We start from the raw sequence: 144,179 nt of genomic DNA, 5'->3' as shown, positions 1-144,179 counted from the left end.
GACGCTCAGAGGGCTCAAACAAACCTTGCGTGCACCAGGACCCAGGGATCCCACAGAGACTGAGACAGAACTGTGTTTGAGCATCTCCTGTGGAGGTACGGGTCAGCAGTGGACTGCCACAGGGACAGGGGCTCTGGATGCAGCAGACTTGGGTATGGCAGAAGCCCTCTTGGAGGAGGTCACCATTAACCCCACCTTAGAGCTGCCAGAACTTATACAGGGCTGAGAAATAGACTCTTGGAGGGCACAAACAGAACCTTGTGCACCAGGACCCAGGAGAAAGGAGCAGTGACCCCACAAGAGGCTGAGCCAGACTTGCCTATGAATGTCCAGGAGTCTCCAGGGGAGGCATCGATTGGTGGTGGCCTGCTGCAGGGTTGGGGGCACTGAGTGTAGCAGTACATGCATGGGATCGTTGGAAGGAGGTAACCATTATCTTCATTACCTCCACCATACTTTGGCCCCAGGTAAATAGCAGGGAGGGAACACAGCTTCACCATCAGCAGAAAATTTGGTTAAAGATTTACTGAGCATGACGCTGCCCATAAGAACAAGACCCAGTTTCCCCCTCAGTCAGTCTATGCTATCAGGGAGGTTCCATAAGCCTCTTATCCTTCTCCATGGGGGGCAGACAGACTGAAAGCCACAATCACAGAAAACTAACCAATCTAATCACATGGAACACAGCCTTGTCTAACTCAATTAAACTATGAGCCATGCCATGTAGGGCCACCCAAGATGCACGGGTCATGGTGGAGAGTTCTGACAAAACGTGCTCCACTGGAGAAAGGAATGACAAACCACTTCAGTATTCTTGCTTTGAGAACCCCATGAACAGTATGAAAAGGCAAAAAGATAGGACACTGAAAGATGAACTCCCCAGGTTGGTACATGCCCAATATGCTACTGGAGATCAGTGGAGAAATAACTCCAGAAAGAATGAAGAGACAGAGCCAAAGCAAAAACAACACAGCCAGCTGTGCATGTGAATGGTGATGGAAGAAAGGTCCAATGCTGTAAAGAGCAATACTACATAGGAACCTGAAATGTTAAGTCCATGAATTAAGGCAAATTGGAAGTAGTCAAACAGGAGATGGCAAGAGTGAACATTGACATTTTAGGAATCAGCAAGCTCAAATAGACTGGAATGGGAGAATTTAACTCAGATGACAATTATATCTACTACCATGGGCAGGAATCACTTAGAAGAAAAGGAGTAGTCATCACAGTCAATAAAGAGTTAAAAAATACAGTACTTGGATGAAATCTTAAAAACGACAGAATGATCTCTGTTCATTTTCAAGGCAAACCATTCAATATCATGGTAATCCAAGTCTATGCCCAAGTAATGCTGAAGAAGTTGAAGTTGAACAGTTCTATGAAGACCTCCAAGATCTTCTAGAACTAATACCCCAAAAGATGTCCTTTTCCAATATAGATAGCATATTAAAAAGCAGAGACATTACTTTGCCAACAAAGGTCCATCTAGTCAAGGCTATGGTTTTCCCAGTGGTCATATATGGATGTGAGAGTTGGAATGTGAAGAAAGCTGAGTGCCAAAGAATTGATGCTTTTGAACTGTGGTGTTGGAGAAGACTCTTGAGAGTCCCTTGGACTGCAAGGAGATCCAACCAGTCCATCCTAAAGGAGATCAGTCCTGGGTGTTCATTGGAAGGACTGATGCTAAAGCTGAAACTCCGTACTTTGGCCACCTCATGTGAAGAGTTTACTCATTGGAAAAGATCCTGATGCTGGGAGGGATTGGGGGCAAGAGGAGAAGGGGACGACAGAGGATGAGATGGCTGGATGGCATCACCAACTCGATGACAAGAGTTTGGGTAAACTCTGGGATTTGGTGATGGACAGGAAGGCCTGGCATGTTGCAATTCATAGGGTCACAAAATGTCGGACATGACTGAGTGACTGAGCTTCTTCTTTCATTATAAGGGACTAGAATGCAAAAGTAAGAAATCAAGAAACATCTGGAGTAATAGGTAAATTTGGTCTTGGAGTACAGAGTGAAGCAGGATAGAGGCTAATAGAGTTTTACCAAGAGAACGCACTGATCATAGCAAACACCCTCTTTCAACAACACAAAAGAACACTCTACACATGGACATCACCAGATGGTCAACACCAAAATCAGAATGATTGTATTCTTTGCAGCCAAAGATGGAGAAGCTCTATCCAGTCTGCAAAAAAAAAAAAAAAAAAAAAAGACCGGGAGCTGACTATGGCTCATATCATAAACCCCTTATCACCAAATTCAGATTTAAATTGAAGAAAGTATGGAAAATCACTAGACCATTCAGGTATGACCTAAGTCAAATCCCTTACGATTTTACAGTGGAAGTGAGAAATAGATTTAAGGGACTAGATCTGATAGACAGAGTGCCTAATGAACTATGGACAGAGGTTCCTGACATTGTACAGGAGACAGAGATCAAGACCATCCCCAAGAAAAAGAAATTCAAAAAAGCAAAATGACTGTCTGAGGAGGCCTTACAAATATCTGTGAAAAGAAGAGAAGTGAAAAGCAAAGGAAAAAAGGAAAGATATATTCATTTGAATGCAGAGTTCCAAAGAATAGCAAGGGGAGATAAGAAAACCTTCCTCAGTGATCACTGCAAAGAAATAGAGGAAAACAATAGAAAGGGAAAGATTAGAGATCTCTTTAAGAAAATTAGAGATACCAATGAAACTGTTCATGCAAAGATGGGCTCAATAAAGGAAAGAAATGGTATAGACCTAAAAGAACCAGATGTTAAGAAGAGGTGGCAAGAATACACAGAAGAATTCATGACCCAGATAATCACGATGGTGGGATCACTTACCTAGAGACAGACATCCTGGAATATGAAGTCAAGTGGGCCTAAGAGAGTATCTGTATGAACAAAGCTGGTGGAGGTGATGGAATTCCAGTTGAGCTATTTCAAATCCTGAAAGACGATGCTGTGAAAGTGCTGCACTCAATATGCCAGCAAATTTGGAAAACTGAGCAGTGGTCACATAACTGGAAAAGGTCAGTTTTCATTCCAATCCCAAAGAAAGGCAATGCCAAAGAATGCTCAAACTACTGCACAATTGCACTTATCTCACATGCTAGTAAAGTAACGCTCAAAATTCTCCAAGCCAGGCTTTAGCAGTACATGAACCATGAACTTCCAGATGTTCAAGCTAGTTTTAGAAAAGGCAGAGGTACCAGAGATCAAATTGCCAACATCTGCTGGATCATCGAAAAAACAAGAGATTTCCAGGAAAAACATCTGTTTCTGCTTTATTGACTGTGCCAAAGCCTTTCACTGTGTGGATCACAATAAACTGAAAAGTTTTTCAAGAGATGGGAATACCAGACAACTTGACCTGCCTCTTGAGAAGTCTGTATGCAGGTCAGGAAGCAACAGTTAGAACTCGACATGGAACAACGGATTGGTTTCAAATTGGGAAAGGAGTACGTTAAGGCTGTACATTGTCACCCTGCTTATTTAACTTATATGCAGACTACATCATGAAAAATGCTGGGCTGGAGGAAGCACAAGCTGGAATCAAGATTGTTGGGAGAAATATCAATAACCTCAGATATGCAGATTACATCACCCTTATGGCAGAAAGTGAAGAAGAACTAAAGAGCCTCTTGATGAAAGCGAAAGAGGAGAGTGAAAAAGTTGGCTTAAAGCTCAGCATTCAGAAATCGAAGATCATGGCATCCAGTCCCATCACTCCATGACAAATAGATGGGGAAACAGTGTAAATAGTGACAGACTTTATTTTTTTCAGCTCCAAAATCACTGCAGATGGTGATTGCAGCCATGAAAATTAAAAGACGCTTCCTCCTTGGAGGAAAGTTATGACCAACATAGACAGCATATGAAAAAACAGAGACATTACTTAGCAAACAAAGGTACATCTAGTCAAGGCTATGTTTTGTTTTTTTTTTTTTTTCACTAATCATGTATGGATGTGAGATTTGGAGTATAAAGAAAGCTGAGTGCCAAAGAATTGATGCTTTTGTACTGTGGTGTTTAAGAAGACTCTTGAGAGTCCCTTGGATGGCAAGGAGGTCCAACAAGTCCATTCTAAAGGAGATCAGTCCTGGGAGTTCATTGGAAGGAATGATGTGATCCAGTTATACATATACATGTATCTATTCTTTTTCAGATTCTTTTCCCATTTAGATTATTTAGCTTCCCAAGGACATAAGGCTTGCTCATAAAATTTCCAGTCATAATATCCCCCCTTCCCCAGGAGTTTGAAGTGACATGTAAGGGTCTCATAGTTTCCCTATTATTTCACAATGGACCTCCCTTTTATATTTCAATCTGTGACATACTGACTCGAGTGCAGGAAGACTGTCATCCAGAAAGCCGATCCCATAAGAAAACGCGCTGCCATCTGTCCCCCACATTTGGAGAATTGATTTAACATCCTGGCATATCTCTGCTCTTCATGGATGAAATAGCCAGGGAACTAGATGTCCTCACCTCTTCCCAGAAAAAGGAGACAGTCAGTAGCCCTCTGTCCCAAGGCCTCAAAGGGGCCTGCACGCCAAGCCACTGTCTCCACTGCCACCACAGTGGTGCTAATATCCTAGTTAATGTCATCATTCCCTCCTTTATGGCCTGTCCAAGGTCTCCCTGCTGTCAACCTGGGTGGCTCACCTGGTGGGGTAACACCGGCCTTTGACCCCGAGGTTTGACCCCCCTCAGTGGGCTCACTGTGTCAGGCATGTGGTTGTGGACAGTCCTGTTTTGGCCTTTATGGAGTGTGGAGCTGCTTTGAGGGGCCAGTTGGGTCCTTCAAGCACAGACGGCAGAAGCAAAGGTATGGGGAGACCTGCTGCGTTTCCAAGTCATGTTTCACAGTTTCATTTCCAAGGAGCAACAGAAACAGACCCACATTTGAAAACCATCACCCCTGGCTTCTCTGCTGATGCATCAGCCTCTTCAGTCAGCCTCGACCCCATGATATGTGTCTCCATGATGTTTTCCGGCTCTCAGAGCATCCAGCTTACTGGGGTTAAACCTCTGCAGGATCTTTCTAGCTGGGCGTTTGAAAGTCAGGGAAATGATTACATCTGAGGCTAAGAAATCCACTCGACGTTATATCAGCTTGGAAAATGGAGAATAGAGGATAACAAAATCTCAAAACCAGACATCTCTATCATCATCTAAACTTGTCTTAAAGATTAAAAAATAATTCCAAAGACTCAAAATGACCTAATTTACCATGATCATAAAAAGATGTGCTGACATGTCTGGGCTCAAAATAGGACTGGATGGCAAGTAATTTGTGATCACATTGGAATATTCCCTTATTTATACCTATTTTATTGAATACCTTAGTGTTACTAGCATTTTTATGAAAATAATTCTAGATGCTGTTAAAGGAACATTTAAACTATTTCAACATCTCTTACTTCTATCATTAGGTGATGTAGAACCAGTGTGAATTAGGTGCTTAAAAATTTAGTATGGATGTGGTTAGGTGTGTTAGAAAGGGGCTTGGATGCACTGAGATAGTTCGTTTAAGATTCAATGACTAGCCTCCTCTCCCAAATACACACACACACACACACACACACACACACTCTCTCTCTCTCTCTCTCTCTCTCTCTCTCTCTCTCTCTCTCTCTCTCTCTCTCTCTCTCTCTCTTTTCTCTGGAGGTAGAGGTGGGAAAGATGAAAAGAGGTAAATATTTGCTTACAAGCATGTAATCATAAACTATTTTTAAAAACACCATACTCTAGAGGTTTCTGATTTAGGTAGTCAAGCAAATTAGAATCATTCACACTAGAAATCCTAAAGTTAAAATCACAATTATTTGATACCTCATTAGTAAGGCACTTTTTCCTTTTTAGTATTTTATTTAGTATTCAGTATTTTTATACACTAGCCAATATCATCTGATGATTTCACATGCTGAATGTATTCCCTGTGCTGTGCATCACACCCTTGTATCTGATTTTATACCCAGCAGTTTCTTCTTCTTCATCCCCTTCCCCTATTTTACCCCTACCCCTTTCCCTACTGGGCCACTAGTTTGTTCTCTGTATCTGTGTGTCTGAAAGCACTTTTAATTGCCCCCCCCCCAAGAATTTCACTATTCTTGCTGGAGGCACTGATGAATGGCTGATGTGGAGCCTTCTGAAAGGCATGCAGTACTTAGATAATAAAACAAAAATTTTTGGTGGAGAAGAGATTGTTTATGCTTTTCTTTTTTTGCTCACTTAAGGACAACATCTACTTTAGAGAGATCAATATTCCTGAACTGCAAACTTTGTAGAAGCTGAAGGAAATGGTCCTTGTCAAGCTGAAATGTTAACCCTCTCTCTGCTTTGCTATCCCAACCCACCCTCTCTGCCTCCTTAGAAAACATGAGCTGGGTCTGGGCTCCTGAGAGATCAGTGAAGGGTGGGACTATCTGCTGAGGCTGCACCTGAGTCAGATTTTGAATGCTTGGTTGATAGTAAGAGGGTGCAAAATGATATAAACTAGAACACTTTCTAACACCATACACAAAAATAAACTCAAAATGAATTAAAGATCTAAATATAAGACCAGAAACTATAAAACTCCTAGAGGAAAACATAGGCAAAACACTCTCTGACATAAATCATAGCAGGATTCTCTATGACCCACCTCCCAGAGTAATGGAAATAAAATCAAAAATAAACAAATGGGACCTAATTAAACTTAAAAGCTTTTGTACAATGGAGGACATCCTTTTAAAAGCCATTGATGGCTTCAGAGGGCAGAAGAAAAATATTCAAAGTGTAAACACAAAAAAAAGTTCTAGAATCACTTACCTGACAGCACTGTTTTCTCTCTTGGTAGTGAAGTTGCTTGTTCTGAATAATGTGTATCTACTAGTCTGGCAACTTAAACAAAGGATTTTGAGGCTGTAAGGATTATTTAGAATATACTTAGTTGAGATGGAGTTTCTAAACATTTAAGCTCAGTCACCTTGCAGACGATTTGTGGTGAGGGCCCCTTTGGCCTTGCTGAAGAGCGTTGAGGAAGAGAGAACACATTTTTGCTAAAAATTCAGCTCTGAGGGCACTTATTTTTAGTAACATAGTCTGAGGTTATTACCTTTAATTATTGTGGAATTCAAAGTGTGCATTAATCTCTTTGTGATCGTATAATACATTGTAAACTAGTACACGTGTGTTGCAATACAAGTAGTTTTTATAAATGTTATGTGGCCATCTTAAAAACTTCACATTTGCAAGAGAGTTTCTCTTTTCCTATACTGAGTAAACTCTAAGTTGTCAAATTCACATCTACATTTTTTTCTACTCAGAACGTTTTCCTGAACTGTCTATCTGTTTTCACCTCTAGAAAATGAAATTTGTTAATGAGACCAGTCCTGTTGTCTACAGTTCAAATGGCTGTACTAATGTTGATAATGCTCTTTACTTGATAACTTGTTATCTTGCAGTTTCTAATTGTGAGCTCTCTAAGCCTGGCAAGGTCTCTTTTTGGGAAAATTCCTGCTGTCATTCTTTGAGGGAAATTTCCATATAATTTTGGATGGTTGAAACCAGGTAGAAATAGTGGGAAAGAGTGCATTCTTAGCTAGAGTGAAGAATGTTTTTCCCTAGAACACCTTGATCTGTGTTGTAAAAACTTGTAGTGTCCACAGTAAATCCCTGAGGCAGAGGACTGGGGTCCAGGTGCCTGCATGGCCTCTGAGAGGTGTGGGTACTGGCATCCAATAGCTTTTTACAAAGGCAGGGTGTGTGCTCCGTGACTCCGGGTCATGGACCATGACAACATCACACTGGGTAAGACAGCGTTGCTGTTTGCCTGCTGAGGCTTTTCTAGCTTGAGAGTGTCTTGCTGACAAGTTCAAAGGCATATTTTGCCCGTAAGCTCAGGTGACTCCTGGGTGGCAACTTCACACATAAAATAAAGCAGAAAATTCAGCAATTAGGCCACTGTCATCAATCAAACTGGATAATTTCAGACAAAAATAAACGAAGGTGGATTTTTAGAAGTGGCTTGATTTTTTTACATTTATTTTTTTAATATAAATATATTTATTTTAATTGGAAGCTTATTACAATATTGTATTGGTTTTGCCATACATTGACATGAATCCGTAAAGTGGCTTGATTTTTTTTAAATGAAAGTTTGGGTATTAGTCATCTGTTGCTGCATACAGATTACCAAACATTTAGCAGCTTAAAGCAACAAACCCTGCTGCAGTTTCTAGGAGTGGGGAATCTAGGAAGGTTCAGCTGGCACTTCAGGCTCAGGCTCTCATGGGCTGCAGTCAAGGTCAGTCAGGGTGTAATCAGCGTTGGTCAGAGTGCAGCCTGTGAGGCCCTCTTCCAGGCTCACCCATCTCCTCCTTTGCTGGTGCAGGCTGGGTGCTGGCTGGAGACCTCGGCTCCTTCCTTTGGGTCCTTTCCTTGGGACAACTTGCAGCCCAGTGGCTGACTCCCCTCAGGGACCAGGGGTACCCAGGATAGAAGCCCCCAAGAGGGATCCTGGTACTTTCACTGTCTCTGGTCACTCGGAGCCCCAGGTCCAGCCCACTCATGGGAGCAGTGGATCACATATGTATGGATGTGAGAGTTGGACCATAAAGAAAGCTGAGTGCCAGACAATTGATGCTTTTGAACTGTGATGTTAGAGAAGACTCTTGAGAGTCCCTTGGACAGCAAGGAGATCCAACCAGTCAATCCAAAAGGAAATCAGTCCTGAATATTTGTTGAAAGGACTGATGCTGAAGTTGAAGCTCCGATACTTTGGCCACCTGATGCAAAGAACTGACTCACAGGAAAAGACCCTGATGCTGGGAAAGATTGAAGGCAGGAGGAGAAGGGGACAACAGAGGATAAGGTGGTTGGATGGCATCACCAAATCAATGAACATGAGTTTGATCAAGCTCTGGGAGTTGGTGATGGACAGGGAAGCCTGGCATGCTACAGTCCATGGGGTCACAAAGAGTCGGACAGGACTGAGCAACTGAACTGACTACCCCCCTGGGTCATCCCTGCCTCTCCTTAAGCATTTGGGACTTTGTGATAAATAATGGGAACTAAAGGCTCTGCCCTGAGAACCCAGGATTGGGCTCATTTCTCCCTCTTCAGAGTTAGTGTTTGGGAATGTCCTCAGTGCACACATTTCCAGTGTGAATGATTTGATACCTTACAGAATGAGGTTATATAAAACCAAAACAGTGACAAGCATCCTGTGGAAGGAATGTTCTAGCCCCCTGAGCCCTCAATGGTTTCCTGGGGATAAGTCAGACAGATGAGGATGCGGAGTGGAGGCTGCCAGATTTCCTGGTGGAGACGCAAAAGCGGGACGAGCTCACAAGCTCCAACTTCAGCCTGGCTGTGCTTCCTACTCCCGCTGCTTTGTCATGTGTAGAGAGAATAAAAACAGGATTTGTGCAAGGAGGGTGGTGAGAGTGAGAGGTAATGCATGCGGGGTGGTGCTGGTGTGAGCTGACACTGACGTAAACTCACGTCATGTGTCCTGGGCACGTGTCTCCAGAGTAATCTGTCTGAAATGTCTTCTTTTCCTCGTGGTCAGGGGCTAGTTATGTCAGCTCCACATTCTCTCTGATGAACATTCATCCCCACACTTCTCCATCCTGTGAATCTCTTCAACGGACCAGCAAGTGAGTGGGGCTTTGAGCCTGGGAGCCTGTCTTGTCAGACAAGGTGCCTGAGATAACTGGGGTTGAGCCCAGCTGCAGAGCTTTTGACAAAGCCTTTTTTCTCTCATCTTTCCCTTCAGTCTCACCTCTTCTTCCACCCACAGCCTCCCCCGAGCACCTCACATGCTCACAGTCCATCGCCCCGCATCTTTGCAGCACTTTTCATCTGTGATGGATTTCGTGCATCCTTCCAGGTGTGCCGGTGCTGCCTCCTGGTTAGGTGATGGGAGCAGGGACCGTGCACTGTCATTCCCCAGTTCTCACTATGCTCCACGTGATGATGGGCATAGATGGATGCAGCTGTGTTTTCTTCCTAACAGAAGATGCGCTGGGGCCACATGGCCGCCAGACGCCTTGATGCCAGAGGCCACTATCACCATCAGTAATGCCCCCTTCTCTCCCTGCAGCCTGCGCCTTCCAGTACAACAGGCTCTCCTTTGTCTGCCTCATCTACCTCCTGTTCATCCCCCTGTTCTTGGAACCGACTAAAGCCACCATGCAAGGTAAGAGCCCCTTGTTCTCTGCTCCAGGGCAGGGTGCATCTGGGGGTCCCCAGGGTTTCATTATTGGATGGGAGAGATGAGAGTCCAGTGGGGAGCTGGGGCACATGGTGATGACATGTTTCTGTCGCTCGCAGTTGTTTTCCCGTACATGTTCCCCAGCAGGCCTGCATTTGTAGGTTTGCAGAGGGTCTGGAAGGTTCTGGAACTCAACGTGTGGTCATGAAAATGAAGCAGATCTGCAAGTTCTCTGTGCTGGGAGTAGGCAGTGGGAAGTGCAGCTAGGACAGGAGCTGGAGGCTTGGGGAGGAAGCTGGTAGTCGTCAGCTGGGATCTGACACGTGTGCCTCAGTCAGTTACAAAAAGACACAGATTCTAGTTCTAGTCTTTCAAGCATGTGATTGCAAACCTGTAGCTCCTGTCCCATTGCTCTTCAGGAACCCAAAGGTGTGCAGAGAAATAGTGACTGTTTCCTGAGGCTCCAATGAGGAAGCAGGTCTGGTTTGAAGTTCTTACACAAAGAGAGAAATTAAACTGTGCTGAGTTAATCTAATTAATTGGCTTTCGAAATGATGACATTACAAGAAATCAGGACTGTGTCCCGCGTCTTAGGTGAGAATGATGGCAGTGTGTTTACAGCGAAAGACAGGAAGTCAGGTTTGGCTGTGGCCCCATGGTGCCAGCTCACAGTGCTGACTTCTCAGGAAAAGCAGTCAAGTCCTGGTGTAAACAGAGCAGCAAATCCGGACTCTGTCTTTCCCATTCTCCCCCGACTGTTAAACTGATTGTTCATCCTGATTGTTAGGACTGCAGATACTCTGTTGGTTTTCCTGCCTTAGGAAGAATCTAAATAATAGCTCTTCTAATTCACTTAAATCTTAATACACACAGTGAAGAAGGGCTAGAGAAATGTGAGTCTATACAAATCCTTATCAGACCAAAAATACGTTGTTTACAGGACCCCACCCACCCTAGTCTCCTTCCTATAGTCCAAAATAAACAAAGACATTTAAATATCATAGCTTCTGGCCTCGGAACCAAGATGATAACACACAGGCAACTCCCACCTCATAGCTGGGAGCTCATGTATTAAAGAAAGGTTTCACCTCTAGAATTAAGTGCTTTAGAAATGAGTACCTGTTTGTCCTCAGTTAAATGATCTGCTGCTTTTCTGTCAGGGTGTCCCCAGTTTTATCTGGAACCAGGTCACAGGGTTTCCTTGTCACGCTCAGTGATGAAGCCTGGCTTTGTTTCTTCCCAAGTGACCCAGCCCCGCTCTGCCTGGGGCCTTGTCTCTGTCGGAGTGGGCGTGTGTGACATGGCTGCCCAAGCACAGAGCCGGTGATTGAGTCAGGAAACACATAGGTGAAGCATGAGATCAGATACACAGAGCAGCTTCTGTGTGGGGGAAGAAATGTCCGAATCCCCAGAGTGTTGCATATCAGAACACAGACAGCATCGTGTGCCCAGGTGTCTGCCTCCCCACCACCCCCACCCCCCCGACACACACCCTACCCACCCGGGGCCAAGGGACCAACAGCTCCGAGGGAGCCCACAGGCATCTTTCCAGATGGTACCGGGGGACAGGGCTTGGGGTTGTGTGTCCTGTCCTCCTGTCCCTCCTGTGTTTCAGCACTGAGGGGCACGGCCGAGACTCATAACCTTATCTATTTGCTGTGTCTGGAATCACACTGGGACTGGAGGGAGGGAGGCCCCACGTGGTCTATTATGAACTCATAGGACTCACAGTCTGGCAGTTCTATGTCTGTGATTGGAGGCACCTAGGCCAGGTGTTTCTGGTGGGGCCACAGTCCAGGGTTCAAGCCACGTGGTCCAGGAAGATGCCTGTGTGGCATCCACACAGATGGTGGTAGACCTGGTGGACCTGGAGGGGTGGTGCCCTGCAGCTTTGCAGGGTCTCCGGGTCACATACATTTGGCCTTTCAAGTTCCTGTTCACACACATTTCTCACAAATGGGTAGGAAGATCCAGTGTCATCTGGGAGATAACTCTAGGGCATTTGCTCTGCCTGCCATACAGGGCCTCTGCCACATGGATGCACACACACGCACATGCATACACCTGCATATACATACACACACATACACACACACACACACACACACACACACACACATATATATACACCCACATGTGCACACACATATCCCCCACAATATATATACACCCACATATGCACACACATATCCCCCACATATATACACACACATGTGCATGTACACACACATAAACACTTGCACACACATGCACATGCCCCCACATGCACACATACCCCCACATACACAGACACAGGTGGGCACGCACAGTCAGGGCTCAGAGGATGGGAACCCTTAGTAAGTCAGTGTGTAAACTGCTTCTCCTTTCTCCTTGGATTTCTCAGCAGGAGTCAGATGTCAATGTAGTTCAGGCTCAGGGTGGTCTTAGCGAAGCCTGTCTCCCTGGGCTGGGAATATCCACCCTCCCAACTCTTGGCTCCTCTGACATTCTCCTTGTCCCCTGTCCACTCCGGTCATCCCAGAGGCTGAGCTAGAGCCCACTTTAGTGCAGTTATTTATGGAATCTCTCCTTATGCACCACCTTGAAGATGGCAAGGGCTTTGCTGTTTTGTTCATGACTGTGTTTCCAGGACCAGGGACAGTGCCTGGTGTCTAGCCATCTGTCCATCAATTTTTACAGAACGAATGAATGAGTGCATTTGTTTCCAGAGTCTAGAGTTCTTGGCATCTAGGAACTCAGCCCTAATCCTCTGCTTCCCTGGGCCTCCACGAGAGCCAACATCGCAGGACAGTTGATCACTCACACCTGTCTCTCCTCTGGGGACAGAAGCTAGGGGGTGGGGTAATAGGTCCTGGGAGTTTACTACTTTAGATTTACTGGGTACTAGGGGATTATGAGTAATTGAAAAAATCAGAATGTTGTATGCTTACCTTACAACGTTAGGGATTTTATTGAATCCTAGGATACTGAAGGAAGGTCAGGAAATCTTCACTTGCTGTTTGCTTAGCAGTGAGCTTTGCATTTAAATTGAGACTTCACTCCATTAAATAGGAACTAATATGTAGTTAACTTCAGATGGCCCAAATATTCCAAGTTGAGTATGATTATTTATTTCTTTCAACAAATGTTAATTGAAAGACTTCCCTTCACAAAACACTATGTTTGGGTTTGCAGAGGATAAGAATGAGAAGAAAGCATGGTTCTTCACTGGCATGGTCTCCCAAGCATGCTGGCTCTTGCATGTTTCATTGAAGGGTAGTTTTGTCAAAGAAGCTGTCTTTGGAAGCCATGGACTTATTCCACTGAGGTTGTCATTTCTTTATACGTATCTCAGATTAATCCTCTGCAGTCTCCTTTGGACTTTGCCTTAAGTAGGTTCAATGGTGGGCTTCCCAGGTAGCTCAGTAGTAAAGAATCTGCCTGCCAATGTAGGAGACATGGGTTCAATCCCTGGGTTGGGAAGACCTCCTGGAGGAGGGCATGGCAACCCACTCCAGTATGCTTGCCTGAGAAATCCCACAGACTGAGGAGCCTGGCGGGCTATAGCCCATAGGGACACAAAGAGTTGCACACGACTAAAGTGACTTAGCATGCACACATGCAGGCTCCATGGTGGCAAACCACTGTCCTTTTAAGGTGGGTCTGATGTGATAGTATTTGGAGTCAACTTTGATGGGGGAAAAACTGGTGATGAATTAGTTATGTCAATTTTAGAAAAGGGAAAAAAAAAGATAAAACTCGGAGTATTGAGTATAAAACAGTGTCTGAAGGTCATGCCTCAAGATCAATGAGGAGGTTTAAGATTTATTGGAGTGAGAGCACCGTGGATGATATACAGGAGTGACAAAAAATGGAACATCTTTCTGAGGTGGGTTCATGTGGATGTGTGGATGTATGAGACTAAAACATCAGGCAAAGTGAGATGGGGGAACCAGGAAGCAGCATCCTGAAGGAGGTACTGATTAGCTCGATCTACCTGAAATCTTGACCACAGCCATCTGGCCGCACCCACCTGGCCCAGACCAGAAAGTCAGGTGGAGTGTCTTCAGAGGCCTAGGGACTGAGGGTGCTAAGAGCAGGTCAGTTTCCTATGTGTCAGGAGCTGCGGTGAGTACTCCCTATACATGACCTTGTTTAATTAGTGGATGGAAAAATGATTGACATGTCATGAACTCCCCCCCCCCCGCCACCTGCCCTCCATTCTAGAAAGAAAAAACCCACTGGGTTATAAATCCACTTAACCAACTAGGAACCTGCATGGTGAGGGGCTGGTGTGACGGCACTCTCCTCCTGCCATGGAGATTGGGGAAACTCAGCCACTTTTAGGACAGTCTAGACTCCTAACCAGTTCCTGTCCCACTTCACCAGCCTTTCCACCAGTCAGGGAGCACTTCTCCCATAAGGCTGGGATTCACCATCAGGTTCCACACACCTGATCATACTTTCTTAGATTTTGGTTCTGTAGATGTTCAGAGTCCCGAGTCCTTTTCAGTTGGTTTCAACAGAGAGTTTTACATCCTTGCATGCAAGGACAGCTCTCACTTGATCAATAAAGTGTCGGGGGTCTGGGGTGAGAGCCACAGTCTGGTGTGGCGTGTGGACTTTGCTGTAAATCACTCTGTCTCCTTGCTCAGTCCTGCCAGCATCTTGTCTTAGTTCTCATGCCCTCCTGTGGGCTGAGGTGGGTAAGAGGGCCTTCTCTATTCTTTTCTTTTTTGGTGGGGAGAGTCATTTACTTATTGGGGGCTGTTTGAGAAGGAGTTCTCTAAATGTCAAGACTACAGTGCTTTGGGGGCAATACTAGCCATTGACCTGCAGTGAAGATATCTTAGAAGCATCAGCATCTAATCAGTTCACAGGTGAAATGCTGTGTCTCTCTGTCTCACACACACACACATGCACACACACACAAGCAGAAGGACCAGAGATATGGGTCGTCTATGGTGGGTAATTATTTCTTTTTTTTTTTTTAATTTTTTTATTTATTTTTATTTTTTAAATTTTAAAATCTTTAATTCTTACATGCGTTCCCAATTATTTCTAATAGCAAAGATGTTGTTTGTTTCAGGAACCCTCACTCACTGGAATTCTTCTCTGAGACTGAACGACTCATAGGTGGGAACAGAGCCCTGGGGGGTGGAGGGGGATGGAAGGGCATTGGGTACCTGGGTGGGTCTTCCGAGGTCTCCCTGTTCAGTCATGGAAGCCAGGTCCTTCTGAAGCAGGTGAAGCTCACATGAGGATCCAGACCTGGCTAAGGCGGTCAGGTTGCCAAAGGAAACCAAAAGGACCAAACTTTCAGGATATGGCTTCCAAATATTTTTCAACATGTGGTTTTTGTGGAGATTTTATCCTTTTGTAAAAGGGGTGGGTTTCTAAAGTATCTTCTTTTTTCTACATAATTTTCTGAGTTATTTTGAGCAAGGTAGCAATTTTCCCGCTGTGTTTGCCTATGTTTGAAAGTGAAAGTGAAAGTGAAGTCGCTCAGTCGTGTCTGACTCTTTGCGACCCGGTGGACTGTAGCCCACCATGCTCCTCCGTCCATGGGATTCTCCAGGCAAGAATATTGGAGTGGGTTGCCATTTCCTTCTCCAGGGGAATCTTCCTGACCCAGGGATTGAACCCAGGTCTCTCACGTTGCAGGCAGATGCTTTAACCTCTGAGCCACCAGGGAAGCCCCTTGCCTATGTTTACAATAACTCAAAAGTCATTAAGAAGGTCTTTTTCTCATAATTTAGATCTCTTTCAACATTTGGGAGGAGGATAGAGTAAGAAAGAGGTGGTCAAGGAGAGGCTTCATTGTGCTTTGAGGACAAAGGTGAGCAATTTAGCAGGTCAGGTTCACTATTGACAAAGTTATTCAAAGATAATAGGGAAAATATTTTATTCTCTTCAGCTCTGAACAGGGTCCGAGTTTAAGAGGAAATTGTAATCATCATAGGATACTGTGTGTGTGTGTGTGTGTGTGCATGTGCATGTAAAGTAATCACCAGTCCTCACCCTCATGTTCTGACCCAGGAAACACTTTACCAGAATCACTGAAGGCTCCTGAGAAAAGAAAAATGATACTGCATTTGCTGACGTGAAACAGCAGAGCGGTCTGTAACTTGTAAAGCTGTGTTTAGATGTCAGAGAGGAAATAGTAGCAGATATTTTAAACTGCTGGCATCTGGTTTTTGTTAAAAACACTGTTACTCTTTATACCATTAAGCTTATTATTGCTGCTGCTGCTGCTACTGCTGCTGCTGCTAAGTCGCTTCAGTCATGTCCGACTCTGTGCGACCCCATAGATGGCAGCCCATCAGGCTCCCCCGTCCCTGGGATTCTCCAGGCAAGAACACTGGAGTGGGTTGCCATTTCCTTCTCCAATACATGAAAGTGAAGAGTGAAAGTGAAGTCGCTCAGTCGTGTCCGACTCTTAGCGACCCCATAGACTGCAGCCTACCAGGCTCCTCCGTCCATGGGATTTTCCGGGCAAGAGTACTGGAGTGGGGTGCCATTGGCTTCTCCGAAGCTTATTATTACGGTGGTTTATTATGTCATCATAAAGCAAAAGGCAAGGAAATATTTAATTGAGCAAATTATTTGGGGGTAAGTGCTTTATTATCAATATCAGCTCAACAAAACAGAATGCTATCAAAATGATGAGACACTTTCTTCCTGAATTTTTGAATAAATTAATGGTAAGACTTTTAGGTTATTTTATCTCTTCTCTTTTGGGAGTGGTTATTTTGAATTTGGCAGAGAGCATTCAGTGTTCTTATCTCAGGAAACACGGGGTCGTATTATTATATGAGTCATTTTCAGAAGTCCTGAACTTTGCACTTTATTTGGCTGTGATCAACCAAATCTGCAGGGTAAGCTTACCTGTGATTTTGGTGCTGTTCATCATGAGAAGGTCAGGGGTGGGGGGGTGCTGAATTGGATGTCAGTTTGCTGATTCAGGCTGGAAATGACTCTTCTTTTGTTTATTCACTTGATGGACACACACTGGTGCCCTGTACCAGCACTGTCCTGGGCATTCAAACACTTAGCAATAGCACAGGATGTACATTAACAACATGGGTCCTGGGCAACAGGTTCCTTCAGTTCCCAGGGTCCTGATTAATCCCCCCATGCCGAGTCCACATGCTAGTCCTAGACAGAACGCCAAGTCATCTGCCATGGAGTCAAGTTCATGGATACTGTGTCCCGTGTTTGTGCTGAATAAATGGTTAAAGAGCTCAGAGGAGGAGGTCATCCCTTTTACTTGAAAAATGTATCTTCCCTTCGAAAGGATTCAGCTGATTCGATTTGCTTCTCTGTGTATCTGGAGTATATTTACTTCAGTTTTGAAGCTGATTTACTTCACAGTCTGGATGAGACTAATTTTTGATGGATTGACTTGTTAGAGTCTAAGCTTTGCTTTGCATATAACTATTTCTCTTAAACAGACCCACGTATGTTTGCATGCTGCTGCTGCTTCAGTCGTGTCTGACTCTGTGCGACCCCAGAGACAGCAGCCCACCAGGCTCCCCTGTCCCTGGGATTCACCAGGCAAGAACACTGGAGTAGGTTGCCATTTCCTTCTCCAGTGCATGAAAGTGAAAAGTGAAAGTGAAGTCACTCAGTTGTGTCTGACTCTTACAGATTCATGCAAAAGAACCCTTTCAGATGAAGACTTACATTTAACTTTCAAGCAGTGCTAATTACTAACTGAAAGAACCACTAGGTAACACATGCAAGGCTTGTGTCTGCCAGGTGGCTCTTCCAAGCTTTCTACACCTCATTGAGTCCTCCCAACACCCCATGAGATAGGAATCCATACTATTTATGTTTTACAGGAAAGGAAGCTGAGAAACACACAGAGGTTCGTGAATAATTCCTGAAATGAACATTTTAAAAAATTGATCCAATAAGTAAAAGCTTCTAATATAAATAATTTAGTTACTGACCAAGGCATTTCCCACATTCTACTGGTTTTATTACAAAATTAATACAGAGTGAAAATAAGTGGAGAGATTTTTGCATATAATCTAGCCGCCTTGTGACAATGTAAGTGGATGGTTATTGTACTGCAAACATCATTTAAAATATTCTCTCAGCACTGAGCAGAAAAGATCCCAAGGATTTTTTTTTCTGAATGCTTAAAAGTTATTCATTTATTCTGAGTTAACTAAAAGACCATTCACATTTCTTCATCTCTTTCTATAGATTATGTTGTTTATAGACATCTAAGGGTGGATCACTAAGAGCCTCTGACACAGAGTCCTGGACAAGAGAGGGTGTCAAACCTGAATTCTGACCCCTGTTTTGCTGACCAAGAGAAAAAATACTCCAGTACAGGATCATGTGCTTCCAGGGGAAGGGGTCCCGTGGGGCAGGCAGCAGCAGTGGCCCTGCAGGGAAAAGGAGAGAGCACAAAAAATACATGTTTTACAGCAACACACGGGCTCCTGAAGATGAGTCCTGTTTGTTTACTCAGCACAATCCCATCAAATCCGCTCCTGACCCCCCAGCATCCTTGAGACGAGCCCTGAGTGACCACCAGGCAGTGGTTAGCCTGTAAGTTTCTGCTTCACCACCCCAGAGAGACCCGGCCACCCTGAGGCCACAGAGATCCATCACTGCTTCATCTCAATGGAGATGCAGAGGCGAGTGGAGGAAGCGCTAATGGCCAGGCCGGGTCTGGAGAGCATAGTGATGGGCACTGTAGCCGCAGGACCAGGTCTTCTGGCCCCAGATGCCATACCGCTCTGCTTTTCCTCTGTTTCTCAATTACTTCCTTGAGGACTGTGCAGTAGGTGAGGATTTATCATCTCTTTGCTACCAGGTTCATTCAATGCCCAGCTTATTGGAAAGGTGTGATCGTGTATGCTGGCTGTGCTGGCTGCTTATTCATGAAGGTGAGAGTGGAGCAAACACTTGTCCATCAGACGAGCTGACAATGTGATGGGGGCTGGAGGGCTGCGTCTATCTGTAGATAACTGGGATGGCTCTGTCATTCAGCCAGATGCTGCTCATCAAATATTCAGCAGCCAGGGCGTTTACAAAGGCCTGTCATGGGCCTGCGCACAAGCAAAAGGGAGCCAGAGGCCAGGGTTCTGGACACGGGGCTGGGCTTAGATTTTTGTTTGGAAATGAGGCACTGGCTTGTTGCATTGAAGGAAAGGGGTGGAGGTAGTTACCTGGGGAATTAAACATATTTGTGGTCCAGAATTTTGCTATTGTTTGGACTCTGTGTGTAATGCTCCGACAAGAGTCTGAATGAACAAGTCCCCTGTGTTAATTCTGGGGACCACCTGTCACAGGAAGATAGACCTACACTGAGTGGGGGGCCAGATGAAGTGTCCATTCATTCATTCATTCACTCAGTCGTCTGACAAATATTGATGAGGCATTTACTCTTTATAAATAACATGTTGAGAACTGGCAATACCACAGAGAACAAAGGTAAACATAGCTCCAAAATCCAGAAATTTACTCTCCAGTCGGTAATACAAAAGGATATTTCATTTTTCAGAGTAGGTTAATCCTTATCATTGGCAGGATCTGTGTCTGTGAATTGGCCTACCTACTAAAATTCATTTGTGACTCCCAAGTGATACTCTCAGTGCTTTCATGGTCATTGTTGGACCCTTGAGGAGGGGCAGGAAATTGGACTTACCTGCTGTGCATGTGTGGCTGAGGAATGTCAGGACCAGGCTCTCCTTCTGGGTTCAGTTCAGACTGTGAACAGGACAATAGTTAGTGCCACACATACCACATTTTTGTTCTTTGTGTTGGTGATGTTGTTATTTAAAATGTCCTGAAGTGCACTGCACTTCCTGAGCTCAGGAAGGTTGGACATATGATTCTGCAATCGCACTCCTGGACATATATTTGGAGAAAACTCTAATTCGGAAAGATACATACACCCCAATGTTCAAATCAGCACTGTTTACAGTAGCCAGGACGTGGAAGCAACCATAATGTCCGTTGACAGATGAATGGATAAAGAAGATGTGAATGGATAAAGAAGATGTGGTATGTATACAGAGTGTAATATTATTCAGCCGTAAAAAAGAATAAAATAATGCCATTTTCAGCACCATGGATGGACCTAGAGATTACCATACTAAGTGAAGTAAGTCAGACAAAGATAGATATCATCCGATATCACTTATGCGTAGAATTGAAAGAAATGTTACAAATGAACTTATTTATAAAACAAAAAAAAGACTCACAGACATGGGGGGAAAAAAAAACTATGGTTACCATGGGAAAGGGGATCAAGGAGGGATGAATTAGGAGTTTGGGATTAGTAGATAAAAACTGCTATATATAAAAGAGATGAACAACAAAGACTTACTGTATAGCACAGGGAAATCTATTTAATATCTTGGGATAACCTATAATGGAAAATAATCTGAAAAAATTTGATAAACAATATTTATATTGATACGTATGGCAGAAAGTGAAGAAGAACTATAGAGCCTCTTGATAAAAGTGAATGAAGAGAGTGAAAAAGTTGGCTTAAAGCTCAACATTCAGAAAACTAAGATCATGGCATCAGTCCCATCACTTCATGGCAAATAGGTGGGGAAACAGTGGAAACAGTGGCAGACTTTATTTTTTGGAATTCCAAAATCACTGCACATAGTGACTGCAGCCAAGAAATTAAAAGACATTTACTCCTTGGAAGGAGTTATGACCAACCTAGACAGTACATTAAAAAGCAGAGACATTACTTTGCCAACAAAAGTCCATCTAATGAAGGTGATGGTTTTCCCAGTCATCATGTATGGATGTGAGAGTTGGACTATAAAGAAAGCTGAGCACCGAAGTATTGATGCTTTTGAACTGTGGTGTTGGAGAAGACTTTTGAAAGTCTCTTGGACTGCAAAGAGATCCAACCAGTCCATCCTAAAGGAAACAAGTCCTGAGTGTTCATTGGAGGGACTGATGTTGAAGCTGAAACTCCAATATTTTGGCCCCCTGATGCTAAAAACTGACTCATTTGAAAAGACCCTGATGCTGGGAAAGATTGAAGGCGGGAGGAGAAGGTGACAACCGAGAATGAGATGGTTGTATGGCGTCACCAACTCAACGGACATGAGTTTGGGTAAACTCCAGTAGCTGGTGATGGACAGGGAGGCCTGGCATGCTGCAGCCCATGGGGTTGCAAAGAGTTGGACATGACTGAGTGACTGAACTGAACTGAACTGAACTGATATCTGAATTCAATTTATTTTAATGAAACAAAAAGGAGGCTGCGATGTGCCTTGTGGGGAAAATACATTTATCAGAGAGAGTACATTCAAGCAGAAGTCACAGCGCTGTTGGCCGTGAGTTCAGTGTTGATGAATCTGCAATAGGTATTGAATAATGTGTCTCTAAATAGGTTACATATTGATCGGTTGATGAAAATGTTGTAACCAGTGGCTTTCGGGATCCTACTGTGTTTCCCCAAGGGCCATTGTTCAGTATTATCTACTCAGTGTTCAGGGCATCATCACTGAGCATCACTGCCACAAGCAACAAGAGTTGTGTGTGTGTGTGTGTGTGTGTGTGTGTGTGTGCACGCACACACGTGCTCAGTCACACAATCGTGTACAACTCCTTCCAACCCCATAGACTGTAGCCCACCAGTCTCCTCTGTCCATGGGATTTCCCAGGCAAGAATACTGGAGTTTGTTGCCATTTCCTACACCAGGGGATCTTTCAACCCAGGGATTGAACCCATGTCTCTTGCATCTCTTCCATTGGCAGGTGGATTCTTTACCACTAGTGCCACTTGAGAAGCCCTGATGAGAGTTAAATATATATGTTTTGCACTGGGATGTGAGGCTCAGGGTTGACCTGAATGAACACACATTAGGACTCTCGGGGGCTATGGTTACAGGATGCCCGGCAATGCCTTCCTCCTTAAGAAGCGAGTCTCTCCTGGAGAGATTATAGATATGTGAACAGGGGTCACCATCTGCCAGGAGTTCAGAATATGGCCCCGCCACCAGGACAGTGGGACCTGGTTGGAATGAGGAGACACTCTTTCTGTTCAGCTTCAGGTTATAACTTTTTAAAAATTAATTTTTATTGGTGTATAGTTGCTTTACAATGTTGTGTTAGTTTCTATTGTGTAGCAAAGTGAATCAGCTGTATGTATGCATATTTCCCTTCTCTTTTGGATTCCCTTCCCATTTTGGGGACCTCAGAGCACTGAGTATAGTTCCCCTTGCTACAGGCAAGTTATAATTTTTGATGCAGCTGAATCTTGCACGAAGTGTCACTATAGATGTTGAGTGCAGAGATGCTACTGTGTCAAGAATTACATGAAGATGTAACAAGTAAATGAATTCCTTATAGGCTGTTTTACTCAGTTCTCTAGATTTTAGAACAATTATATATTTTTAAGTGGTATTCAAGCAATTAAGTAACATGTACTGTTTCTCACATTAAGAAGATCCATACAATTCACAGAGCAGGAAAATGAACAAGTTTATTCCAAACACACAGACAAAAAAACACAGATGCGGGCAGATAATGTGGTAAAATAAACAATGACGAACATCAGAATTCCTCCAGTTCCAACTATTTAGTTTAAAAATCCACTGACCTTTAGCAACAATGAGAGTGAGTATCTGGATCTCAGGAGGGGTTCTGTGTGCTGTTCGCTCTGAAATGGCATCTTTGTTCCTCTGTGGGTTGAAGGCATGCAGCCCAGTCACCCCTCCTCTAATCTGTGTGGGCCTCTCTGTTCCTGCACTTGGTTGGCTTGTTCTTTCTCCTCTGTCTTGGAGCCTTGGGATTGAATCTGGGAGGCATGTGAGTTGTATCTAATCTCCAAGTGCCCACATGTGCCTGCACCTCACCATTCAGGGTCCCCCTGGCCAGTCACCCCAGAGGATTGGGGGCAGTGATCATAGCAATTTAACTGAAGATAAACCATTCAGTGATTCAGTTTTCCCACCTGCCATGGACCATCCAAATACCAACAGCAGACTCTTCCTCCCCTTCTTCTCACATCTTCAGAAGACACTCCAGGTTCTGGGCTGTGTGATATGGTCCAGTCCATCCAGAGAAGGTTCTGTTTCCACTAGAGGGAGCCACTTTGTCCAAAACAGCAACAACTGTACCATTTCAGGGCCTTTTAGGCAGTTCCCACTAACCCCACTTACTTGGCCACATTGATATCTTTTTCCTATAAAAAAGTAGTTTTAAGTAACCCTTTATTGTGAGTACTATTTGAATTTAAGTTATGAAAAACAAGCATTTTGGGGAAAGGAGACTGATGCAATCCAGCCAAACATCCTGGAAAGGAAAGTAGCACTAAGTGCAAGAACTTAATGACGAAACCAAAATACACTTTCACCCCCACAATGAGGCTCATTTGAGGGGTAGTGCTTGGAGGGTAGGAGAAAACATTTCAGAAAGGGAAGTACCCTATCCTAAGTATAAAGTTAGGAAGTAACCTATAGGTTACATAGGTAACAGTAGATGATACATTTTCTATATGAATGATGTAGTCCTGAGCATCTCAATGTTCCAAGTCAAGTCCTCTCAAGCTCTCACTCAGGAATGGCAGCAAAACTTCCAGGAAAGTAACTAACTTAATGACACCACAGACACGAAATACAATTATCTCATCAACAGTGGTGATGATGGTTACCCTCTCACTGTGTTCTCAGGATACCCAACATCTCTGAAGTCTTCACTGGAGATTTTCTAAGGTAGGACTCAGGACACAAAGAAATGTAAATAAGTCAACATCTCTAAATTCAAGGAGTTTCCCATGTAATCCTAAGATTATACTTGGAAATTAAGAGTCAATGCTTAAGTGTAACATCATGTCAGTAACATGATGTGTGTTATGATGGATAACTGTGAGGTCATGTCAATAATATGATGAATATGATGAATAAGAGCACAAGTAGCTTAAGTTTGTTAGTCGCTCAGTCGTGTCCTGCTCTTTGGAACCCCAGGGACTGTAGCCCGCCAGGCTCCTCTGTCTGTGGAATTCTACAGGCAAGAATACTGGAGTGGGTTGCCATTCCCTTTCCCAAGGGATCTTCCTGACCCAGGTATCCTGCATTGTAGGCAGATTCCTTACTGTCTGAGCCACCATGATATAAATGATATATACATGTATATTATATGTTCTGTAACTAAAGAGGATGGGAGGGCAGTTCCTGAAAGCTCTGATTTTACTTGAGTGTCATTGATTTGTAGCCTATTTTTCAGACAGTGTTTGGCCAACAACCCTGTGTGTTTTTGCGATGTCTTCTGAAATGTGCAAGCAAGGCCACGCCATCTGGGTGGGATGAACATGTGACTCTCCAGGCAGCAGTTTATCTGAGGCTGTTGGATTTGTGAGGCTCTCTGTTAAAGAGTCCAAGTCTGTGTGTCTTGACGGGGGGCTTGGGGGGGTTAATGCAATTGTATTTCCCCCCAGTTGTTTGTAATAAGCTTCAGGAAGAGATATCCTTGAGGGATTTTAACATATCAAGTACTTTAGCTAGTTTTTGCTAATTTTTGATCCTGAGGGTGGTGATAGAGTGGAGAAGAAAGTGTGTGTGTGTGTGTGTGTGCATGTGTGAGAGTGTGTTCGTGTGCATTTTCAATAGATCCAATGTTAGAAGGGAGTTATTTATGTCCAGGAGAGGAGAAGGAAGGACAGAATGAGTTAGGAGAACTCAGAACATTCACCTGAATGTTTCCAAGGAGGTACTATAACATAAAGCCAGATTGTGGGGCATCACAGAAACTTCCCTGAAGCAGCCTGGGTTTTCGAGAAGTCTGTTAAGATGATGTCTCTACCCTATCCTGGAACTTAGCACTGCTTTTTCCCCCTTCTGCCTATAGAAAGCTTTATTTGTGGGAAGAAGTCCAGTCAGTGCCTGGCTGTTACATTCCACAGAGCATGTGTTCCCGCCACCTAATCCGTGCCTAGCAGCCCAGGCCCTGTGCCTGGTGCCTTATGACACTCAGTGTCCAAGGGTATTTCCTTCCCATCTCGCTTCTTTCTTAACTTCCCTCCTCCATTCTTTTCATCTTCACTGTGGAATCCTGCAGACAGTGTGAGTCTTGTGAGGACTAATTTTGTTAATCAGTTGTGCTATAGGCAGTGCCCCCCTGGGTCTGGTATTTTGTGTAAAGACTCACTTATGCACCCACTTATGGTCAAGGCTGCAGTGGTGATGGTCATGATCCTTACCGTCTTCTCTACTATCTTCAAGAAATGGAAAAAAAAATGAAAAATTAATCATTGCCCTTTATAATTTCTTTTTTAATTTACTTTTTATTTTATATTGGAGCAGAGTTGATTTACAGTGTCAGTGTTAGTTTCAGATGTACAGCAGATTGATTCAGTTATACATATACACTTATCCATTCTTTTGTCAGATTCTGTTCCCTGAATAGGTTATTACAGAATATTGAGCCAGAGTCCCCTGTGCTATCCAGGAGGTCCTTGTTCACTATCTATTTTATATATAGTAGCTTGCATTCGTTAACCCCAGTCTCCCAATCTATCCCATCCCTGGCCTTTCCCTTTTGGTAACCATAAGTTTTTGAAGTTTATAATTTTTAAAAGCATCATATGTGATATAATTAGTCTGTCTCAACTGTACCTAAGGGTTACATGGAGCTCATTTCATTTTAATTCTTTTCTATTGCATTTTACAAATGAAGAAATTAAAGCTGCATAATTCAATTAAAGCACCACCAATAAGAAGGGGAAGAGCTAACAGAGGCACCTACATTTTGGGTTCTGATTCTGGGCTCTTCCTTAGCTACCATGTTGCTAGGTAACCACAGAGTGATGCCCCCTCCCCCATAGCTACAGTCCAGTCCTCATGCAGGAGGTTTTCATTCAGGGAACTGCATCCCAGAGCTCATGGGTATTGAAAATGGTGGAGGGAAAGGTGAAATGGGATTGGGCCTAAACTTTTGGAATGGATGGAGAGTCTGAAATCAGGGCCCTGGCTTACACTTGCCAGGGGCATACTTCCCTTTTAATTTCCTATCATTAAGTAAGTTTGAGTTAAAAATCAGGGAAAGAAAATACACCTTAGATATAATACTGCGAGCTCAGCAGTTTGAAGGCTCGTGGTTCTTCTCTGCAAGTATTTTACATTATCCAAATATAACATGATGAATCCTATGTGAATAGGTGGTATGGTTTTTATGGCTATGCTGCTTTAAAGTAAATCTGGAGAAGAAAGTTATATAGAAGCTAAGATGCCAAGGACCTCTTACCATATTTGAGCTGATGAAAACCAAGTGTGATGCTTTCTGTCGTATATGTATGTGTATATGTATCTGTCGTATGTGTGTGTGTACGATGTGTGATGTGTGTGCGAGATCTGTGTATGTGTGGGATGTGTGTGTGTGTGTGTGATTTATGATGTGTATGTGTGCTTTAAGTTTGTATGTCTTTCTGATTGTCTATGTCTATAACTTATAGGAGAGACTCCTCCATATACAGTAAATTCATTTGTAAATGTGAAAAATGGAATAGAGTTTTAGTACTTCACATTTCACTTTTTTGACCTTTGTAGAATTGTTGAAAATACTATTTTCAGAAGAAATTACATGTTCACATCCTAATCTAGACACCCCCAGCACAGTTCTTTGTACAACATCACTCAGCACCAAACAGTATTTGCAGACATAGGCAAGCTATAGATTTGTAAGCTCAAGTTTGAAAAATCTGATAAGTTATAATATATCTTGTGATTAAATACTTTCAGTGATAAAGAGAACTTTCATAAATAATAATTTACTTTTTAAAATGATTTTTGCATTTATTTGTACAGTGTAATTGTGAAAGGATACCCCATATGGAACTCAAACCCCACTGAACTCCCATTCATCCATCAACCAATTACCTAAGACTGATGTTTAAATTTGCTCCAGTTTTTTAAAAAAGATACCAACACTGCTTTCTGAAGAAAACCATACAAATAAATATGAACTTGCTGGTGACTGCAGATGACTTTTAGGTGTAGTTCTCATGCAAAGCCTATATTATCTTGAAAATTAAATTTATGCTTTCAAATTGTGGTGCTGGAGAAGACTCTTGAGAGTCCCTTGAAAAACAAGGAGATCAAAGCAGTCAATCCTAAAGGAAATCAACTCTGAATATTCACTGAAACGACTGAATATTCACTGAAGGACTGAAAAGGCCTTGATGCTGGGAAAGATTGAGGGCAGGAGGAGAAGGGGGTGACATGAGATGCTTGGATGGCATCACTGACTCAATGGACATGAATTTGAGCAAACTCTGGGAAATGGTGAAGGACAGGGAATCCTGGCGTGGTGGAGCCCATGGGATCGCAAAGAATTGGACATGACTGAGTGACTCCACAACAACAAAATTTCCTTCTCTCTTTCAATTTGATTCCTTTTTTTTTTTAAACCTCTTGAACCTCATTACTGGAGCTCCCAGCAGGGCCATGACTGCCTGGCAGCCCCCAGGGTCTGCATGGCTGGCGGGTTCCTTCTCACACTCAAATGGGAGCCCGGAGCTCAGGGTCACGGTTGCTCCTTCTGTTCCCTCCTCCCCAAATGCTGTTCCCTTCATCTCTCCAAGTCTCACCCACACTCCTGGGTCTGTTCAGATCCCTCCAACCCTGAGAATTCTGCACCGGCTTTAGTCATTCAGAGTCTGTCTCCATCATCAATGTGAGGCGGGGCTCCCGCTGCTCTGCACACAGCCCAGCAGTGGATGGCGCTGCAATCTTTCCTGCATGTTGGTCGTATGTCACCGAAGAGCCTTGGAGTGCTCTCAGGCAGAGTCACGTCTAGTGACCATAAATCCTGGGCAGATCTTGGAAAGGGCTCCCATCAGCTTGAGGGCTGCCAGAGGCACCTCTGACAATTCTTTCCATGGCAGAGGTCTTTCCTGTTTCTCTTTCTTGAGGCTGGTTTGGCTCCACAATCATTTAATTGATGCTTCTTCCCCTATCCTGTCTAGGAGCTGATGATCCAGAGCTGAATGTGTGATCTGTGTTCCAAGCCTCTTATGGCTAGTGGGGGAGATGGATACATCAACAGATAATACATAATACACAATATAGTGGCAGGGCTTGGGAGAGAGTGTTGGGGAAACAAACAGAATTTGGCATCTGAGCCTCCAGGAATTCAGGAAAAGTGTGTGTTCCAGATGGGGTAGGGGGCAGCCTGCAAGGCCCAGCGTGGTCTGTCTGCATCCCTGGCCAGTCCACTCAGACCCTAAATATTTCCTCTGAAACAACAAATGCTGATTCTGCCTTATTAATCTGTAAGATTTGTGAGGCTCAAAAATTAAAAAAAACACAAATATTTAACAGATAGCTTACTACTTAAATGACACTCCTTCCAGAGTATTATGTCTTAATTGCAACTGAAAATGACACAGAGTTTGGTTGTCATCTCCATTGTGCTGATGGAGACTCAGGTCAGAGAGAGCCAGAGTTCTCACCGCCCTTGTATAAAGGAGCTGAGAACCTGGCAACTGGTGTGTAGTGGCCCTCCACCCCGAGAAACCCCTCTTAGACCTACTTCCAGGAAGATAGAGTCTGTGTCTGCAGTGGGTGCAATCCACCTGGAGGCAAAATTGCTGTTGGAGCATCTTGGCTAAGCGAGTATGTCCACTTCCGGTGATGAAACAGCTTATAATACCATCTTCTTTCTTACTTGTTTACCTGCTAGACTTCTTTGATTTTCTTTTGGGTTAGGTTTGTATGGGTTTGTTTGCTTGTTTTTCAGTTTTAAAGATAACAAGAACTGATCTGAAGTGTAAGATGGAAGAACCCAGTTTCAGGATAGAACTTGCTTCTGAAATGATGAATTCCAAGTGTTCTTAAAGCTGCCTGCAAGCCCTCGGGCTTCAAGAAAGAATTTGATTAGTGAGACAAGTTACTTGTCTAGAAAGAAAGGTCTCATTTTGTGAAACATCGACTGTCATTTTGTGTGTCCTTTTTGCTAACTTTTGTTTAGTGCTCGGCAGATAGCTAGAGACCTGCGATTTCAATGTTTTCAAAACACCACTCTGCAGTTATTGAGCAGTTCAGATACTGTTTGTCTGCCATAATCTTGCCCACAACCCTAAGAGCTGTGAGAGTTTATTTTTCAAGAAAAATCCAGCAATTCATCAGGGCCAGGCACAGACAGAAAAAAAAAGCATGTCTGCAAATGTGTGAATCAAAAATACCTAATTTTGCATTTTTACTTGAACGAATGATGGGACATTATTGTATTCCCAGTGCCAGCTCAGTTTCAGCCAAGCAGGAATGTTCCTGCAGCAAACCTCAGTGGGCATACATTTAAATCATCAGATTCCCTGGAGCCTTAGTGTCTGTTAGTGATGCTGAGACACTGATGGGACCCGTCAGGCAGAGAAGAGTCAAGGATGACAAACTATGGGAATATAACTAAATATAACTAAAAGTCACAGAATATAACTAAATTTTTGTATATATTTACAGAATATAACTCAAAGTCACATCTAATCTTTTAGCAAGTGGTCTTTTCCTGTGTCATCATTTCTTGCCGAGTGAAGAATTGTTTTCTCTTTTGTTTGGTTTTAAATCAGTCCCCAAATCCCAAACTTTGAAAACTAGGAAACTGAAGTTTCTAACTTGTTTCATAGAGAAGCATTTTTTAAGAGAGAGTGCAATATTGGGTCAGATGGAGAATAGATCGACTCGGCCTCAATAGAGTTCCTGCATTGGTGGCACCAGCACTTCTCGGGCTCACATCAGGCACATTGAGATGCCTCTTGCCTTCACAGATTCTCTCTCCAGTAATTGTAGTAAACAAGGAAGTAATTCCATTACAGATTGTGATTAGTGCTGTGGAGAAAGTCAACAAGGTGCTGAGATGGAAAGTGTATCAGGAAGCTTTTGCTGCATAACAAACAATCACATCTCAGTGACAATCAGGAATCAGCATTTCTTGCCCACATCTGTGTCTCAGGCAGGAAAGTGAGGACATTTTGCCCAGCATGAGGCCTGGCCGTATTAGGAAATATGCTCTTAGTTTCTGGGGATTAGATAGAGATTACAGAGTGTGGACATCTTAGGGGGCCATTAATATGTCAGATACTTTTCAAATGGATAATGAACAAATAAAAGATTTGATCAGAAAATTTTAGAATATATGAATAACCTAATGTTTTAAAAGAGTGTATTGATAACCAATATAAGGGAAGGACAAATATTATATTTGTTTATAAACTAACAAGTAGAAAACAATGGCTGTCTACTTTCTGGTTTAAAGATGTTTTCATGTGTGTGTGTGTGTGTCTGTGTGTTGCTCACTCAGTTGTGTCCCACTCTTTGCAACCCCATTGAGTGTAGCCCACCAGGCTCCTCTGTCCATAGTGTCATATAATGAAGAATATAAAAACATCAACCTAAAACACCAACTGGACTGTCATCTTGGAGTGTCTCATAAAAATCAGAAATGTATATTTAAACTGCTCACAGAAGTATTCACATCTGTCAAATTATTAAATAGAAATCAAGCTTAATTGAAAGTTATTAGACTCTAGAGATGTGTAATAGACTTCTTACGGTGTCTGGAGATGAGAGATGGGATCTGCCAGGACTGAGCTCTGTGCTAAGGAAGCGGACAGCCCCTGGACACTTGTTCATGAACCTGTTGTACCTGAGAAAACCTGATCAGTAGACACTGTGAGTGCACATTTTGAGCTGATACTTAGATGTCACCATGAAGCCCTTAAGGAAATTGAAGAAGATGCTGAAAAGATGTTCTGAAATTCTAAGGAACAATCATTCAGATTTATACACTCTTGAAAATATTTTACCTTCAAGAATGGAGTGAAGCCCTCTAATGTCTCCCCTGAACTTCCTTTTTTTTCCCTTTTGTGAAAGAACAAGAATAATGAAACCATTGGTAATGAACCTAAGTTATATTCATGTATATATATATATATATATATATATATTTTGTGAACATATATATATCAAGGATTGTGGATTTAACTTTTCTTGGGGATGCAAGTCAAAGAGCACCTAACTGCAGTTTGAGGAGGGGGCTGCTCCTTCGAAGGCCTTGGGATGGGGTCCCCTTCCTTATGCAGTTATAGCACCTGAATGACAGAAAATAAATGACAGAAAAGAAATAGGAACACCCATTGCAAAGTGTTCAGTTTTACTTAAAGTAGAATCCTAATTCTAATATATGAGCATAAAGCACAATTACTAACATATTTAAAATAAACATTATCCAAATATATGTGGTAATAAGGAATTCAGTAGCAATGGAAAGGAGATATTTAAATGTATATAAATATAAATACACCACAAAATGAATAGAATTAGCATGTATTTATGCCTTCTTGCAGAGCCCTGCAATACATCTTTCTCTGCTCCAAACTTCAACGTTTTGGTTTGGTCTCACTGTATGTTGGGCACATGGACTTGTGTCTGATAACAGTTTCATTTAATCCCTTAATAACTTTATTCCCCCTGATCCCTATTTTACCCCTCCCTCTCCCCAGTGTTAACCACTAGTTTGATCTCTGTATCTGTGAGTCTGCTACTTTATTTGTCATATTCACTAGTTTGTTGTATTTTCTCAGATCCCAAGTATAAGTGATACTATACAGTATTTGACTTTCTCTGGTTTATCTGATAATCTTTAATTACTGGTGAAAAACTGCACATTTGTTCGAGCCTTAAGCCTCTAGAAAAGGAGACTTGGACTCACCTGGGCCATAGTGTTAGGCTCGTTGGGGGTTTGCAGCTGCAGCCACTGCCTGTGCTCCATGAGGAAGATGCTCACCACTGTTTCTCGCGTGTTGTCGGGCGTTGCCCAGAAGCCAGCAAGCAGAGTGCTGGTGGCATCCCATCATTTTGCAAATGATGCTACTTTTGAAATTAAGAAATGTGATCTTCACTGACTGGAAGAGGGCCCTCCTGTCACTACAGTGCTTACCAGGGAGGATGGACTCAAATACTACAGGATGCTGCAGACTGTTTGCTGAATGGAGTTAAAAGCAGATCAGCTGTATAAACAGAAAATTATTCATGGTTTCTGTCACTTGTGTGATAGTCAGGAAGTTTGTTGTATAGGCTTGGAGGCCGGCATCAACCCCACAGACCATCTGATCACAGAGTACCAGGCTCATGGCTTTGCCTTTACTCATGGACTCTCTGTCCAGGAGATTCTCTCAGAGCTTACAGGACGAAGAGGTGGTTGTGCTAAAGGAAAAGGATTGATGCATATGTATGCCAAGAATTTCTATGGAGGCAATGGCATCTTGGGAGCTCAGGTGCCCCTGGGGTCTGGGATTGCTCTGACCTGTGAGTATAATGGAAAAGATGAGGTCTGTTTGACTTTGTATGGCAATGGCGCTGCTAATCAGGGTCAGATCTTCCAAGCTTAAAATATGGTAGCTTTGTGGAAATTGCCTTGTATTTTCATCTTTGAGAATAACCAGTATGGGATGGGAACATCTGTGGAGAGAGCAGCAGCCAGCACTGATTACTACAAGAGAGGTGACTTTATTCCTGGGCTGGGTAGATGGAATGGATATCCTGCGTGTTTCAGTTCAGTTCAGTTCAGTCGCTCAGTCGTGTCCGACTCTCTGTGACCCCATGAATCACAGCACGCCAGGCCTCCCTGTCCATCACCAACTCCCAGAGTTCACTCAGACTCACGTCCATCGAGTCGGTGATGCCATCCAGCCATCTCATCCTCTGTCGTCCCCTGCTCCTCCTGCCCCCAATCCCTCCCAGCATCAGAGCGTTTTCCAATGAGTCAACTCTTTGCATGAGATGGCCAAAGTACTGGAGTTTCAGCTTTAGAATCATTCCTTCCAAAGAGATCCCAGGACTGATCTCCTTTCAGAATGGCCTGCTTGTTTAGAAGGCCACAAAATTTGCAGCTGCCTATTGTAGATCTGAAAGGGGGCCTATACTGATGGAGCTGCAGACTTACTGTTACCATGGACACAGCATGAGTGATCCTGGAGTGAGTTACCATACTCGAGAAGAGATTCAGGAGGTTAGAAGTAAGAGTGATCCTATCATGCTCCTCAAGGACAGGGTGGTGGACAGCAATCTTGCCATTGTTGAAGAATTAAAGGAAGTTGATGTGGAAGTGAGAAAAGAAATTGAGCATGCTGCCCAGTTTGCTACCGCTGATGCTGAACTACTTTAGAAGAACTCAGCTATCACATCTACTGCAATGATTGACCTTTTGAAGTCCAAGGTGCAAACCAGTGGATCGAGTTTAAGTCCATCAGTTAAGGAGAGATATGCACACCTTCAGCATATTTGGCAGCAACTGTAAGGAATGCTTTGTGTTCTCAGTTTTGTCAAGAAAGAAAACTCATACAGAGAAGGTGTGTAGATTAAGATAGTGTTTGCATGTGGTTTGTACAGTGTTGCATTAAAAGAGGTGATTGTACACCTAAGGTTATTTTAGTTACATAGGTCTAAAATAGGTAATAGTTTGCTTAACCCTCCACATTATTTCTTTAAAATAGTTTTATTTGATTTAGTTATATACTAGTTTTAACACATACTTTAGTTACTAAGGGCTTCCCTTATGGCTCAGCTGGTAAAGAATCCACCTGCAATGCTGGAGACCTGGGTTTGATCCCTGGGTTGGGAAGATCTCCTGGAGAAGGGAAAGGCTACCCACTCCAGTATTCTTGCCAGGAGAATTCCATGGACTGTATAGTCCATGGGGTCACGAAGAGTTGGACACGACTGAGCGACTTTCACTTTAAGCCTCTAGAATACTTTGTCACCCTCTCTGATACTTAAATCAATCAGCTGTCCCCTTACCCCTTGGGAAACAGGAAAGCTTCTAGTGAAGGGACCTTGTGTTGTTTACCTTTGTCACCATGGCAACCAATATATTGCTGGCATTAAGTGTGCAGCCATCAAGAGTTAGAATGGATGGGGAATGATTAAGGGCTATGTGAATGATGGAACTCTGAATCACAAAAGCAATGTGGAAACTCAACAGTCAGAGCTATCTAGTGGTCCAGAGGTTTCAGTTACCAAAGGTCAAAAGCCAGTGTACCAGAGAGAGATGGAGGTATGCAAAGACAGATGTGCATGGGCAGGCAGTTCCAGGACTGGAGTGGTCATCATCGGGCATGAAACATGCAGGCAGCCAGGAAGGGGGGCATCTCAAGAGTTGAGTAGTCACTGGTGGAATGACCTCCTGAAGAGGTAGGCCTGTGTTTTTTTTTTTCTTTTTATTACTTTTTGGCCACATTTTGAGGCATCTGGGATATTAGTTCCCTAATCAGGGATTGAACCTGTGCCCCTGCAAGAGAAGCTTGGGGTCTTAACCACTGAACCACCAAGGAAGTCCCAGGCCTATGTTTGAGAATTGCCGTGACATCTCTCAGTTGGCTAGATGGCGGTGCCCTAGTGTGGCTGCCCATCCCACTGCAGGGACAGCAACTCAGTGACCAGCACAGGTCATCCCGTGGCTGAAACACATTGCAGCCACAGAAGGCAAAACGAGTTTGGTCATTCTGTAGCTGGTGTGGAGAAAGGAGTCCTTTTCTGAAGGGAGCATTTCTAGATTCATGGAGTATGATGCCTACTCAGTGGTGGCTGGGAAAGCTGTGGGTAACAGGAGACCTGGGTTTACATGTTCCTCTGTATATGCAGGTATTGGCCACTTGTTAAATACATTCCACACCTGCCAGGTGAGGAGGAAGCTGTGCCTCTGAATGCAGTCAGGGACTGGGGAACTCTGCTGGGGAGGAGGGCTAGGGGAGGTTATATTCACTCCTGTATTTGCTATTTCTGCATAATTTGGGATCCTATAGATCTGAGTTGCCTTTTGTGTGGTTTTCCTTCCCTAAATAACTTCTTTCTGCATTCCTTACACAGAAAATCTGTTGATTGCAAATCCTCTCACTTTTTGTCTTAAAATGGCTTTTATGCTTGCCTTTATTTTTGAAGGACAGCTTCACTAGGTACAGAATTTTTGGTTGAAGAACTTTTCTGTTTCAGCACCATGAATATGTCATTCCAACTTCTTCTGGCTTCCATAGTTTTTGGATGATGTCAGTCATGTATCTTGTCATTATCCACTTTTACATAATGTGTTATTTATTTCTGGCTCTTTTAAGCTTTTTCTCTTCTCTTAGACTTTCAGTAGTCTGGCTGTGATGTATTCCAGGGTGACTTTTCTTCGTTTTATTGCCTTTGGGGTTCTTTGAGATTCTTAGATTTCTCTAAAGGTGAGAACTGGCTGAAAAGAACATGAAGGACATTTTGGGTCTTGTTGTGATGGTTTCACCCATGCAAACATTTGCCAAAACTCATTGCTCTTTACTTTTAGCATGTATGCATCTCACTGTATGCAGCCTAGACAAGTGACTTAAAGCTTTAATGCAAAAAATGTGTAACCTATGGAAGCTAGATGTGTTGATTTTCCTTAATAAATGGGTCTATTAGAACTAAGTCTGGGGATTCAATTTGCCATTTCATTTCTGAGGATATTTTTTAAATCTCTGGACATATTTTATCTTCTAAATGATATAAGTCCTGGTTAAAATGAAAAAAAGAGGTAATGTAGTAAAAAAGAAAGATAGTTTAAAATCACTTTCTAAACCATTAGGGGAGGATCTTCATACTAAGAAGATGTGCTCAATAGAAAAGTAATCTATGAAACTGAAAGGGACACATCTTGAGATCTGTGTGGTGTATGAAATAGAGAGAAAGGAAGTTAAGGAGGAAGGAAGGAAGGAAAAGATGAATGAACTTGAAAGTGATGGGATGGAGGATTTGTTAATTTGGCTTCTCTATTTCACGGCAGATGTTGGGGTGTGGATGCAGGCCAGTAGGCTAACACTAGGTAGCTTTTTGAGCTCAAGAAGTTGAACTCTGCAGAGACACATCACTGTCATGTGCTAATGTTCTGTTTCCCTCAGTCTTTCACCCTGTGTCAACCACTGTAAATTAACATATGACTTCTTGAGTTCACCTGTGGCATTCCTTCATCTGTGCATTCATTCAACCAATGCTTGTTGCATGCTAACTACCTGCTAAGCATTCTTTTATGCATCAGAAATAAAGTGATCATGAGCAGGGCAAACAGGATCCTTACATTCGTGTGCTTGTGTTTGTGAGAGAGAGAATCAGGTGATAAGAGAAATAAATAAAGTGATTGCAAGTGCCAAGGTGCACACAGCAAGGTCTTGTGACAAGGAACCCCTGAGGTGACTGTGTCTGTTACAGCTTAAATGACCAATGAAGGTCTAAACATCACATCTCAGGCCTGAGCCAAAGGGACAGACAGGCATGTAACCATCTACAGAGGGAAATTTCATCGTCTTCTTGCTAGTTTCCTAGATAGGTGAAAAAATACCATGAGAATCATTGGATGAAAAATTAACAAAAAGGCTGGTTTTCCACAGTGTGCTGGGCTCTTTCTGAGGAGAGAAGTTGAGGACAGTCTGTGTCTCTCCCTGGAGCCCCCTGTGTGGATGACTTAGTGCCCAGGACTCAAGAGTGCAGAGAACAAAGAGAATCAGGGCTGGCTGATGGCTGCCCCACAACCCTGCAGCCAGAGAGGTAAGCACAGGGCTGGGGAGATAAACATACCAGGTCACGAGGCAGTTAGTCATGGTCACCTGTGCATGTTCCCCAAGGGAACAAGATGGTAACAATACAAAGTGTCTTTCCTGCTGGGCCAGTGGGACAGGAAGACTCTCAGCCAGCAAAGCTGGACATCTCATGCCTGCCAAGAGCAGATGTGAACACAGCTCAATGAGACACATGGATGGTCTTTAGTCTGTACGTGGACCACTCCCCGGAGTGTGTAGACACCCCAGACTGAGGCTCTGAGTCTACACCATTGTGAAGCTGGAGACAGTGACTGTTCATGGCTGATGCTCAATCAGTTTGGAACCAAACTTGGCTTCCTGGAAAGAGAGGTGACAGGGAAGGACAGGGCAGAGTCCTGTGGGGTAGAAGGTAGGCCTTGTTTCCAAGTCACATTTATTGTTTTCCTAGAGGGACTGTGGGAGGGCTCTATGCAGGAAGCTAACAGGTGGAAGAATGAGTGACTGTGGGAGAACTTGGTGCAGGAGGTCCAGGAGGCTAACAACCAAAAGAACGCCCCCTGAGATCAGCCGGCCTCCAGGGGAATGGACTCAATCACCTGGTGGTTTCCTCACTCATTACCATTTACAGGTCCCTTGGTGTAGAATTCTGCAAATGGGCCTAGTGGTCAATGAGCCCTACAAGGTCTTCTGGTCGGCTGTGCACACCCATGGACACTGGGATCACTGCTCTGGGAGCAGCTCTTCTCCTGCAGTTTTCATGCCTTGTCACATCCTTCGGGTGACATTGAGTGGGACGTGCCAAGTGCTGTGCCAACATTCAGGAGTGTCCCAAGGCTGTGACACTTCACTCCTGCCTTCTGGAGGCCTCTGGTTAATGTAGGATGTCACAATATATCCCCTAGAGTGACGTGTTGCAAAGGGCTCTCATCTGACAAAGCCTCCTCTCTGGAAGGTGAAGAATTTGGGGAGCAACATGTAGAAGGGGCTTTCCTCCTCCGAATGATGAACTAAGACAACTGAAGTTCTCAGAAATGCTCACAATTGCTTTAAAAAAATGTTCTGTCTGGATTTTGACAGCTTGCTTTGCAGAGCAGATTTTCAGTGTGTATTACTTATTTTATATTTTTAGCCTTCCATATCTTTTCTGAACGAAATCCCCAAGGTTGCTGCTTGGTTGAAAGTTAACGTATGGACAGCAAACCTTCTTATATTTTGAATCATCTTAAAAATGACTGAGGCTTTTATTCCCAAATGGCTGCCCTCTGCTACACCTGGGCTGCAGTGCAATCTCTGAGGATTGAAGCTGGGGCACTGAGTAGTCTGACAAATGTATGACACGTCAGAACCGGAGGTGGCAAGGGCTAGAGTCTCCAGTCAGGAGCCACGTCTGGTGAATATCTAAGTTATTCCCTCTTTCTGCACATTTTCCTCTGGACTTGGCAGGGTTTCCACACACAGGGGAGCAGTGAGCAGAAAGGCTGGTCCCTGACTATTGGCACCCTGGAGACTGACCACTGATAGCCCCTCCCCAAGTGCCATGTGGAGACCCAGAGCTCTGGGCCTGGGCAGGGCATCTGTGCAGAAAGACGATGTGACAGTGGATGAACCACGCTCCACCTCACCTTCTCAGGCCTGGGAAAAGAAACAGAGACCATCCAAAAACCTTGGACCGTTAGGTTCCAAAGGGCAGAAGTCATAACATGGTTAAAAAAAAAAAGTAAAAGCAGCAAAACATAGTGGTAACCCTCTCCCCTTAGTCCTACAGGTGGTTTACCGAACTGGCCCAAAGCCCTAACTCAGAGGTTTCACTTTTACATGAAAAGTTTTCCCAGTATGAGTAAATACCATACATGTTCTGATGTTCCTGGTCTCATTCAGCCTCTGAGGGCTGTCCTGCATCCAGGAGGAAGGATGAGGCTTATGGTCTCCAGGAGGAAGGAGGAGGCTCGTGGCAGAGGAGAGTGGGGGAGCTCTGCAGAGGGCAGGGCGGCTTTCTGACCCCTGCCTTTGAATCTGTTGGCTGAAGCCTGCCTTTGACTTCATTCAAAGGCGTTGGCCACTTAATGAGAGGCCTCAGAGCTCATGCGCTTGGAAATGCCTTCCTCTCTCTGAGTGGGGCTGGTTAATCAATTGATTCCATGAAGAGAATTCTTCATCTTCACCTTGTATGTTTGCACTGGCCTGCTGTCTGCCAAACCTGCCCACGCAGGGCTGTGAGAATGTGCTAGGAAATCCTTTTTCTTTGGGTGCTTGAACTTGAGTTATCCAGTATGGCCTTTGTTCCACAGTTCAGCCTTTCAGACTTTATCTGGAAATTTTCAGTGTGCTTATACAACGTCCTGTGTATTTTAATACATTTCTACCTGAATAGCTTTCTTTTTTCCTCCCTCTCATAGAACATTGCAACAAGACAACTACCTCATGACATTAAGAATTCAGTGTATATTTACAACTGAGTTCTACATTTTGGCCTGATTTCTTCTTCGAAATGGTGAAATTAGAGGAAGTGAATGTGTGTGGTGGGTCCTCTCCGGGGAAGGCAGCCATGTGAAGGACAACTGTGGGCGCCAGTGTTTACGACCTGGTCAGGCTGAATCAACACCTGCTTTGTTTGTTCCCTGTGAATGGGACTGACCCTCAGACATCACGGAACCAGAAGGATGCCTGCTAGGATATGTCTTGAATATTAGAACTCAGTCTCTTTCTTTTCTAACTTGCGAACGTTTTGCTTCAGCTACTGTAGGCCCACAGACTACAGCCCCAGGGCCAAATCTACCTTCGTGTGAAAGTTGCTCAGTTGTGTTCAACCCAGGTTGCCCATCCTCATCATAAACATTTTATTCCCCTAGAAATGCAGTTTTTATGTCTCACTTTGACTAAAAGCAGAGAGAGGATACAATAAAGTGAAGGAGCATCCCTGCTAGAGTTATCAGCGCCCAGACAAGATTCTGTCTGCCATGAACAGTTGTCTGTCTGGATTCCTGGAAAAGCAGAGACTGGGCTTCTGTTGTGAGCCAAGAATGCTTCAGCTTTCACATCAGGTGCCAGTGGCCACTTTGCATTTGAAAGTACAGTATGGAGAAACTTGTTTAAAAGACTGGTACTTGCTGCATCTTTAAAAGCTGACTGATGGCTTTTCAGCTGCTTCACATTTCAGGCTCAGGGATTGTGCTCTATGCCAGGAGATTAGTCAGACATTCTTATATGTGCCTTTAATGTCAACGATATTTATCAGTAAGGAGCATGATTCTAGAGAAGATGCTTGGCTATCCCAGGACTGTTACATCAGCCTCTCTGTGAGCCTGAGGGGAGAGAGAGGACCCGCCTCCCCCCCCCCCCGCCCCCGCACACTCCCAACCCATCTGAGGCCTTGAAACTCCCTATGAGTCTCCTCATCTGAACAAACCTAGGGTTCTGTGCAGACGACATGGTTCCCCATAGATGCCTTTGGGGGGCAAGAACCTGCACTTCAAAAGAGTTTGTCTAAAGAAGTGCATGCATGGCTAAGCAATTTCAGTCGTGTCCAACTCTGTGCAACCCTATGGACCGTAGCCTGCCAGACTCCTTTGTGCATGGGATTCCCCAGGAAGAATACTGGAGTGGGTTACCATTTCCTTCTCAAGGGGATCTTCCCTACCCAGGGCTCTAACCTGTGTCTCGTATGTCTACCGCATTGGCAGGAGAGTTCTTGACCACTAGCACCATCTAGGAAGCCCAAAAGCAGTAAAGAAAAGAAAAGCAGATCCTGGCTTCTGAGAGGGTTAAAGAGTGGATCAGGTAACAATACTTGAAAGCAAGAGCGAGACTGGATGTGGGTGCCCAGATGAGACACCGGGAAGTGTGCAACCTGCATCCCTTCCCTGCGTGTGGCCCTGGACTGAACAGGCCTGAGACCCCATTCCTGAGGCTGCACAGTGAACTCAGCAAAAGAAAGTTCACAAAAGAAAATACTAACATTGCGCACAAACCTAAGAATGTTTGTTTAATTTCATTCTTATTTCTGAAAATATAAATTCAAAGAAAATGTCTTACAAAAGATAATTAAACCTAAAAGCTTTTGCACAATGAACGAAGCTATAAGCAAGGTGAAAAGACAGCCTTCACTTTAGATGGGAGCTGGGAGAAAATAATAGTAAACAAAGAAATTGACAAAGAATTAATCTCAAAAATATACAAGCAGCTCCTGCAGCTCAATTCCAGAAAAATAAACGAGCCGATCAAAAAATGGGCCAGAGAACTAAACAGACAGTTCTCCAAAGAAGACATACAGATGGTTAACAGACACATGAAATGATGCTCAACATCACTTTTTATCAGAGAAATGCAAATCAAAACCACAATGAGGTACTATCTCACGTGGGTCAGAATGGCTGCTATCAAAAAGTCTACAAACAATAAATGCTGGAGAGGGTGTGGAGAAAAGGGAACCCTCTTACACTGTTGATAGGAATGCAAACTAATACAGCCACTATGGAGAACAGTGTGGAGATTCCTTAAAAAACTGGAAATAGAACTGCCATATGACCCAGCAATCCCATTGCTGGGCATACACATCAAGGAAACCAGAATTGAAAGAGACACATGGACCCCAATGCTCATCGCAGCACTGTTTACCATAGCCAGGACATGGAAGCAATCTAGCTGTCCATCAGCAGATGCATGGATAAGAAAGCCGTGGTACATATACACAATGGAATATTACTCAGCAATTAAAAATAATGCATTTGAATCAGTTCTAATGAGGTGGATGAAACTGGAGCCTATTATTCAGAGTGAAGTAAGTCAGAAAGAAAAACACCAATACAGTGTATTAACACCTATATATGGAATTTAGAAAGATGGTAATGATGACCCTGTATATGAGGCAGCAAAAGAGACACAGATGTAAAGAATAGACTTTTGGACTCTGTGGGGGAAGGCGAGGGTGGGATAATTTGAGAGAATAGCATTGAAACATGTATATTATCATAAGTGAAATAGATCATCAGTCCAGGTTCAATGCATGAAACAGGGTGCTGAGGGCTGGTACACTGGGATGACCCTGAGGGATGGGATGGGGAGGGAGGTGGGTAGGGGGTTCAGGATGGGGAACACATGTACACCCATGGCTGATTCATGTCAATGTGTGGCAAAAACCACTACAATATTTTAAAGTAATTAGTCTCCAATTAAAATAAATAAATTAATTTTATAAAATAAAATATAAAATACAATGCAAAAAAATAAAATAAAATGCTACTGCTCAAGAAAAAGATTAAAAGATCCATAAAACAATTCAGCCAAGTGTATATATTTGAATAAAATTTGAGGGTAAAAATTTTTATAGCGTTAAGCAAAATTTTACATATGATACATCACAGTGCAATAGTTCTACTTTGAGAAATTTATCTTAAATAACTGAATAAATGTTCAAAGATATATGTAAGAGGTGTTCAAAACATTGTTGTATGTAACAGCAAAAATGTAGGTATAATTTATATAGCACCAGCAATTGATAAGGGACTTGCAGTTTATTAAATTATGTAACACTCTATGTACATTAAATTGATCATGGGCCCATATTTATTGTCTTGGAAAGAGTTACATTATTATTACGTGACTGAAGCAGTGTTATATAGATACTAAAGGTCAGAGCAAGGAGTAATGGACATTACAAAACAAGAGTATTAGGTAAAGGCAAAAATGACGCTTTAAAAACTATACCTGTATAGGTCATTTAACATTAAAAAAGTGTTAATTAAGGATTGGTAAAGAATTTTTTTCTTTATCCTTATCTTTTACAGTTACTTTTAATCCCCTAATGATAAATATCTTCTGGGAATTAAGACTCAGAAAATTTTGCAGACCTTACCATTTCACCCAAAAACCTGAAGTTGCTCCTTGTCTGGGAAAAGTGCATCTCATGTATACACATCAACCATCAGAGCATCCATTTCTGTGGTTTGATGGCGCTCAGTCACAATTCAACACAAGAGCATCTTCACACTTGCAGAGTAAAATGTCACCACTAATCAACTGAGAAGATTCGATTTTCCTCTTAGATTTTCACATCCTGTCCAGTGTTCAATGTGTGGTAGAATCTTGACTCTGATTGGATAGGAGAAACTTTTCCTTTAAAGAGTTAAAAATAATATCAATGAAGAAAACTCATAAGTGATATAATTTCCTGGTATTTGAGTGTTTTGTCACCAATTTCTGTGCCAGGTCCCATGTTCAGCTGTCTGGCAGTTCTTATGATATATGAAAATGCTTCCATTTTTATAGGTATATGCTGGCAAAAAAAAAATCTACCACTTCCATGAATTATTAGTCCTTTTCTGCTAATTATTTTGAAAAAAGCAGAGGTGCAGCTCCAATTTCAAGAGGCTGTTAACGTCTGGGACATACTTGGTGTAGGACTATTCAGTTAGGAGAAGATCAGTGCCTTTTTTTGACCACCAGCTTTCTAATTGCATTTTGAAACTTATAGGAAAAACCAAGTTACATTTTTTGTATTACAGATTGAGCAAGAAGTTGATTTTAAATGATTGATAAAAGTAACCAATGAGGAAACGTAACAAAGTGAGTAACCAATCTACAACATAAAGATAGAAATTTTTACATTTTTGAATAACATTTATGAAAAAATGAAATGACAAACTGAATGTGAGCTGTGGAAAACCCCCTAAGGTTGTAAAGACCCCAGAGTAATTTGTTTAAAAAAAAAATACAGACTTAGAGGCAGGGCTGGGAGAACTCAGCTGTCTGGTTTCAAGTAGCAGGCAAAGCCCTGCAGTTTTAAATAACTACTGCAGAAAAATCAGACAAAATAAAGAACAAGCAGCCCTTCTTCATGTATCTGGGGTATGAGTCTCAGTGTTTTTGTGTGGACCGAGCTCCTGCGGGGCATGCTGCATGTCTTAACAAAATTCCCGCAGGAGTAGCTCACTGGTCCCACTGATAGAGGAGGGCTGGATGCTGTAGAATGCCTGCTGTAGACATTTCATGCTTCTCAAGTTAATAACCAGACACACTAAACTTTATGGAGCTAAAAATAAAACATTTGGAATCCCATATTATAGCCAGATTGTGGCAAGAGACAGATGATAGGAAGGACAAAAAGGAGAGGAAAGGGAAGAAGGAAGGAGAGACAAGGACAGGACCCCATACAGGACAGAGCGGTGAGGGAGGGAGTTAAATACAGTGCTGGATCTGGGGTCTGCCCCCCTCAGCTGATCATCTGAAAGCGGGGAGTTAATAGTAGTACTGACCTCACGGATTAAATGAACTAATATGTATGAAGTCGGCATCTAATGGGGTGTGAGCACAACCTTTTGGGTTTTTAAAAATTGAGTTATAGTTGATTTACAATGTTGTGTTAGTTTCAAGTGAACAGCAAAGTAATTCAGTTATAGGTATACATACAGATACTCTTTCAGATTCTTTTCTCTTACTGGTCATTACAGAATATTAAGCAGAATTTTCTGTGCTATATTGCTATATAGTCCTTGTTGGTTACCTATTTTATAGAGTAGTGTGTATAATGGTACCTCACTCCAGTACTCTTGCCTGGAAAATCCCATGGATGGAGGAGCCTGATAGGCTGCAGTCCATGGGGTCGCTAAGAGTTGGGCTCAACTGAGCGACTTCACTTTCGCTTTTCACTTTCATGCATTGGAGAAGGAAATGGCAACCCACTCCAGTGTTCTTGCCTGGAGAATCCCAGAGACAGTGGGCCCCCGTCTATGGGGTCGCACAGAGTCAGACACGACTGAAGCGATTTAGCAGCAGCAGCAGCAATGTGTATATGTTCATCCCAAACTCCTAATTTATCCCTCCCCCCTCACCTTTCCCCTTTGGTAACTAGTTTTTAAAAGTTAAGAACTGCAATACATTATGTCTAACTACTTCATCTAAAATTGGATAGGAACACCCCCTCTTGTGGACTGTATCCGTATCTCTGCTGTACTTTCCTTTCCTGTTGTTTTTGCTGTCCTTTGCTTTCACATGAAGATGGAAACGTGTTCTAGACAGCTCCATATTATAAATGTCATTTTAAAAGTGTTGAATCAAGGCACTCTGCCAACAACTTTGTTTTCCCTACTTTTCTCTCCATGTTGGACTTCTCTGGCATAGGAGAATACTATTACCTTACCATGTAAAACATAGGAATGGCTTTAAAAGAATTCCCCAGCAACTGAATATTGATGGGCTGTCAAAAATATGCTTGGTGCCAAAGGATCTGGTCACGTCTGTTCCATTTATTGTGTGTTTCTCGTTCCCTCGTGACTAAGTACTCACAAAAAGACACAAAAGCCCAAACCTCTGGAGTATGTGATATTTGATGGCAGAAACCATATTTTCATATATTCAGTCCCACACCTAACATATTAAGGTGCTTAGTAGGGGATCACCAGCAGACAATGATGAGTGTCTACAGTATGTAGGGTGCTCAGATTACTAATTTGACTTCTAATTACTAATTGACTTCTAGTGACTGAGCGACTGAACTGAACTGAACTAAACTGATGAAGAAAAGTGTGTTCCCCCATCTCCACTGTGCTTGGTTGAGTGGGTTAATAAAGTTTATTTTAAGGAGCATTAGAAGTCATTCCCCTAAAACTTTTACCTTATTCTACCCTTTTTGAATATGTTTATTTCTCTCAAAAATATGAAACATATTTCTTGCTTAAATTTCCATGTTTTAAAAGCCGGATAGTACAATAGAGCAAAATCACTTATTTTTTTTTTTACTTTGATAATAAATTGAGTCTATTTTTAAAAAAAAAAAACAATATAGGAATGCACTGAGATCTAGGGGGAAAATGGAAATGTGGAAAAATTTAAAAGATGGCTTGTTTCTCAGTAAAAGCAAGGGAGGCCAAGGAGAATAGCATCTGAACTCCTCCCTACCCCGGCTCCTGCAGCAACCCTCCCAAATGGGTTCAGTACAGACTGTCTGCTTCTCACTTGGCACAGGCTCTTCATCTCTCCCACCTGAGTCTCAGCCGGGCTGTTGCCAGCTGCCCTGAAATTCAGTGCAGTTTCTGATTCAGGTTATAATTTTTGACCAGCATTTTAATGGCTAGCATCTCAAGAGCAAGATAATTGTTGTCCAAGAATTCCATTATCTAGCATGTGACTCACAGGACACATGACATTCATATTGGGCCCACTTCCCCAGGGCGGGGGCCATGAGAAGTTCCTGGACTGCTTAATGAAAATTCCATGGCTTTCCTCCTACTCAACAAAGCCTGTTGGAATTCAGTTGGGCAAGAATAACTTCATCCAAGGAGATAAATCTCAGTCTGCTTTAAATTTGTGTGTGGATGCAGGCGTGTGTAGTTCAGATCTCAAATTTAGCCCTGCATCATTTATAGCAGTTATTGAAAATGCTCCATCATAACGAAGTAGTATGAGCTCAAGTCCCTTAGTGAGACACCACATTCGTGCCCGCTTAGGCTAGCTTGGAAACCATTCTGTCTAATGCCTGGGAGGCACTAAGTGGCCACCTGAGAATAAAGTGCTGAGGGCAGAGTTCTCTAGATAGAAACCTAAGTGTCCTCCTGGTTTATTTTGACTTGAGGAAAAGAAGCAGCGTAACTTCTTAGCTGCCTCTGGAGACCCAGTGCTGAATGTACCACTTCCTATTTGCAGGACCAAATTATATAGAAAGGTGGTGGTTATCTGCTGTGATTTTAAAGCAACTAGTACATGATGCACCTCACGGATTTAGGTCTGGGGGGTGAGCAGAGGTGATAACACGAACAGTTACTGAAGTCAAATTATTGTCGACCTTGAGAATGCATCGGGAAAATGTGAAAGCATGGCTGAGCAGAACCCTTGTTGTTCTTCAGCTGCTAAGTTGTGTCTGATTCTTTGTGACCCCATGGACTGCAGCACACCAGGCTTCCCTGTCCTTTACCATCTCCCAGAGTTTACTCAAACTCATGTCCATTGAGTCAGTGATGCCATCCAACCATCTCATCCTTTGTCGTCCCCTTCTCCTCCTGCCCTCAATCTTTCCCAGCATCAGGATCTGTTCCAATGAGTTGGCTCTTTCCATCAGGTGGCCAAAGTATTGGAGCTTCAGCTTCAGCATCAGTCCTTCCAAAGAATATTCAGGGTTGATTTCCTTCAGCAGAACCCTGAACTCTTACAAATTTAGACTTCTTATTAACATGGTCTTTGATTAAAATGAGCATTTTTCTTTATATGAAGTACTCAGAAAATAGTCATACTTATAGTGTAGGGAGAAACATGGAAAAATTACAGAAAATCATTTTTATACCTAGCTCTTCTTTTGGGGACTTGGATACCCTTCAGATCATGTCACCGGAAACAGCACTTTTGCATCCAGGAGACTTCTGATTAAAATGTTTAGCTTTAAAAATAAACACAAATCTTGTGCTCCAATGTTGAGGAGGTAAAGGCATGATGTCCAGTGAACTGGAACATCAGAGTGTCCTCCAGCTTTCCAAATGCCACATGAAGGTAAAAGTTGAATTTTGGAGAGTACAGCTTATAATGTGCTACTATTTCATCATTTTTAACAGGAGAGTATTACTCATTTTTCTGCCCAGGACACGTGTAGACTTTGAGAGGATGATTAATCGGCTTCCGTGTCAGCAGTGGAAGGGGTGGTGTTGTCCATGGCAGGGGGTGATCACCCAGACTGGTCTCTGAGAGGGAAGACAGTCACCCCACTTACATGTATCAATATAAGCAAATCTCTATCAGGCTGTGCAAATCTGGGCAGAACTGAATCCTTGATGTGCATTAATTATGTCCCTTCCTCCCATTGCAGGCTCAACCTGGGAGAAGGCCTTCTGACAGATTGACTTTGAAAGGTAAGTTGGGCTTGGTTACTCATGACCTTTATTCCACCGGTTCATTGATTATCCATTGGTGGTCTCACCAGCACTACTTCAGTGACTGTGCTCTTGAGGAAGTCATCATTTTTGAGCCTCTGTTTCCTTATAAAGTAAACCTTTGATTTATATCATCCTTGCCTGCACACAGATTGAAATTGATGATTAAATGGGGCAACTTATGTGAAAATGCTTCTTCTACTGTGAAACAGTAGAGGTAAGTTGTAGAATTAGGGCATTGCAGGGAAGAGAGTTGGTTCTCTTACTGCTTTCTGATGTCATATGTTATATTCAGTTCTACAGGTTTAGTACAGAGAAATTTATATTGATATCTTCCTGATTGTTAAAGTTGTTTGATCTTATCTGCTCCAAGTGAAAGGCTGAGATCATGTCATTCTTAGCTAAAAGCATTTCTGCACCAGCATGTCCTGAAAAGAAACAAAAATGACTCATGATAACATCAGAAAATGTGCAGGTAGGGTCGGTATAGCCCTAATGACACCATATGGACAATTTAACATCTTGCAGTGAACTTGCAGCATCGGAACAGCTATTGAAACAGAAAATTAATTTAAAAAATTATTCTAATATTTTGACTAATTCTTTTCACCATAATAGCATTTTTGCATTCAGAAGACTTCTGACTAAAATGTTTAGCTTAAAAAATAAATGTAAATCCTGTGCATTGAGGAGGTAAGGCCATGGTGTCCAGTGATTGGAATGTCAGTGGCCTTCCAGATTTCCAAACACCACATGAATTTCATGCCAGTAAGAATGGCTGTGATCCAAAAGTCTACAAGCAATAAATGCTGGAGAGGGTGTGGAGAAAAGGGAACCCTCTTACACTGTTGGTGGGAATGCAAACTAGTATAGCCACTATGGAGAACAGTGTGGAGATTCCTTAAAAAACTGGAAACAGAACTGCCTTATGACCCAGCAATCCCACTGCTGGGCATACACACCGAGGAAACCAGAATTGAAAGAGACGCGTGTACCCCAATGTTCATCGCAGCACTGTTTATAATAGCCAGGACATGGAAACAACCTAGATGTCCATCAGCAGATGAATGGATAAGAAAGCCGTGGTACATATACACAATGGAGTATTACTTAGCCATTAAAAAGAATACATTTGAATCAGTTCTAATGAGGTGGATGAAACTGGAGCCTATTATACAGAGTGAAGTAAGCCAGAAAGAAAAACACCAATACAGTATACTAATGCATATATATGGAATTTAGAAAGATGGTAATGATAACCCTGTATGCAAGACAGCAAAAGAGACACAGATGTATAGAACAGTCTTTTGGACTCTGTGGGAGAGGGCGAGGGTGGGATGATTTGGGAGAATGGCATTGAAACATGTATAATATCATATATGAAACGAATAGCCAGTCCAGGTTCGATGCATGATACTGGATGCTTGGGGCTGGTGCACTGAGATGACCCAGAGGGATGGTATGGGGAGGGAGGAGGGAGGGGGGTTCAGGATGGGGAACACGTGTATACCTGTGACGGATTCATGTTGATGTATAGTAAAACCAGTACAATATTGTAAAGTAATTAACCTCCAATTAAAATAAATGCATTTATTTTTTTAAAAAAATAATAAAAACAAAATAAAATCAAGAAATACAGAAAAAAAGAGTTGAATTCTGGAGAGTACAGCTTACAATGTGCTACTGTTTCATTATATTTAACAGGAGAGTATTACTCATTTTTCAAAATGTCTTTATGTGTGTCAATCAAGCTGATGGAGTGCTTAGAGCATATGAAAGGAATAATAAAATACCTTAAAATGCATTATTTCTCCAGTAGTGAGTAAGAACAGGTACCTCATCACCAGACTGACTGTGATGGCATTTCTGGTACCATTTGTGATTGACTCAAAAGTCTGTTTATTTCTCTACGTCCTTGTCCATGCCATCAACACCATCACTGTTGATCTCTCAGTGAGTTCTTGTGGCTGGTCCTTGAGGTTATTGGATGAAGTTGGTTTGGGGCAGGCAGTTCTTCTGGTGGACCAGATTTCAGGCTGAAAGATCACAAACGGCTTCGTGTGTGTGAGACCTTCCCCAAAGCATCTTTCTCTTGATTCTTCTTTTGTGTAAGGACAAATGTCAAAGATAAACAAAGAAGCTGTTGTTGTTGTTTTAGTTGCTAAGTTGTGTCTAACTCTTTGCAACCCCATGGACAGTAGCCTGACAGACTCCTCTCTCCATAGGATTTCCCAGGCAAGAATGCTGGAGTGGGTAGCCATTCCCTTCTCCAGGGGGATCTTCCTGACCCGGGGATCAAAACCATGTCTCTTGCATTGGCAGGAGGGTACCACTGGGCTACCAGGGAAGCCCGCTTGTTTATTCACTCTATTCCTAAACCAAGGTTTATTGTAGACTCACAGAAAAGTCTTTCAAGACCCAAAGTTCTTGTCAAAGGAGAGAGGATAGCAAGTTGAACATCAGTTATTTGTCTCTTGGCTTTAGGAAGACATTACCATACTTGGTTTGTGCATTTTTTGGTGGGGGGTGGTGCAGGATGCGATTGAAATGCTGTAGAGAGAACCTCAGATATTGTGTCATCCTCCCTACCTAAGTCAGTGTACGTCTGAATAATTGGATGTTCTCTTGCAGAATCATGATGCTACACTGGTACCAAATACAAGTGCCAGCCAGTCCCTAGCACTATCTAATATCAGTCAGTGCTTACACTTCCTGATCTCAGCATGCTCCCAAAGTCCACACTTACTATAAAATTTTTTTCAGCTTTAAATTTTTAAAAAATTTTTACTGAGTTATAATTACATACAATATTATATTACTTTCAGGTATACAATATATTGATTTGATATTTTTATACATCATGAATGGTCACCACTGTGTGATCAGTTACCACTGTCAACACCGATTCTGTTCCTTTGCCACATCTCCACCTCTGTATTGAGATTGTGTCCCCCAGTTCTTTCCCAGCTTCGTTGGGTTTCTGTTCCTGTCACTAGGTTCTGAGGAAACCAGCTCCTCTGTCTTGCATCACCAGTGAATTGTCTGGAGTGTCTGTCTGTGGCTTTGTTTGCCTTGTCAGTCTACCCTCTGATTCACATAAACTCAAATCACTCCTCTTTGGCAGTTGGGGACAGTTTCATGGTGACTTATTGTCCATTCTCGATGGCCGCCTGGTCTTTTCTCATTTCTGTCCTTCTAGCACAGTGGGAGGTACCAAGCCCATTCAGAATTCTGGACCCTGCATCCACCCTCTGTCCTGAGGGTGGACATTTAGGCATTTCCCAGCCTTTGGCTCTTGTAATGAACAAACTTGTGCACACCTGTATTTTTTGCCAGGTATTCTAGGGGTAGATTACTGAGTACAATCAAAGAGTAAATTCCTGTGGAATTTTGATGAACATTGTCAAGTTTCTCTTCCTAAAACCTTGGCAGCAGTTTCAGCAATTATTTCCCCAGAGCCTCACCAACAGAACGTGCTGTCACACTTGAGGATTTTTTTTGCCAGCCTGACAGGTGAGAAATGGTTGCTCAGTGTCCTTCTAATCCTCATTAATCCTGAGTCGTTATTCCATAGAGTGGAGCTCAGGCTGAGGTTCTTGGTCATCTCCTGAATGGAACTCTAAGAGTAAGAGGTTCTTTTAAGATGGTTAAGGATTCATTGATTTGCAGGATTCAGCAATTGAAACCTTTTTTTTTTTTTTTTCTAGTTCGCATGACCTTAACCTTTTGCCTATTTGAATAATGATGTAATGAAAACAACTGCCATGGACCAAGTACTGTGTCACATCATTTCCAGTCTGTGCAGTAGCCCCACAGATGAGGGATTGGCAAACTTTTTTCTAAAGAGGGAGAGGCCATATTTCAGGTTCCGTAGGCCATACAGTTTCTGTGGTAGCAGAAGGCGATGAACATGCTGTGTTCCAATAAAACTTTATTTAAAAAAAAACAAGAAGCTTGTAGGACTGGCTGCTGGCCATCCTTTGTGACCCCATCTCACAGGTAAAGAAAACTAAAGAAAACCAAGCAGCTACCCAGAGAACTGTAGCCACACACACTGACCTGTGTTCAAGAGAAGGTCTGCCTGGCTTTCTACATCCAGCCACACTGAATACTTGAATTATAGCTCTCTTTTTTTGGCTTTGTGTTGTTTATTTTTCCTATCCCTGTAGCTCTGGGAACATTGTCTTTAGTCTCAAATCTTATCAGCTGTTCTCATTTTATGAATATTTTGAAGAAAGTCAGGGAGTAAAATTTGCATGTCACAATGCCTCTCTAAATGGGTATGCTTCCGAATAGATCTGTACATTAAAATATTATTAAATAATATATCAAGTGAAAGGCTGTCTATTTGAACTGTAGTCTGGTAAACATCCCCAGTTTTAGACATTATCTTAAAACATCACCCTATGTTTTCCTGTGTTGTCACATGTTTTCTCATGTAAGGGCAGGAGTTGTCTCTGCCTTGCATCAAGCGTCTTGAAATACAGAACAGATACTGATAGATGGAGTTATTGCGCATTGACAGTTGCAAAGACCGTGTCATGCAGTGCTATTAAACATGGCCTTGTTTGAGTTCTTCTCAAGTTCAACCCAGTCTTTCTCTTCAAAGGAACACCAATTATATCCTAAATGAAGCTTTCTGGTCCTTTAGAGCTATTGTGAGTGATATTGATCCTTTTAGTGCTGTGTCCTTTGAAGTTTGCCCATCAGTCTATTTGCTAATAGAGTATTTTAAAGTGGTGACATCTAAAAAAGAAAAAAAAAAGTGAATGAGTCAGCCAGACCTCAAAGCTTTCTCCCAGAAAAAAAAAAAAAGCAAAGTTGTCCTCCGCTGTACATTCTGTGATGGGGAGCAAGGAGGGGACCTAGGAAGTGAGCCTTTCCTTACAGTAATCTTGCCTTGACATGTGTCCTGGTGAGCAAACTGAAAGATCAGATAGAGGGAGACACATGAGCACCTGATTCTGTGGCAGTAGTGTCTGGGAGCTTAACAGATGTCTGTAAACTGTGTTTCTTTGGTTTCCCCCTTTCCTGCCTATGGTCCCTTCAGGACATGGCAGCTGCTGGTACCCAACAACCCCGTCTCCTCCCAAACCTCACCAGCCCCACAGCCACCACCCTCAGGCTTCCTCTGTCTTCCAGTACCTCCTATCATGAAGCCACCAAGTGTGTTCATGATCTTGTGTGGACTTACTGTGTGTCATTCTAGACCCTTGCTGCTGAGAATAGTATGTACATCTTGTCGTTTTACACCAACTAGTGCCAGCCCAAGGGTTATCCAGTGATAGGCATTTAATAAATGTTTCATAAGCAAGCATTTTATAAGGGCACTAATCCCATTCACTGGGTCTCCACACTCATGACCTGATCACTTCTCAAAGACCCCCAGATTTTAATACTGTCTCATTGAGGGGTTAGAATTTCAGTAGGTGAATTTTGAGAGAATGAAAACATCCAGTCCATAACACGTGTCAGTAACTCTCATACAATCGAAAGAAAAGTTAGATCTTATGTCTGAGACTTTTATATCCTGTCATATCATATAGTCCATTTCATTAGACTTTACTCATGTAGCTGATCAATTTTGCTGTTTTCTTCGATGGGCCAAAATGCCTTGGTTATACTCAAAATTCAATGTAAAAACTATGATTAATATATGCATACACATGTGTGTGTATCTGGTGTGTGTGTGCATGAGGATATATGTGTGTGCATCGTGTGTGTGTATAATAAAAGTAGGTGATTTCCATTTCTTAGGCTGTTAAGAGCTTTATGTAAAACTTTAACTTCCAACATGGAAAGAATTTTTTTTTTTTTATTCTAGCACAATGACATTGTTTAACAAGTATTTGGTGAACAGATCTATTTTTCTTCCAGAAAAAAAAATGTAATCCTTCATCCTTTTTCCCTCAAAATATGTCTGGAAGGAAAGATTTTCTGATTGGTAATCTCCAACTTCACTAAGTCAGGTCCCTAGGACTTAATATAAACAGTCTCTGAATGAATGAGTGATAAAGATAAGGGCCTATGGAGAATGGTGCATTCATGAACTGAAATCCCAAATTCCCAGTTGGTAAGCTTGGCAACTTGTTCTGTACAAAATGTGAAGTACCAAGCCAGAACGTTTTATATTTCATTAATGACGTGAGCAAGTGAACTGTGTAATAGATCTCTGAAAGCTTTTTTGAACCTTGGTGCAGACAGCACCTTGAATAAAGGGAAGTTCATGCTGTTTGATATGGAGGTAAAATCTAGATGTTGAGTCTGTAGAATGGAATGTTTTGGGGAATTGTGCTAGCAGACACTCCCAAACCTCAGTTCATATTTCTCATTTTCTCTGCATCATGAGAGCCTGAAATTAGTTCTTTTATAGTTGCAACTGCAGTGAAATCTCTTTCCCACAGCCCAGCCAGTTAAACACCTCAGCTCGCGACTGAGCATCATTGCTTGGATGAAGCAACAGTTTGTATGAGGCAGATTTCAGAGGAGCTGTGTGGGTTTCTCATCAGAATCCTCAGAAACCTATCACCCACGATGAACAAAGTGGAAACAGTTCCTCCTGGCTCTTCTTTTTCGCAACCTATCTCTACATGCTCACAGCCACACAGACTTCAAAATGTACATGAAATCTTGGAAGTAGCAAACGTGACAGTGTCACACACCTTCTAGAGTCTAGTGGTTTCATTCACACACTGACGTGTAAATGTGGATTCAGAGGACTAAGTGACTTCTTTATGCAGGACCAGGTGGTATCGAGTCTTCCTGCTTGTGAAGCCTGCGCCTCCTCTTCTCTAAGCTCTGCAGACATCTGTGTCCTCCTCTTCTCTAAGCTCTGTGGAACTCTGAAGATCTTATCACACAACAGGAGCAACCATGTTGCCTCAGTTGATCACGTCCCTCGGTGCCAAGGGGGCTTGGGAAGATGTAGTCAGGCAGGACCCTACTTGTCCCAGGCTCCTCCTTGTCCCAGAGGAGCATAAGTAATCCCTTATCCCGCCCTCTCTGGACCATCCTGTACCCACTGCCTCACCCAGGACAGACTCCCTCCTGCCTCGGGGAGGCCTTGATGTTCAAGTCCCCTTTTCACACCCTCCCTGTGGTCACTATTAAGGTTGATGCCCACCTCACTCTCTCTGGGGATGGAGAAGCGGCCTGGGGGCCTGTCATCCACAGAGCAAGTGAAAACACTGGTCAGTGAGCAAGCCAGCAGCCCAGGGATCGTAGTGACCAGGTGGGAACAGGTGGAGCAGCCTGGGGGGCCCTCACATGGCCGTCCTGACCCACTTGCCCCACATAGAGGGAAGGCTGTTTCACCTGGTCCTCGGGGGAAGAAGGTAGGTTTGAAATGTCCACTCTCTGTTCTGACTGGTGAGATACAGTGACTGAGGAATCCAGGCAGGTCACCACTTCCATCCTGGAAAGAGTGTTTCTGTGGACATGCTGGCGTCTCCTGTTGGGACGCTGATGAACGTGCACTGTGCTGTATGGGCAGCAGAGCTCGGTCCTCAGGCATCTGAGTACAGCACTGGTTTTGCCCTGAGAGTGATCGGCTCCAGCACTTTCCAGAAAGAGGAGCACAAGATCTGAAGGAAGATGGCAGAGATGCTGTTCTGGTCGACTCTTCACTGGTGATAGGGTCCCTGGGCTGAGCGGCTTAGTGATCAGTGTCTGTCCCCTTACTGCCCCCCTGCATGCCCGGAAGGCTGTGTGTCCTTATCTACACATTGACTAAGTGACTTTTAGGGAAAAAATAAAACCAAAACAGACAAACAGAAACAAAGCTCACTCCCTCTGTTGCCAGGCATGGGGTCTGAGGGAGTACTGCCCCCACCGTGGGGTCCCAGGAGTGTTTCCTACTCTGACCGCCTGAATCAGGCCCCATGTCCCCAGTCCCACTCGGGCCAGGGGCTGCCCACTGTGTGACCACAGCACCACCCAGCCCGGTTCCATCGGGGCTCCATGGTAGGATGGAGCTGCCCCACCAGGTCCAGGTGCTGTTTGCCAGACAAGCTGGGGCAGCCCCAGGTTTCTGGACACACATTTTCTCTGGACAAACAATAGCTGCCTGAGGCCCGGGTAGGGGAGGAGGAGCCAGGTGGGTGCTCAGGCCAGATTCAGCTCTCCCTTAGGCAATTTCCTATCTGTAAGGAAGGGCCCTTCCCTGGTGGCTCAGATGGTAAAGCATCTGTCTACAATGCAGGAGACCTGGGTTCAGTCCCTGGGTTGGGAAGATCCCCTGGAGAAGGAAATGGCAATCCACTCCAGTACTATTGCCTGGAGCCTTGTAGGCTACAGTCCATGGGGCCGCAAAGAGTCGGACACGACTGAGCGACTTCACTTACTCACTCAAGGAGGGACTCAGATTGTGGAATCCATACACATGGGACAGTAACATGCCCTGTGCTGGAGGAAGCTCCAGGGCCAGGCGGACCCCAGCGCATAGCAAGCACTTTGCTAAAGGGCTCGTTCAGCTGCCCTGGGAGGATGAGAACTTCATTCCAGCCTAAACATGAGCCTTTATGGAAACATTCAATGCCACAAAATTTACTATAAAAAATGATGATTTCTCGAGTAAGTCAGGAAAGGAGCATTTATACATGCAGACCTGGTGGTGGGGCATGGAGAGAGTGGAAAAGAGGGTAAGAAATGTCCCATCCTAGACTGCTGACCCACTCTCAGTGGATACCCCGATGCTCAGGCTCAACAGGGACAGCCTTGTGTTCATCAGTATCAGGGACCAGAGTGTAGGGACCCAGTGTGGGCGGTGGCATTCTTGATGGTGGACCCTGGGGTCAGTGTTTGCACAGGGAGGGTCCTGAGAGGGGACACGAGGACCGTGAGCAGGAACTTCCTGAACATCCTTGTGGCTGTTACTCTATCCCACCTCCCAAGAATAGGATAGAAACGTACACTGCTCAGATTTGCAGGCATGCAAACCTCAGTGGCCATGGATCACTCTAGGAGTGTTTATTTTATTTGCTTATTTATAAAAACAACTAATCTGTGTTTAGAAGAAAGTCTCCTAATAACCTAGCTTCAATCACATAAATCAGCGATATTGTAATAGGTCTTGAACTGTTAAAACATAATTTCTTAGAATTTCAAGCACAGAGATTTGCAGAAGAAACCATCTCCTCTGCACCTGCATTGTTAATTTTATCCCTGCCATAAATTACTTGTGTGGGGAAGTCCCCTGGGAGAACTGGCCAAAGAGGAGCTCCATGGAGAGATGTTCAGGGACCTTGTGGACCACCTTCCTTCCTGGATGTTGAGATGTCCTGGGACTCTCTCTCCTATTCAGTACATTTTCAACAGTTTACATATTTATAGATGCAACTGGTTTATACAGGACATTTTTTAGTCAGTCAGTCAGTCAGTTCAGTTGCTCAGTTGTGTCTGACTCTTTGCGACCCCATGAACCGCAGCATGTCAGGCCTCCCTGTCCATCACCAACTCCCAGCGTCTACCCAAACCCATGTCCATTGAGTCAGTGATGCCATCCAACCATCACAACCTGTGTCGTCCCCTTCTCCTCCTGCCCTCAATCTTTCCCAGCATCAGGGTCTTTTCCAATGAGTCAGCTCTTCACATCAGGTGGCCAAAGTATTGGATTTTCAGCTTCAACATCAGTCCCTCCAATGAACACTCAGGACTGATTTCCTTTAGGATGGACTGGTTGGATCTCCTTGCAGTCCAAGGGACTCTCAAGAGTCTTCTCCAACACCACAGTTCAAAACCATCAATTCTTCTGTGCTCAGCTTTCTTTATAGTCCAACTCTCACATCCATACATGACCACTGGAAAAACCATAGCCTTGACTAGATGGACCTTTGTTGGCAAAGTAATGTCTCTGCTTTTGAATATGCTGTCTAGGTTGGTCATAGCTTTCCTTCCAAGGAGTAAGTGTCTTTTAATTTCATGGCTGCAATCACCATCTGCAGTGATTTTGGAGCCCAGAAGAATAAAGTCAGGCATTGGTTCCACTGTTTACCCATCTGTTTGCCATGAAGTGATGGGACCGGATGCCATGATCTTAGTTTTCTGAATGTTGAGCTTTAAGCCAACTTTTTCACTCTCCTCTTTCACTTTCATCAAGAGGCTCTTTAGTTCCTCTTCACTTTCTGCCATAAGGGTGGTGTCATCTGCATATCTGAGATTATTGATATTTCTCCCAGCAATCTTGATTCCAGCTAGTGCTTCCTCCAGCCCAGCATTTTTCATGATGTACTCTGCATATAAGTTAAATAATCAGGGTGACAATATACAGCCTTGATGTACTCCTTTTCCTATTTGCAACCAGTTTGTTGTTTCATATCCAGTTCTAACTGTTGCTTCAAATTTCTCAAGGGGCAGGTCAGGTGGTCTGGTATTTCCATCTCTTTCAGAATTTTCCACAGTTTATTGTGATCCATACAGTCAAAAGCTTTGGCATAGTCACTAAAGCAGAAATAGATGTTTTTTCTGGAACTCTCTAATTTTTTTGATGATCCAGCAGATGTTGACAATTTGATCTCTGGTTCCTCTGCCTTTTCTAAAACCAGGACTTCCCTCTTGTCTCAGTTGGCAGAAGTGTCTGCCTACAATGTAGGAAACCCGGGTTAGATCCCTGGGTCAGGAGATCCCCCTGGAGAAAGAAATGGCAACCCACTCCAGTACTCTTGCCTGGAAAATTCCATGGATGGATGGAGGAGCCTGGTAGCCTACAGCCCATGGGGTTGCAGAGTCGGGCATGACTGAGTAACTTCACTTTCACTTTCAGCTATTGGTGATTATGAATGAAGCTGCTCTAAACCTTTGCCTACAGATCGTTGTGTGGACAAATGTATGTGATATGTCCCTTGATTATGTCCTCTGCCTTCAGCCTGTCTTTAGTTAGTGGACCCTAAATTACTCGAAATGCTTTCTGAACAAACCTTGAAAACTGAATCGCAATTTAGCTGCATGGAGAAGTGTGTGTAGAAAGATGCTTTGGCAATTCTATTCATAGTTTGGACCAAGACACTATAAGTTGTGCTTCACAATTTTTCTTTTTCTTTTTTTTTTTTTTTTTCATTTCTTAGATTTACTGAGCATAGGATATATCTTTGGACAGTTAAAAATTCAGAGTTTTTTAAATTTGTCCGATTAACATCTTATTCCTGAGCAATTTTGATTTGTTTCAGAGCTTAGTGTTTCTAGTTTGTTATGACGTGCTTGAGTAAGGATATTCAACCTTCACCTGCAATCTCAAACTCCAGTATGTTCTGAACACTTGGTATCTTAGCCTAATTTCTCAGTGGAAAAACCTGACCTGAACTGACCTGGGATCTGGGCGGAGAGCATTGCATTGAGTGGGAAGGAACGAAGTATGTGTGCTGGGGGAGGGGACACTGCCCACGAGCCTGCCACGGTTACATCATCTGGTGAGGCACCTTCCTAACATCTGGAAAATTATGAACTTTGCAGTACATTCAGCTCCAAGAGATTTGGAGGAAGGATATGTTTTTACTCCATCTGTCTTCGGCACAACTGCCCCCTAGCTGTGTGATGGAACTGAGCTGTGCTAGAGAGTGAGTCTGAAGCTTTTTTTTTTTTTCTTCCCCACTGTGACTACACCTGTACACTTTATGCAATGACCCAATACAATGCAAATACATCCAGTTTTCAAAGCAACAGCTCCTCTTACTTCATGCAGTGTACTCCTCTTTTCCTCTGCTGTGTTCATGAAAAAGAAAATGCTGGCTGGTGACTACATTTGTTTGATTATAAACTGGTTAGTCGTGGCTGCAGCTGAGAGCCATGAGCTATGGGTGATGCTCAGCCAGGAGGGAGACTGGAGGTCCATGCCTGCCTTGCTGTGCCCAGGCCCACAGGGATGACTGATGTTATGTGTCATGGCATTTGCGGGCTGTCACAGTGACACATGATGCCTGCTTTACCACAGAAACACATGTTCAGGTTCAACTCAAAATCTTTGCAGTTCAGGTCAAGCAGAGGGAACCCGGAGACTGTGTTCTCCAATCATCTGGAGTGAATCACCCAGCTCCAGAGAGATTAGACTAGATTCTACTAGTCTAATTCTACTAGTCTGTTGCAATTGTTCACAGGACCATACAAGCCAATTAGAGGCTCCCCATGGGGTGGGCTGGTGGAAGGAGTGAGTGTGAGACAAAGGATGTATTTCAGGAGCTAGACTGAAGACAATCATGGGCACTGCCGGGGAAGTGAGGGGTCCTAGAGGAAAGAGGAGATGAACCAGTATGCACTGGTGCTGAAGCAGAGTCCTGATGGGACTCAGGGAGGGTCCCTGGGTCAGCCCTGTCCCAGGGCATCTCCCCTCCCCAGTGCAGCCCAAGCATCAGTCCCTGGGCTCCAGGGGCCACCAGAAGACCAGTTACAACCATCTCAGTAGTTCATATTCATCTAAATAATGCTCATTTGCATTTTAATTGTTTTACTGGAATTCAATTGAAGTTGACCTTCCTACCAACTCTGAACCAAAAGGTTGGCTCCCAAAGGAGTGGCATGAATGGGGTTGTTCTTTTCCAGCTTTTGAAGGTAACAGCATTTGTGTTTGTTCCTCAGTCTGCTTTTCAGCTCTACCTGAAATTCCAGTGCTCTTCTTTTGGCCATACCTGGAATTCCAACACTCTTCCTCTTTCCTGGTCCCTTATCAATTTCCCTGCCTCTTTATTTTGAATTTTCTGAGTCAGAATGAAACCTCACAGTTGGAAAGACCCTGAGAAGTCATTTTGTTAGTGAGAAACTGAGACTTGCAAAAGCAAAGTGGTTAGCCTGTGAACATTCACCCCAGCCTCATTGCTTCCCTGGACTTGGATGGGAGGATGGTAATTGAGTTTGACCAAATATAATCATGGATGAGACTGCAGCAGTTGGTCATTTTCTTTCCCAGGCAGGTAATCAACTTTGTGTTTTCATGATATGTTCTACACAAGGAATTCTGAGAAGCATGACACTTCTGATTTTTGAAAACAATATGAAATATTAAAAATACACTTTTGTGCATGCCAACCAGCTTTCAAAGAACCTAGGTGCTGCAACACAGGTGACTGTGTCCCTCTCTCTGCCCAGAAACATGTTTGTCGCTTTCATGGAGTTCTTTACAGGTGAGTCCGTAAGTGATCAATATTCTGTATGCTTGCTACTTCTTTTTTTTTTCTCTCTCAGTATTGTTAGTGAGATACATCCATGTTTATTGGTATAGATCCAGGTCGCACATACATTTGCACTAACTTACTGATTCACAGTGTTTTATGGCTACGTTCTCTCTCTCTCTTCTTGATGAATAAGTAGGGTTTTCCCTAGTTTTCAGCTTCCTAGACTCCCTTTCAAGGGGAATAATCACCCTGCATAAATAGAATCATGTGACTATAACCGGATTGGAGAGGAAGTGTCTGCCTGTTGACGAGAACATGAGGTTTTAAGTTGTTTAGCTTGTGCTTTTCTATACGGAAAATGTAATTGAGCTGAGCCCAGAAAGTCACGTGATCTAGGATAACGTTTTATGGGGAAATGTATATATCGATCTCCTTAATTTATTAGAACAGGGCTTCTACACATAACCTGGTCAGTCTGATTTCAAACGCAGAATTTACTCGAAATAAAATTTAATTTGTTGAGTTTCCCCGGTGGCTCAGTGGATAAGAATCCGCCTGCCAATTCTGCCAATGGAGACATGGTTTCAATCCCTGGTCTGGGAAGATCCCACATGCTGCAAAGCAACTAAGCCTGTGCACCACAACTACTGAACCTGTGCTTTAGAGCCCGGGAGCCAAAACTACTGAAGCCCACTCACCCTAGAGGCTGTGCTCTGCAACAAGAGAAGCCAGCAATGAGAAGCCCAGGCACCGCCGCAACTAGAGACTAGCCCCCGATCTCTGCAGCTAGAGAAAACAGGTGCAGCACCAAAGACTCATTGCCACCACAAATTAATTAATTATGCTATTAAAACATTTTAGTTTGTTATTAAATGCTCTGAAATGGACACTGACAATTCATTTATGGAGCCTCCCATAAATATTTATACTCTGTGCAGTCCCTGGACCATCTGACTTACTCCATGGACTTTAACCAACATACATGAGAAGAAATCGCTTGCTCTGCCCCTCCAGTCATGACCTCTCTCAGGCACAAACCCCACATGCCTTCCAGGGTGACCTGTCATGTCTGTACCACACCTTACTCTCACCATGGAAAGTCCACATCCCAGCCCCACTTCCTGCCACCAGATCATGACTTCCTCCGTGGTCTCAGTTCTGTGGTGATGGTGGGGAGTTCTTTGCTCCAAAGCCTTCAGCCCTTCTGGTTGTGCAGATGCTTTGCCAGAGTCTGATTCCAGCAAGGAGGACCCGGCCTCAACACCTCTTCCTGATTTAGCTCTGTGTTTAAGACACACTTTCATAACCAACATTCAGTGCCCAAGGGAGAGAGCCTGACACTCGACAGAAGCATAATAAATATTTTTGGAATAAATAAAAAATCTGACCAAATCAAGCTATTTCATGTTCATTTGATATAATCAGTAGTTCTTGTTCTTGAAATGTTTTCTCTGGTGTATACAAAAAATGCATATATATTTTTAATGGTTTATAGTTTCCAGTTGTGACCATTAACTCACATCCAAAGAACTAAGATGTTACTCATCAACCTTTGATACTCAGGTGCTCTGCAGACACTAGTGACTATCCTATCCTTTGTACTTTTTCTTCCCTGAACTGAATTACGAGGCTCTCTGTGGCAAACACCTAGTCTAATTCTTCAGCAGAACTTTGCACAAACTATTGTCATAGGAAAGAAAGAGTAAATATTTGGAGATAGCATTAATTCTGCCAACCTGTATTCAGAGCACACACACACACATACACACATACAAATATAATATATACCTATGTATATAGTCCTCCTGGATACAGAGATTCACAAATAAGTGAGCAACATAGAGTGTTAGGGGTCTAAAGGAAACAGAAGGTGGATGGGCTTTGCGGTGAAGATGAAGGAGGTGAGTCTTGACTGATAAGGATGACATGGAAGTGGGTGTGAGGAGGGCTTTGTGGTCCAAGGGAGAAGGCTGTGCTCTGACTCAGAGGGACAAACACTTGCCTGTGCTTGGATGTGCAGCCAGCATGGCTGAAATTTGAGGTCCAAGAAAATCATAGCAAGAGACAAGGCACATGCGTCTGCAATACAGAGGCCTCGTAGGTGAGCTTGGGAATATGGACCTTTCTCATCGGCGGTGCAGTGAGCAAGTCCAAACTGTGCTTCTAAAAGTTCAGCTTGGCCTGGTTGGCAGAGGGACGCCCTGAGGCAAAGTGACAGTCATTCAGAAGAGGAGGTAGTGAAGGGAGACGTGGAGATATGGTCAAGCACTGGGTGGAGACATCTTGTAGGAAGATGGGTGTCTGCAAATGATCTTGGGGACATGAGCAGCTTTGTGAGTTGTCATGCACTTTCTAGTCTCTTCCAGTATGTCCCAGGAACAGGTGGACATTTGGGAGAGGGGGTGCACAGCTGGGAGAGGGAATCAGGGAAAGAAATAAGGTGTTGCTGGCACTGTAGTTAATAGGGGCTTATTCAAAACCAAATATATGAAGATTAGTTACATCTAAGTACAGTTTCCAAAGTATCCATTCATTGTGATAAAAAATTTAGACCAATGAGGAGACTCTAACAGCATTTACTAAAACCCGTGCCATGAACAGTAGCTCGGCAGAATGTAATAGATTTTAGATAAAACTTTAAGAAGTGGTTTGCGATCAGATAAATTTGGGAAGCAGAGATTTGCATGTGAGCTCCATTGCTTCAGTTGTGTCCGACTCTTTTGTGACCCTACTCTTTTTTGTGTGTCCGACTCTTTTGTGATTGGAGTGGGTTGCCATTTCCTTCTCCAATGCATGCATGCATGCTAAGTCACTTCAGTCATGTCCGACTCGGTGCGACCCTATGGACAGCAGCCCACCAGGCTCCTCTGTCCATGAGATTCTCCAGGCAAGAATACTAGAGTGGGTTGCTGTACCCTTCTCCAGGAGATCTCCCTGACCCCAGGATCGAACCCATGATTCCTACATCTCCTGCATTGCAAGTAGGTTCTTTAGCTACTGAGGCACCCAGGAAGTCCAGAGGTTTACATAAACTCCAGTTTATTGTTTTTCTATAGAATTTCTCAAGTTCTTTACTATAATAATAATCATTGTGATTTTCTAACACTTATTTGACCAGAGACTGTTTTTTTTTGGGGGGGGGGGTCTTGTTTTAATTTGCAATATTTTTGAGGACCAGCAGTCTGATGTGGAGAAGGAAATGGCAACCCATTCCAGTATTCTTGCCTAGAGAATCCCATGGACAGAGGGGCCTGGTGGGCTGCTGTCCATAGGGTCGCACAGAGTCGGACATGACTGAAGCGACTTAGCACGCATGCATGCATTGGAGAAGGAAATGGCAACCCACTCCAGTATTCTTTCCTGGAGAATCCCATGGACAGAAGAGCCTGGTGGGCTGCCGTCTATGGAGCCACTCAGAGTTGGGCATGACTGAAGTGACTTAGCAGCAGCAGCAGCAGCACTCTGATGAATGTACTTCAGTAGACTCTGGTCTAGACAGTGAAGATGGAGACTGTAGTGATAATATGATCCCCATAGGACGTATCAAGTGGATTCTGACCTGGTCCTTGTCCGCGGCCCATACCATCATCTTCTGGAGGTCCATGGAGCCTGTGGGCTGGCAGTGCTCTGAATGTGCTTCTTTGTGAGCTCGGATGAGAGCATCAGGTAACAGGTTGGCACTTCTGTGGCTGACGGATTCCACTCTGAGCTGGACTGCAGCCCAGTCCTGGTTCTGGGAGCCACATTCTGTTATGGCTGGGGAGTAATTGCTTTGCAGTCAGGTTTCATTTACTCTCTTCATTACGTGGGTGATCGAGTGTCTTCTTGGGGACCTAGGAGCACAAAGCTGAGGCTGTTGACTCAAAACCACTGTTTGCAAATTGAGAGCCATGTACAGAGTGCAGGTTGGGGTTGTGGGCAGGGAGCAGGCACAGGTGGCTCCTGGGTCCACTGTGCCAGGTGAGACTTTGGGTACATTCCTCAGAGAACTCTTTCCCTACAGTTGGCTTGGTTTGTGCTTCTCATAAAATGCCATGGTCACTTTTTTTTTCTGCAAAAGAGCTGCAATAATTTATCCCCCAAATCCACTCAGGAGGGACTGCCTGCTCCTCTGACCTCAGCCCCACCCAGGAAACACCTCCCTGCCCAGCCTGGCCTTCATCTGCTGGCCTCTCTCCTTGATCTCCAAATTCTCATTCTGATGATGTGAATCCTCCTTTGCTCTGTCTGATCACATTAGATGTACTTGCAAAGTAGGCAAAACCTCTACAGTTTTCCTATGATGAAATCAGTCATCAGATTTCCTTATTATGGATTTGGATTATGAATTTTATAAGTAATGTAAAGTCTGGATGAAGTTTGCACAGTATTATACATTTGGATAAAGGTTTCCTATTTGATTTCTCTTACTCTTAACCCAAGTGCAAGGAATTTGCCATTTTATAAAAACTGTCACATGATCATGTATGTTTTATTTATGGAGGTAAAGGGATGTCTCATCACTTCCATGTTTCTCTGTTCAGAGAAGCTTAGAGTCGTGTATAAAACCCAGGCTTCTAACAGACAAATCCTTGTCCAGACCATTTTTATAAAACGCCAGTCAGACTGGTCTGGGGAATTTTTCCTAGAAGATCCTGGATTAAGAGATTCTTTACTTAATGAAGACTTGACTTACATTCATATTATGGTAACAAATAAATGGCAATATTCTAAAGGTACAACAGTAGTGGACTAGTTAAGTAACTACTCTCTGGCCGTGAGTGTAGTAAAGGTTTATGTATATTATCATATGTGAAACGAATCACCAGTCCAGGTTTGATGCATGATACAGGGTGCTTGGGGCTGGTACACTGGGATGACCTAGAGGGATGGGATGGGGAGAGAGGTGGGAGGGGGTTCAGGATGGGGAACACATGTACACCTGTGGCAGATTCATGTCAATGTATGGCAAAACAATACAATATTGTAAAGTAATTAACCTCCAATGAAAATAAATAAATTTCTATTAAAAAGGATTTAAAAGCTTCAGTGAGTTGTCAAGATGTGAGTTATGTATTAAATGAACACATTATTTAAAAAACAATAAGTCAAGTATGAGCCTAGTTTTGTTAATTTGAAGTTTGCATGTGTAGTATATAGTTTCTTATAGTTTCCAAACTATTGAGTAGAGTTCCCTGTGCTATGCAGTAGTCTTGTTGTTTATCTATTTTATACACAGTGCTGTGTTTATGTTCATCCCAAATTCCAAATTTATACTTCTCCGCTCACCTTTCCCCTTTGGTAACCAGAAGTTTGTTTTCTTTGTCTGTGAGTCTATTTCTGTTTTGTAAATAGTTCATATCATTTTTTTTAATTCCACATAGAAGCAATATCATATGATTTTTTTTAATTCACTAAAATGTCAACATGGTTATTTCTAGGTGATAGGGGTCTTGCTATTTATTATGCTTTTACCCAAATACATCATATATCCAATGTAAATGATGACAGTATGTATTTCATCACATGAAGTGTATTTGAAAAATACGTATCTTCACGCCCACTCCAGTATTCTGGCCTGGAGAATCCCATGGACTGAGGAGCCTGGTGGGCTGCAGTCCATGGGGTCACAAAGAGTCAGACACGACTGAGTGACTTTACTTACTTACTTACTTACTTACTTCACATGACATAGCTTCCTATTTTCTGCTGCTTTTCCCTAAACACGTTGTAGCTCTGATACACACTGGGTCACTTTCATTTGAGTCCTGTGCAATAAAGAAGATGAACAGCATTATCTCTTCGAGGCAGGGGGGAGCACAGGATGAGGGGAAGGTCCCAGTGAAACACAGCCACCAGGTCCTGCTGACACTGGGACCAAATCTCTCTGTTAGCAACCTGCCTTTTCTTAGAACAGGATGGAAAACAAAATTGATTCAGCGTTCAAAGTAATGAAGGGCTCCTGTTCAAGGACAGCTAGAATGTCTTCTCTGTTTTCCCTCTAAACTTGGATTTACTTCCAGGACTGCTTGTGTACATCCAGTCTATAACTGCTCCCACCTGATTATAAACACCTGCCTGTCCTGGACAAGTGGCTTATTTAATAACAGTTTAGTTCATCAGCACATTTTAAGAGTTGGTTTAAGAGTTGGTTTCGGGTTCTGCATGCTGTTTCTGAAACTCCCTGAAAGCTTCCTGACTCTTAGTAGGTTATGTAATACTGGAGTCAGAGAAAAGCTTTCTGATAACTTCCAGGCAGAAACTGAGCATTCTTTAAGTCTTAAGAAGATTCAAACATACTCTGTGACAGTTTAACCATAGCAATATCAAAACAACTGGATTTCCTCCTCCCTTTTCCCCCCTCCATTGGTTAAAGGGAGCCAATGCTGGCAATGCAATCCAAGTGTTTGTGCCTGACATGGACATGTTCATCACCAACCTGACCATCTGACTGGTCTGTAAGAGCATTGTTCAGAAGCCAGTGGCCGAAGAGGCTGTACAGTGTAACCCGAAGTTTGAGAACGATGACTCAGTAAGTCTGACTCTGGGCATCTTCCTGCTTTGATTTCTGGGGCCTTGTAGGTTGTGACAGTAAGAGTGTGTTCACAGAGCTTCATGTCCTCTTATGTTGTGTGGTTACTTTGCACACCTCATGTGGTCCTCATGCATGTGCTTTCTCACCTGCACTTGGCCATGAGGAAACAAGTCCAGGGACGTGAGGGCTGCCCTGTGAGAGGCATTAACCCTAAGGGCCTGGGCTTGACCTGGTGTCTCTTCATTACCATTCTCCCTTAACTCACACTGGGAGCCTTTCAAGTTCGTGTCATGGCCCATGCTCTAGATAATTAGTTACTGCAACATTCTTAGAGAAGTAACACCTGGCAGTTGTCAGAGAAAAAAAAAAAAGTAATTCTACCTTGAAGGAAGTTTCCAGTCCGTGCACCTTGCCATTCTGAGTCAGTGGTTAAATCTGCATGCTTCCATCGAGGTAGTTTTTCAAGCACTCCAGAGAAAAAATGCATGCATTTGGAAAAGTGTAAGAATGAGTAAAACATTTGTGAATTTTTAGCTGGATCAGGGGACACGTCAGATTTTACTCCATGGCAAATGGAAGCACAGGATACAGCTGTCACTCTGTCCCTGACCCGTTTGTTCTAATATTTTGCATTTTGTCATATGAGTCTAGGTGACAGTGACTTAAAAAGTAATTGATCTAGTAATTGAAAGATAAAATTTACAGAGAAAAAAATTCCTTAAAAGACTGTATTTGGACATTTGACCTAAGACTGAGTTTTTCATTTATAGGCTTTGGCAAGAAATTAAACCTATAAAACTGAAGTTAGTTGAAATTACTTATTTCAACTAGAATGGTAACCACAATGGCATCAAAGAAAGAACGTTCTCAGTTATGGCAAATAATGTGTATGCTTCACAAATAAACAGCATTTTCCTTTGATATTTATTAGAATACAATGATGAAGAAAAAGTGAATATGATTCCATAAACCTTTGCAGACTAGAGATGATGTCATTGCATAAAATCCTTGTGAGTAAAAAATATACAATACTGCAGCATATGCATATTCTGCTGTTTTTAAGGTAAATGTTAAAAAGGGTACACGGTGTAAAAAATCATTACAGCAAGGTCATAACTACCCATCCCTTGCATTCAAGTTCACAAACTATACAACACTTGTCAGTGTCCTAGAAATAGATAGAACTATGAAGATGCTTTTTCTTCTGGTTAAGACAGAATTTAAAATTTTAACCTCCGCTTTTACATTTGAAATTTATTTTATAGTATTTACAGTTTTGAAAAATCATCTGGCTTAAACAATCACCCTGTTTATTCCAGATTCAGTTAAAATAAACCCATTAACTCAAGCTCTCTGGACTTAGGGTTTTTCATTATTATTATTTATAAGGCAAGGCTTGTTTTCAATTCTCCTTATATTGTAGATGGAGGGTAAGGGATAGTTACTGGGAACTGAGTTGACTCTGAAGTCAGACTTGGAAGCTGTGTGATGTTGGGAAAATTGTTTATCCTTTTTCTTCTTCTGCAAAGTGGAGATTGTCCTGAGGACTTAATAAAGGGTCACCTGCTTGCCTCCCTCTGCTCTTCTCCAGTTTGAAAGGAAGTAGAACAATCGCAAAAATGTCAAATTCAGAGTCTCTTAGAATGAGAGAAAGATAATTTGGAGGGTGTGTTTGAGGCCAACTCACTCAGTAAATGACTTCCTTCCTTGCCATCAGTAACGGACAACCACGACTGCATTACAAAGCTTCCTACAGAAAGAACTTCTGTCTCCAGTTCAAACATTGTTTTGCCATAAAACTAGGAAAACCTGCACTGACTATGAAAGATAAGGGACGTTAGGTCAAGGTCACCCATCTAGTGAAGAAGAGACACGATGTCACTGACTGATACTAAAATCATGTTTCCTTCCTGATTCCCCTCGGTTTTCCAAGATGGGATCATGATACCTCTCTCTCATTTGAAATTTGTTTAAATATCTGCACCCTATATATTATTGATTACATTATTTAATGATAAAAGGGGTAGATTCTCTAAACATTATTTTTGGGAAGCTTTGAAAATGAAAGTATTAAAGTGTTAGTCACTCAGTCATGTCTGGCTCTTTGCAACTCCATGTACTGTAGCCCTCCAGGCTCCTCTGTCCATGGAATTCTCCAGGCAGGAATAGTAGAGTGGGTTGCCATGCCTTCCTCCAGAGGGTCGTCCCAACCCAGATATTGAACCCGAGTCTCCTGCATTGCAGGTAAATTCTTCACCATCTGACCTACCAGAAAAGCCCTTAATATTAAAAATACTAAATATCATTACTATAAGGTTGAGTTCCCTCTAGGTTACTGTTTGGGCCTAATTTAGATATTAATTTCCATAGTCTCAGTACATTCCAGCCCCAGGTGGCCCAGGGAGCAGGTTAGAGTGACTATCCAGAGATGAATCCAGGAGGAAATTTTTCTTACTGGAGAATCATCTGGCTGGAGTCTGAAAAGAATAGAAATACATGGCAAAAATAACCAGGAGAATTTATTTTATTTTGAAGTCCCTGACATACTTCCTGCAACTCATAAATCTTACTGTTTGTGTTCTAGATTGCTTGGTTTTTGAAGATCTTTGAAAGGACAGTGTTTGCTGGCATTGCTTCTTCTTTCATTTACCTCAGTGGAGAAATGGCAGATTAATCAACCCTCTGGTGCCTGGGAAAATTGCTTTTCAAATCCAGCTTTGATTCAGAGTAGCAAGTAATCCCTGGAGAAGGCTCAGGATTCTTCCTGAATCTCCATGGACTTGATAATGAAGCTCAAGTTCACTGTTTTAAAGGGCATCACAAATCCAAGGATTCTCCCGAAAAAAAAAAAAAAAAAAAACAGCAGGCATGGAGTGCAGGAGGAGGCTTTGTCCTGTTCTTGAATTTTACAGAGAGCAGACCTCGGTCAAGAACAAACTCCCCAAGTGCCGTAAAAGATTCTTTGCCAGCTGACATACCTGTGGTCTTGTTTATTTGTTCCTTTTAATTCAGAAGCAGATTGACTTCTGAAGCAGATTGAATCATAACTGAAAGATTCAGATTCTTAAGTCTTAAAAAAATGAGTTGCATTATGAGAGTTAAATCGTATAAAAAGGTTATCTGTGCAATTAAACACCAATGACATCAGTAATTTCACCAAGTTGATAGTATCTGCATATTTATGTGCTTCTAGCTCTTTCTCGGAGAAGGCAATGGCAACCCACTCCAGTACTCTTGCCTGGAAAATCCCATGGATGGAGGAGCCTGGTAGGCTGCAGTCCATGGGCTCGCTAAGAGTCAGACACAACTGAGCAACTTCCCTTTCACTTTTCACTTTCATGCATTGGAGAAGGAAATGGCAACCCACTCCAGTGTTCTTGCCTTGAGATCCCAGGGATGGGGGAGCCGGGTGGGCTGCTGTCTATGGGGTCACACAGAGTCAGACACGACTGAGCAACTCAGCAGCACTAGCAGCAGCTCTTTCTAGCTATTTAATGAGATTTCAGGCTTTATTTCAAAAAAAATGGAGAGTAGTTTAATATGAAAAATGTTTGATAAATTTATGATAAATGTTTGAAAATTTATGATAAATGTTTATTCAAATAGGAATTTTAGTCTTGACTTAGTCTGTTGCAAGTGGCCTCTTCTATATAGTCTAACAAATCCAATATGAATGATATAAATATTTTGGTGTAAGACATCACCCATCCATTAAGAATCAGGGATGCAGCATTTAAATCTCAATAATGTTATCTAGACATTCCTCCTGAATCTCAAAGCTGCAACCCCTTCATAATACCTAAAGTCATTTAGATTACTGTGGTGTCTGGCACAGAAAGTGGCTATCTGGCCTGCATGTCAAGCTTCAGATTTGAAGTTCTAGTTGCTATTTTTTGAGAGCAAGAAACAAAGAATGAAAGAGCATTAATGGCTAATAAAGAGTATAGTATAATTAATATATTATAGCATATATTAATTTTGTTGATCATTAGGCATCTGCTCAGTCCCCACCTGAGATCTAGTCCAGAATCACCTGCTTAACATCCTCTGGATTCTGGCTTTCTGGATCAGACTCTGTCACCCCTCTCTGTTGGTCTTTGGTTACAGACATCATTACTGACCCTGAACCGCCCATTTTCTCTGATCAGAACCAGCTAAATTTAACTCTTCTGACTGCTGTACTCCCTCTAGAAGTAAAGAATTCAGGGAGTGATGACAAAAAGCCACAGTTTTGAAGGCACATGTTGCTTAAAAGTGTCGGTCAAGGTTCAGGACCCAAATAATTACTTGTGATGAACTAAGATGCAAAGAAAATGCATGTCCTTGTTATTGAAATGTCAAAAAGTTGAGCAGTGCAGTGGCTGCCCTGGAATCCACTGCTTTCCTTTCCCATCCCTCCGTCCACCTCATTGTCCATCCATCCATCATTTCGCCCTCCAGTCAAAACTTTTTTACAGAGCCTGAGCTCTGCTCAGAGCACTGTGCCAGTTCTCAGGTGGAATGAGTGTCTAATTAATTTTGAATTTATTTCTGCATATGGTATGAGAGTGGTCTAGTTTCATTCTTTTGCAGGTAGCTGTCCAGTGTTCCCAACAGCACTGAAGAGACTGTCTTTTCTCCATTGTGTATTCTTGCCTCCTTTGTCATAGATTAATTGACCGTAAATGGATGGGTTTTGTTTTTTTCAGGGTTTTCTATTGTGTTCCATTGATTTCTGTGTATGCATTTTGTCCCAGTACCATTCTGATTTCTGTAGGTTTGTAATATAGTTTAAAATTAAAGAGTATGATACATCTCATTTTTGTTCTCTCTCAAGATTGCTTTGGCTCTTTGGAGGTTTTTGTGGTTCCATAAAAACTCTTAGGATTTTTTGTTTTAGTTCTGTGAAAAATGCCATTGCTACTTGTGTGTGTGTGTGTGTGTGTGTGTGCGTGCGCGTGCGTGCGCACGCGCACGTGCACTTAGTTGCTCAGTCATATCTGACTCTTTGTGACTCCATGGAGTGTAACCCCCCAGGCTCCTGTATCCATGGGGTTCTCCAGGCAAGTCTAGGCTAGAATACTGGAGTAGTCATTCCCTTCTCCAGTGGATCTCCAGTGGATCTTCCCAGTGCAGGAATCAAACCTGGGTCTCTTGCATTGCAGGCAGATTCTTTACCATTTGATATTGCATTGAAACTGCATATTGCTTTGAGTGATCTGGTCTTTCTAACAATGCTAATTCTACCAATCCTTGAGCATGGTATATCTTTCCATTTATTTGTGTCATCTTAATTTTCTTTCATCAGTGTCTTACAGTTTTCAGAGTATAGGTCTTGAACCTCCTTAGTTAAATTTATTCCTAGGTATTTTATTCTTTTGGATGCAATTATAAGCAGGAATGCTTTCTTAATTTCTTCAGCTCTAACTGGTTCTCTTTTTATGTATTCAAAGTCTTTGTTGAAGTTCTCACTGTATTCATCCTTCTCCCAAGGTCAGGGAGCATCTTTTGACCATTACTTTGAATTCTTTGTACTTCCCTGGTGGCTCAGGTAGTAAAGAATCTGCCTGCAATGTGGGAGACCTGGGTTCAATCCCTAAGTTGGGAAGATCCTCTGGAGAAGGGAACAGCTATCCATTCGAGTATTCTGGCCTGGAGAATTCTATGGACAGAGGAGCCTGGTAGGCTATAGTCCATGTAGTCACAGAGTCAGACATTACTCTGCAAATTTCACTTCACTTGAATTTTTTTATCAAAGAGATTACTTATCCCCATATCATTAAGGTCTTTTTCTGAGGTTTTTGTCTTTTTTTATATAACATATTTCTGTTTCTATGAAGTAGGCAAAACTGCTGCCTCTCAGTCTTAAAGGTGTGGCCTTGTGTAGGTGATGATCCTTCTTCTTCAACCCTTACTTAGCTCATCTCTCTGTACTAAGTCACTTCAGTCGTGTCTGACTCTTTGTGACCCCAGGGACTGTAGCCCACCAGGCTCTCTGTACTAAGTCACTTCAGTCGTGTCTGACTCTTTGTGACCCCAGGGACTGTAGCCCACCAGGCTCCTCTGCCCATGGGATTCTCTAGGCAAGAATACTGGAGTGAATTGCCATTTCCTTCTCCAGGGGATCTTCCTAACCCAGGTGTAGAACCTGCATTTCATGTCTCCTGCACTGGCAGGTGGGTTTTTCACTATTAGCACCACCTTTGATTGGCTATTTCTCAAATCTTTGTAGTTGTCTATACACCTGATTTATTCCTGAAGTGGCCCTGTTGCTGAAGGCCTGTGGCTCAAGGGGGTAGAGCTTCTCCTTTAGCACTCAGGTTGAAGCCAGGCCTTCAGGCAGCAGCAACTTCTAAAGTGTGGAGACACATACAGTCCTGGGGCCACGATTGTAATCCCTGCTGCTCTCCAGATATAGGATCTGGAGGTGTCCTCTGGGTGACAATTGCAGAAATTGGGACTCTTGAGGGCTACACAAGCTTCTTCTGGAGTCTGGCTGAGTGGCAGCAAGGCCATAGGTGTTTGAGGATGATGTCTCACAGCTTACTTCCCTGGGGGCCCGTCCTTCACCTCCAGGTATGAGGGAAACCTGAGGCTCTAGGTTGCACAGATGGATCTTTTTCACAGGAAGCTTGGGGTTGTGTTTGTCTATTGGCCTGCGGTGCCTGGGGGTGGTGGCCTGATAAGAGCTCTCTCTCTGGTTGTTACTGTCCCATGGGCCTCAGGGTCTCCAGTCCTACTGGCCACCAGGGCATGTCCCCATATGCATTGTGTATGCTCCTGCTGGGCTCAGCCAGAGGGTGTGGGGGCCGGACTTGCTCCCTTGTTTGGGGAAGACAGGGGGAGGATGACTTGACTTAGGTGGGAGCACAATGGTGCCTCAGTCTCTGGGCAGCATTTTCCTTCCCCTACCCTCCAGTAGACATCTTTGGATTCACAAATGACTGTCCCTTACACACAGTCTCAACAGGTGTCACACTGTGGGCATTTCACTTATCTCGGGGCAAGTTCAACTTCATGACTCCCCTACCTGCCTAGGTGTGGCCCTTCCTATCCTCTGTTGTGGATCTGATGCTCAGCTAGTTCTCAGGTCCTGTCTGGGGAGAATCGACCCATGTGTAACTGCATATTTTAGTTATGTCCTCCCATGGACATATTTGTCATACCCATGGGAGGAGGTGGGTTCAGCTTCTTCCTTCATCACCACCTTGAACTAACCTTGACCTGAGAGTCTGTAAAGGTCCAGGTGCAAACTGCACCCCAGATGTGTTTAGTCAAAATCTCTGGGAGGCAGGTGAATGTGTGATGGTACAAGGATTGTTTAATTAAAGCTCCTCAGGCCTGCTGTCCTGGCTAGCCTAGGCAGGTTGCTGCCAACTAACTTGGTCTATCTTAGTCTGTCCTTTATTAAACTTTTATTGCTCTGTAAGAGTTGGTCAAAAGCATACATCTCTATATTCATGCTTCCAAATGGAACAGGGAACAATTTAACTGTGCTTATACATCATGGTATCCGGTCCCATCACTTCATGGCAAATAGATGGAGAAACAGTGGAAACAGTGGCAGACTTTATTTTGGGGGGCTCCAAAATCACTGCACATGGTGACTGCAGCCATGAAATTAAAAGACGCTTACTCCTTGGAAGGAACGTTATGACAAACCTAGACAGCATATTAAAAAGCCGAGATTACTTTGACAACAAAAATCTGTCTAGTCAAGGCTATGGTTTTTCCAGTAGTCATATACGGATGTGAAAGTTGGACTATAAAGAAAGCTGAGTGCAGAAGAATTGATGCTTTTGAATTGTGATTTTGGAGAAGACTCTTGAGAGTCCCTTGGACTGCAAGGAGATCCAACCAGTCCATTCTGAAGGAGATCAGCCCTGGGATTTCTTTTCTGGCAGGCTACACCCCATGGGGTCACAAACAGTCAGACAGGACTGAAGCAACTTAGCACTCACTCCTTAGCTCCAAGGCCAGGATCCAGTTGTGTTCCAGTGTGGGGACAGATTTCAGCTCCAGCAACCCAGTCTGCTTGCTGGTGAGTGAGCTGAGGGGCTTCCAGGATGTTAGTGTTTATGCTGCTCCAGATGGATCGTTTAGGAGAGAAGACCAGCCTGACTTGACTATTGGCACTTCTGGCCCCAGCTGGGATGGTGGGGCTCACTTTTGGCTCCCTCTCAGTTTGGCAGTTTTAAAAGTGTTTTCAACTCAAAGCCCCAGGGATTCCGGTACAAAAATGCTGAAAAACCTCAAGTACACTGGTCTGTTTATAAAAATCAGAGGGTCCCTGTCCCACCCAGGAGAGGTCAGGGAAATACATTCATCTAAATTTGAGAAGGTTCTTGACTAAAGATTTCTATCTGATTTAATCTACATCCATAGCAATTCTGTAATTGAGCAATAAGTCATTTATTGTGAAGGTTAAGAGTGTGTTTCTGACTGTGACCCAGGCAACCCTAGCTGTGTTCCCTCTCTATATATTCTTGGTCAAGTAGGGAGACTGAAGGTTTTGGACTAATTTTCTTCCTCTAGAGGCATTTTTAGCATGTTGCCCACCTGTTGTGACAGGACTATTAAGCAACAAATGCCCGTGTGTGTGGTGATGTGGGTGTCATAGCAACAGCATCCCTGGATCAGTCCCCACAACAACTCAGCTTTGGGAGATGGAGAAGTTGAAAGAAGGCTAGCTTGGGAGCTGGGGCCTAGGACGCTGGGAGGGGCTTCCCCGGTGTGGGGACAGCACATCCCAAGGCAGAGAGCCTGTGGATTCCAGGTTCTCTGCATGGTTCCCTGTGTGGATGTTTCTGGGCCAAGAGTTGAGGATAAAGATGGAGAGAGAGACTGGTCCCAGGTGTGGCAACTCCAACAGGTAGTCAGCTTTGTGTTCTCTTTAGGTCACCTCATCAGAACCCACTTTGACAGTGAGCCTCAGGTAGACCTCTCCAATTCTCACCTCTGTCTACACTCCAGGTTCCTCACTAGCTGCCCCCGTGTGGCTTCCCTACTTGCTCTATGGTTGGTTGTCCTGATCTCATCCACTAAGACAAGAGCTCCTTCTGATTCTCCTCCATCCCTCCCCCCACCATGCAAAATTTACCAACCAGGATCTGCTGACTGGACCTACAAGATGCTTACCCAAGATGTGAACCCTCTTCAGCTCTACTCCCCACCCCTTCTTCCATCAGCACAGCCTCCTGGATGCAGAGGTACCCCTGCTCTTCCTCCTCTGCAGCCACTGGAGTCACTCTGGAAAAGAGATCCCCATTGTCCCTCTCACTGGGTGGAGTGGTTGGCGATCAGAGTCCTCTTAGCTTGAGTTCAAGAGAAGTGAAGTGTTGGGCAAGTACTGCTCTGAGTCCAGCCATCTCTTGGAGAGTTTTGCTTTGAAACTCCCTCTGTAGGTGATGCAGGGCAGGAGGTGGCAGGCTTTCCTCCTGGTACTCCAGCCCTGCAGCTCTCCTATCAATCCAGGCAGCGGCTGAGCATCTGCATACAGGTGGGGCTGCTGGTGTTGCACTGACTGGAGCTCAGCCCTCATGTCTCTACAGCGTGGGATGCAGGGGCATCAGCTGACAGTGAGGAGGAGGAGCAAGTGGAAGAGGAAGTGGGTCTGGGGATGTGTTATGGAGGCTTGACCAGCCCTTCCTGCTGCCTGGAAGGCTCTGGCTAGAATTTTCACATGGCTGGTGGCTCTGTGACAGTCAGTACTCAGCTTAAATGTCACTTCCTCAGAGAGGCTGTCCCTGAACTCAGAATCTAAAACAGCCACCCTGACTCTCTCAATCACATCACTCTGTTTTAATTCTTGGAATAGCAAGTGTCACTGTGAGATATTTAGTTGTTAACTTATTTCTATCTCTTGCTAGTGTGTGTGCTCTTCTGTTCCTTACTACTGACACTGAGGCCTACTGGGCTCTGAGCAGATAGAAAAATCTTCATGCATAAGCCTGAGACATTCTTCTCCCTTCCAGAAAAAGTACAAATGTGCTGTGATGAAATACAGTATAATGCAAAACCCGATTTGGTTATATGGACTTGAATAGCCTGGGATTATATCCTCGTGTGTGTATGTGTGTGTGTGTATGTATGATGCACATGTGTGTCTGTGTCTGTGTCTGTGTGTGTGTGTGTGTATGCACACACAGGGATGGGAGTGCATCCTGTAGCCTTGGCTTCATCAACAGCTAATGTAAGTCCCAAATGGCCTGTACCCACCTAGGTAAACAGCAGGTCTGAGCCCTCAAGTCACTCAGTACTTACTGAGCTGTGCACCAGCCTCTCCTCCAATGAGATCGAAGCTCAGACACAGGCAGTCAATATTACATAATTCTGAACTAAGCATATCAAGAAATATATATATGTATATATAAATATATATCTGAAAAAAGACACTAATTGGAAAATAAATAGGTACCCCAGTGTTCACAGCAACACTATTTACGACAGCCAAGACACAGAAGCCACCCAAGCATTCATGTACAGAAAAAGAATGGGTAAAGAAGATATGGTATGTGTATATATACACAACGAATATTACTTAGCCACAAAATGAAATAATGTCATTTGCAGTAACATGGATGGACTTGAAGGGCATTATGCTTGGTGAAATTAGTCAGAGAAAGATAAGTACTGCTTGATATCACTTATATGTGAACTATAAAAAAATACAACAAGCTAGTGAATGAAACAACAACAAAAAAGCAGACATGCACGCATAGAGAACAAACTAGTAGTTAGCAGTGGGGTAGGGGGAAAAGACTTATTATAGAATTAGATGAAATCATATGCGCGAAATCTTTGAAACTGTAAAGCACAAAGGAGTTTAAAGGATCTTTCATTCAAAAAAAAAATGTTAAAGAAAGAAACTTTAAAATGGGAAAATGAAGCAAATGGGTACTGCTTGGACTCGATGTCTGATCTGGGTCCCAGAGTTGTCTGACTCTGCAGAAGCTGCTGTCTTGAAGCCTGTCCTGAATCTGAGACAGGCTCCTTTTGTCTTAAGGGGATAGTTTACAATTCCTTTAAAAAATCCTAACCTTTCCAGGGAGAGATTGTAATTATCCAAAAAATTCTTATGTAGTCTTTAAAAATGGACAAAAAAATGTCCATGGTATACACCGTTTAAAATAATCCATGGAAGTATGTGTGCGCTGTGCATGTGTTTCCTTCTGAATCTCTAGTGATGGTCCTGAGGGCCCATGAGGCCTGGGATTGGACCTGTGCACGATTCTCTAAAAGGATGAGATAGGAAGGGACTGTTTATTTAGCCAAGAAGCCAGGACCACTCGTCTTCCCATAGGCAGGAAATACTAAAATAGTGAACAAAGATAAACTCCAGAAAGAAAAGGGATTTCCTCAGTGCTGATCTGGCCCATCCTTTCTGTTTAAGCCCATTCATCAAACTTCCCATCACCTTAGTGGCAAACTAAGTAAATCTGAGGAATCAAACCCAGATTGATGAAAGCTGAGTTATGAATAGATGTTTCAGACAGTTTCAGCTTCTATGTGTAAAAAAAAAAAAAAAAAAAAAAGCTCATGTAGGTGAGATGATCTGCTGTTGGGGACCCTGTGATTAGTGATGCTTCTTGTTTATGACTTGAAAAAAATCAAAGTTTTTTGGGCTTCACACAGGGACCATCAGAGACCTGAGGAGGCTTACGTGGTTGAGGGGTAGTCTGCATTTTTTCCTCATTTCTGAAATTCACCTCACTGAAATACCAGTAAATTACAAACCATATAATATTCTGGGTGGATAGGCAGAGACTGCAATGTTTTCTTTTTTTCACTTATTTAGGCTGGAGGAGGAAAAATAGACTCCGAAGAGGTCCTGATCTATGAAGAGGATTTAGATGAAGGAGATGGTACTGAAGGTGACTTGGAGGAAAGCACAAAATTAAAACTCTTCTGCAGGTTGGCCTCCATGGCCTCTAAGCTGAGAGAGTTTATTGGCAACATGATAACCACTGCAGGAAAGGCTGTCTTGAAGATTTTACTGGGTTCATCAGGTGAGAACCTCCAAGTCCTGGGGCGCACAGGGAGCAAGCTGGCCAATGATGAAAGCAGGAAACAGTTCTATTACACAGCAACAAAATCATAACTGTAGCTTTTGTGAAACTGGCCACATGTACAAACCACACACACACACACACACACACACACACACACACACACACACAGCTTTTCCCATCCAGTTGTAGGTTTTATGTATTAGATGGTTTCTGTTAACCTCTGTAAAGCAGTGTTTTCCCTTAGTAGTTAGGTGATGTTTTCTACGTGACCAACAGGACCACTGTTCACCTCCCTCAGAGCCTGTAGGTGATCTGTGACAGAGGACCCTTTTCTGTCCCTGTCCAGAGTTACACATGGGCTTTCGGAAGCTTGTCTGTTTACATTGAGTCATTAGGTCTCTTAATTTAACTCTTCAGGATAGCGTTTTTCTTCCCCAGTTAGATGGTAATCTCCCAGCACACATGCCCACTACCTCTCCCTGTTGGCTTCAGGCTGCTCCTTCCATAAATATCTTATCTCCATTTTTGCCCTGTCCCCATTGCCCCATAGCTGCTGCAAAATTATTCCATCCTGCTTCTGTGAAGTTTCATGAGATGAAGCAACTCTTTTTCCATAGGAGAGTTAAAAGATAGACAAGTGAAGAGTATTTCTCAGGAAATGTAACTCAGGACTTTAATGAGAAGTTATTTCAAAATGCTCCCTGCAAAGTTTTTAAATGCCTATGAAGGAATGATTTCATTTGACCTTTCCACTTTTAGTGATAGAGCAAATCACATTTTGTTGGGCAGGACAAAGGTTTAGTGAGGTTTTATCTGCCACAGAATGCAATATTATCATGGACCCTTGTCAACAGACAAGCAAAAGTAAATCATTATTTTAAAAATTTATCACGGATACAGTATTCCTGAAAAACTGGGGGGGAATAGAAAGATGGAAACAGGCAAGCAAACATGCCAAATTCTACTGGTTGGAGAAGCGAATGTTCGTTGATAGGGCTCAAGTGCCACAGGTAAGATTTCTTCATCATCTGATATTTCCCCATATTTACAAATTTCACTTTACTTATGACTTTTTTTTTCACAATACAAATAGCACTAATTTTGATTTCATCAAGAGAGTGTGGTGAATTTTACTACCAGCATTGGAGGAATTCCTCTTCATCCCCAACAGTGACGGGGGCTGAGCTGTGCGGGATTTCCTCCTCTCAGCATTTCTCACACAAGCACCCCCCCCCACTCCCACAGGGATGATGCTGCCCTCTCTGACCTCGTCCGTGTACTTCTTCGTGTTCCTGGGCCTATGCACCTGGTGGTCCTGGTGCCGGACCTTTGACCCCTTGCTGTTCGGCTATCTCTGCATCCTGCTGCCTTCTTCACCGCAGGACACCTGGTCGGACTCTATCTGTACCAGTTCCCAGTTCTTCCAGGAAGCCATTCCCCACAACGACTACTACGCCAGGTTAAGAGGCATTGCTGGACATTTGAAGATTCCATAAGATAATCCTGGAGCCCTCGGGAGGACCCTACTGGGCCCTGAGCATCTGCTAAGTTTCTTCTGATGCTCACTGGTGGGTCAGCCGGGCTTTGGTGGAGATGGGGACATGGTCTCTGCCTGCCACACAGTCTGGAGGGAAGAGGTGTTGTTTCAGGTGGAGGTGCTGCTAGGATGAAGTGGAGGGAAGCTGCTGTTTGCAGGAAAGAGCAGACACATAGTCTTGGTTGAGAAAGGAGACTAGGGAGAATGTTTTACAGCAAAGCATAAGATGGACATGTCAGAGCATCTGTGGGAGGGAGCTCTCAAGGGCAAACAGAGGACAAACTGAGCGTCAAAAAGAACTGAGTGATCATTAAAATGTAAAAGTGAAAATACATGAATCCATGGTGTGTGTGTGTGTGTGAGAGAGAGAGAGAGAAAGAGAGAGAGAGAGAGAGAGAGGGATTTAATGTGCTTCAGTTGAAGTTGACTATTATCCCAAAGTCTTTTATAAAAATGAGAATTCAAGGTAAAGAACCCAACATTTGCTTTGACTTTTAAGAAGGAATTCTAGGCCATTCTCGGTTAATGAGGGAAAACTCCTCTTGACAGAATGACACTAGCTAATGAAGGGAAAGGAGTGATAGAATTAGAAAACTACCATTTATCATTTCTTCATGAGATACTTAAATCTGTTCACAAATTGAAACCATGACTTAAAGAGGCTCCTTGGAGGAAGATTGTTTGCAAGGATGACAGAGTGTAAGCTTGCTGATCATTTGCTAATTGCAAAGGGAAAAGCTCCTTCTGGGGTAGTCAGCACCTTGACCAGTTGATCCAAACAAATTTTGCTAGAGTGGGGTCCCTTGACCTTTCAGACTTCTAGGCTGGATGCAGTGTGGGGAACGAAGCACAGTATTGTTAAGGCTTTAGACCTAACCTCCAATTTCCAGGAAATATAAGGGACAGGAATGTGGTTTAATTGACTCCACAGGGAAGCAGTCATTAAGTCCAGAATATAGAATGTAAGGGAAGAGACTTGGTCTCTTCGAAAATCAGCATTCTGAAAAAGAAGTATGTGTGGAGGTTGTGGGCAAAGACCATTCTACTTCGAAGGAGAAGCAAGGAAGCCTGCAGATAGATGAGAAGCCCAACTCTGGATCACATCCCAGTTAAAAGACAAATTCTTTTGAGATTAAATGGGGAAATTTCAATATTCACTGGTTATTAACTGATAGTACAGACTCCCTGTTAGTTCTCAGGTGCATGGTTGTATGTGGATATCTGGGAAAATGTCATTATTTTAGAAGATATGGGGTGAATTCTTTAGGATACACAAACATGAAAAACCAAGAGGAGCCAAGACATGGAAATACCTACGTGTTTGTTGATGGACGAATGACAAATGAAAATATAGTATACATATATAAGGAATGTTACTTGGCCATGAAAAAGAAGGAAGTCCTGCTATTTGCAACAACCTGGAATTCCCTGGTGGCTCAGATGGTAAAGTGTCTGCCTGCAATGCAGGAGACCTGGGTTCGATCCCTGGGTTGGAAAGATCCCCTGGAGGAGGAAATGGCAACCCACTCCAGTATGCTTGCCTGGAAAATCCCATGGACAGAGGAACCTGGTAGGCTACAGTCCATGGGATCACAAAGAGCTGGACACAACTGAGTGACTTCATTTTTTTGGATGAACATGGAGGGCATTGTGCTGAGCGAAATAAGTCAGAGAAAAATGAATACTGCATGATCTCACCCCTTAGGTGGAATCTAAACAGAAAGTCAAACCTAAAGAAACAGAGAGTGGAGTGATGGTTGCTAAGCACTGGAGGGTGGGGAGTATAGGCAGAGGTGGAAAAGGTACATATTTTCAGGTATGAGATTAGTAAATTCTGAGGATATGTCTACAAGGGGTCTGTAGTAGTAGCACTGCATTGTAATAACATTGTACTGACATGTGCTGAGAATAGACCTTAAACCTTCATACCACAAAAAAGAAAAGAAAAAGAGTAGCTATGTGAAGTGATTATTAACTTGATTGAGATGCTATGCATCATTTTACAGTCTATACTTATATCAAATCATCATGCTGTCCACTTTAAATATAATTGTACCTCAGTAAAGCTGGAGGAACGGAGAAGTCTCTTTAATAATGCAGATTTACATAATATTTATTTTAAGCAGAATTTGATAGATACAAAATTTCAGTGCAGACATTAGTTCTAGGCTAAGTGAGTCTTAGTTTCTTCTAGACACATAATTTTTCATTTATTGAACACATATAGAAAAATGTTTTTACTGTTGGAAGGTTGTTAGTTCCAGACTAAATGAATATTTCAGTTCTATAAGTTTAATTTTTGGTTTTATTGGACTCATAGAGCAAAAAGTTTTGCACTGTTGGACTTTTAGGGGATGATTTAATTGGAAATGTAAGTTGTATACCTTCTATGGGGCTGCGGTCGCTCCACATACCCCAATTTAAGACTCTTTTCTGCCATCTAGAGACTGATAATAGGAAATACAAAGACTATTCTGAACCACCCTGAAAACATCTCTTCTGTAAAGGATCAGTTAGCAAATATTTTAGATTTTGCAGGCCTATGGTCTCTGTGACAATTCTTCCAAGAAGCCATTTCAGTGCAAAAGCATCCCTGGACAAGATTTTAAGGTTTTGGCTGCTGCTGCTGATGCTAAATCACTTCAGTCATGTCCTACTCTGTGTGACCCCGTAGACGGCAGCCCACCAGGCTCCTCTGTCCCTGGGATTCTCCAGGCAAGAACACTGGAGTGGGGTGCCATTTCCTTCTCCTACGCACGCATGTGTGCTAAGTCGCTTCAGTCGTGTCTGACTCTGTGCGACCCTATAGACAGCAGCCCATCAGGCTCTTCTGTCCATAAGATTCTCTGGGCAAGAATACTGGAGTGGGTTGCCATTTCCTTCTCCCAAGGTTTTGGCTAGGTCCTAGCAAAACATCGTGGACACTGAACTTCGGATTTCAAAATATTTTCACATTTCATGAAATACTATTTTTCTTTTGATTTTTCCCAACCACTTAAAAATGTAAAAACCATTATTAGCTCACTAGTTATAACAGGTGGTAAACCAGAATTTGTCAACCAAGTGGGTAGATAATAGCAGTCCTAATAGTGTAATAACTTCCCATCTTTATCTTTCATAGGGATCACCTCAAACTTAAAATTATGGGTGTAAGTTTTTATAGACACTTTGAAGAATATCATATATGAAACGAATCACCAGTCCAGGTTCGATGAATGATACTGGATGCTTGGGGCTGGTGCACTGAGACGACCCAGAGGGATGGTACGGGGAGGGAGGAGGGAGGGGGGTTCTGGATGGGGAACACATGTATACCTGTGGCGGATACATGTTGATGTATGGCAAAACCAATACAATATTGTAAAGTAATTAGCCTCCAATTAAAATAAATAAATTTATATTAAAAAAAGAAGTTTAAAAGCTTCATCGCTATACTCTCATAGAGTTGGGTGGTTTATCACAGAATAGATAGTTTGAGCTAAACAATGCAGTATATATACATTTATGTATACACATATATATGTGTGTATACACATGTTTGCATGTAAGCTGCCTTGTTGTAGATTCTTCCTCCATTAACTTGGTGAAAATATGACATTGCCTTTTAGCCTTTGAAAGCTTAGAAATTTATGTATTTTAAATGATAGCTTTTTCTTAAGGTGTAATTTCAATGCATTGCTATCCACCAACTGAGCTGGCAGAAAACAAACTGGAAACAAAGGGGAAGAAAAAGTCATCTTGCATGGGCGTTTGTCAAAAATTTCATAACCACAGAGACTCCAGCCCAAGTATCTAGCTTCGGATGTGGCAGTACTCAAAACCATCCAAGTCGTTTTTGACTTCTTGTAAGCTTTCAAATAGGCTTTCTGCTGAAGATTAGCTTTATTTTTAGAATATATTTAGAATACTTTTAGAAATATTGAATTGATTTGTTTATCATTAGGATGCTTGTTGGTGATTGTTTGGAAAAGCATAAAAAAGAATCAGAACACATGTGAACCCATGGCTGATTCATATCAATGTATGGCCAAAATCCACTAGAATATTGTAAAGTAATCAGCCTCCAACTAAAATAAATAATCTTTTTAAAAAAAGAATCAGGAAAAACACTTAAAAAAATCATAACTCTCAGAAATACTGTTCGTTTTTGGTCTGTATTCTCCCAGTGCTTTTTCTGTGCATAAGTGTGCTTTTTACAAACAGGTTTTGAATCGTGATGCTTTACTGTTGCACAGTATGGTGCACAGGCTGTTCTATAATTTGCTCTGTGCAACTTCTGCATCTCTTCATGTCATGAAACGTTCCTCTCAAGTGTGATTTCCATGGACTTCAAAGCTTTTGATGGTGTTTGACTGTGTAGATGTGTTGTAATGTAGTCAGTCCTTGATATCTGACCCAGGAGATTTAGATTCTTCATTTTTGCTCTCTTGAGAATCCATGTTACTTATGAACTTAGGAAAAATTCATAATGATTGGAAGAAGCCCCAGGGTCCCTCAGCTGTGTGCGAGCCTCTGCCAGGCTGACTAGCGCTCTGCTCTGTGGGAGGTCATGGAGGTTTCCCTGGTCCTGGGACCACACAATCCTACTCCATAGGTCTGCACACAGGTAGTGTGACCTGAAATCCAGCACCTGTGTGGAGCACACCTCTGTGGGCTCATGTTTCTCTGAGATGACATCTTCTTTCAACCCCAGGCTCCCAAGAGATCATATGATTCCTTCCAACTCCACTCACAACTGGGTGGAGTTCCTCAAAGGTTCTAGCCAGGGAAGCCTGTGGAGCAGGTGGGCAGGGACCAGTAGCGGACAGGGCGGACAGCAGACTGGTAGGACATAGAGAAGGGGCAGGGAGGAGGGTTGCCCAGAGAAAAGTTAGTGATTCCCCCCTGTTTGTGCACAGAACTGTCCAAATTCTCCAAAACAAAGATCGGGGCTGTTTTCTGATTGTTATGAACTAACTATGGGAAGGTTGGGCTTCCCTGGTGGCTCAAATGGTGAATCTGCCTGCATTGTAGGAGACCAGGGTTCAATCCCTGGGTTGGGAAGATCCGTTGGAGAAGGAAATGGCTACCCACTTCAGTATTCTTGCCTGGAGAATCCCAGGGACAGAGGAGCCTGGCGGGCTACTAAGTCCATAGGGCCACAAACAGTAGGACATTACTGGAGCAAGTAACACACGGAAAGGTTAAGGCAGAATGAGAGTAGGATATGAGACACTGGGTATATGGTTCACATGGTTATAACCCATAAAAATTCAGTGCCCCCTCTTGTGAAGTTGATCCAGCAAAATAAAGCTTTAAAGCTAATCCACATAACTTGCAAAAGACAGATAACATACCACTCAGCACAGTTTGTTTAATGGAATAGGGCCCAGTTCCAACATATTCTGGCTTGTCTCCCTAAGGAAAATGGCAGACTAAACAAAATTTGGCTCAGTTAATCCCAAGTATGTGACCTTCCAAAGGTTCTGTGTTTCCTTGGGAATTTCTGTAGACAACAAACACCTTACACTTTGAAGGCCAGGAGGCAAGGGTCAGGGTTCAGAGTCCTCACCTGGGTTCCTCTCTGTGATAAAGCCACCAGTCCCAGCCAGTTTGTGTCCTGTGGGTTTTCTGCACCAAAAGTGTGGAATGTGCTCTGAGTGGAGGATGAGACCGAAGTAGGTGGACCTGACTTGCTCTGTGGTGTCCTTGAACGTGAGCTGAAATGTGTTGAATGCAATAAACAAACATCTACTCGCTGGTGACTTTCCAAAAATCCAATTTTAACAGTGTCACCTCACTGTTGACTGTTTCCTTGCAAAGCTGACAATGCAGGTAATTCTGAGGTGAACTTATGTAAAAGCAGTCCTGGACAAAGGCGAGGTAGGGGGGCGGTCATTGTTTTCTCACCAAAATTATCTGGACAATCCCAGCGAACATTCTGACGTGGGCCAAGTGGAGGTCTTGGCAGGGGAATCAGTGTCTACTGTTTTCGTAGTCATGACAGAGAGAATGATGGAACCTGTAGGTTTTATTCTTGGTGTGTTATGAACATTTGTGCGCAGTGAACACTCATATGGGGTTGCCTGAATAGCCCCCAAAGTCGCGTCTCATCATCTCTGACCGACTGTCATTCCAACTGCTGCACTTTCTCTGCGACAGTCACAGTCACTTCCTCTACACTGCAAGGGTTGGACTTCTTTGCTCAAATTCATTTTGTTGTTGTGCTTCTTTTTTTTTTTTCACCTTAGATCCTGCAATTTGAAAATGAACAAGAATTGTGGGAAGGAATGGGAGAGATTTTCGGACCATTCCCTGTAGAGGCAGCATTCTCTATTAAATAAATACACAACTTGTCCCATGTCGCCCTTTCTATGTCGTTTCAACAAATCACAATAAGAAAATGCATTTTGTTTAGTGAAGGAAAAGCATGTCTATTCCAGTGTTAAAAACCATATAAGAAAGAAAAGCCAAAGCCTCAAACTTCAACAATATTTAACCATTCTGTAACAAATGACAAAAATGAAAAAAAAATGAAGAGTACAATATTATTTATTATATTTATCCTATTCTTATACTAGTCATTAAAATGTCAGTAATATGTCAAGAGTCATAATGGCCCTGGTGCTGTGTCTTTTTCTTCTAGTTTGGAGAAGCCAGTGGGTTCCTAGAAAGTGATATAATGCAGTCACTCTTGTGTTGTGTCTGGTGCTGTTAGCTTTGCAGGTGGTTGTCTAATGTGGCTTGTTCTAGTGAGTTTGCAGCCTCACCTGGGACAGCCACGGTGCTGCCCCCTCATCAGAGCCATCTGAGCCTAGCACAGAAATAGCACAGAAAGATGAAATTGTTCTTAATGGAGGCAGGTTGGTGAGAACTTCATCTGGAAGCAGTCCAGTGTGAGGAAAATTAATGTCAAGCAGGTCATTTTCATGCTGAGGAATGTAAACGAACCTGTGGTTAACACTTCCCCTTTTTGTTTAGGGTGTCACCACCAGGTAGCCGATGGTTTAGTTTGTCCAGTAGGTAGGTGACATAACAGCAACCAAACTCTTGTTTCTTTTTGGTTTAAGTGACCAATCTCAGACCCACTTCATTTGTGCTCATCTAAAAGGCAAAAACTGGGAACCAAGAGAAACAAATTGATTTTCCACAGATAAATGGAAAATCAATAGAATGTAAATACTTAACCCCCAAGTGCATTCGGGGGATCTCCACAACCTGATGGTCACCTGGGGCCATGAGTGGGTGTGGTGTTGACTCAAGATCCCTGGGAAAGGGGGTCCCTGGGTGGGGTGTCACCATGCCACCCAGATGACACCTGGCATCATGTATAAAGCAGCCACTGCCCCTGACCAGGCAGACAAGCCTCTGCACTGGACATCTGTCCAACCTGAACCTGAAACCTCCTAGCCTGGGCTTCTGGAAGTGCAGCCTTGACCAGCTGTGTCTTGCTTTTGCTCTTGAGCATGCCTCTCAGGAAGGGTCTTCTTCCAGTGTCCAGGAAGACCCACCCTGTCCTGTGATCTGGTGTCCTATCTGACCTGGAGGGCAGTCTTGCTCTGGAGCCATCGTTTCCACAGAGCAGCTCACCTGCATGGGTCACCTCAAGTCAGGACCTTTCTGCCCAAGTTCTGTCCCTGCTCTCAAAGTGTGGTCCACTGAACCTTGCCAGATGAAAAGATGACTCGTTTTACATTTAATCTTTCAAAGTATGAAGAGGAATAGAGATTAGGCAGAGTTGGCAGTTATTTTTTTCCTACATTTTCTCCAAATGATTAGTATTAATGAACATATTACAAACTATGCCTGGATGGTACATTTAAGTGCTTTCAACTTTAAAAATTAATAGCAAATTAATGATGGTAAAATTTCTCGTGGTGGGAAGATGGACTAATCCTTCAAGTTAAGATAACAGCTGATGAAAAATTAAAGCGATCTTTTGAGAAAGGGCATTTTGGAGCAAAACAATTGTTTTGCTATCACGTTTTGTTGGAAAGTGTGGCCATCTTGCTTATTAGAGCTAAGATTCTCATTCGTGGACTGGATTTTAATTCAATGCAGTAACACCTCATTAATTTTTTAGACTGTAGATAAGCCAACTTGGCTGACTTGTAAGGTATTTTGAGGCTAAACATACAGAAGGATGTTGCCTCATAAGTGCTTGGCATTCTGAAGTTCAGAATGTTATTTATGCAGTAACTGTGGCTGTTGCTGTCTTAATTGTTTTTTTTTTTCTTTTTTCTTTTCCCAAACTTTAAACTTTTTATTTTGTGTTGGAGTATAAGCTGATTAACAATGTTGCGGTAGTTTCAGGTGAACAGCTGAGGAAATCAGCCATACACATACATGTATCCATTCTTACCCAAACCCCCTCCAATCCAGGCTGCCACGTGACATTGAGCAGAGTTCATGTTCTGTACTGTAGGTCCCTGTTAGTGATCCACTTTAATTATAGCAATATGTTCATTTTAGTTCTAAACAAACTGACCCAGAAGTAAGAAATTAGCTCTGGAATTGTGAACCGAGAGGCTTTGATTTTTCTCTTCAGAGTTTCTCTGAAGAATATTTTTCCTGAGAAAACTTAACAATGGTTTTCATAAACTTGCTAGTTATTCATTTTTGGTGGAAGTAGTATAATTGTTTTTCTTAACAGCTTTCTTAATGTATAATTGATATGAAATAAACTGCATAATTTAAAGCTTACAGTTTGATCATTTTTGACATAATCATACCTGTGAAACCATCACCATAATTAAGGGAATGAATATACCCATCTGTCCCAAGGGCTCCATCCCTTTTGTAATCTCTCTCCTGTCTTCATCCTCCTTCATCCCATCCCCAGGTAACCTCTGATGGCTCTCCCTAACTTGATTAGAATACATTTTCTAAGACTTTCTATAAATGAAATCAGTTAGTATGTAATTTTTAATGTTATTGTTGCTATTATTGTTGTTATTATTATATTATTATTATCTTGCATGGGGGCAGGAGGCAGGTCTCATTTTGCACTGTGAGAGTTCATTTCTTTTTCATCCTTTCTTAGTATAGTCAATCTTTTTAAATTTGGGCATTCTGATTGTTGTGTAGAGGCAGTTCATTGAGGTTTTAAATTAATGCATTTCCCTAATGCCTAATGAGGCTGAGGATCTTTTTCATGAGCTGATTTTACATACATTCATATAACTTTCTGATGAAGTGTCTGTTAAAATATTTTACCCATTTTTATTTGTTTTTTTAAAATTTATTTTTAATTCAGGGGAAATTTCTTTACAATGTTGTGTTGACTTCTGCGGTACGACAGTGAGAATCAGCCATAATTATACATATATCACCTCCCTCTTGAGCTTCCCTCCCCTACCCCCATTCCACCCCTCTAGGTCATCACAGAGTGCCAAGCTGGGTCCCTTGTGGGTTTTTTTTAGTATAAATTTATTTATTTTAATTGGAGGCTAATTACTTTAGAATATTTTATTGGTTTTGCCATACATCAACATGAATCCGCCACAGGTATACACATGTTGCCCATCCTGAACCCCCCTCCCTCCTCCCTCCCCGTACCATCCCTCTGGGTCGTCTCAGTGCACCAGCCCCAAACATACAGTATCATAGGGACTTCTCACCAGCTATCTATTTTACACATGCGTGCATGCTAAGTCGCTTCAGTCATGTCCAACTCCTTGCACCCTTATGGACTGTATGTCAATGCTACTTTCTCTTCATCACACTCTCTTGAGATTGTATAAATCTTTCACTTTTTACCCATTTTTAGAAATCATATTAACTTTGTTTTCTTACAGTTGAGTTCTGGCATTTGTTTAGAAAACCAGGACACAAATCATTTACCAGGTATATGTTTCTGCAAATATTTCTCCAGTCTGCTGGTTATCATCCTTTTACTACTGTCTTTGCAAGAGCAGAGTTTTTAGTTTTGATGAAATATACTTCATAGCTGTTCTGTGAATCATGCTTTTGGTGTGGTAGTTAAGAAATATTTGCCAAGCCCAAATTCACAAACGTGAATTTCCTCTTTATCTTCTTCTCAGATTTTGTTTCGCCTTTGAAGTTAAGTAGTACAGAATCATTTATTGAAATGACTGTGTTTTCTTTTGCATTTGTTGAAAATCGTGACTGTGATTATGTGGTTGGGTTTATATATAGATTATTCTGTACAATTTGTTTCTTCATCTTTATGTGCTGCTGCTGCTAAGTCGCTTCAGTCGTGTCCGACTCTGTGAGTCCCCATAGATGGCAGCCCACCAGGCTCCCCCATCCCTGGGATTCTCCAGGCAAGAACACTGGAATGGCTTGCTATTTCCTTCTCCAATGCATGAAAGGGAAAAGTGAAAGTGAAGTCACTCAGTCGTGTCTGACTCTTAGTGACCCCATGGACTGCAGCCTACCAGGCTCCTCCATCCGTGGGATTTTCCAGGCAAGAGTACTGGAGTGTACAAGAGTTGCCATTGCCTTCTCCTCATCTTTATGTGACTGTCTTAATTACTTGTAGCTTAATAATGTCTTGAATTTAAGCAGTGTCAGACTTTCTTTTTTCTTTTTTTAAATTTTAATTTGAAGTTGTTTAAGCTATTCTAAGCCCTTTATGTTTCCGTATGAATTTTATATCAGTCTGTCGATGTCTATAGCAAAGCCTACTGGGATTGAATTTGTATGACAGAAGAGTTGATGTCGATTTTTTATTCATTATTTTTAAATTTTTCCTTAAAAAGCACTCACTCATGAAACTATGTGAGTCTTAAATTTTCTTTATGGGAAGGTATTTAAGCACAGATTCAATTTCTCTAATAATTATAAGATTCTCAGATTATTTCTTCTTGAATGAGTTTTAGTAATTTGTGTCTTTCAAGGAATTTGCCTTTGCATGTAATATGTCAAATTTATTAGCATAAAGTTGTTAATAATATTTAGTTTATTTTTTTGAATATTTGTAGATTCAGTAATGATGTTATTTAATTTATTGCAGAGAATAACTATTTAATTTATCCAGAGAATTTGTACCATCTTTTTTCCTTTTCAGTCCACATGTCCACATTTCCATTTATTATTGTTTTTCTTCTGCATAAAATAATTTTTCACATTTTTTGTAGTGCAAACCTTCTGGTGATAGATAGTTTTGCTGGGTGTAGAATTCTAGGGTAACAGCTTTTATTTCACTACTTTAAAGATGTTCCCTCACTGTCTTCTCACTTGTGTGTGTCTGACAACAAACCTGAAGTTCCTATTATTGTTAATTTATGTATTAATATTGATGGAAAACTGCACTCACCTTCCTAATAACTTCTTCAGTTTCAGTTCAGTCGCTCAGTCGTGTCCGATTCTTTGTGACCCCATGAATCGCAGCACGCCAGGCCTCCCTGTCCATCACAAACTCCCAGAGTTCACTCAAACTTCCATCATCGAGTCAGTGATGCCATCCAGCCATCTCATCCTCTGTCGTCCCCTTCTCCTCCTGCCCCCAATCCCTCCCAGCATCAGACTCCTTTCCAATGAGCCAACTCTTTGCATGAGGTGGCCAAAGTATTGGAGTTTCAGCTTTAGCATCATTCCTTCCAAAGAACACCCAGGGCTGATGGCCTTTAGAATGGACTGGTTGTATCTCCTTGCAGTCCAAGGGACTCTCAAGAGTCTCCTCCAACACCACATTTCAAAAGCATCAATTCTTCGGCGCTCAGCTTTCTTCACATTCCAACTCTCACATCCATACATGACCACTGGAAAAACCATAGCCTTGACTAGACGGACCTTTGTTGGCAAAGTAATTTGCACTCATATCACAGTGCATATCATAGTAAAGTAATGCTCAAAATTCTCCAAGTCAGGCTTCAGCAATACGTGAACCATGAACTTCCAGATGTTCAAGCTGGTTTTAGAAAAGGCAGAGGAACCAGAGGTCAAATTGCCAACATCCACTGGCTCATCTAAAAAGCAAGAGAGTTCCAGAAAAACATCTATTTCTGCTTTATTGACTATGCCAAAGCCTTTGACTGTGTGGATCACTATAAACTGTAGAAAATTCTGAAAGAGATGGTAATACCAGACCACCTAACCAGCCTCTTGAGAAATCTGTATGCAGGTCAGCAAACAACAGTTAGAACTGGACATGGAACAACAGATTGGTTCCAAATTGGAAAAGGAGTCCGTCAAGGCTGTATATTGTCACCCTGCTTATTTAATTTATATGCAGAGTACATCATGAGAAATGCAGGGCTGGAAGAAGCACAAGCTGGAATCAGGATTGCTGGGAGGAATATCAATAACCTCATATATGCAGATGACACCACCCTTATGGCAGAAAGAACTAGGAAGAAGAACTAAAGAGTCTCTTGATGAAAGTGAAAGAGGAGAATGAAAAAGTTGGCTTAAAGCTCAGCATTCAGAAAAGAAAGATCATGGCATCTTGTCCTGTCACTTCACGGCAAATAGATGGGGAAACAGTGGAAACAATGGCTGACTGTATTTTGGGGGGCTCCAAAATCACTGCAGATGGTGAATGCAGCCATGAAATTAAAAGATGCTTACTCCTTGGAAGGAAAGTTATGACCAAATGAGACAGATTATTAAAAAGCAGAGATATTACTTTGCCTAAAAAGGTCTGTCTAGTCAAAGCTATGGTTTTTCCAGTGGTCATGTATGGATGTGAGAGTTGGACTATAAAGAAAGCTGAGCACAGAAGAATTGATGCTTTTGAACTGTGGCGTTGGAGAAGACTCTTGAGAGTCCTTTGGACTGCAAGGAAATCTAACCAGTCCATTCTAAAGGAAATCAGTCCTGGGTGTTCATTGGAAGGACTGATGTTGAAGCTGAAACTCCAATACTTTGGCCACCTGATGCGAAGAGCTGACTCATTTGAAAAGACCCTGATGCTGGGAAAGATTGAAGGCAGGAGGAGAAGGTGGTGACAGATGATGAGATGGTTGGATCATGTCACCAACTCAATGGACATGAGTTTGAGTGAACTCTGGGAGTTGGTGATGGACAAGGAGGCCTGGCATGCTGTAATTCATGGGGTCACAAAGAGTCGGACATGACTGAGTGACTGAACTGAACTGAACTGTGAGGCACATTGTAGTCAGAATCTGAATTGTCATAGTTCGTTTCGGTTTGTTATTGTTCTCTGTTTATTTCTCTTGATCCTGCAGTAATTATAGCTATTGGACATTGGAAGTGAAATAGGTGTTATGAAAAGCTTGTATAAAAGTATTACAAAATGTGTTTCTTTTATGTTTCAGGAAGATTAAGAAAGTGGACTATGATTAGTTCTATAAATTCTGCCTTGTTTATTAGAACTGTGTAAAATTATTTAAATTGTATGGTAATGCCTAAATTGTGTAGCACCCATATATCACAGGTCAGAGTGTGTTGTTCTGGTCCATGGACTGGTTCCTTGTAACAGCAGGGTCTTCTGTCTTGAAGATGATGAATAGGATGTGCAGGTGGACATCAAGGCTCAGGAGAAGGAGGAAGAAGAGGAGCCGAAGGAGGAGCAGCAGGAACAGAGAGAGGAAGAGGAAGAAGTGGATGAACAGGATGTGATGAAGGTGCTGGGGAACCTGCTGTTGGCCCTGTTCATCAGGTACTGGATCTGCATCTGCAGGGGGATGTTCTTCTTCATCAGCTTCGAGGGTAAAATCGTGATGTACAAGGTCATCTACATAGTGCTCCTCCTCTTCTATGTGGCCCTATATCAGGTGGGTGCTTGTGTCCACCATTTACCATCCTCACATCTGTCCAGGGGTATGCCTGAGCTCCCTTTGGTGAGGCACTGAGTTACTATGACCTCATGAACACATCATGTAAAGGGGTTGATGAGATTCAAAAAATACAGGCTAGGAATCATAAAATGAAGAATGAGCCCCTCCACCTGTTCACTAATTTGAAATATTATGTTCTGAAAAAGTCAGAAAATTGGTTAGGGTGGCATCCTTGTCTTGTTCTCGACCTTAGAAATGTCCATTGACAGATGACTGGATAAAGACGCGGTATATTTATACAATGTAATATTACTCAACCATAAAAAGAATGAAATAATGCCATTTGCAGCAACATGGATGGACCTAGAGATTTTTATACTAAGTAAATCAGACAGAGAAAGACAAATACCATAGGATGTCAGCTACATGTGGAATCTAAAATACAGCACAAATGAACTTACTTCCAAAACAGAAGCAGACCTGCAGACATAGAGAACAGACTTATCGTTAACCTAAAATGAAAGTGAGAGTAGGGATAAAATTGAAACTTGAGATTAACATATAAACACTGTTATCTATAAAAGAGATAAACAAAGACCTACAGAATAACATAGGGAACTATACCCAGATTTTGTAATAACCTATAAAAGAAAAGTATATATATATATATATACACGTATAGCCAAATCACTTTGCTATACACCTGAAACTAACACAACATGCGTGCACGCCAAGTTGCTTTGGTTGTGTCTGACTATGACCCTAATGACTGTAGCCCGCCATGCTCCTCTTTCCATGGGGATTCTCCAGGCAAGAATACTGGAATGGGTTGCCATTTCCTTCTCCAGGGAATCTTCCTGATCCAGGAATCAAACCCGCATCTCCTGCATTGGCAGACAGGTTCTTTATCATCTGAGCCACAACGGAAGCCTTCAGATTCCAATCTACATCGTCCCAACTCTACGAGCAACGCAGCCTCAAAAACTAAAAATGAACTTGACTTTACTTTCAGACATCTGTAAATGGAACCACCTGTCTTCATTGAATGGAGCAGGTATTTTTGTGAGTTTTCTGCTAACATGCTTTTTCCTCATTTGTTGTTCACCGTCTGACTCACAGGTGCACTGAGTGGTGGAGGCAGATCCTGAAGTACTTCTAGATGTCTGTGGTTATCTGCATGATGCTGGTGCTCATCTTTATACACACATATCAATTTGAAAACTTCCCAGGCTTGTGGCAAAACATGATTGGACTGAAAAAAGTAAGTAACTGTGCTGGACAGCAGGGTGGAAAGTGACCCACCAGGTGAAGTTGCGAGGGCATGTTGTTCCAAACACATTGCTGGGAAGGAAGTTTTGGCAAAACCTGATGTTATCACTGGCTGTAAGTTCCTCCAGAACAGAACTCACTGGTCTCGGTTGTTTGGGGTTCTCATGACCTAGGCCTGAGCTTTTGGCGCATAATAGGTACTCAATAAGAATTGACTGGAAAGTGAATTCTCAGCGCCTTATGGCTTTTCTAGTGTCTGTTTCATGTGAAGCTCACCTGCCTGGCTCCTCACAGTCACACTTTCTCCCTTCCTAACTGGAGGCTTGTAACACAGAGCATCAGCCTCCCTCCCTGATGGAGCTGGTGCTGAGATTCTAAGCAGTTGTTGTTCAGCTGCTAAGTTGTGTCAAACTGTTTGTGACCCCCTGACTATAGCATGCCAGGCTTCCCTGCCTTCACCATCTTCCGGAGTTTGCTAAAACTCATATCCATTGAGTCGGTGATGCCATCCAACCACCTCATCCTCTCTCGTCCCCTTCTCCTGCCCTCAATCTTTCCTGGCATCAAGGTCTTTTTCAGTACGCTGGGGCTTCCCATCAGGTGGCCTAAGATTTGAAGCTTCAGCTTCAGCATCAGTCCATCCAGTGAATATTCAGGAATGATTTCCTTTAAGACTGACTGGTTTATCCCCTTGCTGTCCAAGGGACTCTCAAGGACTGCTTGGCCATGGAAACTAGCAGTGATGAGCTCTTTCTCGTGCATGAAATAGACAGGACTATAGCCTTTTCTACTCTGTTCCTCTAAACTTCCTAAATTCCTTCCTAAATTCCTAAATTGAACCAGAACTGGGCATAGTGTCCAGAGGAGGAGCCATAGAGCTGAGTGTCCGGAGAAGGAGGCATAGAACTGAGCACCTTGCCTGAGCCAGATACTTTTGTGCACCTGAATATCAACAAGAAGCCAGACGGAGTCTGAGTCCTGTGGAATTTACATTCTAGGACAGGAGACAAACCAAAAAGCCTACTTTATGTCAAATAAGTTACAAACAGACACATCTGTGAAGGACACAAAAACAAGCCGAGATAATGAACAGTGGGGGCACAATAGCTAGAGATGGAGTAGTTCAGGGAGGCTTTCCTGAGAAGGTGTCATTTTTAATTTTTGGCTGCACCACCTGGCATGTGTAATCTTAGTTCCCTGACCAGCACAGATTTACCATGCCTTCGGCAGTAAAAATGCTGAGTCTTAACCACTGGACTACCAGGGAAGTCCCAGGAGATGTCATTTAAACTCCTGAAGACTAAGAAGGAGCTTGTCTTTAGGAAACTGAGTTGAGAACTGAGAGGTAGAAGAACATTCCAGGAAAAGAGAACAGCAAATGCAAAGGGCTTGTGGCAGGACAGGGTTTGGTGAGTGCACTGAATAGCATGAAGTCTCACCTGCAGGGAGGCTGGAGGTCAGCCAGGCTCCCGGAGGTGCAGGGCTCCTAGGTGGTGATGGTTTGCATCTCATTCTCAGTGAAATGTCTACAAGTCTTTAAAGCACCCTTGACTGGCTGAGAAAACAGTGATGTGTGGGGGCCAGAATAGTAGACACATCCAGGTGGTCAGCCAGCAGTGGTGGTCGGGGGGAGGGGGTGGTCCTGAGATGGAGGATGGCAGCCTCACCTAGAATAGGAGGCACTAGAGAGGAAGCAAGAGCACAGATTCAGGAAATGAGAGTGTAGGAACGTGGATGGTGGAGACAGGAAAGTGTGGGGGTGAGGGGGCATTCTGACTCGGGCATTTTGCACGAGGTGGACGGTTGTGCCAGGGAAGCCCGGAGTGGGGAGGGGGCGAGAACAGCTTAGCTGCTTCAGGAACATGGGAAAATGGAGACTTCTGTCTTGAAAATGTTCAGTGTGAAATCACTGAGAAATAGCTGAATTTTAGTGGGCATATGGGTGAGTGAGCCCACAGGGGAAACCTGCCCTGTTTCACAGGCTAGAGGACCTTGGCCTGAAGCAGTTCAGGGTGGCTGAGCTGTTCACGCGCATCTCCATGCCCACCGCCTTCCTCCCGGTGTGCCTCCTGCACCTGCACTACTTCCACGGCTGGTTCTTAGAGCTCACCAATCTGAAGTCCATCCCCAGCAAGGAGGACAGTGCCATCTATAGGTGAGCCCACGCAAGCGCAGCCAGACCCTCCCGTCCTTTCACTGAGAATCTCAACCTGTTCTTGCCATGACAGTCAGCCTCTGAGCGGGGGAAAATGAGCAAAAATGTGGAGTGTTTGATGGCACTTTACGAAACAGTAGGTAGTGATTTGGGTTTCCTACGTGGTGCTCATGGTAAAGAACCTGCCTGCCAGTGCAGGAGACATCAGAGACACAAGTTCGATCCCTGGGTCAGGAGGATTCCCTGGAATAGGAAATGGAAACCCACTCCAGTATCCTTGCCTGGAGAATTCCATGGACAGAGGAGCCTGGCTATAGTCCATGGGGTTGCAAAGAGTCGGACATGACTGATCGACTTAACATGCACGTGGGTAGTGATTTATGACATTTCATGGGTGATCTTGACAGGCGTGTGAGTTGGTCCAGAGGAGTTGTGCAGACTGAAGTTCCTTTGCGATGGTGATGTGTCTTTTGTATATGGGGTGATGGGGTATTTTTAGAACTGTTTACAGAATCTGGCTAAATTCAGAGGGTGAGTTTTCTGTTGCACTGACAGGCAGTAAGGAAGTCTCTATAAGTGAAAGCATAGTACAGACTTCTCCTTTTCATTTTGGGAAGGAAGGAACTCGGCTGAAAGGTTCTGCTATCTTCGAGTAACCAGAGTAACATTTAAGGAAAGGGCGAAGGCAGTGATTTCTGCGACCAGTTCGTCCCCTGTTGCTGTCTTCCATCAATAAATACTAATACAAAGTGTTTCCAAGCAGCCAATGGGATCCGTCTTGCCCTGGCCATGCGTGTAGAGCCACAGCGGGTCAGCACACATCCCTAGGTCTGCTCCATCTTGGGAACATTACAGGCATTCGTCTAACTGAGCCTTGATACAGATTTTCCTCTCTGCTTCACGTAATAGCCTGTGATTCAGCTCCTGGAAAACATTTGTTGCATAGATGAGGGAGCAAAGTGCTGCCTTCAGAGGAACACAGACGCCACAGGTGGAAATTCCCCTGAGCTCCTCAAGGGAAACAGTGAGTCCATGGAAAGAAGATAAAGCAGTAATTCATTAGGCATAGTTCATGAAATGTCAGACTGTGAACATTCTGCTGTGCTAGGGGTTTGTTGTTGTTCAGTCGCCCAGTCATGCCTGACTCTTTGCGACCCCATGGACTGCAGCACACCAGGCTTCCCTGTCCATCACCAACTCCCAGAGCTTGCTCAAACTCATGTCCATCAAGTCAGTGATGCCACCAACCATCTCACCCTCTGTCATCCCTTTCTCCTCCTGCCTTCAATCTTTCCCGGCTTCAGGGTCTTTTTCAATGAGTCAGCTCTTCACATCTGGTGGCCAAAGTATTGGAGCTTCGGCATCAGTCCTTCCAATGAATATTCAAGGTTGACTTCCTTTAATATTGACTGGTAGAATTATGGAAAACTGAGTGTGTTGAACAGGGTTTCCTTAAGTACGTAAACATGGTTTAATTATGTGGGTTCTGAAAAAGGATAGCAGCCTCCTATCAAGATGTGTCCTCCTGTTTTCCTCCACTGTCTGGCCAGCCTATAGCCCCCTCACCTGGATGGACAGGAAGGAGGCCCATGGTCTGGTCAGTCTGAGGCCATGGCTGGTCCTCCTTTGGCCAAGGCTCAGCCCCTAGAACCCTCTGAACTATTACTTTTCTAAGAGAACGTAAAGGGCGAGGCAAAAATGAGTAATGTCAGCAATGTGTATGGTTTGGGGTCAGGGGATTTCATTTTTGCTCCTGTGAAAAGAGTTTTCTAGGAACTCAAGGAGTTCAAAGGACTCATCTGAGTTTGGCAGTTTGGGATTTCATGCAGGAGTTTCATATAAAAGTCCCCAAATTTCTACCTGGAGCATGGGACGTGTATCCCATCATTTCACAATTCTTTTCCATTGTAGTATTTTCCTTACTAGTGATTTTTAGTCCCTAGGACCCTAGTAAGTGGCTACATTAGAGTCAAAATGATGAAGAAAGAGGTCTTCAGAACTGGATTGACTGTCATGCTTTGCCTTCTCTGTTCCTGCCCCCTTAGTAGATGCTACACCCGCCCCCCCCCAAAAAAAAAATCCCAAACTGGGAATGATCAGTATGTTTTATCCCTTAAACTGATTCTGGTCCTGTTGTTTCTGTAAACAGCCAGCTATCCTTTGCCTGTTTGTCTGTTGTTTGTGTGGCTTGTGTCTGCCCTGTAGGCAAGTGTCACTTGTGTCTGAAGAATTCATCATGTAGAGCCCTCGAGAATTTAATGTGGATCATCGAAGCCAAACTGAAAGGTGAATTTTGGCGGGATCATACAATTTAATTAATTTATATTTTGAAGTATAGTTGTTTTACAATGTTGTGTTACTTTCTGCTGTACAACAACGTGAATCAGCTATACGTATGCATATATCCAATAAGAGAAGAAAAGAAAAAGAAAATAAGCAAGTACATGTCAGCACACTTTATTCCACTGACCTCAGAACATTCTTTGTTCATTAAATTAGCAACTCATTTCTGACATTCTGTGATGATCTACCTGCTTGACATCTCTAAAAGGAATTGCTTGTGAAGGAGAACCTCTCTGAAAGTCCAACGGCAATACAGAATCTTGACCACAGTTCTCGAATATCACAGGCATTTTAAATGCAAAACCAACAAGTTGCATATGAGCTTATATTTTCATCTAGTTAAACTTATTCATTAAAAAAAAAAGTAAAATTCCAGAGATGTGAAATTTACTCAGAGCCTACAGTATTACAGATACAATAACATTAGTCAGTGTCTGTCTTGTAACAATCAGGCTGAAATGAATAATTTATTGCAAATGAGGAGGACTACCTGCATTATCTGTAATAGGCCTTTTCCTAATGTCTACTTTATTGCCCAATAACATTCCTTCAAACGTTCATTTGAATATGAATAAAAAAGATATGCTCTTTAAAAACTGAGGAGCAAGATCATACTCATTACTATTTGCTGTGAACTAAGCTGGACCCCCGAGAATCACTGAGCTCCCTAAGGCTACAGCCCCCTCAGCCGGGCTCCCGCACTCTTCACAGGAGATCTGATCTGGCAGCTCACCTGGTGCCTGAGGATGGGGTGTGTTGCAGGCTTCTTACTCCTGGAAACATTTGCATTCCACTGCATATGCTTCAGAAGGCCACAGGATGAGATTAGTCCATGCAAAGGTTGCCCAACATTACACATTATTTAAGAATTTAAAAAATAATCCCTCCTTAAACTGTGAATGACTTGATTCCTAGAGGATGGTTTGCCGTGTTTCTAAGAAAGCATGACCAGACGTGCCTCAGCAGTCTCTGCATCTTGCCCTTCACCACTGCAGCGTCGTCCACTCTCAGATTAGCTGCCCAGCTCAGGGCTCCCAGTCAAAACACACTGTGGCCGCCATCCTGGAATGCACGTGGTGTTAGGGCCCCTGCACCCAGAGTACAGTAGATGACTGTAGCATGATGTGTGATCTCTGACTCTCCTTATGACTCTTCTGTTCTTATCTCCTTTTTATCCCTTTCTATTTCCATTACTTTGAGCAGCATCAAGAAAAACTTACCAATCCACCACAATGAGTAAGTCCCCCTGTGAAGCCATGAAATTCTTGCTCTACACGATGCCATTTCATGCTTCTCCCAAGGGAAAAAGTGTCAAATTTAGGTGTTGATAGCTCTCATGACTGACTCATCACTAGAATCTGAATTGGAAGAGCTCACCAAACCTGAGTTTACAGTTCATCTTTTAGAAAGAGCTTTAAAAAATAAAAAGCAACCAGACGCTAACAAGCCCACATGCCAGGCTGCATAGTGACTTCCATTTTGTTCATCCTCCTCCACATGCTACTCACTCTCAGCTCCCAACGCCCTTCCCTCCCTGTCTCGGCTGCTCTCTGCCAACAGGCTGGCCCACCCCGAGTGAAGCCTTCTGGACTTCACCATGATGAAGCTGACCGCTAGCCTGGAGGTAGCAGAAGTCAAGCAGCTGGCTGGGCCTGGGGAGGAGACACTGGGGGGATGCCCTGCAAAAGCCAAGAAGGGTGAACCTGACAGGGACAACGAGGATGAGGATGAGGATGAGGACAAGGAGGGTGAAGAGGAAGAGGAGACGTCAGGTAAGCTGCCTGCCCAGGAGCCGCTCGGATGCTGACTCACAGGTGGAGGAAACAAAACGCTGACTTGCTCCAAGTGAATGAAATATATACTCAATATATAAGTATATAATAAAATATATATTCAATATATGCTCAAGTATATACTTGACCTGGGCAGTGAGCTAGAAACTGTGGGAACAATCTGTACAGCCCAGGCTTCCACTCACAGCTGCACACATGTCCTGCCTTGCAGATCTGAGGAACAATTGGCACTTGGTGATCGACCACCTCACAGTGCTGCTTCTGTGGTTCCTGGAGGGCTTCTACTAGCTGCTGATGTTCCTGTGGTGGATACTGGAGCTTCACATCATCAAGACCATGTACTCCTGCATCATCTGGGTGTCCGTGAAGGAGGCAAGTGACGCCGTTCTGTCTTCAGGCCAGACCCAGCAGGTGTCTGCTCCAGCTGGAGCCCCAGGCCGCTCAGACTTAAGGTCCCCCACTGAGCGCGGATGGGGCAGCGGCGGACACTGACTCACAGATGTGGTTGTGTGGCACATGCCCAACCAGCGTGGGTATGTCTGAATTCCTCACAGCTTGAGGGCACCGCTAAGGTATGTTCTCTCCCAGGAGAGGTTCCTGAAGCTCCAGGTTGGGCCAAGGACCCCCTGAGTGTCCTCCCAGAAGCCTGTTCACCTCTGTAGTTTCCTGTTGTGATGTTACTTAACATCATCTGGTTGTACACTTGTCTGCATACAAAATGTATATCTTAACACCCATGGCCGTTTCTTGTACATAAGAGCTCAGCCAGCCTTTGCTCAACTCAGAGGAACTGAATCAGTCAAGTTGCCTAAAAACATCCAGGTTTTTAGATGTTGTGCCGCGTGACATATTTTTGTCTGCATTTCCAACAGTGTCTGCACCGTCTGGACATGTGTGATCATCGTCTGTAAGATGATGTACCAGCTGCAGACCATCAAGCCTGAGAACTTCTCTGTGAACTGTTCGTTGGTGAGCCTTGGAGATGGAGGTCTCCTTGCCTGGCCTTCAGGGAAGGGAGGCAGACCTCGGGGGACCCACATCCCCCAGCACTCGCCTTCAGGCCTTCATCAGCTCAGTGAGTTGGAAGTGTCCTGGTCCTGTCTCTCCTGATGTTGACTCCCTCTGAAATGGGTCCTCCCTCCCCATCCCTGAGTCCCTTTGCTCAAAGCTGAAAGAGACTAGTCTGAGCTTTCCTGACTGTGGGGCTGTCTCTTACTCCTTTCTTCCTTCTTTTCAGCCAAATGAAAACCAGACGAACATACCCCTGCACCAGCTGAACAAGCCTCTGCTCTACAGCACACCCACTGATCCCACGGAATGGATGGGCCTCAGGAAGTCATCTCCTCTGCTTGTCTACCTGAGGGTAAGGCTTCCTCATCCTTAGCATTGCCTCTGCCAAGTTCACGTCTGCAGCCCTTTCCCTGGAGACCACTCACCTCACCTTTGAGAGCCTCATCCTCTTACGTGGGGTTTGCAGTCACCTCCAAAACACATGACTGAATATTAAAATCAGTATTGAATTGTGCTGAAAAGAAATCAGCTGAGTAATTTGAGATTCGTTGAATAGAGTATGATGAATATATTCACTGGAATGTTATGAAACCACTCAAAGACTGAGGTAGATTGATGATATTATCAGACACTGAAAGATATCCAAAATATATTGTAATGTTGAAAAAGAAAAGCAAACTTCAAAACAGGATACATAGAATGATGTCTTGTAGGCACAAAGAAAAAATATTGAGTAAATTATACCAAATGGTCAGGTAATTATTTCTGAGAAGTAAGGGTACCATGACAAGAAATGTTTGCTCTCTAAATTCTACATATTTTAATCAATGGCATCTATTATGTTTAGAAGTAATCACATATAAACAGCATATCTTTGAAAAATGAATTCTGATTTCAAATAGTTGCAACAAACATAAAGAAAGCAATATAGTTCAGATTATTCACATGTTACTATAATGGATAGTTTGAGCATTTTATTTTGATGGATTATGCTGATGATGTAATTAAAGCCTTTGTACTCAACTCCTGGAGTCTGAAAGTGTACTAAGCATCTCCTCTCTCTCTCTTGGTGTAGATTTTTGGTTTTTTGCTCATATGACCAATATTGTTTGTAACATACAAATGATGTCTACCATTAAGAGCTGTTACAAGGATAAAACCAACCCATCTTTGCAAAGGGTGATTAAATTAATGTCTGGCACATAAATGTTACCTATTTTATATTATTATTTTGTAGTATGTTCAGCATATTTTTCACTCTACTGCTCTCTCTAGCCTGATTTCAGAGGTACTATGTTCAAAACTTGCTAAATTGAGCCCCAGTCTGCAGCTCAGTCTGTTTCCCAGGGTCCCTGTAGGATGCTATATAAGAGTTTCTCACATTTAGTTGAAGAGAAGGCTGGAAACCCTTCCGAGTAACTGGACCCAGCTATCTGGTTCGGTGGTACTTTTTCTGGATCTGGTGTGACCATCGCCAGTCATTGGTGTAGAGGTTCTAAATCCTGTTATCATGAAAATTAGCCTGATTTGCAAACTGGAGATGACTCCACCCTTGTTACCACAAAACAGGGAAAATGAGCATTAAAGTCAAGACTGTTTCATGGATGTGGGATCTGATCACACACTGTCCCTTTAGACACCCACAGTGAAATGAGATGGCTTTTTGAGGAGACTGTAAATGACCACGTGGCATCAAGTGTATTTTCCTTGTTTTCTAGAACAACCTGCTGATGCTAGCCATTCTGGCCTTCAAGGTCACCATCTACTGCCATCAGGAGTACTACCAAGGATGGAACAACCTCTCAACCTCTGTGTCTAAAACCATCTTCCACAACATCACAAGACTCCAGCTGGATGATGGACTTGTTAACTGTGCTAGGTATTTCATCAATTACTTCTTCCACAACTTTGGTCTGGAGGTGAGTTTCCTTGCTGACCTGTTCTCTTTTCTCTAAAAATTCCACTGGCTGCTTTCAGCCAGGTGGCCACGAGGGCTTTGTGGCACATCTACAGGCCCTGATTTCTGTCTCCTTGGGATCCGGGGGTCTGGGGGTGAAATTCTATGGCAGGGATCCCTGGCCTGGTGGAGAGTCTCCAGGACTCAGTGCCTGTCCCCTGCTCTGTGGCTGTGGACACAGCTTCTCAGGATGCCCAGTCTTACAGATGCCTGGGTGTCTGTTTAGTGCCTTCTGAATGTATGACCTCAGCCAGAGCACACTGTTTTGACCTGAATAGTGTGGAAGGTCTGCCCTCAGTACTCGGAACAGTGATTCTTATTGACGGTCATCTGATCAGTCTTCTGTCTTCATGATGAAAACACACTGCAGAGGCAGAGCAGGTGAAGAACTCATCCAGAGTCTGGCCCCAGGAACACGGGTCTCCACTGCCCCTGGGAGCTGCCCACTGATGCCATTCCCCTTCCCTGTAAAGACGACTTTCTGCCTCTTTCATCTTCACACAGATCTGTTTCCTCATGCCAGCTAACGTGATCAGCCAATGCATAGACTTCTACACCATGATTCATACCTGCTGGGTGATTGCTGTCCTGTACCGGCACAGGAGTAAGGCCATCACTGAGATCTGACCCACCCAAGTACTGCTACTTTCTGGCTTGCATCATCACCTTCCAGCATTTCATCTGCATTGGCATCCCCCCTGCCCACTGCTGAGGTGAGTCCTCCCCCCACCAGCATCAGAGCTGGGAAGGGGGGAACTCAAGGGCATGAGGGGCTCCCTGACCAGCTCCTCCCACCCCACACCCAGCAGACTACCCCTGGAGGTTCAAGGGCACCAGCTTCAATGACAGCATCGTCAAGTGGCTGTACTTCCCTGACTTCATCATTTGGTCCAACCCTGTGTTCCTCTTGTGTAAGTGGGGAGCTGGGGTCCTGCCTGCTCATCTTTCCCCTAGTGGCGCATTCCTGCCCCACCCCCTGCCACCACACCTCTGCACGTACAGTCTGGACAGGCTGTTAAATCTGCAGAGTTAATATCATGTTAGCATTCCAAACACTTTTTTCACTTTGGTAACTTTATCTCCTGCCACATACCCCCACTATCCAGCCCCACACACCTGTATGCACCCACCTTCTGGTGGGGGGGGGGTCTGTGGGGGTAGATGGGCCTGGTCTTGGGGAAGCAGTTGCTTCTTGCTGCCACCACGGACATAGACCTACAAACTGGATAGGACAGAGTAGCTGAAAGGACAAGGCCAGACCACAGATGCTTCTGTTCCACCAGATAATTTCATGCTGCTCCTGTGCACCTCACTTCAATGCCAGATCTTTGAAGATGAGAATAAGGCCGCCATATGGATCATGGCAGGTGACAACGTAGAGATCTGCATGAGCCTGGATGTGGCCTCATTCAGCCAGCACAACCCTGTGCCCGACTTCATCCATTGCAGGTAAAACAGCCACCCACAGGCAGCCCCTGAGAAGACGTGACCCCGAAGTCCATGCCTCTAGCTCCCCTGCCTTTCCTGGGCACTGACCTGCTTATTGCACCATGAAGCCAAGAATATCAGGGCCAGATGGCTCAGTGATCTGGAGGCCAAACCTCCTTGTTATCCTCCATCCTCCATGAACATGCCCAGGGCAGTTCTGGGGAGCACATGCCCCTGAACCCCAGGACAGCCAGGGCCTCACATGCTCCCAGCAGCCCTGGAGGTCCTCCCTGTTGCATGTTGGCTGGTGTTTGCATGCTGTTCCCACAGGCTTAGTTTTATGATTTCTGAACCCAAAGCAGGTCAGGCTGAGGAGTGAGGGCTGGGGCTTCTACAGGGGGATTCATAGCTTCAGGAAGGGAAATGGAAGGAAAGCCCACAGTGCACAAACATGTGCACACAGGCACACACACACACTCACACTCAAACATGCCAGCAGCTTAGTTCCACCAACTTCAAGTCACACACATCGAGAGGACTATGGTTGTTCAGATCCCACCAGGACTGAGTCACGGACGTTGCCTGTGTGACCATGGGATGCTGAGAAACACCCACATCTTAAGCACTCTCAGTATGTGTGACATCAAGGCTGAGTGAAACATAGTTTAGAGAAAAGTCATGGAACTATTCACAAGTGTTGAGTATTTTAGTCTAAGAGGAGTGCAGTCCAAAAGTCCACTTCTGGGACAGTGTTCTTCTCACTTCAGTTCAGTCTCTCAGTCGTGCCCAACTCTTTGTAATCCCATGGACTGCAGCATACCAGCTTTCCCCCTCCATCACCAACTCCATCACCCTGTCCATCACCAGCATTCCAGGGACCACTTATTCTCTAACCACACTGAGAACAGTGTAGCAACTATTTTATCAGAGATGACTTAAGAGCTCCCACAAAATAACAACTCAGTTATCAAGTATCTGATAGCACAATTGGTGCTTCTGTGCTTCTCCCCAAACTTGAGAAGAGAAACAACCAAAGCAAAGCCTTTGAGCAAATGAATCCAGACAGGACACGGCTTGTAGGAACAAGGTCTGTCAGCATTAGCTGACAGCTTCCCAGCTGGGGAAGCTCCCAGAGCTCCATCACTGGGGGAGGACGGGGCCTGAGCATCTGCCTGTCTGCAGAGTGAGGGGTGGTCACAGAAGGGATCCTGGCTCAGCCCAGGGAAGTGCAGAGAGAGTGCTTACAGAGCCTGCAAGCTCCATGTCAGAGTATAAAAAAGTGAAAGTGGTAGTCACTCAGTCATGTCTGACTCTTCAGGTACTGGGCAGAGAATGTTGCTGCCTGTGGGAAGTTTGGCCCCAATTTGATGATAATAAAAGTGCACACGGTGTTTTCACAAAGTACTGCTCTGTCTATCACTAGCTGGGTGAGGATTGCGCGTGGACCAGCCGGTGATCAAAGTGCCTGTCTGGCCTGTGCCTCCAGGCTGAGTCAGGAGGAGGATGTGTGAATGCATTCCCTTCCTCGACTAGACCCTCCCTACTTCATCTGTGCTGCAGCCTGTATTGTCTCTTGGTTTCATTGTCCAGGTCGTACCTGCACATATCCATGGTGGTCATCTTCAGCTACCCCTTCTGGTTCGTGCTCACCATCATCTTCATCATTGGGACGACCCACATCAGCATCTTTTGCATGGGCTATGTGGTGGCCTGCTTCTACTTCCTGCTCTTCAGGGGCGACTTGCTGCTGAAACCCATCAAGAGCATCCTGTACTACTGGGACTGGCTGATCACTTACAACGTCTTCATGATCACAACGAAAAACATACTGTCAGTAAGTGGCTTGTGCCATATAACACATTAGCGGTCTCAGCCTTAGAGCAAATGACCTGTTGGGTGGTTACAGAAAGCCCTCAGGCCCTCATGCTGCTCTCTTAAAAGCCCCAAATAGGATGCTGGTAAACTCAGAATTGGAATGGCTGTTTATTACTCCTTGTTTTGCCGTTTTAAGCAGAATCCTTTTTGCTCGCTTCTACCCTCTCAAGGGCAAGAGGATATGTATTTGTAGGAAAAAAAAAAAAAACCTCTAAAATGTATTTTCTCAATTAAAATCTAACCCTTTTGAGGAACAATTGGATATCACTCCAGGACAGGCTGCATGTGGCCCTTTATGAGTTGACATCGTCATGGGATGCCTTCACAAATTATATTCTGTTGGCTGAAACTGACTTTCTTACTGGGAAAGCACTGTGCAAGTGTAAATATTGATAGAGTGGACAAGGTTTTTCTCCACACGGTGTGGGGTACAGATGGGAGGGACAGGCCCCCAAAGGTGCAGGTGTTTTATAGTGCCCTGATGCATGGGTAGACACAGGAGCTTCATAGCTGCCCTAAGCACTGGCGTCTTGACTTAAAAACAGCTAAGATGGTTCAGGATTGAGACCAACACCTAATGTCCACAGAACATGGGTGGTTCTCTGTTAAATTTTTGCCTTCCAGGCCACAGTGTGGCCCCTCCCTGGTAGATAAACCACCCACAGGTCATCCCAGAGTCGCGTGAAAATTTTAGGCCACAAAGATACCTTTAAAGCTATGTATTCTGTCAAGAAATTAAACAGTGACCTTTCAAGAGCTGAAGGAGTTAATCCACCTCTAGCTCTAATTTAAACTCAATCCCAGGGCCTGCTGCTCATGGCTGTAACTGACAGAGCATTAGAAGAACAGTGGTGGAATGGGGTAGGAGGTGAGAAGGAGTTTCAAGAAGGAGGGTACATGCATATACCTATGGCTGATTCATGTTGATGTATGGCATAAACCAACACAATATTGTAAAGCAATTATCCTCCAATTAAAAATTAATTAAAATAAAAATAATAGAACAGTGATGTATGACTGCCTGCTTCTCCCCTTCCTGGCACTTAAAGATGAGCTTGCCAGGTAATTCTCCTGGAAAGCATTTGACTTTGGGTGTGGGGAGGCACGTGCATTGCTGTGTTTAGAGGTCTGGGGAAGCCAAGTCTATGTAACAATGAGTGTGTCTTTGAAGAATTTATTTTTTCTCCAGTCCATGTGAATGGTTAAGTTTCTAGTTGGTAGTAAAAGTTAATTTTATTCCTCAGCTGGACTCTAGCAGTGCATGTTTGTCTGTGGGGTGGTGTTGAGAGTTGTCGGGCAGGGGGTGAGGCAGGACAGGAGGTCATGCTTTCTCCTGAAGCCAGTCCGATGGGCAGAGACGGACGCCTGGGAGCTGATCCCTCCCAAGAGCGGTTCCCGGAAAGTGTGTGACTGTGGAATCCACTCATTCACTCATTCATTCTGTAAACCCAGGTTTCAGACCTGGTCTTCACTTTCGTGTTGTTGCTGTTTAGTTGCCCAGTTTTGTCAAACTCTTTGAGACCCCATGGCCTGCAGCACAACAGGCTTCCCTGTCCTTCACTATCACCCAGGGGGTTTGCTCAAACCCATGTCCATTGAGTCAGTGATGCCGTCCAACCGTCTCATCATCTATTGTCCCCTTCTCCTTCTGCCTTCAATCTTTCCCAGCATCAGTGTCTTCCAATGAATCAGCTCTTCATATCAGGTGGCCAAAGTATTGGAACTTCAGCATCTGTAATTCCAATTAATATTCAGGGTTGATTTCCTTTAGGATTGACTGGTTTGATCTCCTTGCAGTCCAAGGGAATCTCAAGAGTCTTCTCTAGCACCACAACTCAAAAGCATCAATACTCCAGTGCTCAGCCTTCTTTATGGTCCAACTCTCACATCCATACATGACTACTGGAAAAACCATAGCTTTGACTATATGGACCTTTGTCAGCAAAGTGATGTCTCTGCTTTTTAATATGCTGTCTAGGTTTGTCTCTGCCCAAATGAATCCTGGATTAGTGCTCACCCATTGGCTATTGCAAAGTCAGGCTTGTTCCTATGATGCTTTAAGTATCCTTTTTGAAAAGAGAGGTATTTCCCAGTGCAAAGAGCACCATGCTGAGGCTTCTCCTCCTTGCTCCTTGGGTTTAACTCCTGGAAGTGAAACACCAAGCGCTTTACTGGGTGGGACTGGATTTTAGGAGCCATCAGAGCACTGAGCTGTGGGGAATTCCTGCATGTGTTGGGATTGCAAGACATCAACCTTGTTTTCTGGGTGCAGAGTTTCAGGATACTCCTTTCCCACTTGTTTTTCAGATAAGAGTGTGTGGCTATATTGAAAAACTGGTTCAAAATAGTTACTGATTGATCCAAGCATTAGCCTGGCCTGCACAGTCAAGGGATACACAAATGCATGAGTATGAAAAGCAGATTTGGGAATGGAGGGACAGAGAAGGGAGGGCAGAAGTAGTGTTCTAATTTAAATATCTGGGCCAAAGCCCCTGAAGGAAGGAGATGAAGGGATGCCCAACTCAGTGTCTTCATGGAGCTGTGGGATGGTGCCTTCAGGGTATCTGTGGTCAGGACACCCCCACCCCCAGGATAATCTTTGATCTTCTTCTACAAACATCCCACCCCTCTTCCCAAGCAGGTATTTAGCAACTCCCTGAACTTCCTGTATTTATGATGGGAAGGGTCACAGATGCCCATGCACACCTATGACTGCTGGGTGGATCATCAGAGGAGCTCTGCCTGCAGAGCCCCCACCTCGAAGCTCAGAGAAGCCCCACTGGGTGGACAGTTAGGAGGAGCAGCAGAATGTCTGTAGTTAGACTCCCTACCTGATGGAGGCGGGACTCCCATTCCCACCCTGTGCCTCTTGCGTCAGCACCCTGGACAGCGCCACTGTCCTCTGTTCTCCATAGGGCCTGGAACCTGGCTCTCCCCCACCTCCACCCCCACCCCCGCCCTGCCCTGCCTTCCGGTCAGATGATGAAGGAGGCACTAAAGCTTGTTTGACTTGGGAGGTCAGACATGCTGTTGGCACCTATTCTTCCAATAGACTGTAGCTACTCTGCTAGTCACCCTGGAAAGGGCCCATTCCCAGAACATGTCTTGTTTATGCCGAGACTCCCTCTGGTGTTGGGACAAACAGATGTGGTTTCTTCCTGGCCTTTCCTCCTGAGCCCTAGAGTATCCAAAGCTCACTTGTTGCCAGCCTTCTGAACTGGTGCTGTTACCATACTTGAAGTTTGTGCCCTTGGCTGCAAATAAATCCGTTCACAGGGACTCCATGTCTCAGAAGTTTGCTCGTATGTCTGTGTGATCGTATCACAGAGCTTATAAAATAACAATGAAAATGAGTATTTGTTTTAATTTTTTTCTTTTTCTTTTCCCCTCCCCTAGCTGATGACTACTTGTCGTGTATACTGCTCAGTGGGGAGGTGGGGATCATTTGGGACAGCATATGCTTTGCCTTCCTCCTGCTGTAGAGAAGAGTGTTCATGAGTTACTATTTTTTGCATGTGGTGGTGGATATAAAAGCCTAGAAGATCCTGGCATCCAGGTGGGTCAGGCTGTGGAATCAAGGGATTTCTCCTAAGAAACCTACTGGGAAGTGACATTGCCCCTGGACTACTCTCTGAGCTTGCCTGTAGAACCCACAAGGAATTAAGACACATTCCTTCCAGGAAAAGTGATCCCAGGCTTTAAGATCTAGAACAGAAGAGTAAAGAGGAAGACTCTGAAGGAAGTTACACCTTACCAAGAGTAGGATACTCTTGAAGTTCAAAGACAGATTGGACACTGAGCTCCTCGGTCCAGACCTCAGTCCTGGAGTAGCTCCTTAGGGCCTCCTGAGTCAGAACAGAAGCAGGGACCATGTTGGTCCAGAGTCTAGTCCATCTTCCCCCACCCCACTGCTGCCTCCCTTTTAAGGAGAAACTCCTGATGGTAGAGAAAAAATACTCACCTGTTACCTTTCAGAATATAGCCAGAGGAGCCCCTCTCCCCAGGGGAGGATGGATGCTGTGTGAATCCATTCACGGGGATGGGGCTTCTAGATGGGACTTGGGACCCCCAGCCCCAGCCCAGAGACTCCAGGCAGCAGCCCACCCAAAATGTTTTCTCTTGGTAACTGTTGTCAGGGAAAGTGGCCAATACTGATAAAAATGCTCATTCATTTTGTTTCTGGATTTCCTTTAGAGGGGTTGAGCTTTTCCATGCCACCATTGTAAAGGCTGTAAAGGCCAAAATCAAGGAGGAAAAAAAGTCCATGGACCCACTGAAGAGGCAGTAAGGACACTTCCCTTTCATTTGTGGTACACCTGATCTGTCTCACCAGATCCTGGCTCTCAGGGGGCCCCAAGCCCTGAAGAAGCCATTTGTGGTAACCTTCACACCTACCCAGGTGTTTGCTCTGTGTTGACTGACATGGAAATTGTCCAAAGAAGGTCACAGAGAAGTTGGGGCAAGGGGAGGAGCTGCCATGGGCAAGACCAGTGTCAGGTCCTAGTTTAGATGCTTCTTCTGGAGCCCCCAGCAGGTCTCTAAACTATCTGAATTCCAGTTTCCTGTTTTGGATTAGGAGTCGGTTCTGCCTGATCCTGGTAAATATTAAACAAGCTAGTAAATGAGACAGGGTTGTTCCCAGCAACACTAACTCAGAGAGAAGTCCACTGTGTCTGTGGCTGAAGTGAAGGAACATGGGTTCTCACTTCAGAAGGATCTTTAGAGATAATATGGTCCAGTCTGGTCAGAAGCTGCTGACGCATATAGTTGATAACTTAAAACCTACAACTAACCGGAGGTGGCACTGAAAATACACCCACATTTCCACGTCCAGCTCACAGCCTCCTGTCCCACTGGGCCGTTCTGGAGAACTCAAGTAATGGACTAACTCCACCCAGGAGATCTGAGAAGTCTTTTTCTTTTTTAATTAGCCCACTGAAAATAATTATTTTCTTGGAGTGAAATCTCTAGCAGTAAGTGGAACTTCTGAGGAAGGCTAGTGCCTCACATGTCTGGGGCCAGGCTTAAGAGCTGATGGCCATAGAATTCAAAACCTAGCCACTTTCTCCAGGAAAATGGAGAGACTCTGTCAGCGCACCTGGAAAGTTCCCTGCATTTCTAAGACTACTTCATTCCATCCTGACCTCATCTCCCAGCTCCTTTCCCTGTGCAAAAAATATTTGCCAATATGAATCATGCTATCCCATGTATGGTTATTTTCATAAACAGAGGTATGAAGTATATAAAATATATATAATGAAAGTACAATATGGTGTAGTTACTACGATTGCTGTTTCTAGCTATCTAAATCAGCTCTAGAGAAATAGCAAATTTGAACTCACATGTAGTATGTGTTCCTAATTTCCCATAAGTGAGACCTCTTACCATAATTTATATCACTGGATTTTTCCATTTCCTCAAATGAGAAGTCAGAATAAAAAAAGAATGAAGGCAATGATCATTGCTAAATACAAACAAATAAAGAAAATATTTAAGCTGCCCAAAGCAGAAATGTCACTTAAATCAGTTTTAAAACTTGGGCCATACATTTAGAATTTTAAGAAACCAGGAGATGAAATGTTTTAGGACTTCCTTAGTGGTCCAACAGACTTTCACGGCAGGGGTGAGACAGAGTTTTGATCCCTGATCTGGTTATACAGTGGAAGTGAGTAATAGATTTAAGGGTCTAGATCTGATAAATAGAGTGCCTGATGAACTATGGAATGAGGTTCGTGACATTTGACAGGAGACAAGGATCAAGACCATCCCCATGGAAAAGAAATGCAAAAAAACAAAATGGCTGTCTGGGGAGGCCTTACAAATAGCTGTGAAAAGAAGAGAGGCAAAAAGCAAAGGAGAAAAGGAAAGATATAAGCATCTGAATGCAGAGTTCCAAAGAATAGCAAGAAGAGATAAGAAAGGATTGGGAGCTCGTATACACCCGTGGTGGGTTCACGTCAATGTATGGCAAAACCAATACAGTATTGTAAAGTAAAATAAAGTAAAAATAAAATTTAATTAATTAATTAATTAATTAAGAAAGCCTTCTTCAGTGATCAATGCAAAGAAATAGAGGAAAAGAACAGAATGGGAAAGACTAGAGATCTGTTCAAGAAAATTAGAGACACCAAGGGAACATTTCATGCAGGGATGGGCTCGATAAAGGACAGAAATGGTATGGACCTAACAGAAGCAGAAGATATTAAGAAGAGGTGGCAAGAATACACGGAAGAACTGCACAAAAAAGATCTTCACAACCCAGATAATCATGATGATGTGATCACTAATCTAGAGCCAGACATCTTGGAATGCGAAGTCAAGTGGGCCTTAGAAAGCATGATTATGAACAAAGCTAGTGGAGGTGATGGAATTCCAGTTGAGCTACTTCAAATCCTGAAAGATGATACTGTGAAAGTGCTGCACTCAATATGCCAGCAAATTTGGAAAACTCAGCAGTGGCCACAGGACTGGAAAAGGTCAGTTTTCATTCCAATCCCAAAGAAAGGCAATGCCAAAGAATGCTCAAACTACCACACAATTGCACTCATCTCACATGCTAGTAAAGTCATGCTCAAAATTCTCCAAGCCAGGCTTCAGCAATATGTGAACCGTGAACTCCCTGATGTTCAAGCTGGTTTTAGAAAAGGCAGAGGAACCAGAGATAAAATTGCCAACATCCGCTGGATCATGGAAAAAGCAAGAGAGTTCCAGAAAAACATCTATTTCTGCTTTAGTGACTATGCCAAAGCCTTTGACTGTGTGGATCACAATAAACTGTGGAAAATTCTGAAAGAGATGGGAATACCAGACCACCTGACCTGCCTCTTGAGAAATCTGTATGCAGGTCAGGACGCAACAGTTAGAACTGGCCATGGAACAACAGACTGGTTCCAAATAGGAAAAGGAGTCCGTCAAGGCTGTGTATTGTCCCCCTGCTTATTTAACTTATATGCAGAGTACATCATGAGAAACAATGGGCTGGAAGAAGCACAAGCTGGAATCAACATTGCTGGGAGAAATATCAATAACCTCAGATATGCAGATGACACCACCCTTATGGCAGAAAGTGAAGAGGAACTAAAAAGCCTGTTGATGAAAGTGAAAGAGGAAAGTGAAAAAGTTGGCTTAAATCTCTACATTCAGAAAACAAAGATCATGGCATCCGGTCCCATCACTTCATGGGAAATAGATGGGGAAACAGTAGAAACAGTGTCAGACTTTATTTTTTGGGGCTCCAAAATCACTGCAGATGGTGACTGCAGCCATGAAATTAAAAGACTCTTACTCCTTGGAAGAAAATTTATGACCAACCTAGATAGTATATTCAAAAGCAGAGACATTACTTTGCCAACAAAGGTCCATCTAGTCAAGGCTATGGTTTTTCCTGTGGTCATGTATGGATGTGAGAGTTGGACTGTGAAGAAGGCTGAGTGCCAAAGAATTGATGCATTTGAACTGTGGTGTTGGAGAAGACTCTTGAGGGTCCCTTGGACTGCAAGGAGATCCAACCAGTCCATTCTGAAGGAGATCAGCCCTGGGATTTCTTTGGAAGGAATGATGCTAAAGCTGAAGCTCCAGTACTTTGGCCACCTCATGCGAAGAGTTGACTCATTGGAAAAGATTCTGATGCTGGAAGGGATTGGGGTCAGGAGGAGAAGGGGACGACCCAGGATGAGATGGCTGGATGGCATCACCGACTCGATGGATGTGAGTCTGAGTGAGCTCTGGGAGTTGGTGATGAACAGGGAGGCCCCGCGTGCTGCGATTCACGGGGTCTCAAAGAGTTGGACACGACTGAGTGACTGAACTGAACTGAACTGATCTGGTAATTAAGATCCCACATGCCGCACAGCGAGGCCAAAAATGTTGTTTGTAAATTTATTTATTCATTTCAATTGGAGGCTAATTACTTTACAATATTGTAGTGGTTTTGCCATACATTCACATGAATCAGCCATAGGTGTACATGTGTCCCCTATCCTGAACCCCTTTCCCACCTCCCTCCCCATCCCATCCCTCTGGGTCATCCCAGTGCACTGGCCCTGAGCACCCTGTCTCATGCAGCAAACCTGGACTGGCGATCTATTTCACAGATGGTAATATACATGTTTCAATGCTATTCTCTCAAATCATCCCACCCTCACCTTCTCCCACAGAGTACAAAAGCCTGTTCTTTATATCTGTGTCTCTTTTGCTGTCTCGCATATAGGGTCATCATTACCATCTTTCTAAATTCCATATATATGTATTAATATACTGTATTGGTGTTTTTCTTTCTGACTTATTTCACTCTGTATAATAAGCTCCAGTTTCATCCACCTCATTAGAACTGATTCAAATGCATTATTTTTAATTGCTGAATAATATTCCATTCTGTATATGTATCACTTTGCCACACAGTGAGGCCAATTTTTTTTTAATTAAAAAAAGGAAATGTATTGGTGTTTTTCTTTCTGGCTTACTTCACTCTGTATAATCAGCCCCAGTTTCATCCATCTCATTAGAACTGATTCAAATGTATTCTTTTTAATGGCTGAGTAATACTCCATTGTGTATATGTACCACAGTTTTCTTATCCATTCATCTCCTGATGGACATTTAGGTTGCTTCCATATCCTGGCTATTATAAACAGTGCTGCGATGAACATTGGGGTACACGTGTCTCTTTCAATTCTGGTTTCCTCAGTGTGTATGCCCAGCAGTGGGATTGCTGGGTCATAAGACAGTTCTATTCACAATTTTTTAAGGAATCTCCACACTGTTCTTCATAGTGGCAGTACTAGTTTGCATTTGGCATTTAGAAAGATGGCAATGATGACCCTGTATGCAAGACAGCAAAAGAGACACAGATGTGTAGAGCAGACTTTTGGACTCAGAGGGAGAGGGAGAGGGTGGGATGATTTGGGAGAATGGCATTGAAACATGTATACTATCACGTAAGAAACGAATCGCCAGTCTATGTCCGATGCAGGATACAGGACGCTTGGGGCTGGTGCACGGGGATGACCCAGAGAGATGTTATGGGGAGGGAGGTGGGAGGGGAGTTCATGTTTGGGAATGCATGTACACCCATGGTGGATTCATGTCAATGTATGGCAAAACCAATACAGTATTGTAAAGTAAAATAAAGTAAAATTAAAAATAAAAGGAAATGATATTTTTCAAGAGGGCATATGTGGGAGATGAAGCTCAACACTGCAGTTTCTGAATAGATTTCCTGAATAAACAGACAAAAAGCTACAAGACATTTTCCCAGATCCAATAAGAGATTAGATATGACACACAGAAGAGTTGCAGGGTCTGATAGAACAGTCAAGAATGTTGAAGTAGCAAGTTACTATTTACAAAACAGTTCTCACATTTATACGTCTTTTCACTTGATCTTTACAACTATATGAGGTAGGCAGTATTTTTTTTTAAGAAGAATGCAAAACCTGAGAGAATAAAAGAAACAAGGAGACACTTGTTGCTAACAAGCAACCATCCACAAGTCCCAACTGTTGCCACACTATCTATGATTTTGGCTGTGTGCATAAAAGTGTATAGGTAACTGTGGGTGTAAGCTGTGTCCATAAGTAGGTAGGTAACTGTGGGTGTGTTCTTGGCATTGCTGCTGGTGTTTTGTTGTGCAGGATGGACCACATCAAGGCTAGACAACAGAAATACAGATAGGGTACGGAGAGGATGCTGAACTTGACCTAGGAGTTGGGGGAAGGCCAAGACCTCCAAAAACTTTCTGAAGAGGATGACGAGAGTATGTTGAAATATTTCCTTCTTCACACAGTACCTTGATGTTGGGTAAAAGTATGATATAGGGTAGTGCTATGAAATAATATTACTATTCATTCTAGTTTTATGTTCCAGTTGTGGGTGGAATGTGTTTGTTTCAGAAAGTACATATTTAATGAATCCATGACTTTATGAATAGCCCCATATTTAGCAAGATGACTTTAATATAACTAGCTTCTCTTTCACGGACATGTGCTTCTGAAGAAAATAGGATGAGTTGGCTTCATTTGTTCCTTTAGGGAAGATATTTAGATATGTAGTCTACAGTTGTCTTTGATTTCTATAAATTTTATACAAAAATTAAATACATAGGCCTCTGAATAACAGTAGTTAAAATATTCAATTATTGTCTGTTCCAATGAAACTTGAGATGAAATAACATATTTATTACATCTAATTATATATTTGTTATATCCAGTTAAGTTTAAAAGTTCTAAAAGATCCTTGCATGCTTTTCTGTTTAAAGGGAATGGAGAAATAATACATGGTATTCTTCCAGTGCATAGCATCTATTTATCAACAGTAAACTGATATTTTTCCAACCATGCATTAAAATGATCACAAGAGGTATTTCTGGTCATTGGAATGGACGTATTCTAGCAAATTATTTGCCACTAAATTCTTCTATAATATCTGGGTGGTGCTTTTTGTTAATTCTATGGAAAATTCAAAGCAGGATGCATTTTTGACAGATAATCTTTTTCTTATTATACTTTTTATATGCCTTCAGTCACTAAAAAGAGTGAAAATGTGGCATTCTGTTAATAGAATACTGAATACTTACCTTGTGGAATTGATTGCTGAACCACGTAAATGTTCAGAGTCTATAGAATTTCTTTTCCTGAACTCAGGTGTACTTTTGCAATGTGTCTAGATTTTGACAGTTGAGTTGTTAAAGCATGGTTTTTTCAAAGTTTGTTTTCTCATTTCCTGAGAATTAATATTTGGACATATTTTATTTTAGGAGAAACAGACAAAAAGAAAACGAAGGGCAAAAAAAGCAGCGGTGGCGGCCTTGGGTTGATCATGTTTCCAGTAGGTTTTCTCAATCCCCTTACAATTTCATCTATTCTAACCCTTATATCCTTGACCAGAATTCAGGTGTCCCTGTGACCCGTGTGTTCCATGCATGGTTTGATGCTTGTGACTTGATAGGAGGGGCAGAGGGGAGAAACACTGTGATCTTTGTGGGTCTCTGGGCCTGACCGAAGGAATCTTCCAGAGCAGTCAGCTGACTACCATGTGGCTCACTTGCTCCTAAGCACCACCCGTGGGCTCATAAAGAGAAGAGGGGTTGATGGTTTTGTTATCCAATTCTGAGGTCCAGAGCTCTGCTGAGGTGTGTTTGTTCCATGGCTGAAAACCCTTATTTAAAATGCATTTTAGCTCCTCCTGGAACTCTGAATTTAAACAGAACCACTGTATTTGGAATGTCCATGCCCCTCTTTGAAAAGCATTGAGAGTGAATGCGAATGAGCTCCCCCTCCTGCCCTCACCTGCCCCACACTGCCATTCCGAGAGCACTGATTCCATTTTCACGTAAGGGTAGTTGGCAAATTATTAAACACAAAGATGGGGATACCTTAAGACAGTTACTTTCTCACCCTGCCTCCTCAGTTTCAAAAAAGCTCTAAACTACCCTCCAAATCCAATGCCCAGTGTGTGGGGGGTCTCAGAGTCATCAGAGCTCAGACAGGACCCTTCAGAGCAAAGTCAGATGATGGTTTTGGAAAAGCAGAGCTCTATAGCCACACAGAGTTGGTGTGTTTCACCCTATCACAGAAAAATAAAATGAATGAGTATTTGCAAAATGCAGCAGCTATGCCTACTCCACTTAGCAAAGGTTTTAGCACTTACTCTTGGCAATGGCATTCTAATGGAATGATCCATTTCAGCCTGACCCACTTTGAATTAGTTAGAATATTGAATAATTATTAATTATCTTGCAGATTACTCGTAATGTCTTCAGACTTTTATGTCTTGTATTGTGTCTTGTTTACTACAGCTTATGTAATCTGACAAGTAATATCACAAGGTCCCTAACGTCAACAGGATGATATTCAGAATCAGTAGGAAATCAGGTAGAATCCTTTCCCTTACCTGATTCTTACCATCATTTAGATCTGGTTTTGGCCTTTCACCCAAGAAGTAATTTCCTAAAATCAGCAAGCCAATTTCAAGAGTGATATTCAAAATGCTTCATATACCTGGATGTAATCAAATGTAATCTTAAATATTGAATTTAGCATTATCGTGTGAAAAAAAATCCATGAGTTCTAAAGAGTTTCATTTCATCTGCTGTTTAAGTCAAAAGACAAAGATTCAAGCTGAAATTCTGTGTGACCCACTGTCTGCTGGCGTGTCAGTCATGCCAACAGTCTCCTGTGTAGATGCTGTGTGCCAATTTCTATCAAGTCACAAGTAAACTGTGCTAATCTGTCTGTTTTTAAAGGGGCCTTTGCTAGTTTTGAGAGACCTATCCATTTCAAAATGGTGTCATACTGATGTTTTGTCTTTAACTGGGGGTATATGCCCACTGCAGTCATCATGAGTCTTTCCTTTGCTCATGTAAACATTGCATTTTGGAAGGAATTGGATATGGTCTTCGATCACCACCTTATGAGTTGGTTATCCTTGAAATAACTTCCTCTGAATGTTGTTGACTTTAGTTTCTGATTCATTTCACCCTCATTATATCAAGTTCTTGAAGGCTGGGATTACACCACCTGTGCCTTGTCATAAAAATTCCAGTGCAGTGATGCCGGGGTGTGTATCATTGATAGTTTGGAATCAGATATTTCTTTTTACAAGTTGGGGAGGAAAGGAAAGGAATTAATGTGTGGCTTATTTTGTAGACAATGACGAGTTCCAAAACCTATCTTTAGATTTGGAAGCACTTTACTGAAAGCCCATTTTCCAATCTCTTAAGTCATTGGGCTTTTAAATATTTCTTAGAGGTACCAAGTTAAGAATAAATGTCTTTGGAATACCCTTGGCAAACCTATTGATGATATAATAATGTTGCTGTGTTGTTCACATTATCGGTGAGCATCTGAGCTCTTAACATGTTCTGTAGGTGACATCCTCCCAGTTCCACGTCTATGCGCACACAGACCATCGCATCATTGCTGTTCAATGATACATTCCATGCTGGTAAGACACATTTGTTTCCACATCAGTTCTGTACAGCAGAATCAGTGACAAACCTCACTTTGTTGTCAAATATCTGAAATAAAGGACCAAGCCCCTGGAGTTATAGGTGGTGGGATTTTATTTTATTATTTTTTTGCAACTACTTTTATTGTTAAATGAAGCACAAATACAGGAAACCAACAAATGACATAACACATTTTACAAATTGCCACCCTATAACCACCATCCGGACAAAACAATCAGTCATCCAATGGCCCCTTCCTTGTGCCCACCTCAGTCACACTGGCCTCAACCAGCAAAGCAACCTCCAACTGATTTCATAGCAGTTTCATCTGCGTTTCTCTATAGCTTTATCACTCAAAGAACATCCCCGGACATTATGATTTAGTCTCATCCTTCCTTCATTTTACAATTTACAATCTGTTAAAGGTGCTGGGTATTTGACTTGTAGTTTCTCCTAGTCTCCACATCACTGTTTGCAAACTTGTGGTGCTGTTTAACCTGCTTCTCTGTCCTCAGAGCTTTGGGTTAAGTGGTTGAGAGGCTTGGTCAGATCCAGGTTTGTCCCCTTTGGCAGGAGATGCTAGCATATTCCTACATCAAGGGGAACCTCATGTCTAATTTGTCTTTTGTGATATTAGCAGCTGTTGATGCTCAATGCCTGAATCCATTAAGTCCATTACTTCACTGGGAGTTACAAATGTGATATTCTAAAACAATCATTTCTTTTTTTATTAGTTGGAATACTTTTTATAAAGAGGCATTTCCACTTCTATACATATTGGTATAAATCAGACAAAAAAGAGAAATTTTTCTCTTTAATTCACTACTTTTCAAGATAATATTCTATGCTATATAATTCTCCAAGTGTAACCAAATAATTTTTTGGTATCATTATGAAATTGTGATTTTTAAGCATATAGGATACGTTTTAACCCTTTGCAGTTATTGTCATTATTGAAGTTCAGATTGTCCCATCTTAAAAAATAATTGTCCCATCTTTGACTGGTGGTAGCCCTTTCAAGTTGACCTTCAAGTACTTTAGTCATGACCCTTGTAATTCTTCTAGATTCTTGGCTTTCTAGCATTATAAGATGTTCTAGGCTTGTCTTGTGTATTTCTTGTTCTGGACCTGGAATCAACCATTTGTCCAAGTCTTTTTGGTTTCTTTAACAAGGAAATGGTATTTCAAAACCATGATCTGTTCTGGGGGGTAAGGAATACTCGATGCTACTTGATTGGTTATTATTTATAAGCCTTTTCAGTAGACAGAATGGAAACATTAGACACTTCATACATTCATACTTACAAATTAACTGCAGCTTCAAAGATTTTTAAAACTGAATCTCTTCTATAATACATCTTTACCTCATTTCTTAAACCCTGAGAATCCTGGATCTCAAGAAAAGAGGAAATAATGGAATTAGCATGATTTAGTATTATGTTTGTTTTTCCCTATATCACATATGCAACAGTTTCAACAAAGGTAATACTAATACTGCCATCAATTTTATAATTACTGAAAACAGATTAACATTTTTTTCTGTTCATTCTCTCTCCATTTGAAATATGTTTGTGCTATATTTGCGTGATTGAACCATATAGACACTACAAACTATTTTCTCAGTCTTTGAACTTTTATTTATTTATTATTTTTTTAAATATAAATTTATTTTAATTGGAGGCTAATTACTTTACAATATTGTATTGGTTTTGCCATGCAGGTGGTGGGATTTTAAAAGCCAGCTGTCAGCATCAGTGTCCATGGTACATACACGGACCCAGGCTGGAGGCAGGACCCCTATCAGAACTCACAAACATAAATATAAGAGTTTATCTACTTATTATCAGCAGATAAAACTTTAGAAAATATTATCTAAGTTTCATTTCAATAACAATTTATAAAGGAATAGGAGATTTTTTAAAACACTTTCTTCCTTTTTTAATGTGTTAATGGCACATGTTGCATATAAATTGGCAGCATCTTTCAAACAATAAAAATCAATGTACGATTTCTCATGATGAAAACTGACTTCAGTGGCCATGTGAACAAAAGTTCTTGAAGGTATGATTGAATACAGTTGAGCTATAGTTGATTTTAGAGCCGATAATGAAGGGAAAATGTTCAGTCCTGGAAATCTTGGTGTTTACCAAATGACCACATGATATCAAGTCCGTGTGACTTTCCAGCAAGTCTCTGAGCTTATCTGAAGCATTACTTTCATGGTCTCCATCTCGGTCTGACATAATACTATGACTTTGGTTCATTCTCGCTTATTCTTACCTTGTGTTGAATTGCATTTATTTCCTTAGGCCTGGGCCCAGTCCTCTGGGCCTGGTGCCTGCTTCAAAATAAGTGTAACAAATTGTAGTGCTTCTGTTCAAGGATATAAGGCCCAATTCATTCATTCTGCATCTTCATGGATGAAGGTTTCAGATATGTCTGAAAACATGGGCAAAATTTCTCACTGTCATGTTTAGTGATAGCAACTAATTTTCAACAAGCCAAGGTTTCCTGTGACCTTACAATGGATAAGTCCAGAAGATACCTAAAGACATCACATGATGTCATCCAAAAGACACCTCAGCATTTGAAAATTCTGATATAACTTGAAAATATGCATATGTTTTCCTGCAGTGACAGTAAAGTTCTTGTAGCATCAGAAATGCACATGCTGGGTCTCTTTTCTCTGATAAAATAGTCATCAAACTGATAAAGATTCCATTCTCAAACTTCTTGAGCTCTCTGAACATTTTAGCTCTCTAGACTGCCCCCGTGCTTAAGACACAATATGTCTTTGCAAGGAAAATGCCAGCAAGGATCATCCATACAGTTTGTGCTTTGTGTCTTGTGGTCAGTACACTTCTCCTCAAATTTCAGTAAGCAACTGGGGGACTCCTTGTTGACTGGAAGCCTAACAGTGCTAAATAGTGCTAAACCCTATGGATCATGTCCACCTGGCTGCTTCTGTCCTAGCCTAAGAGTAGAAACAACCAGAGTGTGGTGGTGGTGTTTTTGTGATTGTGCTTTTTTCTTTTCTTTTTCATGTTATTTGCCCATTTCCTTCTTTTTCATGTTATTTCATGTTATTTGCCCATTTTCCTTCTTTTTTTATGTTATTTGCCCATTTCCTCCTCATGATAATGTGTGATTAAAATAAAAAAAAAAAAACTCTTTTTGCAGCCTGTGTTATGGCCTGTGTCTGCACAGTATAAAGTGAAGCAGAAGGTGACAACACTGACTCCTGGTCCTTAATCATCCCAATTAGCTTTGCCATAACAATTTGGACCCATTCAGATAACAATGAAGCTTCCACTTCCTCAGACCTTGTCTGAGGTCCCAAAGTGCTAACTGTGACATGATGATAGTTTTCAGTCTCCTGGGCCATCTTGGTAACAGAACTGGTTGCTGCAGGCTTGATCTAGTGCATACACGTACAATTTCCTGTTAAGAAGGAAGAAAATGCCAGATGAACCCAGCAGTGGCCAGGTCCCCTCCATGGCCTCCACAGACCATGTAGCTCATCCCAGAATGAGGCCTCCTCATATCCTGTTTCCTCCTTCCCACTGATGCCTTTGATGGACAATTTATGTGTCTTTGGGGGGCATTTCATAAATATGCCCCCAACTGTCTCATATTTCTTCCAAGAAATAAGTACATATTTTGTTTTACTTTTTGGTCGGGAGTGAAGATTACTATTTGTTTGAAACAGATAGTGAAGAAGAGGAAGAGAAAGAATAAAAAAATGGAAGATGACGAGCCCCCTGGAGGTCAGCTTTCCAGGTAACTATGAGGATAAGGGTGTCACAGGCTTGGTTGGTTGAAGAGGTTTTCTTTCTGACAGACCTTGACCACAGGCCTCAACTTCCTCTGTTGTGTTAATGCATGGTAGCTCCCAGAGGTTCTAGTTCACATCTGAAGTCACATGGTTCTCACTGTCCTGTCCTGCCGCTTGCTGTAAGCATTGCAATTGTTACTGCCAGAATTCCTGCAAGGGCACTGGTCCAGCCAGCTGTTCATTTATATAACAAATTTCTGATGCTCTAAACAAAATTAAGGCTGCCCTGGGTGTACTTCCTTTCAAGCTTTGCACTTGAGTGGACTTCTAGTTCCATAGGTGAAATAGCTAACCATGAAAATAAAATCCTCGCTTTGTTTTAAACACCGTCATTTCGAATTTTGAAAATCAGATTCCTTTGTACTTCTAAAAATTTTAGACTGTATTAAAATCATGAAAACCTCCAACCCAGTTTTGATGTTCTCAGTTTAAATTCATCTCTTTTTCAGAACCTGCCATATCATTTTCGGTGACATGAGTCACCAGCTTAGTAGTGTGTATCCAGCAATTGTATCATCAGTGTTTGTTAAAGATGTGGGCTTGTCAGTAGAGTTACATATGGGATGAAAACTCAGTAGATTTCCATTCACTTCAGTTCAGTTCAGTTGCTCAGTTGTGTCCAACTCTTTGTGACCCCATGAACTGCAGCACGCCGGGCCTTCCTGTCCATCACCAACTGCTAGAGTCTACCCAAACCCATGTTGATTGACTTGGTGATGCCATCCAACCATCTCATCCTCTGTCATCCCCTTCTCCTCCTACCCTCAATCTTCCCCAGCATTAGGGTCTTTTCAAATGAGTCAACTCTTCTCATCAGGTGGCCAAAGTTTTGGAGTTTTAGCTTCAACATCAGTCCTTCCAATGAACACCCAAGACTGATCTCTTTTAGGATGGACTGGTTGGATCTCCTGTTCAGCTTTCTTTATAGTTCAACTCTCACATACATACATGACTACTGGAAAAACCATAGCCTTGACTAGACGGACCTTTGATGACAAAGTAATGTCTCTGCTTTTGAATATGCTGTCTAGGTTGGTCATAACCTTCCTTCCAAGGAGCAAGCATCTTTTAATTTCATGGCTGCAATCACCATCTGCAGTGATTTTGGAGCCCAGAAAAGTAAAGTCAGCCACTGTTTCCCCATCTATTTCCTATGAAGTGATGGGACCAGATGCCATGATCTTTCTTTTCTGAATGTTGAGTTTTAAACCAACTTTTTCATTCTCCTCTTTCACTTTCATTAAGAGGCTCTTTAGTTCTTCTTCACTTTCTGCCATAAGGGCGGTGTCATCTGCATATATGAGGTTATTGATATTTCTCCCAGAATCTTGATTCCAGCTTGTGCTTCCTCCATCCCAGCGTTTCTCATGATGTACTCTGCATATAATTAAATAAGCAGGGTGACAATATACAGCCTTGACGTACTCCTTTTCCTATTTGGAACCAGTCTGTTGTTCCATGGCCAGTTGGAACTGTTGCTTCCTGACCTGCATACAGATTTCTCAAGAGGCAGGTCAGGTTGTCTAGTATTCCCATCTCTTTCAGAATTTTCCACAGTTTATAGTGATCCACACAGTCAAAGGCTTTGGCATAGTCAATAAAGCAGCTGCTGCTGCTGCTAAGTCTCTTCAGTTGTGTCCGACTCTGTGCAACCCCATACACGGCAGCCCACCAGGCTCCGCCATCCCTGGGATTCTCCAGGCAGGAATACTGGAGTGGGTTGCCATTTCCTTCTCCAATGCATGAAAGTAAAAAGTGAAAGTGAAGTCGCTCAGTCATGTCCGACTCTTCACGACCCCATGGACTGAAGTCTACCAGGCTTCTTGGTCCATGGAGTTTTTCAGGCAAGAGTACTGGAGTAGGTTGCCATTGCCTTCTCCACAATAAAGCAGAAGTAGATGCTTTTCTGGAACTCTGTTGCTTTTTCAATGATCCAGCAGATGTTGGCAATTTGGTCTCTGGTTCCTCTTCCTTTTTTAAAACCAGCTTGAACATCTGTAAGTTCACAGTTCACATATTGCTCAAGTCTGACTTGAAGAATTTTGAGCATTACTTTACTAGTGTGTGAGATGCATGCAATTGTGCAGAAGTTTGAGCATTCTTTGGCATTACCTTTCTTTGGATTGACCTTTTCCAGTCCTCTGGCCACTGCTGAGTTTTCCAAATTTGCTGACATATTGAGTGCAGCACTTTCACAGCATCCTCTTTTAGGATTTGAAATAGCTCAACTGGAATTCCATCACCTCCACTAGCTTTGTTCATAGTGATGCTTCCTAAGGCCCACTGGACTTCGCATTCCAGCATGTCTGGTTCTAGGTGAGTGATCACACCATCATGATTATCTGGGTCGTGAAGATCTTTTTACAGTTCTTCTGTGTATTCTTGCCACCTCTTCTTAATATCTTTTACTTCTTTTAGGTCCACAAGTCCTTGATTAATGGCCAATTACAAAAGAAGATATTTTAAAGCTCATTAATACCTTGGGTTCTGGATCCCCGGTACCAGGAAAGAGAGGGTAGTTCCATGGATTTCTTGGGCATCACTTCAAGGGAGTGTGACCAAAGTTCTGCAGGATTCTTAGAAGATATGGTGTGGAAAACACCTCCTTTGCCCCTGTGGTCAACGGCAAGGTGACAAGAGGCAGGACCCCTTTCCTTCCTGCCCCAGAAAGAGATTTCTTTGGGGTATATCCAAGATGCAAAATGATACCTCTCAGCAATGATCCCTTTCAGACATTCCCATCACCCCCAAGGCACAATGCAATATTGAGGGGTGCCACCATGCAGACTCATCACAATCACCTCTCACAGAAAGAACCCAACTTCCCGAAGCCCTAAAGCACCCTGGTTCATGCACCAACCCCAGGGTGCTCCTCCTGGAGCCCCGCCCTGTGTTGCCTTGTTCTGTGGGGCTAGGGGACATCTCTCCAGCTTCCTTGTGTGGCTCTTGCTCTGAGACCATCGCTCCAGGTGTGGGCATGTCCTGCTTCCTCTTGTGTCCTCACTGCTAACACAGCCTTTCAGGGAGCAGAGGCTCTAAAGGTTTTCAGAATAAATGAGCCAGTGGGGAGGGCTCAGATAAATTGTCTGCTACTTCCTTAAATAACCCAGACAAATCCAAATAAAAGGAGATAACTTAGTTTTTGAGTGATACCCCAAAAGGATAGAAGCATGAATTCACTATGATCACCTTTATTATTATCTAAACCTTCCCCCATCAATATTGCTGCTAGGTAAGCTCATGTTTCCAAAACAGTTCTAATTGCAATGTATCCCTTTCAGGGTCACAAAATAGAATGGAAGACTTCCTCATCTCTTTCACAAAAGAGCAAAAATTCTTGTACTTGAACTGGGTAACTACAAACATCTTGATTGTCATCATTCACAAACTAAGACATTAAATGTTATTTAGCCTTCTATTCGGAGAAGGCAATGGCAACCCACTCCAGTACTCTTGCCTGGAAAATCCCATGGATGGAGGAGCCTGGTGGGCTGCAGTCCATGGGATCGCTAAGAGTCGGACATGACTGAGTGACTTCACTTTCACTTTTCACTTTCATACACTGGAGAAGGAAATGGCAAACCATTCCAGTGTTCTTGCCTGGAGAATCCCAGGGATGGGGGAGCCTGGTGGGCTGCCGTCTGTGGGGTCACACAGAGTCGGACATGACTGAAGCGACTTAGCAGCAGCAGCAGCCTTCTATTCAGAGAAGGCAATGGCAGCCCACTCCAGTACTCTTGACTGGAAAATCCCATTGACAGAGGAGCCTGGTGGGCTGCCATCTATGGGGTCGCACAGAGTTGGACACGACTCAAGCGACTTAGCAGCAGCAGTAGCAGCAGCCTTCTATTAAACTATCAAAGTTTGAAAATTTTCTAAAGAAAACAGAGATGAATCTCCATGTCATTGTAGAGAGAGGAACACAAAGATACTACACAGCAGTTCCCCCAGCTGGCCCGGGCCCTCACTTCTGAGAAGGCTGACTGCTCCCTCTTCAGTCACATAGGGAAGGATCACAGAGCTGCTACTCTGTCCCAGGCCCCCTCTTTTTCCTCCCTTGCAGCCTCTGCAGACAGGGGTGGGAAGGCCCTTAAAGCCTTGTGGTTGACCCTGAGCACAAACGCCATGACTTGCCACTTGCTGGTCTCCCCATAGGCCCGGGGACCCCACAGGAACTCATAGTGTCCAGGGTGGCTGCCCCCACTCCAGGAACAGAGGACGCCTAGAGAGCTGCGCCTCCACCACGCCCTGGGCCTTGCCTGGATCCTGAAGGTCTTCCTTGTGCTTGCTTGGCTTGCTCAGCTCACCCATCTCGACCACAAGTGTGATGGCTGGGATCAAACCACAGACAGGAGTGAGGCAGGCGACAGATGGGGACCACGGGCCTTGGATGAGAATCGTACCTGGGATGGTCTGACATAGGCCACTTAAAAGTCTCCTCTTGAGGGGTCCCCTCAGTCCTCCGTCAGGGTCCTCACCTAAACTCCTTCAGAACCTAAGAATCTCCCCTCCAATCTCTGAGGCCCCGCCCCTTATATCACATCTCCAATGTCAGTGAGACCGTGTGCTCACGCAGCCACCAGAGTCGCCCCGGGCTGACAGCAGGTTCCTGGACCTGTGGGGTTCTCTGTGTCCTCCCTCAAGGTCCTCATCTTGAGCCTTGGCAGGTCCGGGGATGCCCCTTGTGTTGACTGGAGGCGGGACCCTCACACCAAGCCATCACTTCACTGAGACCCCAAAGGGAAGTCTGTGGGCACAACATCAGGGCTCCAAGCCCAGGGTTTCCCAAGCTGAGATTATGCCCCTGGCCAACCTCAACCCTCCTTCTGCTCTTCACTTTTGACTCTCAGCAGGTCTGGGTACTACCCTCTCATGCTGACTTTTCTCCCCTTAAAATCAGGCCCACCCCAGCCAGGACCCCTGAAAGGAAAGCAGGAGTAGGGGGCTCATTACCCCAACCCTGCCAGGGTCTCCCAGGGCTGAAAGCAGTGATGACCTGGATTTTCCTGGGACCCCAGAGCCCCCCTCAGGGTTCTAGCTTGACTCCTAGCACAGCTGGGCTCCTTCACTCTGCTGACCTGAACCCGGGCACCTGACCCAGGCCCTCACTTCACTCCCATCGGGATCAGTGAGTAACGTTACATCTGGGCACCACACCCCAGGGTCCCCCAGGGCTGTCGGGAGGGCCGCACATGCATCCCCTGGGGACCCTCAGCCTCCGCTGGTCCTCACCTCGAGTCTCCACAGGACGTGGGCCCCTCCCTCTGCCCACCTGAGACCGCACCCCAAAGACCAAGCCTCTGAATCCCTGAATTCACTGAGGAAGTGAGGGTGCTTGGGGTCTCAGCCTGACAGCCCAGACTGGGCCCCAGTAGGGGTGGAGTTGTATTCTATGGAGCCCTCTGTCCCAGCGTGCCTGGACCCTCTCATCGTCTCTCAGGAGGGGGCCTCCTTAACCCCTGAGAGAAGGCTGTGGTCCCAGCACAGATGCTGGATGCCGGGCTTCTGCATCCATGACAGTCAGGGAGCACAGGTAACCACTCACCTTCCCATGGGGGCCCCTCAGCAGTCACCAGACTTTGTAAACTTTTGCATTAAAGATGTTGTTTTAGCCAAAGAGGGTGAGGAGTGGCAGGTGAGTTAGCAAGAATTCAGCAGCTTGGAGAGGGCCTTGGCCACTCATAATGACTTCACACTCCTCCTCTGTGGGGTATCCTCAGGGTTGTCTCCTGGTGACTCTCTTCCACTTCTCTGCATGGATGCCCCTCCACGGCCCTTCTTGTGCAGAGTGGCCAGAAGGGCTCTTGGAGGCTGAGAACTCCTTTGTTTTGGGTTCTAAGTCCTCACTGGTTGGGTGACCTTAGACTCTTCTACCAGGAAGGAGAGACATTCGGGAGGATGGTGGGTGGCTGACCTGCCCTGCCCCTGGGGCCCCTGAGGGCCAAGGACTCAGCCTCACTGCAGTCCAGCTCAGCCCCCATGATGGCCTGGCAGCCCCCAGCCCCCCTAGAACCCCCAAGAGCACTGCTTGGAGGCCAGAGGTGCTGCCTGAGTGAGAGTTGGGCATCCCCAGGTTTGCTGAGGGCAGGGACATGCTGAGATCATCGTTTGGGGGGTTTGCATGGGGCCTCAGGAAGCCCCCTGGCTGGGACCTCAGACCCTGGAGATGGGGACCTTCCCTCCCTTTCCAGAGGCTCAGCAGATTGCTGAGCACCTTCCTGCCCATTCACAGGCCTTGTTTGTGGGGTTGGGTGTGGACAAAACCCAGGGCATGGTGTCTCATCAGCCTCCCCTGCCAGTTTGTAGCATGATTCATCCCAGGGCATTTCCTCATGACAGTTCCCACAGAGTCCCAGGCGGTTCCTCCTGCAGAGAGCTGGCACTCCAGACCAGGTTTGCTCATCATAGGCTAAGTCTTGTTTCTGTCATCCAGAAATCAGCCTTTTTCAGCCTCCCCACCTCATCCCTGTTTGGCCATGGCACCTCCCTTTGTGAAGGGACAGAGCAAGGGAGCCCAGGGGATGAAAGGGCCACTGAGGACCCAAGATGAGCACTGGGCTGAGGGAGGCTCGGGCAGGGCTGGGGGAAGTGAGTTGCCCATGGATCACTGGCTCCCCGGGGTCTGCCCAATTGGGCCTCCAGGGTCACCCTTTCTTAGCTGGAGCACTTGTGAGGCAGGGCCCCTCTCTGAGACACCCTGTCTGGTTGAATTGCATTTCCACTCTCCTAGACACTGTTGCCTGTGTGGCCCCGGGGACATAACTAATTCTGTGCCTCTGGAGCTGCCTGGCCTCTCCTCTGGTGACCTGGGCACGCCTGGGGCTCGAGATAGTTTGGCTGTCCAGGGCCAGCCCATCAAGGCCATGCTCCCTCCCTGCACTCCTGTGTGACCTTAGGATGCTGCCTCAGCCTGGCCCAGGAAGACCCATGCTTAGCCACTTCATTCTGCAGATATCAGTCAAAATCTACCAAGGACTGAGTGGTGGGAGTGAAGTACCACATGCGTCTCTTGATGTCAGGCAGTCTTGACTTTGTAAATAAAAGTTGCCTTTTGTGACAATCAGATGACTTGAGATTACAATCTGCCCATCTCTGTTTTCTCTATAGGTTTACAGGTAAGCAGGTGCCACACATGCTGAGGTTTCTAGGAACGTGGTTTTTAAATAGCAGCATCTGCGAGTGATTCCAGGTCAGGAGGCGTACAGAAGTCAAGACAAAAAAAATTGAATGAAACTTTCTGAAAAGTTAAGGTGTTCCCCAGGCAGTGAAACTTTGTAATGGCCTGTGTTTTGTCTTGGAAGTGAGCACCCTGGTCAGGCATCACAGCAGCTCAGTGCTGGGGCTGACAGAACCCTGGCCTGCACCGTCCTGTGACCTTTCTCAGGGCCTCCTCTGCCTGCGCCAGACTGCCAACAAGGGAGACCCAGCTTTCTGGTTCCGGTGGACTGGTATGTGCACTCTCCCCTCTCCTGACCTCAGAGCCCTTATCTCTGCAGCATGACCCTGGAGGCCTATTTGCTATGCTCCTCAGGACAAACTCTCTTTTAAGAGAAAGCATGTTATAAACTGGACACCCCAGTGATCAGAGGGTGCTGAGGTGTGACACCCTTGGAGTGCTCAGCTGAAAAAGGAAAAGAAAAGAGAAACAAGAAAATGTCACCAGATGCAGGCCCTGAAATAAAGGCAATCCTTGGGCCTGTTGTCCAGACACCAGCGAGCCCCCAGACTAAACACCCACAGGCCTTGAGCAGGGACCACAGGCTCCAGCCCTGAGTGTCTCAGGACAGGAAGGGCTCTTTTGGGGCCCCCAACAAGGGGAGGCCTAATTTCTCCTCATCTGTCAAGTGAGGAGCCTGCTGGACAGTGTCCGTGTTTCCATGAAGCCACTCCTCCAGGCTCTTGTCAAGCCCTTGATGGGTCTTTTCAATGAGCGGGTGCAAAGCATCTGAGGGGCTTCCCTGGGTGTGTACAAGGTACCTGTTTGTGCTGGAGGCGGGCGGCCATCTGTCTTGCCTTCCCAAGCAAGCAGCTGCCTGATGGGACTCAAATGCTCAGCCAGGCCCTGGATGGAGGAGCTGAAGAAGTGTGCCGGGCGGGAAATCCCTCATGTTTCCAGGCTCCTTATTGCCATGCAGTGTTCTGACCACAGGACTGCCTCTATCTGTCTGAATAGGGTGCATGTTTGGGGTCCTCTGGGGGCGCCCCTGAAGGCTGTGGGGATTATTGGAAAGAATGGCTGGAGATTATGGGAAAGAGGGGCTGCCTGAGCAGTAATAGAAGGGGTTCAGGGCCTGAGCCACGACTGGGCATCCAGGTGGCGCACAGAGGCACCACCATGGCCACTGGGAGCTGGCCAGGGAGCAGGCCGAACATCTGGGTGGGCACAGTGGTGGGGCCACCACCACAGGAGGAGGAGAAACTGGAGCCTGTGTGCCCTCAGGCTGCCAGGCATCAGGACCCACCAAGGGGTTCGGGGCTTCTGTCCCGGACCAGCAGCAGGGGCGGCATAGGTCCCAGCCAGGGGGGTAGTGGGGGCGAGTTCCAGGTGGCCCGCGGTTTCCTGGGCACCCTCAGGGCAGGGTGACAGGCCACACTGTGGCTGCATGGTGCTGGGCTCAGGAGAGACACCCAGGGCTACCAGCCTGCCCTCCACCTGCCGAGACACAGACTTAACGCCCCCTCTACTCTTCATCTTCCCAAGGAGGTGTGGGCTGTCTCTCTTAAAAAGGGGACTGCAGCGGAACTGTAACTGGGGTTCACCAAGAGAGAGAGAATAGCAAAGTCCGAGTCTCAAAAGGCTTACTGAAACCAGCACCCTCCTGGCTAGGCCCCTGGGGGCCCTCACCCAGCCATCCCCAGGCCTCATGGAGAAAGTGGGACCTTGTCCCACAGGAGTCGGTGTCCCAGCTTGCCCATCCTCAAGACTCAGTAATTCATCACCTCTCAACCTTGGAAAATGACAGAGTGGCCCAAGACTATCCGCACAAGGCCCAGAGAGGGGACTTGGCATTTGCAGCAGGCAGACTGCAGAAGCTTCCCTGCTTTCTATGCAGGTGTCGACCATGGCCTGCACTTCCTCGGCTGAGCAGGACACTTCCCAGGAAGAGGCCTGTGCTTCCCTGCACGAAACTTCTGCTCCACAACTATGGGAGTCATGTGCTTAGTCACTCAGTCATGTGCAACTCATTGTGATCCCACAGACAATAGCCCGCCAGGCTCCTCTATCTGTGGGGATTCTCCTGGCAAGAATACTGGAGTGGGTTGCTGTGCCCTCCTCTAGGAGATCTTCCCAACCCAGGGATTGACTCCAGGTCTCCCGCCTTGCAGGCGGGTTCTTTCAGGTCTGAGCCATGAGGGAGTCATGGGGGCACACAAACCCCTCTCCCTGCCTGCCTCCGCCCTGGGCCCGTTTGTGCCTTGGCTGGAGGAGAGGAAGGTCCAGCATTTGAGCAGTGTCATCTCTTTCCCCGGTGTGACTGCAATCTAAGGGTCCATGGATCAGCGGTGCAGAGTGACACCTGGCCCCCGGGTATCCTGACCTGATCCCTACTGTGCATTCAGCTCACCTCCGGCATCTCCCACAGACATCCCCACTGGAGAAAGAGAGGAGGGGCAGTGACTTCTTTGTGCTGAGAATGGTCATGCTCTCCCCCTCACAACTCCCCAACGCAGCGCGCAGCACTGGCAGCTCCGGCAGTCACGCCGGTCCCCAGTCCTGTCTTCACACACAGCTCTCCCTGCAGGCTGGCCACTGCCCTGGAGGCCCTGAGGTTGACATCCACCCTGCCCCCAGGGCCCAGCAGGTACTCCCGCACCTTTACCTTGCTCAGGACACAGACAGGTGGCTCCTCTGTGAGCAGGGTGGTCAGGCAGAGGGAGGTGAGTACATCCTGGCACGCTTTGCTGAATCCATACAGGCTAAGCTGACGGAACAAGCTCTTCTTGTGGTCTGTCTCAAATACCTTGTCTGAGCCCACCCTCTCCAAAATGTTCTCGAAGAGCTCCTCATTGACGCTTATGCAAGTGCTGTCTTCCGCCCACCAGATGGACACAAAGCAGTGACTGTTGACGATGGTCCACAGCTTCCTGGGAAAGGGGAAGGAGAGGAGGCTGCCCTCTCCCCCAGGCAGGGCACCACACTCGAGGTGCAGCCTCTTCAACAAAGGCTCTCACCTCAAAGCCTGGAAAGTGCTCTCTTCCAGCAGCAGCCTGAAGCTGTGGTGGCCCGTGGGCACGAGCTGGGCCAGGACAACTGAAAGGTCCACAGGGAGGGGCACATCTCCCTGAGCCAAGGGCCAGAGGCCCTGCGTTTGGAAGAAAGGGAAGCCCCTGCCGAAGCCGGGCATCCCGTCCATCACGGGGCCCTCCTTGTCCACAGCCACATGGAGGGTGGTGCGTCCCTCCTTCTTGGAAATAGGACAGTGCATTGGTCAGGAGCAGTCCAGGCTCACAAGGGTGCTTGGCCCGTCACCAAAGGCTTCTGCTTCCTCAGGGCTGACATCACAAGGCAGCCATTAAGTGAACTAATAAAGGGCTGGCTGCACCCAGGCTGGTCAACATGTCAGCCTCCTGGTCCACACTCGTCATGGCAGCAGGCACTATGACACTTGTGCAAGGGTGTGAAGTCTCAGGCTGAGCACTCATGCAAACCGGGCATGGTTTCCTTGTTCTGGAGCCCTGAGGCCAGGGAGACACACACCGACAGATGTGTAACCCTCAAAGTCAGCCCCTCCTCTGTGTTCACAGGTGCCCTGAGGGTTCGGCATGGCACCCTTGTGCTCAAGCACAGCCTCGTCCAGGGTGGGGGTCCATGGTCAAGGGTACAGCCACCTGGCCCTCTGTGCACTGTCATTGGCTGGGCATCCAGTCCCCTACACAAGCCCCTGCTGCAGGAGCGGCCGCCTGCCTACAACCTGCCATCAGTCTGCAGGAGCCCCAGGATGGGGGCTGTGGAGGTGACGGGTGACATCCTGGGGACAGAGAAGGAGGGCAGGCTGCTGTCCTCTGGGCTTCGCAGCCTGCCCATGTCCACCCCAGGCCAGCCTTGCTCTGCACACCATGGTCCCAGGAACGCGGGAGGGGGTGGTCTCCCTGGGCCTTCACGCAAGCGTGGCTCCCTTTCCGTGACTGATGTCCATGGGACCACTGTCCAGCTCTGCGTCCAGGCTGTGAGAGCTTCCATCCTGCTCTTGGGCCTGGTGCTCTAATATCAAAGAGGTGGCCATGCAGGGCAGCCCTCACATGCAGCCCAGCCTACTAATGCCCCACATCCCAACTCTGTTCCTGGGGTTGAGGATCTTCCTGAGACTTCCAGAATCAGAAATGCCTCTGACCTTGTGGCGTCAGCCATCTGGGGTCCAGGCACTCGGCCCAGTGGGTGAGAGAGAGGGCTCGGGTAAGGAGATGCCACGCTGGGCACCACAGCACTGCTGATCCCCAGCTCCCTGGCTCACCCAACCTAAGACTCTGCTTCCCCACATGGGTAATCCTAGGGGCACCTGCCTCACGGGGTGCTGAGGACTTGGAGGAGGTATAGGGGGTGGCGAGGGTGCTGACACTTAAGACTGCCACGTGGTTAAGGGGAAGCGTGCTATGTCTCACAGCAAGTCTGCATCTAAGGCGCACAAGCACTGATCTCCCAGTGGACCTCGGTTCCATGATGGAAGCCTCCCATCACCATTGAGGGGTGGGCTTCCTTGTCAATTCTTGCAAACTGGGGGCTGAAACACCATGTGAATTAAATGTTTCTAGACACAGCTTGGATGAGCTAGATAGAATTGCCCAGTGTTTCCCTTAGACAGAAGCCCTACTCAGTGCCTTCCCATGTGACCCGGGGATGCCTCAGACCCCTGAAAAGCTGAGTTCCATTTTAGACTGTCTGGGACCCCGCAAACACTCTCAGCTGCCTCCTCAGCTTTCAGGATTGTGGCAGGGCACTCCCTGCCAATGGCTGAACTCCCGGGCCCCCATTCTCCTCTCTGTATGTTCTGGTTGCCCCTGCATACTCCTGAGAGATGCTCACCCACCCCTGCTCCCCTTGGCTGTCCATGGCAACTTGATTTTCCCTTTTGTTCTGGCCAAGAGACTTCCCAGCATTCTGGTCCAGAAAACTACTAGAGTTCATCAATGAATTCAGTGAAGTTGCAGTATACAAAATTAATATATAAAAATCTATTTGCCATTCTGTACACTAACAGCACATAGCAGAAAGATAACTTCAGGATATTACCCATTTACCATTGAATAAGCCCATTTAACTGCATCAAAAAGAATAAACTACCTAGAAATAAACCTACTTAAGGAGGCAAAAGACCTGTAATTGGAAAACTGTAAGATATTGATGAGAGAAACTGAAGACAGCACAACAAGATGGAAAACTTCACCGTGTTCTTGGATCGGAAGAATCAATTTTGTAAGATGACTATACTACACAAGGTAGTCTATAGATTCAAATTACTAATGGTATTTTGCATAGAACTAGAAATTTGTATGGACACATAAGACCCCAAATAGCCAAAACCATCTTGGGAAAAAAGAACAGAGTTGGAAGGACTTCAGTGGTGGTCCAGTGGCTAAGACTCCATTCTCTCAATGTAGGGGGCCCAGGTTTGATCCCTGATCAGAGAACTAGATCCCACCTGCAGCAACTAAGAGTTAGCATGGTGCAACAGAGATTCACATGCCACGACTTAGAGTTCACATGCTACAGCTAAAGACCCTACATGCCACATCTAAAAAGATCCCAGGTGCTGAAACTGAGGATTCTGAATGCTGCACCTGAGGATCCCACATGTCTCAATGAATATAAAAGATCCCATATGCTGCAACAAAGACCAGACACTGTCAAATAAAGTAAGAAGAAAAAAGAGAAGAGCTGGAGGAATCAAGCTTCTTGACCTTAGACTATACTACAAAGCTATAGTAATCAAAACAGTATGGTACTGGCACATAAACAGACATACAGATCAATGAAATAGGATAGAAATCATAGAAAGAAGCCTATGCACCTATGGTCAACTAATCTACATCAAAGGAGGCAAGAATACAGTGGAAAAGAGTCTCTCCAGTAAGTGGTGCTGGGAAAACTGGACAGCTGCATGTAAAAGAATGAAATTAGAACATTATCTAACACTATATGCAAAAACAAACTCAAAATGGATTTGAGACCTATGTGTAAGATTGAATATGCAAAACTTCTGGATGAAAACTTGGGCAGAACACTTTTTGACATAAATCACAATAGCCTTATTTTTGGATCCATCTCCTAAAGCAAAGGAAATGAAAGCAAAAATAAACAAATGGGTTTCCCAGGTGGCACTACTGGTAAAGAACTTGCTTGCCAATGCAGAAGACATAAGAGATGAGGGTTCGATCCCTGAGTTGGGAAGATACCCTGGAGAAGGGCATGGCAACCCATTCCAGTATTCTTGCCTGGAGAGCTCCACAGCCAGAGAAGCCTGGTGGGCTATAGTCCATAGGGTGGCAAAGAGTCAGACACAACTGAAGCTACTTAGCATAGCACAGGGACCTAATTAAACCTAAAAGCTCTTGCACAGCAAAAGAAACCACTGAAAAATGAAAAGAAGCTACTGAATGAGAGAAAATATTGCAAATGACTGATTTGGGGCTAATATCCAACATATATAAATAGCTAAAAATCACAGCATCAGGAAAAATAACACACACACTTTAAAAATGGGCAGAAAAACTGAATAGAAACTTTTCCAAGGAAGATATACAGATGGCTAACAGACACATGAAAAGATGCTCAACATCACTAACCCATCAGAGAAATGGAAATAAAAATCACAATGAGATGTCACCTCATACCTGTGAGAATGTCTATCATCAAAAAGAACACAAATAAAAATGACAGCAAGGATGTGGCAAAAAGGGAATATTTGTGCACTGTTGGTGGGAATGTAAGTTGGTGCAGTCACTGTGGAAAACAGTAGGGACATTTCTCAGAAAACTAAAATTGAGCTCTGTGACCCAGCAATTCCATTCCTGGGTATATATCTGAAAAATACAAAAACACTAATTTGAAAAGATACATGCTGCTCAGTGTTCATGGTAGACTTACTTACAATTGTCAGATATGGAAGCAATCTAAGTGTCCATCAATTGGTGAATGCATAAATAAGGTGTGGCATGCACACACACATATACACATAATGGAATACTACATAGACATAAAAATGAATGACATTTTGCCATTTGCAGCAACATGGATGGACTTGGAGGTCAATATGCTAAGTGAAATGAGTCAGACAGAGAAAGACAAATACTCTATGATCTCACTTAGATGTTGAATTTAAAAAATAAAACAGACCTCAGATACTCAGATGACACCAACATTATGGCACAAAGTGAAGAGGAAATAAGAGGCTCTTGATGAAAGTGAATGAGGAGTGTGAAAAAGCTGGATTAAAACTCAACATTCCAAAAACTAAGATCATGGCATCTGGTCCCATCACTTCATGGCAAATAGATGGGGAACCAATGGAAACAGTGACAGACTTTATTTTCTTGGGCTCCAAAATCACTGCAGATGGTGACTGCAGCCATGAAATTAAAAGATGGTTGCTCCTTGGAAGAAGCCTAGACAGTGAATTAAACAGCAGAGATATTACTTTGCTGACAAAGGTCCATCTAGCCAAAGCTATGGATGGTTTTTCCAGTAGTCACATATGGATGTGAGAGTTGGACCGTATAGAAGGCTGAGCACTGAAGAATTGATGCTTTTGAACTGCAGTGCTGGAGAAGACTCCTGAGAGTCCAGTGGACTGCAAAGAGATCCAACCAGTCCATCCTAAAGGAGATCAGTCCTGGGTGTTCATTGGAAGGACTGATGCTGAAGTTGAAACTCCAACACTTTGGCCACCTGGTGCAGAGAACTGACTCATTAGAAAAGACCCTGATGTTGGGAAATACTGACTGCAGGAGAAGAAGGGGAGGACAGAGTTTGAGATGGTTGGATGGCATCACCAACTCAATGGACATGAGATTAAGCAAGTTCTGGGAGATGGAGAAGGATTGGGAAGCCTGGCGTGTTGCAGTCCATGGGGTCACAAAGAGTAGGACATGACTGAGCAACTGACCAACAATTGAATATTAACTTAGCAGACGCTGACTCACAGACACAGAGAACAAACTAGGGTTACCAGTCAGGAGAGGGAGGGAGGAAGGGGCAAGACAGAAATAGGGGAGTAAGAGTTACAAACAATTATGTATAACATAAGCTACAATGATATATTGCAAAACATGGGGAATATAGCCAATATTTTGTAATAGTTATAAATGGAGTATAACCTTAAAATTGTAAATCACTATATTGTACATCTATAACATATAGTTCTGTATAGCCACTATACTACAATTTTTTAAAAAAATGAGTTTTCTCAAATGGTTCTGGGGTTTCTAGAATTAGCACTGTAATCTGCTTAGGTTTAAAGCTGCTAATAACTCTGTAGTAAAGACAGCATCAATAGTCTATGACAATAGGTTTATGGAAAATATCTCCTTTGGATATGCCTGATGAACCACTTAAAAGAAGTGCTGGGTGCACGGTGTTCTGTGACTGAGTATATGATAATACTTTTCAACATTTTTGGAACACTGATAGATATGATGAGATTCTTGATTGCTCCCAATGTAGTTGGAAAGAGTGGTGAAAGAAAAGGATTAGCTCAGTTTACAGTAAAAGACTTAAAAGATTCTACATGTACCCATAAGGAGACAGTTATCGCCTGTAGATACAGGATTGAGATTGCTAATGATCACATGCAAACATTCATCCTGCAACTAGTTGAATTACAGTGGAAGTTGAATTCTGCCACTAGAGTGTTTCCTGGTAAAATGAGGGCACTGACATGGAAAGAATGGGATTCTGTACACTGCAATAGAGCTGTGTGGGGAGACCCTGAGGAAGCTGGGGACACTGAGCCCATCAAGTCTGGTGAGTCATCCTTGCTCATACAAGAATCCTCCCCACCCTCAGTTGGAAGCAGCCTCCTGACCCCCAGTGGGATCAGCCCCCCCCCCCCCCCCCCCCCCCCCCCCCCCCCCCCCAGTGGATCACCTCCCCACAGAAAGCTACATCAGGCCAAAATGATTCACTAAGAATAGATTCTGCATTTAATATTGCAACTCTGGGAGTTAGAAAGTGCTCTTATTAGTTTGTCTGGTTGGTTGAACTATGGACCAAAATTTGGCCCACAGTGAGTGAGTTGGAAATGTCAGCCCTGCCTTGGTTTAATACAGAGGAAGGCATTCAGAGGTTTACAGAGATTTGACTGTTAGTGTGGATTTGGCATTGAAGACCTACTCATCCATACTGGGAGAGTCCTGAAGACATACCTTTCAACAAGACTGTGAGGGTATCCCCAGCACCCTTGAAGAACTCTGTGATTGCTCTTCTCTACAGGCCAGAACTCACAGTAGGAACTGCAGTCCCTGAACTGGGAATCCTAAATGCAGTGGGGTATTTAGATTCCCAGATGGCCGGAGCCAAGTGGGAGCACACAACCACCAATGGCCAGGTGGGCCTGGTCACAGTAATGGAGAGAAGAGTCAAAGCACCAATCAGAACAGGCTGACTTAGGCAGCTCTATGGTTTTATCTAGTTGCTCATGATCTTCCTAGAAGTAAAAGAGTTAGGAAGCTAGGAAGCCCAGTAAGTTCTTACTTGATCTGTATAAGCACAGATGTCACTGGTCAAAAGAACAAAAGTCTATTCTGAATCACAAAAACAGAGAGTCACAGCTCTTTGATCAATTCCCAGACTTGAGCCATTAAAACTCTCAGAAGAAAATGTGGAGGTACAGTTTTATGACATTGGATTTCAGAAATGGATTCTTAGATGTGACACCAAATGCATGAGGAGCAAAATGAAAAAAGACAATGTGGGTGAACCTCGAAAACATCATGCTAGGTGAAGGAAGCCAGCCACCAAAGACCACATATTATGATTCCATTTATATGAAATGTCCACAATAGGGAAATCTAGAGATAAGGAAAGAAGATTAATGGTTACCTGGCTAGGGGCTTCCCAGGTGGTGCAGTGGTATAGATTCCGCCTGCCAATGCACGAGAAACTGGTTCAATACCAGGCTTGGGATGATCCCCTGGGGAAGGAAATGGCTACTACTTCAGTATTCTTGCCTGGGAAATCCCATGGACAGAAGGGCCTGGCAGGCTGCAGCCCATGGGGCTGCAGAGTCAGACATGACTGAGCGCTGAACACACACACACAAGGCTGGGGTGGGCCGGGGGGAGGTGGTGGTGGATACAGTGTCTGTGAATGTTCATCCACTTGGGTTCTTACTGGTGCGCTGGATATTTTCTAAAACAGATTGTGGTTATGCTTGTCTGACTCTCCAAACACACTAACAAGGACTGCATTTTACACTTTAAATGGACGAATTCTGAGCTATATGAATTTGTATCAATAGACTTATTTCAAACAACATTTAAAAAGAAGAAATAGAATATCTAAATAAAACTATTAAAAGTCAGGATTTGGGGGACTTCCCTCATGGTCCAATGTTTAGGAGTCTGCCTACCACAGCAGGGATTGAGGGTTCAATGTCTGGTCTGGGCAGATTCTGTGTGCCATGGAGCAACTGGGCCCATGTGCCACGAGTGCTGAAGCCCGTGCACCCTAGAGCCCGTGCTCCACAACAAGAGAGTGGTCTCCACTAGCTGCTACTAGAGACAGCCTCTGGGCAGCAACAAAGTCCCAGCACAGCCACAAATAAAAGAAATGAAGTTCTTTAAAAAGTAAGAATTTTGAATTAGTACATAAAAATTCTTTCCACAAAGAAAAGCCCATGCTCAGATGGCTTTACTGGTGAATTCTACCAATCATTAAAAGAATGAACACTGATGCTCACACACGCTACCAAAATGGTAAAGAGAGGGGAAACACTTCCCAACTCATTCTACGCAGCCAGTATTATATACCAAGCTGAATAAAGTCAGCACAGGGAAAGACAACAATAGACCATGGCAAAGGTACAAAACACTCAACAATATGCTGATCAACTGGATCCAGCACCACATATGAGGGACGATACACCACAGCCAAGTTGGGTTTATCCCAGATATGCAGCTGTTTTAACATGTGAAAGTCAATTAATGTCATGTATTATATTAATGGAAGAAAGTATAAAAATCACAAGATTACCTTAATATATACAGGAAAAGCATTTGATGAAATCCAATACCATTTTATAATAAAAACTGTTTAGTGAGTTAAGAATAGAAGAATAATTCCTCAACCTGATAAGGGCATCTATAAAGAAAAACTTACAGCAAACATCATACTAAATGCTAAGATGCATTCAATGATACACTGAAAATGAGTGAAGAGTAAATTCTCTGATATCTAAAATATATGTCAATACAATTGGTAGATCAGTTGTTCATGTTGGTCTCCTGGGTGCTATTTCCGATTGGTAGAGAGAAAGAGCACCTACCAGGAACTTATGGCTTGCCTCTCTGGACAGGAACTGAACTGGGTAGTTTCCATCACCATGGCCCTTTCTCTTCCCTTCACCCTTTCCCACCCACTGCCTGTTACCCACAGGTACCATCTTGGCTGGGCGCTGTGTGACCCTGGGAAAGGAGAGCAGAGAAAAGCAGAGGGAGTCATATGTGGGGGAACGGGGCTGGGAGACATGTCAGTATGAGAGAAAGGATGCTTTTAGAATTTCCGCAATGGTTGCCAGCCATTTAAAACTGGGAGAGGCAACATCAAACTCTGGATTTACAGCTCAATTTAAAAAAAGGCTCAGGGGGAGAACTGCCAATACTTGGCCCCTGTGCTGGGCCAGTGTTTCTCCTGCAGCTGGGCAGCTTCATTCATTTTTATCAGCCACCGAGCTCCACCAGCATCTGCATTTGTGTGTTCCTTTTGTCTTTCCCTGCACCACCACCTTCTGTTCTGGCCACAGAATGACCCTAGTGGGACTTCTCACATAGGACTGCACTTCACACTTCTGGGTTAGTGGTGCAGGCAGTGACCTTCCCCTCTCTCTCCTATTGTTAGCCCTTCCACAAAACCTCCTCCCATTCCTCCATTCATATCTGATTTCACTCTTCAGTCTCTGTTCTGAACCTTGCTCAGATCTGAGTAGGCAAACTCCACACCTGCCTCTGCCCTAGGTATCTGCATGCTGTTCTAGG

The 144,179-nt window shown here is 43.8% G+C and overlaps 2 pseudogenes; both read left to right on the top strand.

Moving 5' to 3' along the window:
- Nucleotides 1-31,927: 31,927 nt before the first annotated feature.
- LOC102190388 lies at nucleotides 31,928-33,413 on the top strand (annotated as a pseudogene).
- Nucleotides 33,414-62,527: 29,114 nt separating this feature from the next.
- On the top strand, nucleotides 62,528-124,894 carry LOC102178890 (annotated as a pseudogene).
- Nucleotides 124,895-144,179: the final 19,285 nt, after the last annotated feature.

This window comes from Capra hircus, unplaced genomic scaffold (genome assembly GCF_001704415.2).
Source record: "Capra hircus breed San Clemente unplaced genomic scaffold, ASM170441v1, whole genome shotgun sequence".
Lineage (NCBI taxonomy): Eukaryota > Metazoa > Chordata > Mammalia > Artiodactyla > Bovidae > Capra > Capra hircus.
Note: the sequence above shows the minus strand (reverse complement) of the source record. Positions and strands in the feature narration are given on the sequence as shown.